This window comes from Micromys minutus, assembly GCF_963924665.1.
Source record: "Micromys minutus genome assembly, chromosome: 22".
Taxonomy (NCBI): Eukaryota; Metazoa; Chordata; class Mammalia; order Rodentia; family Muridae; genus Micromys; species Micromys minutus.
Genome location: NC_137957.1, coordinates 41,798,411 through 41,942,589, shown reverse-complemented (window position 1 = coordinate 41,942,589; position 144,179 = coordinate 41,798,411). Strand labels below are relative to the sequence as shown.

The 144,179-nt window shown below is 42.5% G+C and overlaps 2 protein-coding genes and 1 pseudogene across 7 annotated transcripts in view; 1 reads left to right on the top strand and 2 right to left on the bottom strand.

The window, feature by feature from the left end:
- Positions 1-24,467: 24,467 nt before the first annotated feature.
- GAS2L3 (growth arrest specific 2 like 3) lies at positions 24,468-46,225 on the bottom strand (the record flags this gene model as incomplete). The annotated part of the gene is made up of 10 exons (XM_080935195.1): positions 46,174-46,225; positions 45,955-46,023; positions 45,414-45,461; positions 42,000-42,168; positions 40,618-40,733; positions 37,860-38,001; positions 33,701-33,764; positions 32,971-33,109; positions 28,018-28,125; positions 24,468-25,736 (listed from the first exon to the last, which is right to left on the bottom strand). Exons 3-10 carry the CDS (start codon positions 45,435-45,437, stop codon positions 24,468-24,470), a joined length of 2,031 nt encoding a protein of 676 aa, XP_080791321.1. The 5' UTR covers positions 45,438-45,461; positions 45,955-46,023; positions 46,174-46,225.
- An 18,269-nt stretch (positions 46,226-64,494) lies between these two features.
- NR1H4 (nuclear receptor subfamily 1 group H member 4) lies at positions 64,495-124,804 on the bottom strand (the record flags this gene model as incomplete). Of its 5 annotated transcripts, none has more annotated exons than XM_080936003.1 (9): positions 64,495-64,733; positions 66,078-66,191; positions 81,435-81,581; positions 85,647-85,746; positions 86,080-86,178; positions 87,681-87,814; positions 90,240-90,392; positions 106,141-106,506; positions 124,738-124,804. In XM_080936003.1, 9 exons carry the CDS (start codon positions 124,802-124,804, stop codon positions 64,495-64,497), a joined length of 1,419 nt encoding a protein of 472 aa, XP_080792129.1. The 5 variants fall into 5 exon arrangements, with proteins under 5 accessions (XP_080792129.1, XP_080792130.1, XP_080792127.1 ...); XM_080936004.1 differs by having other exon boundaries at positions 90,252-90,392; XM_080936001.1 differs by lacking the exon at positions 124,738-124,804 and adding an exon at positions 114,151-114,259.
- A 19,164-nt stretch (positions 124,805-143,968) lies between these two features.
- LOC308435318 (serine palmitoyltransferase small subunit A-like) overlaps positions 143,969-144,179 on the top strand; it is a 212-nt pseudogene continuing 1 nt past the window's right edge. The window contains exon 1 of the transcript in view: positions 143,969-144,179. This exon is cut by the window's right edge and continues 1 nt beyond it. The product of the transcript in view is annotated as a serine palmitoyltransferase small subunit A-like (transcript).

The following is a 144,179-nucleotide window of genomic DNA, read 5'->3' as shown; positions in this document are numbered from 1 at the left end:
TGGATGAAACAGACAATTTTATCAACAGATACCAAAACAGGTACCAAAGTTAAATTGGGATCAGATAAGCCATCTTAACAGTCCCATACTGCCATGCCAACTCCAGTGGAGTCTGCATGATTTGGTTACCAGATTGAGACATAAAGTTCAAGGAACTCAGCCTCCTGGAAAAACGTGTGAATTAAGTACCCTTTTGGACTTTATAGGTGCTCTTGTGATTACTATGATTTCTGCTCAAATTGCAGATATTGGAATTGGCAGTGAAAGTCTCTTTCATGATCAAGAAGGTCGTGTTTCTTGGAAAACTAGATATTGAGGAGCCTGTGTGTGTGTCTATGTGTATGTATGCATGTGTAATGTGTATATGTATGTGTGAATGTGTGTAAATGAGTGTGTGTGTATGAGAGAGTGTGTGTGGTTTTGTATCAGGTGTATGCCTGGAATATAGCAAACACTAAAACAAACAAAGGTCGATTGGGTAATGCTGCATCCTAGGATGCTTAGTAAAGAAGGAAGCCAACGAGGAAGCTCTATTATAGAGCCTGGGCTTCCCACAAATAGATGAGTCACCTAAGTTTTCACTTCTGATAGCATGTCCTTGAATGGCTGCATACATACTATCTATTGATTATATTTTTCTCATGAAACCTTATGCAGTTAATCTGTTTTCTCTTCTATGAATTTTTTCTCCTAGAAGATCTTATTTCATTTTCAGTATTTCCACGTATTAACTGTTACTCTTCCCTTAAGTAGAACCCTCAAGCTTGCTACGGATAATGTCAAGTGTACTTCATATTTAATTCCTGGCATTATTAGAGTATCTGTCCATGATTGCTCATACTTTACCCTTATTTCTGAACTGTATGCAGGGGGTCTCTGAGGGACCTCCCAATGAATAACAACCTTAATCTCTGCCATAGTTCTGAGCAAGTAGAGAAATTAAAATGACAAAGATAGAAATGAAACGGAATGTAGTGGCCAGGCCTGGAGTGTCATTCAGGCCGAGGCAGAGGCAGAGGCAAGAATCATACCTTTAAGGTCATCCTCAGCTACATATTGAGTTTGAGCCAGCCCGAGCTACCTGAAACCCTGGTTTGGTTTTGTTATGGTTTGGGGTTTGCTTTGGTTTGGTTTTTTAATGAAGATAAAAGCTATTCTTCATAATGGAAGCTAGAGGGGGAGAGGCAGAGCCCAGGGTACCAGGGGAACTGACAGAAGTGGGCAGGTGTGAGCACCAGGTTCCAGGCAGAAATGAAACAGGGAGGTTCTCCACTACTACCTTATTTCCTCCACTCTGTCCACCTCAAAGCATAGCCCTTTGCCGAGTCAGGCAGCCTCTCATAAAGAATAAAGGGTGGGATTTTTCCCCAATGTCACCAGCGAGGTGGCTTTCATCGTCATGAGAAGGGGCAGAGAAGGAAGCGTCAAGAGGCGGGAGCAGGGCCCCACCGATGAGAGGCAGTAACACCGCGATGGCAGAGAGGGCGAGGCGGTGAGAATTTACCCTGTCCTGATTTCTCTACAGGATCAAGCCGCAGGGCTCTCCACTAATAGTGTCCTACTGAGCTTCCTGTTTTCTCGGGCACGAAAGAGAGATAATGTCTTCTCTTCTTCCCAGGCCCTCTGGCTTCCTAGCTACCCTTTCCTTCACTCACGTGATCCCGCCCATGAGCCGACCATGCTGCCAAGGCCCGATGCCACAGAGCGGGCCCTCAGGAGAACTGTGCGTGCCTTTAGACCTCCGGAACTTCGAGCTAAACAAACTTCTTTGTCTTTATAACTACTTGGCCTCGGGTAAACACACACGCACATGCACACGCATGCATGCACACACATACACACAAGCACATACAGCAAAAACAAACTAAAGAACCCACTTTTCTTCCAAACTGACACAACCTCCATAATGAGAAATAACAATAATGACCCCACATATTAAATTCCTACAACGTGCTGGACACCTTAGAAAGCACCGTATGGTCATCTCTACAACTCCCTTTCTCGAGATGCGTTATGATCCCCGTTTTACAGAGGGAAAGATCTGTATAAAACTACACTTAACACAGTTTAATAAAGAAACATTTAATAAGTGATTTTTTTTATTTAAAAACTAAAATTATTGTTCTATAAGCCATGATTTAAAAAAAATCATTATGCCTAAATATACCCCTCAGTGGAGATAGTACAGATCGTACAGAGATGACCTTGAGCCACAATCTTATGTAACTTCTTTTCACTGTGTCCTGCTTAACCAAACACATTTAATAAAACTTTCTGCTTTACCTTTTCTCAAATCTCAAAAATCAAACAATTTCTGGCCACAATAGAGGAACAAAAAGCACATGAAACCTTTTATTTCCAGCCCACCTACACCAAAATATTAAGCTTTAAGTAGATATATTCAAATTTATAGTCATGATAAAAATAAAAGTCTTTACGAGTTCTCCATAACAGTGGACGAAGCTGTGGCTACAGGCTTATAAACTCGGGAGGTGGCTCAGCCCACGACAGAGACTCATCAAACCCAGTAAGTAGGAACATTTACACATGATGAAGCAGAAATGAAGCATCCCCCAAGAGAAAGAGAAAAAAAACCATTTTAGCTAAAAGAAATAACCACAAAAATGACAATCAGATGTAAAATTCACAACCAGCAAAAAATGCACACAGAACAACATGTAAAGAAAGGAGGCACTCAGCTTAGAGTCTACACCCAGATGAAGCATGCCTGGCTTGCCTGAATTTTCTGTATATGAAGGTATTCCCTGCTCACAAAGTTAAGGACAATTTAAAAGAAGAAAAAGATTCTTTTTAAGCACAACAAATCCAACCAAGCAAAACAAGGAGAACAAAGGAAATGTCTTTGCACGGAAGCTGAGCAAGGTTATGATTGGAGATTCCCTGACAATTACTGAAGGGAGTAGGAAAATAAATCCACGAGGAACGGAAGGATGCAATTATTGACTATAAAATAGCAATAATTGCTAGCTATAAAAATAGAAATGATAATTGTGGTTTCTTATTTAAGGCTGTGGGGAGATATGAGGGTAGGTATGAAAGACTTAAAAGGTGTTGGTGGGCACGGTTATAAGGCAAAGAAATTAACCTCCTGTTTTGTCTGAAACTTGTCATCTGTATGTGTTGAAAATTTTAATGCAACCAGGAAAACAGGTCAAATAGTGAATGAATAGGAAAGAGACAGACAGACAGTCAGACAGAAGGACAGACAGGCAGGCAGAGAAGGGAGGCCATAGCTGCTCCTAGGTATGGAGGGAGAGAAGGTTTATTGTAGATAAAATGGAGAGCCTAGGCAGAGGCAGGCACATCTGGAAGAGTTCAGAGTGAACATAGCCAGAATGGGCTGAGCCATGTAAGGGGGAGGGCAGGCGGGAGAGGAGAAAGGAGCTACTGGCCAAGATGAGTGTCCTGGGCCAAGAAAACAAAGGCTAGAGCCAAAGGAGAAACCAGGTAAGCAAAATGGTTGGATGATATAGGGAATTGCACCTGGGAGAGGGGAAGCCTAGCCCCAGGGATGGAGAGTTCAGGAAAGGGATAGGGTATGCCAGCCAGGAGGGTCCCAGTAGAGATAGAGGGATGCTGGGAGACTGGCAGCCAGCATCTGACTTGCTATGTTAATGGAGACTTCACTTTGGCCAGCCAATTGCCCCAGGCTTGAGACTTAACAAATAGGATGTTCTTCAAGCTGGTAAAATGAAGAAGGGAGAAAGAGAACATGACACAGGGAAGGTTTGAAGAGGAGCAAAAGACAAATGATGAGACTAGAAACTCACTGTGAGACAGTGACATCAAATACACCACTCTGTAGAAAGGGCGCAAGGGATTAAACTCACACAATAGAGATTCCTGGACTGAACTAAACAAGTTGTTTGCACAGGACTCATCTGGTTGTCTCCTAAATACATGTATACACACCTGTAGATTAGCGTGTTCCCACATCCTTTTTGCAGTGGACAGTAGTCACTGCGGAAATGCTTTGGTGGTTAGAGCACTGAGAAGTGACTGTAGATATTCGGCTCCAAACATATCTATGGAAGGAGGAAAGGAGGAATGCAGAATGGCTGTCCTCGACCATTACACTCATGAGCTTACAGCATTCTGTCACAGTTGAGGAGGGACAGAAGGCCCCTCCCTGAATCACCGTAGATGATTGACATGGTCTTCAGAGGCAGAACCATTGTTTAGTTTCCCATATCGATGTAAACTTACGTTCTTGACTGGTCACTCTTCTGCTTCTGCTCAGTGTCCTACAGATTAAACTCATACAAACAAAGAGACGGGAGAGTTAGAAAGGGACTCATTTGGAAGATGAAAAGAGCCAACAAATAGGAAGGGGATGTGAGAGAATAATAGGGCGTGATATGATAAAAATAAACTACAAACATGAATGAAATCCCATAATGAAACATTATTATGTATACATTAAATGCTAGTAAATGATATCTGTATGTAACATATCAAAGTAGGATGTACATGTTTCCTCTGGGACTGTGTGTCTATATGTCTGTGTATGTGTACATGTGCATATATGTGCATGTCTATATGTATGTGAGCCTGTGCTTGGGTGCCTGTATATGTGCACATATGTTTGTGTGCTTGTATGTGTGCATGCCTGCATACATGTGTGATTGTGTATGTACATACATGTATGTGTGAGTGTACATGTGTGTGTACACGTGTATGTGTAACTTCAATTTTTCAAAGTCTCCTTTTAATGATGGTTCTTAAGCACTTTAACCTCCCTTCTAGCCCACATGGAAAAGAAAGGATACAGAGGAAGTGGGTCTGTTTAGAAATGGTTCTTTGGAGCAAGTCCTATCTGGGTTGTCTAGAAATCAGCAGTTCAGTTCACAGGTCAGCAGCAGCAGCTTGATCCAGTTGCAAACATTTCGTCACTATACCAGCAGTCCAGTTTGGTAGAGCCAGGATAGTAAAGACAAATCAGCATTAATGGCGTAACCTAGGAGAGACAGCCAGGCCTCAGCCTCAGCACAAGTCAGCAGGAGGGACCAGCAGGAATGCCAGGAGAAGTTTTCAGCTGTGCCTCTCTCAGTTAAGCAAAGATCAGAGAAGATACAAAACCAGCAAGCTCTACCAGCAGGCCAAGCCCCACCTCTATCACTGTCCTGTGAATCCTATTTATATTCCTCCATCACATGTTCTCCAGTGTCTGCCTCAGCTGACATCACTCTGCCAATCAGCCCGAATCCACGGAAGCGACAAGAAACTATAGCACATCAGAAGTTTTTTTTGGTGTGTTTCTCTCTATGGAGTCCCAACAAATGGAGCTCAACAACACATGTAAGGCAGACCAATTCATACATGTTTTTAGCATAGAATCCTTCATCATGTGTTCTTTCACGTGCTTGCTTTAACAAAACATCCTTTCACTTGTCTCCACTTCGGGAAAACACTCTTTTGTGTGTTTGCGCCAGCAAAACATCATCCAACACAACTGACTTCCCAAAGAACTCTTAAGTTTCTACTTCATGTATGTATACTTGTGTGCTTGTGTGCATCTGTGTCTGTGTATGTCTATATTATGTGTCTCTGTGTCCATGTACGTGTGCATGTTTATATTTGTGCATGTATGTGTGTGCATATATATATGTGTGTCCATGTATATAAGTGTGCAAGTCTATGCATTTGTGTGTCTGTGTGTTTGTGTGCATGTAGGTGTAGATATGCATGTCTGCATGTATCTATCTGTATGCATGTACATGCGCATGTATGTATATGTGTATGTGTGCTTGTGTGTGTGTGTGTGTGTGTATGTGTGTGTGTGTGTTTTGGAAGTAACTGTAATCCAGTTTACATGATTTTTTTCAATGTTCTGGTGATAGAAGAAGTCCTGCGGACTAGGTAGCGCAACTTTAACCTTCACATGCATTCTTTTACAGGCTGCCATTCAACTGTTCTTAACACTCATTAAAAGCCTTCCTCTAAAAAGCACAGATACTGAACATGACACAGAACGATGACTAGGCACGAGAGAGAGATTTGAGGCTGGAGAGGTGGACAGAGGTTAAGAGCACTGACTGCTCTTCTAGAGGACCCCGGTTCAATTCCCAGCACCCACATATGGCTCAAAACCATCCGGAACTCCAGGTGAGAGAGACCCAGTGCCAACTTCTGGCCTCTGTGGGCACGTACACATGTGATGCACAAACACACATGCAGGCAAACACCACAAACAAAATAAAAGTTTAAAATATCTCCAAGATATCAGCTGTTTGCACACTGTACGTTAAATAGGCCAACAACCTGAGGTTATTCTTGATGTCCTTAACATCGCAAGGAAGTAAAGTTTCACACATCACTGGTCATTCACTTGACAGTTGTAGCCAGGAGACCTTCATTCCTTTCCCAGGGCCTGAATAAATCAATTATAACACACGGTGCAATTATCATCCTTGCAACTGACTGCTTGTGGCAGATTTAAATTCCAGTTTGCAAGAAAGCCAAAAACCTCTCCCTAGCCTCATAGGCTCAGAAGCCAGAAAGCAGCTGAGAGAGATGGCCATGGTTTTGCTCTTGAATGAAACTAATTACAGAGTTGTCTGCAGTGGGGAGGGGCGCTCTACAGTCAGTGTGTAAATGGGGACAATTAGAGCCCATTTTAAGCTGACATTATGTCCAAAAGAAGGAAACAGAGCTTCAGATTTTAATTACTTTCATAGGAATTGTTATATTAAACAGAACCTAGCCCCCCCCCCCTTTTTTTCAATACAGTGCAATGAACAAGACAATTCTCCGTCATAAGAATGTTCTAATTTTAAGTCTTCCACAGATGGTTTGGTAAGAATGTGAGGTTGACTCTTCTCATCTTCCCTCACGGGGTTTATTTTAATCCTATATCACAGTTTGAAATACTTTCCATAGTTTGCACACACCATGCTTTCCCCTTACTCCTTACAGCTCTTCGCGGAATTGTGTAAAATTTAACCAACTGACCAGTTATGATGCCTTCACTTTTACTTACCAAGCATAGCCCCTAAAGCTTTGGAAATATGATCTTGCTCAGTCTTAGGGTGTGTGTGTGTGTCTTCATTAGGGTTACTATTGCTGGGGAGCAAAGGCTTTATTTTGGCTTTATACAGAGTCACAGTCTGTGAAAAAAACCAAGGCAGTATCTCAGGCAAGGCAGGGGCTGATGCATAGGCCATGTGAAGGATTTCTGGTTACTGCCTTGTTCAGCCCGCTTTCTTGTAGAAAAGAGGACCACCAGCCCTAATGGCACCACTCACAATGGGCTGGGCCCTCCCACATTGATCACTAATTAAGGGAATGTCCTATAGGCTTACGTACAGCCCAACCCTATTGTAAGTGTGTTCTCAGTTGAGTTTCCCTCTTCTCGGATGACTTCAGCTTGTGTCAGGTTGACAGGAAACTCGCCAGCACAGCAGGTCACCTGCTCCGTCATACCGGAATTGATGTGTACTAAGTTGCCCAAGGTTATACGCCCAGTGATAGCTCCAGGGTTTAAGACTGTTTTCAGAGCCCTGGTTCTGGTTTTTCCTTTGTGCTACCTACAGAATTTAGAGCTCAGTGCCACACAGGGCCCTCGTTGAGGCCCTGACTAGAGAGACACTGTACCTTTACAAGTAGTTTAGAAGGCTGCTTTAGAAGTGTTGGTGACGGGTGTGGGTGTGTGCCTGTGTTTCAGTGAAACCTTGCAGTCTGGACTTCGCCATAGCTAGCTAGGACCAAAGCTGAGGGACATGGTGGTAGAAGCGGAGGGAGAAGCATTCAAAGAAACAGGTCGAATGAGGTGACTGGTATGCCAGTCCATTTTTAGGTTCTGGTGGAACCAAGGATCACCTTTTCTCCATGACCTGCTAAGTGTGTGGCTAGGCAGCTGCTGTGAGAAGAACTTTCTTCTTCCAACATAGTTTTATTCTTTGGTTTCCTCACTCCAGACCCATTCACATTTGTACTCTCTCAGTCATGTGACAATAATTTATCTCGTGTCGAATATTACAAATGCGTCTGGTTTCTGGTCAATTTCTTTCTTCAGGAAGCAACCACCTTCCTCAGTTGAGTGTTTGCCCTTCTCTAGCTAGGTCACCTACTGTCTGGGTTTATCTGTGACAGAGACTGTCTTAGTCAGTGTTCTATTGCTGTGAAGAGGCACCATGACCATGGCAACTCCTATAAAAGAAAGCATTGAACTGGGATTGGCTTATAGTTTCAGAGGGTTAGTCTGTTGTCATCATGGTGGAGAGCATGGCAGTGTGCAGGCAGACATGGTTCTGGAGAAGGAGCTGAGAGGTTTATATCTGGATCTATAGGAAGCAGAGAGAGAGAGATCGCCTGGGACAATCTTGGTCTTTTGAAATCTCAAAGCTCACACCTAGTAACACCTCCTCCAATAAGGCCACACCTCTGAATCCTTCTCAAGTAGTGCCACTCCCTGATGACTAAGCATTCAAGTATATTAGCCTATGGGGACCACTCTTACTCAAACCACCACAGAGACACATGATTTTCAGTGCTAGCCCAAAGCAAGCTGAGATCATACTACTAGACACAGTTTATATTTTCCTACATGCATGCATATGTATGTGTATAAATGATGTGTTGTATTATTTTCTTTATATAATTAGTATCATGTATCACTCTATTTTTGTATTATCATTATTTTGGTTGTTTTGTTTTGTCTTGAGGCAGCATCTCACACTACATAGCTCTGGCTATCCTGAAACTTACTACGTAGATCAAACTGACCTCAGACTCACAGAGCTCCACCTAAGTGCTGAGTCTAGAGGCATACACCACTATGCCCAGCTTTTGAGTCTTTTTAAAGCTGGACATATTTGTGAGACTGGGTCCTGTGAATAACTACAGTTTAGCTAATCACTTTCACAGATACATAAGACTGTACTGATACGACCTGTCTTAATGTTCCCATTGCAGTGAAGAGGCAGCATGACCAAGGTAACTTTTATAAAGAAAAACATTTAGTTGGGGCTCACTTACAGTTTCAGAGCTTCAATCTATTATGATCATGGCAGGAAACATGGCAGCGTCCAGGCAGACATGATGCTGGAGAAGGAGCTACGGTTTCTGCATCTTGAGCCGAGCCGAAGGCAGCCAGATGAAGACTCTTCTGTAGGCAGCCAGGAGGAGGTTTGCCTGGATGGAGCTTAAACAAAGAACCTTAAAGCACCCCCCCAATCCCAGTGATGCACTTCCCCCAACAAGGCCACACCTACTCCAACAAGGCCACGCCTACCCCAACAAGGCCACACCTTCTAAGATTACTACTTCCCATGGGCCAAGCATATTCAAACAACCATACAACCAAAACTTATTCATCTTTTCTACTACTAATAAAATCTCTTTGGGTTTTTTGTTTGTTTGTCTTGGGTTTTGCTTTTTTTGGGTTTTTTTTCCTGGCAAGTCACTTCAAACAGAATTGTGATTAGCATTAAGCACAGGTATACACATGAGAGAGTTTGTGAGGACAGTTGCTGTTTTATGTCACCTTGACTGGAAAGCTGAGAAACTACTGCCCAAGATGCTTTATGAAATTTCCTTCTCATTAGCTTTGTTCGGGGGTTACATTTGCCCCGCAGCCTTCAAAGTTAGTATCCTGAGAATTTTTCAAGTAGTGAAATTAGAGGGATATGAAATTCCTATTTTATTTTTAACAAGGTTACTATTGGCTCTATTCCTTACTGATAGTTTAATTACTTTTTAATTTACTCATTTGCTTGCACATGTATTGCAGTTTGCATATGATCAGAGAACAACTTGAGGGCCTCAGGTTGTCAGACTTGGTGGCAACCACCTTTATCTTCTAAGCCATCTCGCTAGCCTGCCCTATGGATTTTTATGTACACGAATATGAAAATATTCACTCCATTTTGATTCTGTAAGACAATGGTTTTACTGGGTGTGAATGCCTCGAGGATACAACCCAGCTCTGTTTATGTTTTGAAGGCCCAGGACTGACCACAAATCCTGCCACACAGTTTTCTAAGTACATTGACTCGGTACATACTTTTTGGTTCCTGTGATCATCTTGATCGCGGGCATAAAATGGTCTAGAATCCCTGGTGAGATTGTAATGACTGTGGGGGAGTATCTTGATTAGGTTAATTGAAGTCGGAAGTTCTTTTGACTGTAGATGGTACTGATTGATCCCTGAGAGAAGATCCTGGCCGGGATGAAGAGGAGAAATTGAGGTAAGAGCATTCAGTACGGCTCTGCTTCTTGGATGTATATTCAGTGTGGCCAGCTGCCTCCCGCTGCTGCTGCTGCCGCTGCACTTTTCCACAGGGATGGACTGTAACCTTGAACTTTGAACTAAAACAAAATACCCTTTCCCTTGAGTGGCTTGTGTCAGGGGTATTTTATTGCAGCAACAGGGAAAAGTGACTAAACCAGTAGCAATCGAATCCATCAAGTGTTCTTTTAATTTTTCTTTTTTTTTCTTTTCCCCTCAGCCCTCCCTAGTCTTCTGGTTTTGTTGAGGGACTTTCATGTGGAGAGGAGAGAGAAAAGAGGGCTGAGAGAAATTCCTTTTAGTGCAATACAGCCAAAATTATTTCCAAAGTCTAAAAAAAATAAACAAAAAGCAGGCTTTTCTCTTATGCAACTAAGCAGAAAGGAGTTTGGTTTTTTTGTTGACTGGAACACACACATGTGATCCAGTGTAGAGAACATGCAACAACACAGCAGTTGGAGAGGGTTTTTTTTTTTTTTATCCTGAAGCTGGGTCCCCCGTGTAAAACAATCCCAGCAATGTCACTGCCCCAGCAGTAACTGATTAAGAAGGATTGCACTTGCCCCAAAGCAAAATGCATGAAGAGCTCTGACTCACGTGTGCCATAGTTACCCAGGTTTTATCCCTCAGTATGATGCCAGGTAGGATTACGTTTCTTGTCAAATTCCTTTTCGGTTAGGCAGCAGTGCTCTTCTCTGAGTTATGTTTATTCGTGGCCTGTGTGGCACAGTAAAAGTCATCTTGTGACAGATCCTCAAAAATGTCTGTCTTTTGGATCTCCACCTTCTGGTCAGATATCACGACAAGGAGTGTGGTCAATCTCAAAACAACTGCATCGCTGAAAAGTCTCCCTCCAGCGTGGATGTTGGCTCCCCAACGGCTGTATAGATGACCCTGCCCCATAAGTTTTCTATTCTTGATCATTTTTCTTGCTCAAATTTTTATAAATATTCAGTATTTGTTCATCCATTCATTCATCAAGCATTGATCAAGTATGCACCCTCTTCTAACTACTGTTATTGATGTATAAATATGACTGTGAATAAAAGAGATTAGTTCCCTTGCCCTTGGGAAGCTCACATTTTTGTGTCATGTACTTACCTCTGAACTAAGGTAGATGAAGACGCAGTAGACCAGGCAGGCTTTATGAACATGAAGCTATAGTTATCCCTGAAGGACAGTTCCCTTAAGATATCCACAGGTGAGGCTAGTAGGGTTGCTCAATGGATAAAGACAAGTATGATCAGTCTAACGACCTGAGTTCAAACCCTAGACTCCATATGGCTGAAAGAGAGAACCAACTGCTTCAAGCTGTCTACATTAACCTCTTGAGAAACATTCCCTGGACGTGAGAGAGAGAGAGAGACAGAGAGAGACAGACAGAGAGAGAGAGAGACAGACAGACAGACAGACAGAGAGAAAGAGAGAGACAGAGAGACAGAGACAGAGACAGAGACAGAGAAACACAGAGAGAGAGGCACAGAGAGAGAGTTTTTAATCTCCTAACCACACCTAATCTGTGGTGCATGCTACTAAAAATCCATCCTCGCTGCCAAAGAGCAAGCTCTTTGTTAGTCAACCTGCACTTGACTCTGAACTCCATGAGGAGTTCCTTCCTATCCCCATCTATCTCAATGGGGGAGACTCCTGCCCATGGTGGTTGGTACCATCCCTGGGCCAGCGGTTCCATAAGTATCAGGCTAAGCAAACCAGAGAAGCAAGCCAGGAAGCAACGCCTGCCTCCAGGTCCCTGCCCGGCTTCAGTTCCTGTCCTGACCTCCTCCAGTCATGGGTCTGGAATTGTAAGCCAAAGAAACACTTTCCTTCCCAACTTGCTTTTTGTAAGGTATTTTATCCACAGCAATAGAAAGTCTAAGACATGTACCTAGTTGTGGATGATAGCATGAAATACCCATAGTTAAATTTTCAGAAGGGCTTAACTACTCAGTCTTAGCACAAGGATAACACAGTCAATCTGCTCAGCATACCACATAATTGTACTATTATTATTATTATTATCATTATTATTGTTATTATTTATACATTCACATTTTTTGTTCACATTCTGTCAATATCATTTGAAAATGAAGCCAAAGCCACTTAATTTCTTTAGAAAGCCAACCGGAGCATATGACCTTGAGATTTTAACAGGTGGATACCACATCTCTTTTAAAAAAAAAAAAAAAAAAAAAAAAAAAAAAAAGATCACTACCCAGGGCACTCTCCATCCACTCCAAAGGTTAGAGAAGTGTTTGCAAAGCCGACTGGCCGCTCATGCTGACTGCCCCAGAGTGAGGAGTACACGTGGGCATCTCACAAGGCATAGGAACAAATGACCACGCCCACTTTTGCAGTCAGCATCAAAGTTAGCAAAAACAAAACTCAGGAGGTGGGGTTGGTGGGGGGGGGGGATCCTGTTTTATATTCTTAGTTCTTCTTCTTTAGAATGGTCTTACTTTGCATCTTAGAGCCCAAATATTTTCTTCTTGCTCCTGATACTTTGCAGCTAAAAGATAAATTACCTTAAAATTTCCCTCTTCCGCAACATCCTTTTTGTCAGAAGCTAACTTTCCAGCCAGGCCCTTTGGGTTTCCTCTTTGTGGAAGGCACATATCCACTGACACTGGGAAAAGCTACTTATGCTGGTGAGTGGAAGACTCCCGCAGTCCCCCTTTCCCCCACAACACCCCCGCACCACACCCCAGCCGTCAGCTCTGAGCTGAGGAGATTCCAGGGTTAGCCAGTGAAGGCGCCAGTGAGCCATTAAAGAACAAGGAAAAGAAACCAGGGTGTTGCTCTCTCTCCCTCTGGTTGCCTTGGGCAGCATCCCTGGCAACAGCTGCAGCTCCTTGGCTCCAGCTCCAGCCAGACTGGCCTGCTGTGGTTACAGCGTTCTCCAACAGAAAGGCACCAAGGCAGTCATGCGTGCTGATCTCAGTTGAGTTTGATATCCTGATGTGCCCGAGGACTTGGCTGAGCTAAACAAACTCTTCTTAAACTCACCTCCTCCGTTTTTTTGTCAAGTAGAAAGGAAACTATTCAAAGTGATAGACAGGTCAGCTACATTGTCAGAGTTGACAAGGGGCCACAGTTAAACTGAAGCCATTTTAACTTGCTTTGTTTCTGTATCTTTTGTAATGCCTGGGTCTTTGTTCATTTGTTATGCCAACTAAGAAGTAACTTCTCAGTTACCAAGCAAATTTTAGTATTCTTAAATCACTATAAAGAAACAGATAAATTACTTACTACCTAGTAGACAACAGATGTGGAAATCCTTGAGGCGGGAGGGTGACTTTCACGCGACCTATGGGAGGCCAGAACCAAGCAATGTGGCCTTCTTTCTTATTGAAATGGGGAAAGCAAGGATGATGATGATGATGATGATGATGTGTATGTGTGTGTGTGTGTGTGTGTGTGTGTGTGTATGTGTGTGATGCGTTGTAGTCTAGGACTTTCTGTGTAGCCCAGGCTAGTACAAAACTCATAATTCTCCTGATGCCAAGATTTTGAGCACTATGATGTCAGGATTCAAGTTGAAGGTAGATTTCAACAGGCAAGACCTTGTAAGACCATTTGGAGGGTGCTGCAAGCCTACAGCGCTGCACAGCTGCACGAGATGACATTTATCTAGAGCAGGTTGTGAAGGGTGTCCCCTAGAGTCCAGTAATGTGCAGCCCTGAGTCATAGAGAAAAGCTGAAAGAAAGCTGAAGGGCTCCTGAGAGGCCAGCGCCCTCCAGGAGAAGGGAAAGTGTGGGCAAACCGGAAAGAGAGGCGGAACATACATCCTAAAATAATTTGAGAGTTTGAATTCAAAAGAGAGATTAACAGAATAAGGAAGGCAGGAGGAAATATGGTTTTCCTAACTTATCCAATGAGAGATGTTTAGGCTATGATGAGAGAAAGTCAATGGCTATGAACAAAAGAATTGCGGCTCAAAGGAACTGGGCTGCAAATAAAAATCTAGAAAACATGCATGAAGAAGCAGTACTGGAGAGACCATGGTTTCTAAGAAACTGCCAAGAGCTGCCATAGTCCTCCCCTTTGAAAGGTCTCAGTGTAGATTCTTCAGCCAGGGGTTTTCCGGAATCTCAGGATGAAACAGCCGGGCTGACTTGGACATTTTATTCACTTACTCAGTCTGTGTAAGATCCATGTACTTGAGGATTTCCAGGCACTAAAAATGCTGTTCTGGATTAGGAGATGTCTAAAGGATGCTTTTGGATCATACTGGTCATAAGAACCTAAGGTCAATATTGGAAATGTATGGTTCCTTAACAAAAAAACAAAAAAAAAAAATCTCTAGGTAACACAAACCAACTTCAAGCAAATAGTGGGCTTTGCCCCAAGAGTATTAGTCTTCCAAGAAGGTCTGTCTCAGCTTCTGCTGAGAAATGTGAGAGCCAACCTAGTCTTCTTTCTGACTCGGTCAGGGTCTAGAACACGGTGACTTACCTGTTCACGTACTGGTTTGTCAAGGTTTAAAAGCTGCTCCTTCACGGGTTGACTGGTGACTTAGGCAGCAGGTGTCTGTAGCTAGAAGCTCTACCCCCAACAGCACAACAGTGGTAAGGCCAACAGATTTGTCTTTCGAGACCGAACTTGAAAACAGTACTGGGTAGATTTTACTGTTTGTTGGTTAGAGAGCATGAAAAGCCTCAAAGGCAGAAGCGTAAAAGGACAGTGTCCGTGGCAGAGCACCAGGAAGGGCGTGGGAAGCCGGCCTCGGGTGGGGAGGTGAACTGGAGGACTCTCCAGTCCAAGCTTCTGTGAGGCTCACTCTTCAGATGGGTTTTGGGCTGATGCCAGATTCCTGATCTCCTTCTGACTGTGCCTGTCCATAAAAACAACTTGCTACTAGGAAAAGATGGAGTGAATCTATTTTGTGAAATCCAAAGAGCTGAACTAAAGATGCCAGGTCTTTTTAGGATGCTCATGGTTCCCTTGGGCTACAGGACCACCGGGATGTCAGCTCAGAAGGTGTTTTCTGTGGTTCATAAGTATCAGTTTTATACAACATCTTTGTCATCTGCTAAGGCAGCAGAGATGTCACGGGGAACGCCCTTCCTTTAATTAAGATGGTTGGAAAGAAACCATCTACTGCTCAGGGAACTGATGGAGACCTCAAACCTGTTTTCATGGTGGACTTAGTGAATTTCACTTCGTCATAAGGTAACGGACTTTTCTCGTGTCCCCTTTTTTGTTTATTTTAAAACACAACCAAAATATTTCTTAGTACCTCATGTAGCCCTGAGTAGTTTTGAACTGTGTAGCCAAGGCTTGAACTTCTGATCCCCCTGCCTCAGCCTCCCAGGTGCTGGGATAACAGCTCCACACTCAGCTCTATAGTGTACTTAGTAGAGTTGGGGTGCCGTTTAGTATGAGTTGGTGCAGGTAGGAGAGGTCAATCCTTGGTGTTTCTAGAAATACAGTCAGAGAAGCAGGCTTGCCCGGCTGAGCATGTATCTGGCCATGTGGCTCAGGAAAGGCAAAATGCAGTAGCAGTTGTAATGGGTTTTCTAGGTGGGAAGCAGAGGGGTCTGGGACGATCGCTGTGGTTCCCAGTCTCCTGTGTACTCAGGGTCCACTACATACCGCTACACTTGAGAACAGGGTCCCTGGTCCACACTTCCCCTCTGGGCTTCCATAAGTCAGGCAAGAAGGGGAAGGCAGAGCCTGGGATGGGGCAGAACCTGGTTTGGTTCCAAGTGAGTGCCCAGTAGTGAGGGGCAGGGAGAAAGAACACCTTCACCAAGAGATTTTGACATCACCCCCAACCTCCAGGTGATCCTTGATAAAGAGATGGCCCTTGTTCAGACTGCCATTTTTTGATGGTGAATGTAAATACTCCTTAATGGGGTGAACCAGGGATTAAGCAGTAAGGAGTGCTCATTGGCTGAATACCCGGGGTTTTTCTAGACACTTCATTAGCACGGAGGATTCCAGTTTTTTTAAGCTATGTGACTGATTGCCAAGAGCCTCTCACTGGGTGTCATGGTTACCTGTTCCAGAGCAGGTAGACAGGGAGCCGGGCCCACTCCTACCCTTCTTGATTCTGAGTTTCCCAGGGTTTGGGCTCACTCAACCTTACCAGTTCTGTCTGGTGGTGCATTCCACTTGCCCCACGCATCCTTATAGTCAAGATATGTTTCTTGATTGTTCAGCCAAAGGCTCATCCAAAGCTCAGGTTCATTTCTGATTCAACCTCTCACTTAGGATTTGATTCTTACTGTTCTGTTTTCTGAGTAGCAATTCTTAGAATCAAACGTCTCTTGTTCCTCAGGTTCACATACTAATACTAGAATACTAATTGCTTGCCTGGTTGTTTTGTTCTTGCTTCTTTCTGTTCATCTCATCTTTAGATGGGCTCCTGATCCAAGGCATTATGAGAAAATAGAAAATGTTCTTATGGAATATCTTACTCCATGAGTAAAATAATCACACACACACACACACACACACACACACACACACACACACCTGAGTGGACAACAGTTTAAGGGAACATTTTTCTTGTGTGTCTTTACCTAGGCCATCATAATGTGACCATGGTAATGAACAGAAGTTGTGGATGATCACCCAACCCCTAGCACCTAGCTTAGCATTCAAGTAAATGCTGAATGTTACATAAGCATTCGGAAAAAATCGTTTGCTGAACAAGCAACTAGATAGACTGCTGTTTGCCGCTTTCAAACCAACCATAAACACACAAGAAATGCGCTGGACTCCATCCAGTGTTTCAAGCGGCTCCGTTGAAGGGTCTGGGACTCAGACACTTACTGAACAGCTAGGATGAATGTCTCCTCCCCCCCTTTTGACTTCTTCCTGCTCCAATGTTGTCAGAAAAATTTTAAAGTGTCCAATGTTGTCAGAAAGATTTAAAAGTAGCCATGTCAACAGTTGCTTGGTCTCGGTTTCCAGATGTTCAGTGTGTGAGGACAAAAAGTGGTGGTAAGGAGGCACCAGCTAAGTCAACTAACGTGTCACTGTGAGCAGTGGCCTCTTGTCACTTAAAAGATCTGTAAAAACACTACAGCTTCTCTCTACTAAATGTCCACACAACTGAAGAAATTCACTTCGTGGCCTCTCATTACCTCATTTCTAACAATGTAAGGTTAAATACGCTTGATCAAACCTACCTTGGCATTTCCTCTGGAAAATTCTTGCCCTGTTGTGGGTCCACAAAAATGAAGCCTGCAGTTGCCTTCCGCCGGCAGTATTTCCTTCCCTCCCTTCCACAAACATTTGGGTGCTGTTTTAAAGTCAGGAGACTTGGCGACAAATGAGACGCTGGCCCCAGTACAGCTCTGCTTTCTGGGGGTGGGGGGGGAGAGGTGGGGGTTGAATGATGGAAAATTCTACTGCTACATTAAACGCAGTCAAATCTAAAGTAAGAGAACGCTGTAAGTAGCCACCCAAGCCACTGAGATTTGGAAGCCTTTGAGTGATATTCACACTGACACATGAGGTGTACTGCTGACCCAATGGGGTCAGGTAAGGTGGAGAAAAGGAGGAAAGCTAGCTGGGGAGGGGGGGGGGAAGGAGGGCTCACCTCCTGCTGGGATAGCCTCAATACTCTTGGCCCCTCGCCTCCTGCTGAGATAGCTTCAAAGCTCAGAACCAAGCTCCTTTCTTAACCTGCCCTTAAGCCTCAGAGATTTCAGGATTTTAAAGGTAGCATTCTCAGCAGGGATGGTTTAAAATAAATAAAAGAGAGAGAAAGGAAAGAGAAAACCAGACAAGGACTCCTGGGACTTTCTGGACTTCAGAAATTGTTCTTGTTGCCGGCTCAAGATAAATGGAAATCATTACGCATTGCAGTTTAGACGTTATCTCAAAGCTGGGGATGCTAAGTGTCACTTTGCAGTCTTCTTCCAATACACATTCATTCATTCATGACGTGTGTGGCATCCACGCCTCGGGCCCCTGCAGGCTTTTGCCTACCATAGCTCTAGCATATTTCATGGCTGAACTTGTCCCTTCTGTGGGTAATGTGAAACCTGCTGACTCAAGAGGATCGCCGGTTGTTTCATCTTGTAATAAAGGAGATCCTAGAAGATGTGCACACCATATTCTACTAACAACCACTTCCACTATGCTATGGGAAATTTAACTGATAGAATGATCCTGTAGTACGTTTATTTATTTTTCTTATTCACTCACTCACCTGCAATGACAATGACAGAGCACCTTTATTCTGTTGTCCTGGGGACTTCATGTGATAGTTTGTTTTAATAAACACGGCAAAGCACTTTAAAGTTAAAGGAAAATGTAAGAATAAACTAGTATCTGAATTTTAACATTTACAATGCTTATGAAAAGGTTTTTGATTTTAAAAGCACTTATTAGCCAAGTGGTGGTGGTGCATGCCTTTAATCCCAGCACTCAGGAGGCAGAGGGAGGCACATCTCTCTGAGTTCAAGCCCAGCCCAGTCTATTAAGCTAACTTTCCAGGACAGCCAGGGCTACAAAGAAAAGTCCTGTCTCAAAACAACAACAACAAAGCAATTATATTGAGTTTTTTCCAAGGTAAAATGGCAGAAAAAAAAAAAGAAAAGCAGAGCTTAAAAAAATGATACATAAATACTATTTTCTAGCTCACACCAACATAAAGAGTAATTCAACAATTAATGGAAGACTATCACTAGCTTTACAATTACACATCGGTGACTTGACTCACTAGGTGAAGGCACTTGTCATGAAGGCTGATGAAGTTCTCTCTATAGCCCATATGGTAGAGAGAACTGCAAATTGTCCTCTGGTCTTCCCACACAGGAAATAATTTTTTAAAATATTTTTGTTAAAGTCCCTTAAACAAGCTTCAAGTAGTTGGCTGCAGGAGGTGTTTTGCATATACTAAGCAACTCTCGCAGTTGTCCCATTTACTGACCGTGCATTCCGGGTCCATGAGAAGGCTTAGAGAATGAAAAACGCTTGCTATACAAGCCCGGCCTATGGTGATTGATCCCCGGACTCACATAAAGCTAAAGAACAGACTCTGCCCTGCGCACACGCACTGTGGCTGATGCACCCAGTCATGTGCGTGACATATACACATACAAATATGTAATAATGTACACTTTAAAAAATGAAGCACGTTCACATAGGGAGCGGTTGAACAGCTTTGTTATGGAGACACAGTGGGAACGACTTACCTGGAGAGGAGGAGGAATGGCAACATGGAGTGTACATAATGCTAAGGGTGTTTAAAAGGACATAGGGAATTGTGACTAATTACATACGTATAGAGGGATGAAGGGGGAGAGAGATAAACTGAGATTAAACAGGCTAGGATGACAATGCTCCCCCCCCAAATAGACCAATAAAAGCCCCATATGCGAGGCATGGAAACCCCTATTTTGAACTGTTAGTCAAGAGAGTCCAAGAGGCCTCCCAAAACAATATAGGCCATTGCCTTTGTTTTTAGAACATTGCAGAAAAGGAAGGCAGCATCCTCTTGAAGACATCCAACACTCAGGGCACAGGATCTGGAGAAACTGGCCTGGAATCTGGAGGAGAACGTACTCCTCACCATTTCCTATGCCAGTGTGACGTCTAACTGTATTCTGAGGCTTACTCTCCCCCCAGAGATTAGTGTGGCTCTCATCCCTCATCAAAGCCTTCTTTTGTGGCAGACAGGACCATTACAGAAAGAAACAAATGGTTAAAGCACAGAGACCAACTGAGCATGGAATGGTGAATATTCACAACACAGTCCCTACATGGAAGGCTTGGGAGCATCACAGAAGAGGAAGCAGGAAGACTGTAAAAGGCTGGAGAACAAAAGACATAAAGAGTGTCAGGGTATGGCTCTCGAAGAAATTCCGGGCAAGACCTGGGGTGAACACGATCAGGACACACTGTGTAAAATTCTCCAAGAATAAAACGTACTAAACGCCTCCTGTGTGCCAAATTTCATTCTTGAGAACACGGAGGTAAATGACAGCTGTAATTCTTGCCTTCCCAGTGGTTCTAAGAGTCTGGTAAAGATAACACCTATTCTCATGGAATCTTTGGAAAGCCAGGTGTTACCTAAGTGTTTTGTGACATACACCCCGGGTCTTGAATGCAATGTCCATCTTCTTCTCTCTCCCATAGCAGGCCGGCGCTGACACTGTCCATTAGAGGCCGACAGTCATACACAGCCTCAGTTTCTATTTGTCCATGTCTTTGTTACATGTGAGATAATCTAGTGACCTAAGAAAACTGATGGGAAATCATAAAAGGCAATTTTAATTGGTATGTATTGAGGCTATATCTCCAACCAGCACTTGAATTGTTCCTATCTAATGTGGAAAGATAGGAATACATTATTAGTGCATTATCCCATCAAGACTGTGGGTTTTCTACATTAACAGTGTAGATACTGCAAAGCCATTTAATAAAATTTGTCTGTGCTTTCATATTTACCTAGAAAGGTTTTAAGTGTTCCTAATGTTCTCCAGAATGTCATAAAATACACTTACATTTAAATTTTTTAGGTTTGTAAGAAGTTAGGAAAATATAAAATTTCATTTGTGATTTGGGATTTTATTCTTAGAAACAGCACAGAAAATATATACTAGATTAACTGCATTTTAATAATTGCTCTAGTCATAAAAGAACATTTAAAAAAAAGAATTTCAGATACATTTACAGTGTATCAAAGTATGACCCTGAAACAGGACTAGGAGAGAAGTTTGAAATTCTATTATCAGTGACCTTCTGCAAACACAGTGTTGGCGTGTCCTATAACTTTACTAACTGATCAGTTCTACTATCTCAAAGATAATTAGATAAAAGCCTGGTCTTTCCGAAACAACATCAAGGAACAATACAATAAAAATGCTTAAAATAACATAAGATTTAAAGCTCTCCTTAGTTTATGAGTTTCATATATGTAATTTCTACCATGGGTCAAACAATCAAAACACAGTCAGAATATATATAAAAAAGAAGCAAACAGAGATGGGTTTATGTTGACATTTTAATGTTTGAGAAAATATAAGTTAAATTGGATACAAATACTGCTGGCACAAAACAACAACTTAAAAACAACAGAATATATACAAAGCCAGACCGACACAAGGGTGGTATGAAACTTGGATGTAAGAAACATCACAGCCTTTATTAGCTCTTTTTAAGGAAGTAACAGATTTTTTAATTAGACCAACATAAAAGAGATTACAGAAGAAATTATTTTCCCCAGACTATTCCTTTATCCACTAAGAACTACAAGCTCCAGCTGGATGTGGTGCTGAAACCTGCGAACCCAGTACTCAGGAGGCTGAGGCAGGAGGATTGCTATGAGCTCAAGGCCAGCCTGGGCTACCTCAAGAATGCCAGGCAAGTTGCTGCTGCATAACAAGACCCTGTGGAGATGACAGGCCAAGCTCACCAATACTCCGGGCGTTCAGAAGGCACTCTCTTCAAACCCTTCACGTGAAGCCCAGTGTAAAAGTGGTCACCTCACTTTTCTGTTTGCTTTAAAGAATTACACATTAGTAAATTATAACAAAGAAAAAAGCATTCCACTTTTAAGAAACCACACACTGTGTCTTCCAGGTGCTTCAGTATTTTATGCCTAATAGTTATTTAAATATTGAACATTTTAAGTAAATAATTCTAAAGTTCATTCTAGAATTCATGCCAGGTGCCTGGGAGTATCTTTATTCTTGATTATCCAACACAAAGATAATATTTATAAAATTGTACAATCTACGGAGTCACAGGCTCAGTCTGCCTATAGTGTAATTTATATTTTTCTTTTAGCTCTCAGAAGTTACTGATCTAGAAATATATGGTCCTCTACATGAGAGAATAGCCTCTAGAAAAGTATACTTCTTCCTCTTTGAAAGGTGTGTTAGATATTCCTAATTACTAGAAATGTTCCTGGCATCTCTTGAATACTAGAGGCATTCTCAAAGACGTAAATACTGACATTCTCAATGCTCAGAACCGAGGAAAGTTTGGGAAGTTTCAAGGATGTTTTAGGAACTACAGTATTATCAATTATCATGAGTTTTAGGGGCTCGGAGGAAATAGGTACATGCCTGTAATTCCAGTGCTTGGGAAATGGAGGCAGGAGGATCAGAAATTTGTCATCTTCAGCTATGTCCCAGAGACATGTCTCAAACAAAACAAAACAAACAAACAAACAAACAAAACCCCAAGTATTTGGTGGCTTTCTGTTGTAAGCTATTCTGAGTAGATCTCTGATTTGATTTTAAGCATACGTCCCGGGTAAAGATCACTGGATTTTTACACGAGGTTCTCTGGCTGTAGGCCTAGAGAGTGCCAGCAGCCAGCTACGATGCTTAGTTCTCAGTGACAGTGACGGCACGTCTGTGGACAGGACTTCGTCTGCGTTAGAAACCGTATTCGAAGGGGCTGGAGAGGAAGCCCAGCTGCAATGCTTCTCTGGCATGGTGAGGTACCCCAGACCAGGACCCCAGCATCACAAAGAAAATAAAGGAAAAGATGAAGAGGAAGGAGAGTTTTAAAGGGAGAGTAGGTGAGTTATAAAAAAGGAGTCAAAGTGCCAACATTTTGTGAGGCATGCACAACTTAGACCTGTTTTCCCCACCAAAACTTATACTTGGTTACTTAAAGCACCCTTAAAAGTTTCCAAAGTACATTAGTAAACTTTAAAATAGTGACAAGCCTGTACATAAATCATTCACAAGCACCACGGGAGGAGTTTACGCTGTCATTACGTCATCTGGTCACTCCTGAAGAGACTCTGCCTACAGAAGAGAAGGCACCACATGCACTGTCTGCTGGGCACCGGAAGACAGCACAACATGCCTTTACTAACGATGAACATAATCTGGAGAATCTAATTAAAATCAATAGTGTGCTATCAAAAGAAACACAAGTCACCTGATGAGATGTGTGCATAGTATCACTCTAAGGCTCTCTTAATACCATCTTAATTTTTTTGTCAATATATGTGGTGTGTGCATGCATGTATGTGAGTTTGTGTGCATATATGCTTTCATATGTGTGTGTGTGCCCATGTGTTTGGGCATATATGAATGGGCCTGTACATAGAGAGACCAGATATTGACTTTGGGTGTCTTCCTTCTTTACTAAGGTAAGGGCGCTCAAAAAAGCTAGATCCTACCACTGGCTCGTCTACCCAGCCAGCTTGTCTCAGAAGATGCTGTCTCTTCCTCCTGAGTGCTGGGACTGCAGACAGATCATCAAGCCCACCATGGTTTTGATGTAGGGACCCAAACTCCATTCCCCATGACTACACTAGACGAGATTTATCCACTGAGCCACATCCCCATCCTTTTTACTTTTAAGATCATTAAAACCTAATTCTGGTATCAAAACACATTATTTTAATGAAAAAAATGTATCTGTATACATAGGAAATGTCTACTTAAAATATCTTAATATGCTAAAAGCTATTAAATGTTTCCCCATCACACTGCATAGACTTCATCTAAAAATATAAGATACAAAGTGTCTAGATTATTATATATATATTTTTTTAAAAAAAGCTTAATTCTTACTAAATTTCAGCTTATGATTTAATAAGTTAATTTACTTGGTTGAGTTTTTTTTATCAAAAATATTGGTTAAAAAATGATACCAATATTAATAAAAGCCCAGTTTAATTTAGAAAAAAAAAAAAACAGTCCTTTCTGATATGGAAAGGTTATAGAGAATTAAATAATAGGGATTCCATTTAATCCAGAATAATATTAAACTAAGCAGCAGAAGCCATTGGTACTTAGGATTGCTAGACCAGGATTCCTGACCAATGAATTAGCTTAGGTACCTATTACAGCACGTTTCAAAACCTTGCTAGGGGTACTGTGTACCCCCGCCTCAGCCTTCAGAGCTGGATTATAGGCACACGGTAACGCCAAGCAAACCATTGCTTTGTGATTGAGCACAGTAACTAGTGTTTAAGAGCATCAGAGTTGCTATGAGCAGATAATCTCCATAGTTAACACCTATTGAAAAATATACCAACAACAGTTAAAGTTCTAGTAGTGTTGCTGACTTTTACAGTTCCCTCGAACAGCAGACAAGATGGTACAGATCAAAACTCACACATTTGTCCACTAATACACAAAATGCATGTGAGTTCTTTCCCTGACCCAGCTTCGTCCCATCCTGACATCCTGTCTGCGGCTCTCCTGACAGACAGTGGGAAGATCTTTGGTGACCCTGTGGACTGCCATTCATTGATAACCCTGATTTGTTGAAACGATATACGTATATTTATTTCCTAGGCTTCTTACTTCCAGTCATAACAAAATAATGGTCATCCTCTTCCTTTTTCTTGGCAGTAGGCTTTTTACCTCCACTGTCCGTTCCCTTACCAGATGAGGGTGGGATCCTGGAGGAAGCCAGTGGCTTGCTGCTTTTGGGAGGCACTTTAGCTGAGTATTGGCCCTTCACGGCAGTCTTTGCTGACTTTGAGACAGTGTCTGTCTTGGCAGCAGACTGGGGAACAGTCACAATGGACAGTGGGGTACGGCTAGGAGACTTCGAAGAGCCAGGCTCTGGATTCTGGCAGACACCCTTACTCTGAGGTTGCTTTTTGGCAACGGAAACTGTATTCTTACCTTTCGATTCCTGAGTAGCATTTGCAGAGGACCCTGGACACACAGAAGGTGGATTATTTAAATTCAGTGTAGACTGATGTCTTCTGGCTGAGACTGCCCCTGACTTCAGAGTTCTATCAGGTGGCTGAGGCTGTGTCCCGAGACCTATGGCTCTAGTTTTAGAACTGGGTTTTGTAGCTTTTGCAGGTGACTGGAAAGGAGAAAGGTTAGGCCTTCCTTGCATGGTGCCTTTAGGTAGCTTTGGGCACTTGGATGACTCATCCCTGGAAGAAAGATGATGGTGTTTCAAACGCTTTGGTTCAACTTTTCCAGGAGATTTACCTGGTAAAAGTCTAGACTTAGACAGATCTCTTGCATTCTGGGCTGGAATAGCCTTAGTCTGAGCAGTCTTGGGGACAGTGACACATTTTCTCGCTGACTCTGATGCACACTGTGCAGTACTTGGTTTAGCCACTGGATTTAGAGAAGTCAGTGGAGACGGTACACTGTTGGAAGGAGCAGTCACCTTTTTTGCTAGGCCCTTTGAAGGTGTGACCTTGGGATGCAGAAATGACGCTGGAGAATCTGGACGTTTAGAACGGGTAGACGGGGAAGCCAGGTTGCCCTTTACTGATGATGCGGGCAGACCTGGCGGGCGTCCCTGTTTCTCCTTGTTCTTCGGAATACTCACAGGTGTGCCGGGTCTTAAATTTTGTTTCTGAAACATATTAACTGCCGACAAAGGGTTCATTTCCGGAGGCTGAGGCGTTCTGGCAGGCAAATCTGGCACACTTTCATTAGAAACTCCTTTTTGAAATGCTAAAATTTTTTGTTCTAGTGTAGCAAACTGTAGTATTCGACAGGGATCATATTTCAGCAAAAATCCTTGCAGAGTATCCCAGCCTCCACCAACACGGACCATAACATGTTTTCCATGAAGCATCTGCCCCAAAGGTGAAAATAAAAAAGGCAACAGTGAAACTGTGAGGTTTACAGCTCCAATCTGTTCATAATCATGGTTTGCATTTGCTATGACCTGGAAAACTCAGAATACTTGCCAAGAGCTTTGTTTCAAATAGTCTCTTTTTGTACTAAAATAATAAATTTAGCATTAGATCATACAACTAACAATAAAAGCCCTTCACTGTATAATACAACTGTTTATAAATAGTCTGTATCCTAAAATCCACACAATTAATATAGAAAATAGAAATAACAATATTGTCCCATGAATTGAGTGCTTCATGGTAAACAAAAGAGTAACTAGAAAGAACAACTAAAACTTGTAAATTTGTATTTAGAAGGTATAGTCTATGAATTTCATCTTTGAAACACTTATATAAGGCTGGAAGGATGGCTCAGCCTCAGGCGTTAAGAGCACTGATTGTTCTTACATAGGTTCTGAGTCCACGTCCCAACACCCACATGGTGGCTCACAACCATCTATAATGGGATCTGATGCCCTCTTGTGGTGTGTCTGAAGACAGCTACAGTGTACTCATATACATGAAATAAATAAAATTTTAAAACAAAACAAACCACTTATATGAGCTATTCTTGCAGATCAGAACAGCTCTGAGACATTGAGACATTTGGGAACCTCAGGCCCACCAGGTTGCTCCGACACGGGTACTTTTGTGGGGATAAACAAACCCTGGCTCTGCTAATGTGACCAGGCTGGATTTTAGGCCTGTGTCTGCTCAGCTGGTAGATCTTCATATCTATATGAGCTCAGCTTTACATTTTAGCTCTAAATCCCAGTGTGTGCGCTTCATGTCTACACCGCAGGTGAGTGCTGCTTACCCTGGGCCCTAACCAAAGAACATGCTCTCCGGAGTGATCCGTGGCCCTCCGAGAGTGCCCAGTCTATGTCATGGCTAGGTGTTCAGCACTGATGGCTTTTGTGTAGCGTTCCCTCTGAGGTTCAGGAAATAATTTGGAAGACGGGGGGGAGGAAAGGATGACAGGAAAGATGAGAAATGTTATCTTCTGAGCGAGACGCAGCCATTACAGTAATAAAAGAGGCCTCAAGGCTGTGCGTGGCTGTACTGAGTCTGTGTAAGACTGGCATGGATGGATGAAGGGCTTGAGGAACAATCTGCTAAGAAAAGAAAACAGAAGGCCCCACTCACTTATCCTTAAGTCTCTCTTCCGGTTAGTTTGGGTAATTAATGTTAACAGCCGACTAACCCGATTTTCTGCTTCTGTTTGCTATTGAAAGCTTCAGGGAGAAGGAAAACTGCCTTCAATTGGATACCCACTGATGACCCTGCTAGACTCCAGTGGATAGCTTCAATCCAATACCTACACTGATGGTCCTAACTAAACCCATTCAGTCATAAAACAAACCCAAGGCCATAAGGACAGAAAGGGACTGGTAGGGAAGAGGAAACGGAGTTGACTGGCATGAGGGGAAATGAAAAGGGTGGAGGAGAATAATCAGAACACACACACATGTGCAAAGCTTAGAGAAAGCTAATTCAGAGACGGAAAGGAAACTGGGGATTCTGAGTCGGACTCAGGGTAGGAACATGAGGGTTCTGTGTGAACTAGAGATGTGGATGGGGAACTGTGTGTTCCTGACTTGAGAGAAAAGTGTTAGATCAAAAGTAGAAAAATGCTCAACAGGTGACATTTCAATGTCTTATCAACAAAAGAGAGAAGTAATCAACTACAGATGGGATAAAGGAAGGCCATAACACGGGCTCTCACCATAAACCACAACATAGCCAGAACATTCTCACCATACTGGAGTGTGACCTAAGACAAAGACCCTATGCTTCCTCTTGAAAGTATGCTCATCATGAATGGCAATATTTCTGTTAATTTTCTGACTACTAATACTGATCTTAGTGGACATTCTATTTTGTTCATTTCTTCTTATGGAGTTGATGGAAAAGTATTCCATTTAAGAAAATCTGAAAAATGCAGTACATTCCCAGAAGCACATTAAGTATTTTTATTTAAATCTATTCAATGTTTAAACAGTCTCAGCTGTCTTCTAGTTAGGTATGTGAGTGTTAAAAGCATCTATGCAAACTCATTTAAAATTCCTGGAATCAAGCAAACTATATTTTTTTCTGTACAGTGAAATTCTTCCATTAATAGCCTCTCTATTCTAAGTTTTTTACAAGGTAAAGGGGGGATCAAAAGGAGGTGGGTAAATACTGTGTCCAATTCCAAGACAAATCTGCATGAACACAGGCTGTCAACAGCAGACTTACCCTTATAAACAGTATCTTCTCCCCCAGCCGGTACCGCCCTTCAGATAAGTACTCAATAGAAAATCGGTGGGAGCAGCTACAAGGAGGGTCCTCAGCGATGTGCTTAACCTACAGTTAACATAAACATCAACAAACACTCAATGCCTACTAGAAATTTTCCATTAAAACTAAAAATGCAAAGTTGTTTGATGAAAAAAATGAATCTCAAAGACAGAAATGTAGAGCTGGTTCAACTGTATGTCTCCCCCTCTTAGGCCAACTGAAAGTAGGTTTGACATCATAAACACTCAAGGGCTGTAAACACTCAAGGGCTGTAAACGGAGAAGACAATCAAGTCAACTCAAAACAAACTTGCTGGTCTTTAGGCAACATGAGATGATTAAGTCTGAATTGTTTGAAGCCCTAAATAATTACATTTGCCTTGAACCAAAGACCATCTACTCAGATACACGCTAAGTAGGAATTCACACCAAAGAGTGGATGCTTCAGTCCTTCTTAGAAGCGGGAACAAAATATTCACAGGAGGAAATACAGAGACAAAGTGTGGAGCAAAGACTGAAGGAAAGATCATCCAGAGACTGCCCCACCTAGGGATCCATCCCATATACAGCCACCAAACCCAGACAATATTGCTGATGCCAAGAAGTGCTTGCTGACAGGAGCCTGATATAGCTGTCTCCTGAGAGGCTCTGCCAGAGCCTGACAATTAGAGTCAGATTTCTCTCAACCAACCATTGGACTATAAATGGGGTCCCCAATGGAAAAGTTAGAAAAAGGACTGAAGAAGCTGAGGGGGTTTTCAACCCCATAGGAAGAACAACAATATCAAACAACCAGGGCTCCCAGAGACTAAACCACCAACCAAAGAGTACACATGGAGGAACCCATGGCTCCAGCCACATATGTAGCAGAAAATGGCTTTATTGGGCATCAGGGAGAGGAAAGGAGGCCGTTGGCCCTGTGAAGGCTGGGTGCCCCAGTGTAGGGGAATGCCAGGGTGGGGAGATGGGAGGGAGTGGGTAGGTGGGTAAACACTCTCATAGAGAAAGGGAGGGAGGGGAAGGGACAGGGGGATTCCAGAGGGGAAACCAAGAAAGGGGATAACATTTGAAATATAAGTAAAGAAAATGTCCAATTTAGAAAGAAAGAGATAAAGAAAGAGATAAAGAAAGGAAGAAAGAAAAAAAAAACAATGCTGAGCTAATAATGTGGGGATACCTAAATTTGTTCCAAGTTCCTACTAAACCAAGCAGAGACATGTCTATATCGCAGGATTAGGTAAAACTCTAAATATTTCAGTTCGGGAAGCATGAGAAAATTGAAGGGGGAAAGGTCCCCTTACTTCTATCCCCCAGAGATCTTTTTGATGCATTAAGAATTTCAAACATGCATACAATGTACCGTGACCACATCTGCCTCCAACTCTGACATTTCAACTCCTGCCCAACACTTCTTCACGTTCCCTCCGACTTGACGCCTTCTTTTCTCTTTTTGTTTTGTTGATAACCCACTGAGCACACTGGTGCTGTTGCCACATACGGGCGGCTGCAGGCCTGCCGGTCCACCAGATCATAGGCAGCCTCAGGGGGCCACATGCCTGAAGAAATCTGGCTGCTCCTCTCCCAACATCTACCAAATAAATGCCAAGCGCTTCTGAGTTAGAGGTGGGACCTAGTGACCTAGCCCCATCCATGCAGAAGTGCCAACTGACTCCTGTTGTGCACATAACCAGGACTGTGAGCTCACGAGCACACATTACTATCCACAATACTCCTTCATGACCTCTGGCTCTTACAGTCTTTGGACCCTCCTTTCCTTAATAGTCCCTGAAACTTGGGAAGTTGAAAAATTATAGTAGCTAGGAAAAGAAATTCAGCAATTCTATATTTTAAACAAGGAAAAAGAAAACAAATTGATCAAGTAATGATACATTTTGAAATATGGTTACGTGAAAAACAAATTACATATCTGCCTCTAAGACAAATTATTGGGCTTCCTCCTGAAATTATATATTTAAAAAAAAAAAAAAAAAAGTCATGCTGGGCTTGCTGGTGCACATCTTTAATCCCAGCATGCAGGAGGAAGAGGATGGAGAGCTCCAATTGTTTGAGGCCAGGGTTGTCCGCATACTGGTCCAGGCCAGCCAGGGAGGCACAGTGAGACCCCATCTCAAAACAAAACAACAACCAAAAAAGGTCATAACCATTTTCACAATTACTTAACCTAACAAGGCTATCAAAATATATTCATTTAATTGAACTTAATCCTAATGTTTTAAATATCCTCTCTGGATACACCCACATTAGCTGCACACTAAGCGATATTTATGATTGCCTTAATTACCTACCAAAAATAACGACTACAGATTAGAGGGTCTAAGAAGATCACTACATTAATAGAATCTATTTCCATACGGCGTTCACTTAACAAGAAAATGTGCTTGTAATCGACTGGGATTGGTCCCTGTAGGTCACTCCATAAAGTTCTTCTTGCTCACAGACTGGGAGCATTTGCACCTCTGTAACACATCCACATTCAGGACACACATGAAACAAGACCTGAAAGCAGGCAAAGCTGACAACCCTTAGAACATGCTTATACATTAGTTAACCAAGGTAAGTAGACAGGAGGCGTTTCCTTTAGCCATTGTGTTCTGTAAAACTTGAAGTTTATAAAATTTCACATTCAATTTGCATATTCAATAGGCTCCAACACAATGAACCAAATAGCAACTGTCCTATATGCTAAATATTAACCCAGGATATCCGCATATCATGTGCATGTACAGGAGACCATTGGGCATATATGTTGAAAGAAGTATGGTTGGTTGCAATAAGAATTCGCGTCTGTATCCCTGATTAGAATATCCAAGCTTATATTTGGCAGCATGAAGCTGTTAGCCCTAGCAGCCACCGCTAGCAGAGTCTCCACAAGGTAAGGAGCTGTGGGTAACACTCTTTCCTACATCTCTATATTGAATAATTAGCAGCTCTGAAGGAGACAGTTAAAGAGAATAATCTACAGTGAAGCTGCCTTATTTTCATCCTCACGTCCATTTTTTCCACATACACATACTTTCATAAAATCAGCATTTCCTCCCTACAATATTAATTGTCATAGTGATCACATAAAATGATCAGTCTGAGACGATACTGAATCCGAATTTCTCAAGCCTTTGCCCTACTGAAGGGTTTTTATATTACTTAGTTTTTCCTCATTTTAAATAACAGTGTAATAAACATTTTTATTTATGTTTTTTTACTGAACTCCATTATAATAAAAATGAAGAGTGAGTATGTTTGCTGCTCCTGATATCTATTTTCACAATTATATAATTTTCATAATTATACATTAGCAGTTCCAGTTTAGTTTCACCACGATTTATACAGCTTTTGATTTCCCAACTTTTAAAACTTTTGCTATTGGAACAAAATGGAATTTTGTTGCTATCTTAATCTTATTTTCCTAATTACTAAATTTCAACATAATACTTTTTTCTTATGTGAACACAGTCCCTCTGCCCACTGTTTTTCCTATCAAGTGTACTGTCTTTACATAACAAATTATAATTGAAGTTTTTCATTTAACAAAATGTTTCGGTTTTCTTTGTTTCATTTCTATTTACTATGTTATTTCTGCTTCCCCATTCTGATACTTATAATTATCAAATGTATCAATAAGATAATATAGGTAAATACTTTTAAGCTAATAAAAGCTTTTTCAACTGACATCCTTAATCTGTCTTACAAGGTAATCTGAATATTCTGCTTGCATGTGTGCACGTATATGTGTCTATCTATGTGATATGTATGTGTTTTGTATGTTAGTCTGTATATGCGAGTGTAGGCACATGTGTAAACTCATGTATATGAAGCCAAGAAGTCTACATCAAGCATGTTTTCTTCTCTTTCTCCCAACCCCCCACTCCTCCTCCTGTTTCTTCTTCTGACCTCATTAATTGGCTAGATTGGTGGGACAAACTGAGTGTCTCTGCCCGCTGCTTCCTACTCCCACATCACTAGGGACACACGCATGCACGCACACACACACACACACACACACACACACACACACACACACACGTATGCACGCGCACACCTCCACAGCTAGTTTTTACATGGGTGCTGCAGATCTGAGCTCAGTCTCTCACACTGCAGCAGGCCCTCTACCCAACTGCTCTACAAGTCCCAGGCTGAATAATTTATCAAAAAATTATATTAAGCACTCCTAACTATTCATTCCTAATGATTTGTTCTTATTGCCAAATGATTTCCTGCACTGAACTTTTCTGTAAAGTGCTACAAATCCTTTGATTTTTTTAAATCACAGTGAGCAGAAAATGTTTGATATTCCATCCATTTACCTCCATCATCACCTCCAGTCACTGGAGAGGATTCAGAACCTAAAGGAATGATTCTGTGAATTGCCACAGAAGGACAGGTACTGTTGAGAAAGCCATCACAGCACGGCCCACCATATAACAATTCTGCATATTGTCTGTTAGGAAAAATGTTAAAATCAAACTAACAAAGAGAAGAAAAATCCCAGTTTATCCTCCAAGCTTTTCTGCCTCCTCCGTTCCCCTAGCATCTGGGTACCATCCACCTAACCTTGCCAACCATCTTGGATCTGTCGCTCCCTCACCATCCTTAAATAAGTCCCATCAGTTCTACTTCTGAAACAAGGCTAATCCTTGTTCTGTTCCATTGCTCACCACTGTGCCCGTCAGTCTCTCGTCACCTCACTCCTGGGCTAGTACTATAAAACAAATGCAATATGTATACATTTATTCTTCATACACACGCAGAACCCAGAGAGTAGAGGTTAGTCACTAGATACATTCTGAATAGAAACTGTTTCCCTTTATATGCAGTATTTCCAGTAGCAAGCTAAAAGTTCGTAAGACCATAAAACCTCACCTGGAACAGCCCAAAGAGCACAGCAGTTACTTACAGCTTCGTGCAGTTCTTCTTGCTGACAGCAGGTTTTGGGGATGCTGATAGACTCTTCAAGCCCCGAGGCATTAAGCAAGGTCTCTTCCAACTCAATTTCTTTCTCGAGTTTTACTAAGACCGGTGGCTCAACTCCGTATCTGAAAGCAAGCCGGGAAATCTGATCATTCAGTGTGTACCCAACTACATCGCTGCAGACCAAGACAGGAGTAACGTCTGCGGGACTCTTTTCTGCAAACTATTGCATTGAGACAGCTGGATGTCCTTTTTAATATTTTAGATTGCCCAAAATTCAACTACAATCTCTATATCGTAATGTATATCTGGTATTACGTAATATTTTCCGTTTTTTTTTTTTTTCCTGGAGTCTTGAAAGGCAGCTTTAAAACAAGCTGGCAGCAGACAGGGCTGATGTGGGCATGCGGGACACAGGGCCTCATCCTTCTTACCAAATGGGACCTGATCTGCTTTGAACTTCTCGCTTTTACCCTACTTGTAATCCAGAAAGGCTAAGTAGCATTTTCACAAGTTCATACGAAATGAAAGCAGAAAACACATGTGGACATGCTCATGTAGATACAAGTAAATAAAGACACAGAAAGATAACACAGGAAATTGGGTTACTCCATTGTAATGAAGAATCATGTTCTTTGGTACAGAAACTATGATACAATTAAATGGCTTAAAGGTATCTATGATTTTGAAATTCTGAAATGTTGAGAAATACGCACCTTGACACAATCCGACCAATCTCAAGTAGACACAGGTACACCTGTCTGGGGTCTTTATGTAAAACTGGGGAAAAATAAGAGCAAATGTTTTTAAGACTCAGATGTTAGACAGGAAATAGATTCTGGCAAAAAAAAAAAAAAAAAAGAGGATCCGGAAGAAAAATAAAGACAGCAGGTTTACTTGCTTAGAGAAGACTCAGAAAGCACATTTTTACTGTCTCTACGTTAACAATTTTTTTTTGTCCTAAAAATAATTAAACTAAGAACAACAAAAAAAAAAGAGTGGCCAGTGGTCCAGAATGTTCACTTGTACAGCATTTCAGACTTTAAAACCCATGGCTTTAATAGCACATTATAGTAAGGGGTGGCGAGATGGCTTAGTCATAAAGGTCTTCCTGCACAAACCAAAGAGATATCCAGCAGCAGTAACCGCACACGTCTGGAACCACAGTGCTGAGACAGATAAACACAGAAGATCCCAGGCTCAATGGCTGCCCAACCTAGAGAAACTGATGAGCTCCCGGTTGAGCAAGAAACACTGGCTGGAAAATAAGGTGAAGAACAGAGAAGCTTGACCTCTGGCCTCCCCTGAACACGTAACAGTACAGAGCTCTCAGCAGGAGATGCTGTTCGCAGAGACCTGTCACCTTGACTTTAAATAGTTTCCAAACTTTACAAAAACAGGAAGGAGCAATTCCTAACTTACTCTCTGAAGCATCATTATCTTCACAACAAAGACAGAAGCCAGAGAAAGATATCACAAGGAAACCAAAAACCGGTATTGAAGCCTCACAGATATGAACGTAACCGCCTTCAACATGCTGGTGACACAATCCAGCAGTGCTGAGAAGCTATGTGCAGTGGACAAGTACAACTTATGTGCAATGTGAACAGCCGAATGAAAGCCAACCAAAGCCATTAATAGAGACAGGGGTCCTGCCTCACACTAAAGGGACAACATAGAGAGTGAAGAAGTTCAGAGAGTCTAACACCAGTTCAACGTGTGAAAAAGACAAAGGGGGAATTCCCACAGCTAGTAGCACACTTGCATCTAAGGTAAATAGTGGAAAATCTTCCTCCTGAAGCCAGGCTACAGAGTAGAGTGCCACTCCCATCAGCCCTGTTCGGCATCACAGTTTGTGGCCTCAAAACAATACAAGCAACCAGGTGAAAAACCTGTATCGCCTTTGTTAGGCGATGATACTTAGATACAACAAAAGTACAAAGTAAAGAAAAGAGACAAACTTAAAACCTCTACATCTGAGACTAGAGACATGGCTCAGTAGTTATGAGCGCTGACACTTTCAGGGGGTTCATTTCCCACATGACAGCTGGAAACTGTCTGAATCCAGTCTAAAGGCATCCGACACCCTCTTCTGGCCTCCCTAGACATCAGGCACATATACAATATATAGACATACATGCAGACCAAACATATATATTATAGATAACTATAATGTATGAAATCTATGTAGTAAATGTAATCATATAATATAAAACAAAATTTTAAAAATTTAAAAATTCTAGACAGTCAATGATACTATTAAAAAGTGAAAGATGAAACAAATACTTGTAAAACATATTTGATGGGGTAAACCATCTAGAATATGCACAAAACTTTTGCAAGTTCATCAAAAAGGTAAATGACATAACTTTAAAAATTAAGCAAAGGAGGAGAAAGAGCAGTAAAAGGAAGAGGAGGAGGACGAAGAGGAGGAGAAAGAAGAAAAGGAAAAACAGAAGGATGAAGAAGAGGAAAAAGAGGAGGAGAAAAAGCAGCAGGAGGAAGAGGAAGAGGAGGAGGAAGAGCAGGAGAAGGGAGAGCAGGAGGAGGAGGGAGAGCAGGAGGAGGGAGAGCAGGAGGAAGAGGGAGAACAGGGAGAGGAAGAGCAGGAGGAGGGAGAGCAGGAGGAGGGAGAGCAGGAGGAAGAGGGAGAACAGGGAGAGGAAGAGCAGGAGGAGGGAGAGCAGGAGGAAGAGGGAGAGCAGGAGGAGGAGGAGCAGGATGAGGAGCAGGAGGAGGGAGAGCAGGAGGAGGGAGAGCAGGAGGAGGAGCAGGAGGAGAAGGGAGAGCAGGAGGAGGGAGAGCAGGAGGAGGAGGGAGAGCAGGAGGAGGGGGAGGAGGAGGGAGAGCAGGAAGAGGAAGAGCAGGAGGAGGGAGAGCAGGAGGAAGAGGAAGAGTAGGAGGAGGAGGGAGAGCAGGAGGAGGAGGGAGAACAGGAGGAGGAGGGAGAGCAGGAGGAGGAGGGAGAGCAGGAGGAAGAGGGAGAGCAGGAGGAGGAGGGAGAGCAGGAGGAGGAGGGAGAGCAGAAGGAGAAAGGAGAGCAGGAGAAGGGAGAGCAGGAGGAGGAGGGAGAGCAGGAGGAGGAGGGAGAGCAGGAGGAGGAAGGAGAGCAGGAGGAGGGAGAGCAGGAGGAAAAGGGAGAGCAAGAGGAGGAGGGAGATCAAGAGGAGGGAGAGCAAGAGGAGGAGGGAGAGCAGGAAGAGGAGGGAGAGCAGGAGGAGGAGGGAGAGCAGGAGGAGGAAGAGCAGGAGGAGGCAGCCTGACACTCCTCACAGCCCCTGTGCTGGCCTCCCCAGGACAGTGCCTACGACTCTTCTACCTTTCCTCAGAGTTAGAAACCTCAAGGAACTTTGGGATCCTAACCCAATGTGCAGTGTGTTCTGAGCACACACACTGACTGCAGCAGTAGAAAGGGCAGCCTTCCTTGAGGTCTGAATAGCATCCATTATATGCACAAAAACCATCTGGTTCCTCTGGAACAGGTCCTGCTTGATACATGGCTCGGGCTCGGGCCAAGATTACAGGTGTGCACCAACATGCCTGGCTATAATGTGTTACTGTTCAAAGCAACAGAAAGGCCTCCATTTGAATTTAACATCTACAGAAATCAAGGAATTTATCATGAAATATTTCAAACCTGTTTTTACAAATATCCCAAATACTTTAAAATAGTATATTTCCTTCATAAAATTACATTGAGTGCCAAACAGATGTTTAAAAAAAGAGAGAGAAAGAAAATGATCACTTCAATGCCTACAAATGAATTACTGGTATTGACGGTATTTTCCTTAGTCCTACACCGCCCTAAAAACTAAATGACAATCTTAGACCATTTCAAAGAGCCAGCTACAAAGGAGAGAATTCAAAGCCTTCCCCTTCCTTTGATCTCTAGTGGCTGGATGTGCCACTAGATGAGCTTCATTGTGGGGCACAATCACACACCTAGTTTACAGCACAGCAAGCCTCCAGGACAAACCACTGTGTCCTGCTCTGCCCTGGGCAAGAGGAGGCACAAGCACAGGAGCAGGCGGCAGGCTAGCAGGGGCAGGCCACGCTGGCCAAGTCAAGTAAGAGTCTGTTTGCCTCTAATCACCACCATAAATCAGGCGCTGTAAACAGTGTCAGTGATAAAATATCTGTCTAGAAATACAGTGTCCACTTTGAGATAAAGCTCTCTTCCCACAGCATTATACACTCCGTGCATGTGCATGCATATGTATACACATACTCATGCATGTTTTAGGATGCGTGCATGTGTGTGTGTGTTTGTGCATGTGTGTGTGTGCCTGTGTGTTTGAGAAAAATACACCAACAATCTTACACTGGACCATGGTTTTTGTTGGTTGCTTGCTTGCCTTTTCGAGGCAGAGTTTCTCTGGGTAGCCCTGGCTGTAGTGGTACTCTTTGTAGAGCAGGCTGACCTCGAACCTCTGCCTCCTGAGTGCTGGAATTAAAGGCGCGTGCCATCACCGCCCAGCTTGGAGCATGATTTCTTTACCAAAATGTCAAAGACATTATTCTTTTTAGATAATAAAGATGGTAGCTATTATTGACAAGCACCTGTCATTTCTGTAATGATCTGGGTAAAGAGGAACTGCTAGTAATTTAGACCTGCTAGAACCAACCTTCAGGACAACAGTAGAGCATTAGTACAGAACCTTCTGGCTGTCAACTCTAGAGAATTCTAGCTATGGAAAGCCCACTAGAATAAGGGGACACTTACTACATTTGATTAATATCAATTGTCACTGTTTCACATATTAATGAAGTATGAATTACATAGTAACAGTGACATAGCACTTTGAGTCACTGTTTAGAAACTCAGAAGTGAGGGACAGACATGGAATCATCCTAACAAACACTGAAAGCTCTCACCTAAACCTTCAGACTCAAAGAGGTAAGTTTCGTCAATCCCAATGTGGCGGCACCAGTGAAGAAAATTTGCAGTGTTGTCTCTAGCAAAGAATGAGCCCGAGGCAGCGTCTTTCTTACAGGGCACTTTTCTCATTGGAAAATTCTAGAAAAAACATGAGGAGAAAGAAACAAATGTATGACAAAGTAAATGTTACGTGTATTAAACTTACCTAAAGATCACACAGTGCGGAGGGAAAATAATTATTGCCCAAAATGATTTTCTTCTTTTACTTAAGTGTTTTCCAGAAAGATTCCTATGAGAATAATCTACTCAAAACTAGCAGTAGATTCAAGTTTCTCTAATCTTTTTTAGAGCAGCACAAGAACCTCAAAATTTAAAACGACAGCCTGGTAATCACAAAGCATCTCCAGGGCGTCTCTCCACGCAGCTCAACATGGACACAAGACTATGCTACACTAGAGTTTAACAAATCCTCAGGTTTGCTTTCTTCTACAGACAGACTCGTGAAGCAAGAGACTATGAGATTCAATAGTTGCTCATCCTTAATTCAGGTTGTTTTAGTGACCACAGTCTCAGAAAACCCTGTTATTATTTTTGTGGGTTTAACTGTCTGGCTCAAGAGTTCTGAGGCATTCCTGCCAGGGCTGAGGCAGGAAATAGGGGCGGTCTTTTGCTTCTGAACTTGGCAATTCATAACAGTGATGGTTTTAATGTAACAGGTAACAGTGGCTCTTTCTCCACCACTGCCAGTGTCTCTCCCTAGAGATAACCGCTATTACCAAGTCTAGGCATCTCCTTCTAGGCGCTATTATCCAGAACTGAAATAGCCTCATGCATGATTAAATACAGAATATATTATCATTTCCAAAAATATACAAATAAATATAGCAAAATACAAAGATGATTAGTATGAACTGAAATCCTCTCACTGACATTTTGATAGAGCATCTGTGTGCAAAGGTACACATATATACCTAGAAAATGTCACACAGACACGATTCTGCAAATTGATTTGTACGTGTGCATGAGTATGCATGCACAGTTAAAATATGTATACTAGATTGGGTGTGGGCATATTTAAGATTTATAAAGAACACATGTAAATAATCATTTCTAATATACAGTATTCTGATGTGTTTAAATACCCATAATTTGTTTTTACATCTCTATTGATAAGCAGATTATTTTTAACTTTTATATTATTTTTATCTGTGATTCTTCTTAGAACAAATTTCTAGAAGTAGAGAATTTTACATACCAAAGGATGTACTTTGGGTATTCCATATGTAATGCATATGTGCTTGTATGCATCTACATATAGGTATCTCACTTACTGTCCTCCAAGAACAATGATCCCATTTATGTTTCACTAATAGTATGTCCAGGCTCCAAATTCTTAAAAACACTGAACACTTGATGAAAAAAAAGATTACAAACCTAATCTACTTCAAACCATCATTTTAAGTTTATCTTAAAAACGCTATATATTCCACCAATATTTATAACGTCACCACCACTGCGGCAGCAGATGAAGACGATGATGACAGAAAATAATGGAGGAGGTGCCCTGTGTGCCACTGTCTAGGGTTTCCATTGCTGTCACGACAAGCGTGACCAAAAGCAAGTGAAGGAGGAAAGGCTTATGTGGCCTACAGTCAGTATCAACTGTTCACCACTGAAGGAGTCGGGACAGGAGGGCAGGAGCCTGGAGGCCGGAGCTGACACAGAGTCCCTGGAGGAGTGCTGCTCACTGGCTTGCTCAGCCTGCTTTTTTATAGAACCCAGGACCACCTGCCCAGGGTGGCACCACCCACCATGGACTGGGCCCTCCCTCACCAGTCACTAACTAAGAAAATGCCTTGCAGCTGGATCTCATGGAGACATTTTAAAATAGAAGTTTCCTTCTTCCGGATAACTCTAGCTTCTGTCAACTGGACATAAAACTAGGTAGTAGGGCCACGAGCAACTGCAAATCCTTTTCTCACATAACCAGAGAGCAGCCTGTGGATGGGTCTATCTACGTTTTTAGGACCACCTATAGCATATCAGGCTATCCTAGATACTGGATATAGACTTAATGTCAGTGAACATTCACGAATGAACGCCACAAGGTTTATGTCGCTGTCGTTTCTGGTATGTATGTGTACCCACATCACTCATGGATGGTTTTTAGGACAGGGTCTCTCGGTGAACCTGAAACTCCCTGACTTACTGGGTGACTAGCAGGCCAGTGAGCCTTGGGAACCTGCCTGTCTTTGTCCCCTAGCACTGGAGTCACAGGCACAGGCCTCCATAGCCACCCTTTACACGGGTGCTGAGGCTCTGATCTCATGTTACTTGACAAGCACTCTACATGTTACATGTTTACTTGTGACATGATAAACAACTGGGCCATCTTCCAAGCCTCAAGGCTAATGTGTCTAGCTTTAGTTTATAAATAGTATCTTTCAAATATTCAAAGGATGAAATCCATTTTTTAATGGATTCTATTTATTATATACAAGTACACTGTATCTGTCTTCAGACACACCAGAAGAGGGCATCAGATCCCATTACAGATGGTTGTGAGCCACCATGTGGTTGCTGGGATTTGAACTCAGGACCTCTGGAAGAGCAGTCAGTGCTCTAACCACTGAGCCATCTCTCCAGCCCCCTGAAATCCATTTTTAAAGCCAGTTAGAAGCTGGAAATGTAGGAGCACAGGGTCAGTGAGGAGCAGGGGTGAAGAGCTGACTTCCCTGTCGAACAATCACTTACCCCTGGCTCGTCAGAGTGGCAGGCTTTGACCATGCTCTGGAGAACGCCAATCAGCTGGCACAGCAGCACCCCGTTATCAAGTTCTTCCAGTAAACTCTCTGCCTTAATGTCAACACCTAAAGGCACATTTGAAAGCTAAGACACATCTGGAAACAGCAAATCCAAAAGCAGTGGCTAAAACTTGAATGCCATCAGATAACAGCCGGAAAACTAAAGAAATACAAGGACGAGACACTGAGTTACCACCCTTCAGGGGTCTAGTAAAACAAGTAATGTGGAGTTAAAGACAAAAGAAAATGTTTGTGCTACATAAAGTTCAGAAAAAAACATACGTACACTTATATGAGACAAATTCACTGACGTTAGGTCACTTGTGCAAGAAAAAATGTTTATAGAGAAGATGGATTGTGTTGTGATTTATGGGTTAAATACAGTAGCAAAATAACTGGGGCTATCAACTCGTGCATCTAAAACAGCTTCTTTGAAGAGCATTTTACATGATAAACTTTAGAAGCTTCCCATCATCAAGCTGAGAGCAGACAAGAGCTCTTAGGAGGGCCTCGGTCCATCTTCAGGCTTTTCCTTCCCATGAAGATCTCTGAATGCTACGTGAAAGTCCAGAGCTAAGTGATTTGAGGGGCTCAGAGGAAAGCTTACTCAGTAAAGGGTCCTGAGTTTGGGTTCCCCAGAACTTCATAAAAACGAGGTGTTGGTGTGCCTGGGGTGTAGTTAGGCAGAGCTCAGACATGGTTTTACACACACACACACACACACACACACACACACACACACACACACACACTGTACCTACACATAGGTACACATATACATGCACATGTACACATATACACACCCATACATACATATGCATGCATATGCACATATACACATCCACATGCAAACATACACATATACATGTGCATGCATACATGTAAATATATACCTGCATACATAGATATGCACATATGCACATGCACACATACCCATGCATATACACATACACACATGCACACATACCTATACATACACACACACATACCCATGCACACATACCCATGCATACATACACATATACACATGCACACATACCTATATAAACACACACATATACACATGCACACATACCCATGCATAAGCATACATGTAAATATATACCTGCATACATAGATATGCACATATACACATGCACACGTACCTATACAAACACACACACACACACATGCACACATACCCATGCATACATACACATACACACATGCACACATACCCAAGCATACATACACAGGTACACATCCATACATACACTTGAGAATTCCTGGCATCTGGAACAATCAGTCACTCGGTAAATGAACACAAGGCATCAGTGTCTCTGTGAGCCTTACCTAGCAAGCCAGACAGCCAAATAGAGAGATCTTCCTGCATAGGCAGCAGAGTGGCTTCGTGCCTCACGGCGATCCACTCGTCATACTGGCAAACATCCGCCAGTCCGGGGCCGTGTCTGGGAGTCAGGGGACACCTGGGACTCAGAGGCAGATCTTCCCCAAACCACACCTAGACAAAATACCAACCAGCTGAGAGAAAGCAACCTTTGCTTACTGTCACCATAACCCACACATGACTAGGTTTACATAGTAGCCATAGGCCATCCAGAACAAGCAAAACTGTATCATCTCCTAGAAAATGCATAAGTCAGAAGAAAACTGGACCATCTGGAATGTTCTGAGTATTTAATACCAACAGTGGTTAATGTCAATGAACACAATTAATAAATGGATTCTACTGCAGAGACAAGACAATAAAAATTCAACAAATAGTATTTTTTTTCTCCACTTGTTAGCTTAGGAGTTTACTAGTAACTAAACCAGAATCCCGCACCTTAGCTATAGGATGGGTCAATGACCCCTGCCTTACAAGATACATGTGTGCAGCATCTAGCCCTGGCCCTGACAGACAGCAGAGATTAGACAGGTGTCTGTTGAATGGGTGAGTCAATGGCTTCTGCAAACTTCAAATTAGAATTGTGATGCTTTCAATGTTTATTTCATTATCTCTAATTGTGTGTGGGGGAGGGGAGGGGGTTGGCCATATTAGTACAGGCGCCCAAGGAGGCCATGAGCCTTCGGAGCTGGTGTTGTGAGCAGCTGTGACCACTTGGTTTGGGTTCTGGGACCAAATTCAATTCCTCTACAGGAGCATGGACTCTTAGCCACTGAGCCATGCAGATTGTCCCCAAGCTGTTTGTATTTTAATGTTAATTCCACTTCCCCAAAAAAGGCTGCCTAGTCGTAAGACTCCAACTGAACCTTCCCATTTTAATTAGTAAAATAAAGGAAAGCCAGTGAGTGACTGGGCGGGGTGAAGGGGTGGAGAGAAGGGAGGTCTAAGAGGTAAAAGGCGGAGAGGTGAAAGAAATGAGAGGACAGAGGAGAAGGTCATTGTTGCAACAAGGAGCTTCCCAAGGACCAGCTAGACCCAAGTGGGATTTATTGGTATTAAAAAGCTATGAACATTAAGGATTTTACAGGTCTAATATCTCATATACAAGGGCAGTTTGTATCTTTGTCTATTTGATGCAATCTTGTTGTGTAGAGGGTTTGTGGATTGAGAGTTAAATATATAAACCTGTATGAAAAGCTATCGGGCTGTAGAGTTGTGTTTGTGTGGGATTTTGGGGTAGAGAAACACCCCGGGACAGAGGCAGAGAATAGGCAGTAGAAAACCGCCAGGGAAGAGTGTTGCACGGACAAGTTGGGCCGTGTTGGCGGCTCAGACCGGGCGCCAGAAGTTCGTGGGGCACTGAACTAAAACCGGGCCTGAAGAGTGAGACCACAGGGCCGAAAAGAGACAAACCTTTTCTATTTTTTAATATTTACTGCAACAGAGCCATTACTCCAACCCCTACAATGCTATCTTCAATTTTTTCCCAAATACTTTGATCAAAGCGATTACAATGGCAAACTACAGCCTATATGCAAATCTCATTTATCATTATCTGTATTTTTATGGCCTACAACTAAAACACTTTCAAATGGTTGTTATCTAAGTACCCCAATGTCCACCAGACAGTCTTGATTCTGCCTACTGGCCCGCAAAGCCTAAGATAGTCACTAATGTTTTAAAATAAAAAAGAAGACTAAGGTTACATAAACATACTATCAAAACAGCACTTGGAAATATCTGAAATGAGCAGATTTGCTTTCAGATTGCTTATAGAAAGTTATGTGCCAATTGTGAAACAACCATGAATTCACTTCTTTAAAAGGGCTCTTGTCTTCACAAGGGCTATTCCTAGTGAGGTGTGCAGGGAACTCTTCAAGGGAGGTGACTCAGAATGGAAACAGCAGTGACAGTGACGTATAAGGGTGACCATCTGGAGGTGTCTGGCAAGCAGGACAGCTCGTTAGAGAGTGTCAGAGCCCAGCCAGCTGTGTGTCTCCACCAGGGAGAAGGCAGACAGTGAGAACATGGGCCACACACATGAGGAGTGACCGAATGGGGGGAGGGGGGCCTCTCTGCTAGGGAAAGGAACAAGCATGAGACGGAGACACAAATGAAACCTGGGACATTTTAACAGAAAGCAAAGCAGTACTCAACAGACAATGGACGTATCAGAAAGTCACAGGAGAACCCACTAAAAACAAAGATGAAACAAACAAGACCCCTGGAGAACAGGAAAGCATCAAGTCTGATTCCCGTTGACCAACAGCTACTGAGCATGAGGTCTGCCTTGGAGTGTGTTTTATACACCCCGTATCGCTCCTCTGTAGAAAGTGATGTCCCCTCTCCTATCACCTAACGAGTGCAAACCGCTTCTAGACTATGAGTGGGACTTGTCCTGCTTGAACTTGTGCAAACTATAAAGAGGGGAAAACCCGTTTCCAGTTTCCTCTGGTGAGATATCCACAGACGTTATTAGAGAAAGAATCACAAGAGAACGAACTCCTGGAGTGCACACTCACACAGTGTGCATCCCAGTAGGTTCCCGCATGTGCTCTCCAGGCTTCACGACTATCCTGCAAAAGGTGAATTATTTTTCTCACCTTACAGGTGCTGAAAGGACAGAGGAGGCAAGATACCTCACCAGCCTCTTACTGAGAGATGGACGCTCTTACTGAGCCATCGACCCTTAAGCTCAGCTCTGGCTTTCCGATGTACATATTGGCAGCTGACTGTATCTTTTTAGGTAGAGAGGTTCAGTGTGCCTTTTGCCTTTAAATTAATATTTAACTACTATTCTATTAGTATCTAAAGGAAGATGAGAATAGAAAGGCAATAAGTACAGCAAATACAAACTATTGCGTTTCTGTCTGTTGTACATTCTGACTATTGTGATTTCTGTCACTACCCACAGCTAAGCTTTGCCCAATCATAAACAAACAAACAAACAAACAAAAAAAGCCCTACTCTTTAAAGTTTTTAATTTTAATATCCAGTCAGGTACGGACTCATTTATAAAGCATATGCACAATTATCTAAGCCTTGTACCTTGTATTTGATTTCTACTAACCATTCCTTCAAACTGCAAGCATGCACCATATTGTAAGGAAGGAATACTGTAAAAGATTCTACCTACTTTCCCAGGCTGACCCACTAACCCCAACATTCTTTTGACTCTTTCAAACATCTAGCAAAAGTAAAACTCAGAATCAAAATCTTCTCAAAACTAGAAAGTCAAAATGCAGTGTGCCTATTGTTAAAATGTAGTGCTAAAAAAAAAAAAAGGAAATGCTCGTGCCGTAAAAATCAATAATATCAATTCATACTTTATATTAATCTTTTACAAAGAGAAAACTTACTTGGATTGCAGGCTGCATGGTCATCTATGCTGAGATGAAACTTCTATTCTGGAGAAAGAAGATGGCATTAGTTCCCAGACGGATGGCAGAGTTCCTGCTCCCTCAAACCCCAAATGATAACAATGAGACATGCCATTTCCTGCCTCTTTGACACCTGCGACCTTGCATCTAGTCAGAATAACAATGACAGCTCAGAGGTGACTCTCTCTTCTGCCTGCCTAAGGGCACCTGTTAGCCGAGAAAGACCCTTTGGTGCCCCATCCCTGGTGCTACATAAAATTCATGGCAAATGTGCTTTGCAAAACAGTGTCCCTGAGCCTTTTCCGGTGTAAAAGGGGTGTAAATATAATGCCCTCCCCCTCACACATACACACAACCCGGTACTGGAACTCAGCCGTCTTTCGTCTCTTTATGCTGATCACATCTTTATGAGTCATACGGACTTCATGGATCACATGCTTAGCCACAAGCTTTTTCTGCTAGATAAGAAGATAGTCAAGTTAACTATCAATTTCAACTGTGACTTAAAAGCACTCACTACCTTCCCTTGATAATCTGTCAAAAACCAAAAGCAGCAGCAGCGTTGGCTCCAAGGCTCTGTTCTTGGAATCTACAACAGAAAGGCAAAACCTTAATTAACTCCAACCCATATCATTCTTTAATGTGATTTGCAGGGAGAAAAATCAGTGAAAGGCTTAAAGATTATATAGATTATATAAAAGCTTACTACAGAAAACTCTTTATAAGGCTAAAAGGTTACCTCTTTCCAAAGTTATGTTCTGCAGAGCGCTCTCGCACACCTCTCATGCTCGGTGCCCACTAGACACTGCGCTAAGGAACAAACAAGCTCACTGAAGGGCTTCGCATCATGTCCCACTTTCCTCGAGGAAGACCAGAGAGCACAGAATGCCCTTTCTGATGGCATTTCTCCTCTCTGCCACAGCAAAAGGCCAAGGCACAAGTGAGCATGTATTCTTCCCACCAGTTAATTCAGCCGGGAATACATTTTCCTTTAGCATAAATAACCCTTTGTCCCCAACAAAGGTTCACAGTATGAAGCTTCCGAGACCATTTCTTGGGGTGGGGGGGTGCAGCAAAGAAGCTGTTCCCATTAAAATGAAGTTCCACATAATCAGACAAGGGCTCTAACAGTTGGAGCTGCCGACTACCAACAAAAGAAAGCTACAATTATAAGGCGTGTGCACACCCAGAACAGTGGCACATTCACAAAGGAGCTGTCCCAAGAATATTCAGCAGCTGCATTTTTATGGAAAATTCAACAGAATCAGTTTTATGAAAGAAATGAAGAATCTGGGTCCAATGGTCAGTCACTTGAACTTTAGCAAAAGTCACATGCTTTCAAATTCTTCTGGTACGACAAACAGACAGCATTCCTGAAATAACAGAAATATAACCACGTACACTACCTCTAAAATATTTCTTTAGCTCTACGGATGTCTCGCCTGCAGAACGCTTGTCCAGCAAGGTGTTGGGCTTGACCCATGATACCTCAATAAATAAATAAACTAATTTGCAATAAAGGAGTACTCGGGTATGTCATAGCAGATCCTCAGCTATGAAAAGCTACTGTATACACTATTTATTTGAGGGTTTTATAACTGTCCAGACTGGATACAGAGAGCCAGTTTTTTAAGTATAACCTAGCTGTCTTGTAAGCCAGTTTCATACCAAGAATAGGTGGGTGGTCAGCCCTGGCCCTGGTCTGCAGAACAACTTCAATGTTTCTCTCACTCACTTACCCTGATCTCCTCCCGTCCATCCTTCCCTGAGTCTTAGCCTCAGTCTGGACCAGCAGCACATCATGCCTGGGGGAAGGGAGGCACTTCGACCCTGGGGGGACACCTAATTTGTTTTTCTCTTTCTCCCTGTCTTACTGGAGAAGCTGCCTTCAATTCTTTACCAGCCTTAATAGGATTTTTGGTTATCAGGTCCCACTCCCTTTAGACTGAATAAAAACAAAACAAGAACTCTCACGTGACCCCAAACCCAAACTCTCCTGTGACCCCAAAACCAAACTCTCCTGTGACCCCAAACCCAAACTCTCCTGTGACCCCAAACCCAAACTGCACTCCAATCCTGATGGGAATCTTTCATGAGCAAACACAATGCGTAAGCTGAGAATATTAAACTCACCATCAAAACTGCATTACGGTAATACAAAGTACGGGGTCCATCTGGGCTCAGCTCCTGCTTCAACATAAAAGCAGCTACATGGGCATGATGGTGCCAACTTCTTGGAACCTAAAAGTATATCAGAAAAAACGGTCTCACCATCACCCTCAGATACCTGATGTGAAAATAAAATGAGATGACACATAAAGGCATAGGAACACTTTACTAGGAAATCTACGATGAGACACAGTTGCAGAGCATTTGACAAAATCTGAAAAATTACAAGACCGACAGGATTTCGTTAAATATAACGTAGACTTCTTCCACTAACAAATGTATGATTATAAGTGAAGATAAAAACTTGGATACAGCCACATCAAGACTTGAAGCCAGAGTATACAACATAGGGTTCTTTTTGCTAGAATAATGTGGGGCGCCGCCCACACATTCCCACGCATTCGCCATTACAAGATGGCGCTGATATCTGGCTGGAGTTAGCAGTAAACAAGCCATGTGCGCACAGGCTGGGTAACTTCCGCTTCATGAGTTCCGCCTCTCCCGTGGCGTCATAGGGCCTGGTGAGTTTCAACCAATCAGGGGGCTCCGCGTCCAAGGCAAGGACTGATCCCTTTATAATGGGGCGAGCTACATAGCTCTCTCTCTCTTCCTCTCTTCTTCCTCTCTTTCTCCCGTTGGTTTTCGGCCGTCTCGTGGAGCTTGTTCGTCCTGTTCGTCTCCTTGGATCTCTTGGTTTTCTCCGTCTTTTTCGTTACGTGAAGCAAGTACCGGTTTTTCCAGATTAATAAAGTTTACCGCAGAAGGATTCTATTTTGTGTGCCGCGTCGTTCTTGCAGGCGAGACGGTTGCGCGGGACAGAATAAGTCTTCATAAATTTGTGGTTTGCGTATGTGATGTGCACGTGCGCACAGAGGCTACAGCAGATACCAAGGATGCTCCTGTCTCCACTCCACCACGCTGGAGTTCTGCCCAGGTACAAGCCAGCACTGCTTTTACACAGCTGCTGAATAGTAGAACGTAAGTCCTTATCCAAAGTGTTTTTACTCTGAGGCGTGTCCTCAGCCCACGAGTCCCATTCAGTCCTATTTCTTATTTCAGGATATATCTTGTTTCGTGTGATATTACACGCGTTCATGTGTTCAGTAAACATTTATCCACATCCTTTATTGAACTAGTCACCATAACTAAGATCAACATGGTGACCATCTTACTGTCCTTACAGAGCTAATAACAAACACCACTAAAGACTGAGATGGGACCAGACGAATCACTGTATGGCTTTAGACCACGCCAGTGCTTTGGAGCCAAAAACAAAATCTCTCAAGCGAAAAATAACAGGGGCCGACATTAGACTTAACTTGAATGGAATTATTTTCCTGTAAGAAAGGCATAAATCTGGAGAATGGTAAGATTTTAGCCAAGAAAGGAATAAGGGCTCTGTTTCTACACAGAGAGCAGTTTTTACCAAGGCTTCAGCGAAGAAAGTGTGACGTAATCCAAGAACTCAGAGAAGCACCACTCCAACTGAAGGATGGAGAGCCTGTGGCTTAGAATAATGTCCAAGAGTGGCCCCATCATCCCGGCCGTGCTGAGAAAACTAGAATTTACTCTAAGCGGAGTGGGAAACCACTGAGCGGTTTTAATGAGGGAGCGGAGGCATGATCTCACTGATGTTTTAAAAAGCTCTCTGAGGACAAAGGAATAGAGGCGTGAGACAGAAGTGAGTTCAGTGAAGAGAAGCAGGAAACAAGAAGTAAATGGCTGGAGGTGTAAGAAAAGGAGCGGGGACACAGAGGGCAGATCCTCCAGGAGAGGGAGATCAAGGTGGAGGGTGAGGAGACCGTCGCTTGCTGTGGACAATCTGAAGAACCCCATACCCCATACCTGGGATGAAAATGAAAACATACTTTTATGACATTTCTGTATTTTTTAAAGACACCAAAATTCCAGAATTCTCATCACACGTATCTGATGTCAAAGTGCTCTTCAGTTTTCCAACTCCTTCCAGCTTTGTTGACTACACACATTTCTCTCTCCTTGGCTGCTTTCACTCCGTGTTTAGCAGCTCTCCTTGGCAGGTGGCCCACAATTCTGGCGATGCCAACACCGTGGGGTCTCCAACACAATCCAGGCTTCATCTTTAAAGTCTCATGCAATGATCCCTCCAGGTCTCTGCGGGGAACCTATGACACTCGCCTGATCTCAGAAGCTTTCCTTAGTCACTGAGGATAATCCCACAATCCCTTTCTTGTATCCTGGACTCTAAAGACAGAACCGTGTGGCTGACGCTGCCAATTTCCGCTGTTTGCTGGGGCTGAGACTTGGCCCTCTCCTTCAATTATGTTTGCATTCAGCGTTCTGCTGTTGATGGATTCCTTCGCTACTCAAGTTTTTCTTTAATTTCTTTTTATAACGTGGAAGCTTAGCTGAGTGGGTCTTGGGCAGAGGTTACCGTTTGCTTTATTCCATTCAGCACTAGGCTCTTCTTTAAACATGTAATCCCTGAACAGTGGACTTAACTGCATTAACTTCCTGGTGCTCCTTTTCTTAAACTGTACCTCTTGTATTTTTCCATGTCCGCCTTGCTCCTTTTAATTGTAGATCTGCGTGAGAGTGACAGCCATACAACAGTCACTACTAGGCTGACTTGGAATCTTCTTTACCAGTTCCAGTAATTAAGAACTGTTTTATTGAGCCATAGGCAGATTGGGGTGACGAGGCAGAAACCAGCCACAGTCTTTCCCAAAATATCACAAGAACGATCTCTAGGTCACTTACTAATAGTCTTCCCCTTCCCCTCTGAAACCTCTTCAGCCAGGTCATCATAACCTACAATGGCTCTCAGCACTGCTGTCTCCCATGCTCCTGCTGGGATGGCCCAGGAAGCCCCATTTAAAGAGTTCAAATACTTTTCCGATCCAGAGTCTTCCATGTTCCTCCAACAAACAGCATGATCAAACTTGTCACAGTAACATCCCGCTCCCTGGTACTAACTCTCTACTGATCACCGTTCTATTGCTATGAAGAGACACCCCAACCGAGGTAACTCTTATAAAACACAGCATTCAATTTGGGACTAGCCCACAATTTCAGAGGTTAGTCCATTATCATCATGTAGGGGAACATAGCAGCATGCAGGCAGACATGGTGCTGGAGAAGTCATTGAGAGTGGCGTCCTGATCCACAGGCTAAGAGAGAGACTCTGGGCTTGGCGTGCAGTTTTGACTGTTTAAATACTGCAAGTGACATGAGCTAATAGGTCAGAGGACCCACTAAGACAGGTAGTGACAAAGGTTGAGAGTAGTCAGAGTTCAGGAATGCAGGACAGAATAGATGCACAGAGGGGCAAGGACTCTGGCCACTGTGACACTCGAGGATGCATATGGCTGCTCGGCTGGAGACATCAACATTATCAGACAGAAGAGTGGCACCCAGAGATGATCCTCCTCGGTTCCCAGAGCCTACAAATACCTGACTTGACATGAAGAAAAGGGAAACTTGCAGACAGAATAAACGACCTTGGGATGAGAGCTTACCTGGGTGGAACTAATGTAATCACAAGAGTCCTTAACGGAGGGGTGAGGACCAGAGGGGGACTCTCCCTTCTCAAGAAAGAAGAGGAAGGTGGAGTGGGGGGAGGACCTGTGAGGGGGAGGATGATACTGACACGTAACGTGAACAATAAATGTAAACAGAGATGGAGGCAGTGTAGAGGAGGCACCGGGAAGTCATGCTGGGAAAACATCAGAGGCAGATCTGAGATGCTAGCCGCACCGGGAAGTCATGTTGGGAAAACATCAGAGGCAGGTCTGAGATGCTAGCCGCACCGGGAAGTCATGCTGGGAAAACATCAGAGGCAGATCTGAGATGCTAGCCCGGGGCTGTGAAGATGAACAGACAATAAACCTGCGCTGCTTTTGGATCCTTCTAACACTTGGAAAACTGACACAGGAAGATTAAGGCTTCAAGGCACAACAAGTTCGTGCCTCAAAATTAAAAAGAAAATTAATATACAGCAATGTTAAACCGATACCTAAGTGTATATTATTAAAGGTTAAGAGGTACTATAAAAAAAAAAAAAGACACAAATCCATGGTCTATTTACCTACAGAAATGACAGCTTCAAGAGTAGATGAAGCCTTTTCAGAAAAGTAAGATGTTTAGGCTGAGAGGTGACAGTGACAGCAGTTGGCTGGGATGCACAGGGCTTTGTGCTCAGTCTCCAGCACTTTGAGAAAGCAGGAGCAAGGTTTCCACAGGTTCCTTACTAAAGCATCCTCACACACCACTCTATAGACTGTTTCTTTGTGGAAGAACTTGAAAACTTCTCTTGCAGTGTTTAGCAGATACTGAATTTGAGCAACTCAATTTCAGCTTAACAATTTTCAGTTTAGTTTTGGGAAAAAAAAAAAACAACAAATCTTTTATGATTTTTTAAATTGTATTTTGAGGAAGGTATACACGTGTGAGTTCTGGCACCCAAGGGGGCCAGAGGAGGGGACCTGGTTCCTTGGAGCTAGAGTTAGAGAGTTTTTAAGCTACTCTGTGACAGAGATGCTGGGAACTGCGGTTGGGTCCTCTGTCAAAGCAATACATGATCTTAACCACTGAGCCACCTCTCCAACCTCTAGCCCCCCCCCCCAAAAAAAAAACTTTGAAAAGAAATTTAAAATCAGTCCAACTCCATCACTTCAATTAAAAGACTGCAAGGAAAATACAAAGTACACTAACATAAGGAAAAATGAGAGAAAATATATTTAATATGGCTTATGGACCACTCATATTGTTTACTAAAATATGAGCATGGGTAAAGAGTAAAAACTTTTCTCTAGACGTGGTTGACACACCTGTAATCCCAACACTCAGAAGGCTAAGGCAGGAGGGTTGTCACAAGTTTGAAGCCATTCTGACTTACAAAGCAACAGTTACTTTTTTTAGTTGCCTGAAGACTAAGGCAGCTTATAGAAACAAGAGTTTATTGGGGCTTCAAGTTTCAGAGAGTGAGTCTGTAACCACCCACGGCAGCAGGCAGGCAAGCATGGCACTGGAGCAGTAACTGAGAACTTTACATCCTTCAGAGTTAGAGCTTTCTAAGAGTTGATATCTGACCCACAAGCACGAGGGAGAGAGCTAACTGGGAATAGCTTGGGCTTTTGAAACCTCAAGGCTCCCCCACCCCCAGCCCCACCCCAGTGACATATCACCAAAGGCCACATCTCCTAATCCTTCCCAAACAGTTCTAACAACTGGGGACCAAGTATTCAAACACAGGAGCCTGAGGGTGGGGCTTTTCTCATTCAAACCACCACACAACACAGGCCAAAAGAAAGGAAGGAAAAGAGGGAAGGGGGGGGGGAGAGAAAGGGTTAGAGGGACTGAGGGAGGAAGGGAGAGAGGAAGGGGACAAGGGAGGGAGGGAGTAAGGAAGGAAAGAAGAAAAGAATTTTTAACATAGCCAAACATATTTTAAGAACCAACTTTAATTTTGGCAAGGAATATAAGTCAGTTCTAGACTGGGGTAGAGTGCTTTCCTAACATGCATAAAGAGAGCCATCCCAAGACACACAAATACAAACTCCACCATAGCTAATATAATACTTTCTTACAACCAACTTATACAGCATGACAGTAAACAGACATCTGTCAGATAAGACTTCAACAATACCTAGCCCATGACTGACTGATGACGAAATACTCCCGAGATGCTATCAGCAAAAACAAAGGTCACATTACATTTCATGACTGTGCTATACTTTATTATAGTCAGATTCTGGGAAGGTTTATAATTCATATATAAAATACTTTGTAACTTTCTGTTAACCAAAACATCTGGTACATCACAGTGCCGTTCAATGAGAAAACTCGCTGAATTCTTAGGAGGAGAAACACCCAAGAAATGTAATTTTAACCACTGCCTTGCAAAAACATTATTTCTGAGGCAGTTCTCTCTAATAATGAGGTTCAAATTTAATGTGAACTCAACTTGAGATGACTTAGATTAGCTTCCCACTCTCTCAATACATCATTATTGGGTATGTAAAAGGGTACCTAATCCAAATATGAGCAACCACAGAAAGATAGTAAAATATGTTGTACACATTAATTTTAATCCTTTACTTTTCTCAACAGTAAGCTGAAAAACATTACTGAGGTAAGCAGCTCTGTCCCGTGTCTCCAATCTCAAAGCAGCAGACAGCTAGTGTGCAGTGTCAGTTAGCCATAATTTTTGAAACTGATGAGTCAGACGTGCAACACGTCAGAATCTACACCAGAGTATTCTTACTAGTTTCCTCCTGAAAGGAGTTAAAGGTGTGGGGAAATTCCAATATTTTTAATCCTTCTGTGTAAGCGCAAGAGAAGTGAGCCCACAGCAGCTCAGAACTACTTACCTAAGGGTAGTCATTAACGATCTCACACGGGCTAAGCAAAACCCAAACTCTGACCTAGACTGGACTCGCAGAAAAACGCATCCCTTCGTTTCAAATAAAGACTACAGAGCACTCTAATGTCTTCTTCTCAGCCCCTAAGTTTAAAAGGGATAGGACGGAACAGGACGGGGAGTGCGTATGCCTCGGGATGCAACATTCTGCAAGCCTATCCCAATTTAGTTCTCCAAACCCAGGGGTGTGGGTGGGAGAGCGTTGCGCAAGGGCCCCACTAATGTTTCCTAATTCCGTTAAGTCTGGGAGATCTGAGCCCTGCAGAGGACGAATAGAGAAGAGGTGCAATGCCTATCACGGGACAAAATAGTAGCGTGACCATGAATAGTATAGTCTGTCCTGGGCCAATGATTCCATCCTTTCCGAGGATGATGATGAAGAATCAAGCGACCCTCTGTGGCTGGGCGCAGGCCTAAGGGTGGCCAGGCCACCACGCGCTAGCGTGTGTCTCAGGGTTAGTCCGACCGCGGCTCTACCTCGCGCCCCTCTGGCTAAGGAGCTCACACTTGTAGCCCCTCTCGCCCACCAGAGCGGGCAGGTGGAGGAAGGCGAGCTGAACGTCATCGTGACAACCCCAAGAGCCAATCAGAGCACGCGACTCCCTAAGTGAGCCAATCGCAGAGTTCCAGGGAATCCTGCAGCTCTGTAGCCCACCTGAACTCCACCGGGACTCAACTAATTGGAGAGGTTGGGGGGTGGGAATCTGTGCAGGGGTGCAGCAAAGATGCGGCAGGACACCTGGAAAAACGACGGAAAGTTCGGAAGGAAAAGAGAAATCTAACAGGGAAGTCACTTACCGGCCCGAGAGCGAGGTCACTTCTCCCTGCGGGGCTCAATCTGTGCGTGCGAGCAACAACCGCCGCCGCCGCCGCAGTTCGCCGCCGAGCGCGGCCGCCTGTTTCGAAGGAGCCAATCAGAACCGGGGGCGTGGTCTGGACGCCCCGCCTCCTGAGGCTTTCTACCGCAGGCTGGATTCAGGAGGACCTCTCCTTATCCAGTCTGCTCTATTTGTGGCAGCGACAACCCCTCCTATTTGTCCCGTCGTTCCTGAGAGTGTGTGAAGCCCGCCTCTCCAGGCTGCTTCAGAGCGCCCTGGAATGTTGCTCTCCCGGGAGTTTGAGCTCCTTTCAACCCTAAAATCTGCTCACGTCCGGATGGGCAACGAGGTTTCCAGAAATACAAACCAACCCAGTAGGGACCCGTCCTAAGCAGAAGTCTTTCAGACAGAGCCCACCCCAACCCCTTACTGTGAAAGAGAGAGAGAAACCCTGCAGTCGCCCCTGGAAGCCAAAAGAGGATGTTGGCTCTTCCTTCAGGAAACCTGGGGGAAAGGGGATTTGGATGTCAAAGCAACAATGTAACCATGTGATTGTTACACTGTAGTGATAGGTGTGGGTTAACTACAAAAGTGGCTTTTTGGTGTGGGCTGATCTTACTGGCTAAAAGCCTGGAGGTTCTGTGTTTGTCCCAAGCTCTTAGATTTCTGTGGCTTCTGTTCCTGACACCTCAGAGGTGCAGGCTTCTCCATCTCTAAAGTGTGGGCATTGAACTGAAACCTGGTCTCTCACGGAAACAGTACAGCACACTGTTGCTTTCACAAGAAACAAAACAATCTCAGTCTTCAAAGGGTTGAGGGGCATGGAATGGGAAGTCTGTGAAGCAGGGCGACACTCAGGTTTGGAAGTGGCTGGATCTTGAAGGAACACCAAGAATCTGACAGAGGAGGTCATTGCTGTGAAAGAGCGGTTCTTAGGTCAGAGGAACAACAAATGCAGGACCCGGGAAGGAGGATGGAATGTTCTGGAAGTTACTGTTTTGAATAACCTTCGAGTGTAGATGCGGTCCTGGAGACTCGTGAGATGATTCGAAGAATATAAAGATAGAATGAGTAAATTTATTTGTTGATTTTTTAAGGCGGGGGCGGGGCGGGCGCTTATTCATTTTCAAAGATTTTACAGAAGGGATAGTTTGTCACAAAACAAAATAAAACAAACAAAAACCAACCTAAAATGACAACTCCCTGCAGTTGTTCAGAAGGTGGGTGTGAGGAAGTGTCTGGAAGTACCTAAGAGTGATTTATCTGGCCTTGGTTATGCAGTGGCACTGGTCTTAGAAATACAGGAAAAACAAGCCATGGTAGAACACCAACCAGTGTGCATTTTCATTGGGTGTATTCAGTTTGAAGTGTGAGACGTGCTTGGGGTTAGAGATGTTTCGATAACAGCGGAAGACAAGGATTAGAGATGCTCTATCCTGAGCACCTGGGATCCTGCCGTCCCAGGATTCCAAGTGGAGAAGGCCATCATTAAAAACTGACAAACGTGATAAAAGGACTTGATGATATCAGCCTGTAGTTGTTCCTGTTTCTTTGTTTCCAAATCGAGGTCCATCTGAGAACTCTTGCTGACTACTGCGGCAGCAGAAATTCGCAGCGTCTGGTAAAACCACCCCGTGCTTCCCAATAGTTCTATTTAAAATCACGGGGCTATTTATACGCCTCCTTATGAAGCCAGATTTTTGATGCTTTAAATTAAATATCAAAATAGGTGCACTTCTCTATAAAATTTTAAGAATAACCATGTCTAAGTTCCTAGCACCAAAAAAGAAATTTTAATTAATTAACAATAAGTAAATTGTGCTATATAAATCTTGATGGGTCACTGCTTGTGCCTAAATATGTGAATACTATTGATCTAAAACTGAAACTCTGCTCAGTGGAAAATGTCAACAGTCTCCCTCCACGCACAGTCTTTTAACATTCCCAAGTCACTTACTAGAAACCTTGAAGCAGCTACATTAAGGCCTGCTTTCTTCTCGTTCCCCTGTCTATGTGGTGACACAGTACAGTATGGTTGCAAATGTTCCAGAGGCTGGAAATCTGTTCAAGTCAGTCCCTCAGTCTGTATCCCTCATTGGTTACCTGTGGATTTAGATGATGAACACCCCCCACCCCACCCTCACCCCCAGATCCTTCCATTTAACCTGCTTCTCTCCCATTTCCCTTAAATTCTGTCTCCCCCTGTTTCATCCACAACTTCACGTTTACATTAGTTTCTATTACTCCATCCCCTAGCAAACTGACCAGCTTACCTACCTTGATCCTAACACTGCAGTTAGTAATTGAGGGTTCCATCAAGTAAGCTATAATCTACTTTCATGTGTAGGCTTTCTAATTGGTGGTTAGGTTAATAGCCATGTTTCAGAGGTTGTCTCTTTAATTGAGATTGGCATAGTTGTAACGTGGGGGGTGCAGAGGGCACTCCGGTTCCCTTCCATCAGATAACCATGTGTTCACTCTGACTTTCCAGTTTCAGAAGTATGTCCCACTTCAGGAAGCATCACGTATGAAAGCCTAAGTTTTCAAGTTGCATTACACCAGGAAGTTATTTGTCTGGCTAAAACACTTCTGCAAATACAGAGGTTCCCCCAAAACTCCAGTCATCCTTGAAGTAAGGTATGATCTCTCTCCAGACTTACAAAGATGCTTCAGTTTCTTACAGTACATTGTGGGTGGTTTTCACTTTGATTTGCATTGGTTTTCAGACCCTTTGTTTGGATTTCAGCACTTTGGACCTGGTAGTACTCTGACATTATTGATGTCAGCTGTGGACTGGGTAGTGTGTGGAGTACTGAGTGAAATTCCCGACTTGTTCACAATTAAATTACACCTTCAGCAGGTGGTCAACTGAGATCCAAATACACTAAAAACAATGATGACCTTTGATCTACTGTAAGAATGCTACCTATTTATGTTCATTAATGTGTTATTTAAGTGTTATGTAAGTAATTCACCAGTATGATTTTATAATAATAGTTGTGGCTAATATCTATGTACTGAGTTAAGTATGGTATATTCCAATTCATCTCTACTGGACCCTCAAAATATGGCTTTATTTGGAAGTAGGCTTTTGTCCCAAGTCTGATTAGAGTTCATTATAACAGACAGAAACACACACATGTACACATAAACACATGAACATGCACACAGTGCGGGTGGGGAAGGAATAGAGGTTAGAATTATACATTCACAAACCAAGGAATGCCAAGAGCTGCTATAATAATTCATCAGATTCAAGAGTGCTCGTGGACTCTTTGGAGGGAGCTTGGCTTTGCTGGAACCTTGGTTTAAGATTGCTGGCCCTCAGAACTGTGAAAGAATAAATGTCTGTTTAAAGCTGATGAACAATCTAGTCATGCCAGAACTCTAGGAGGCAGTACCATCTATATCTGAACAGAGATATAAAAATCTAAATGCACAGCAAGAACAGCAGCATAAAGATGCACCACCACCACCCCCAGCCCCTGCTTCATTTATAAATGCCACAGATGTTAACAGGTGCTTATGGAAACTGGAACTGGGTTATCATCCTACATATAATAGAAAAAAAACTTCAAATTTATGTCAGAGAAACTAAATCTTGGGGAAAAATTCTCTAACTTCATGCAAAGTGTGATCTGAGATTTCAAATAACATCATAAATTTGGTGATTTGAATGAGAATTCCTCCATAGGTTTATATATTTGCACACTTAGTGCCCAGATGGTGAACTATTTGGAAGAATCAGGAGGTGCGTCCTTGCTAGAGTAGGTGTGTCCTTGTTGGAGAAGGCGTGTTGGGCACATTACTGGAGTGGTCTTTGAGGCCAGTGCCCTCTCTGTCTCTCTGTCTCTGTCTGTCTGTCTGTCTGTCTGTGTATGTGTCTGTCTGTCTATCTGTCTGTCTCAGTCTCTCTGTGCCTGAGAATCAAGATGTAGCTCTCAACTGAGTTCTGGTCTTGGAATTTCAAAGCTAGAACAATCAGCGCTAGGGCAGAACTTGCTGTGTAGAGCTGGAAGCCCTGTAGGAGATACTGTCTTCACCAGAGAATGAAGGAGAAATGTTCCATCATTTCTTATTTTCCAATCTCCCAGCAATGCCTTTCTTGATAGAACATGGCTGGTCAAAGCCAGCTGACCTAGGAGCATATACAATGCAGCTTGTTGGGAATTAGCTCTTCTACAACAGATAATAGGGAAACAAATGGAATGGATAGGTCTGAACACCAACAAAATATACAAAAGTAGCCGGGGGTTTTGTTATTGTTGTTTTGTTTTGTTTTGTGAAACGCCAACTTCATTAGCTTCTGGAAAAAGAGAAACATCAATGTATCTTGGTTAGAAAATTTTCAAGTTAGCAGTTGGGTTGTTGGGTGTATTTTGCTTCAGGCTGTAGGTTGAGTCAAGGTACAATCTTTCTGTCTCCCATTCTGGGTCATCCAGGGCAAGCTCTCCTCACGGCAGATGGCAGATATTGGGTATGCAGAGCAACTGAGACACACTGGTCTCCAGTGGCCTAGGTTCTGAGCTGATATTGTCACTTCTGCCTATATTCTAAAGCCCAAAGCCAGCCGCACAGTGAAGGAACATTAGCCCATTAAGTTAGCCACCAAGATCTACTTCCTTGTTTGGCTACTTCCTCCTCCTGAGGCTGACTACCAAGGTCCAGCTATCAAAGTATTGAAGTCCAGAATTCAAAGGCCCCCTTTGGCTCACCTAATTAATATGCCTGTAGATTGTCCTGAAACTGTATTTTAGTGTTAATTCCACTTCCCCAAGAAGGGCTGCCAAGTCATATACTCAAGAGGTGACTTCATCTGAACCTTCCCATTTTAATTAGTAAAATAAAGAAAAGCCAGTGATTGGGTAGGACAAGGGAGGTGGAGAGAAGAGAGGTCTAAGAGGTCAGGGGAGAGGAGAGTGAAGGTCGTGGCAACATGGAGCTTCCCAAGGACCAGCTGGATCCAGGTGGGATTGATTGATATTAAAAGCTATAAACATTAAGGATTTTACAGGTCTAATATCTCATACAGAAGGGCAGTTTGTATCTTTGTCTATTTGATGCAATCTTGTTGTGTAGAGGGTTTGTGGATTGATAGTTGAATATACAAACCTGTATGAAAAGCTATCAGGCTGTAGAGTTGTATTTATGTGGGATTTGGGGGTAGAGAAACACCCCGGGACAGAGGCAGAGAATATGCGGTAGTAAACAGCCAGGGAAGGGAGTTTCTCGGACAAGTTGAGCTGTGGGGGTGGCTCACACCGGGTGCCTGAGGTGTGAACGGCTCCGTATCAGGGTCAGGCCTGAGGAGTAAGAACTCAGGGCCAATTAAGAGATAAACTCATTCATTTGTTTATTTTAATATTTACTGCAACACATGCCCAATTAAAATTAAACACCTCATCCTGACATAGGGTTTACCCTTTTTCTCTTTTAAACTGCCATTTGCCTATGGGCCATGTCTGTCCCCTCTCTACCCAGAAACAGTCCTTTGTCCCCGAAGACAAATACCCTTTCTCCCTCTCTTTTGTTCCCTTCTCCTCTCCCTTGCCCTCTATCTCTGGTCTTTGTCCCTTATCCCTGCCCTCTCTAGGGCAAATCTCCTTTGTTCTGAGAACTTGGTCTTGGAGAGTCTTGATCTGAGTTCAAAGTTCCCTACACACAGACAAGCCCAATTTTAGTGGATAAATGTTCTTCCCAGTCTTTATAATGTATTATGTATGCAGATTCATAGATTCATAGATAAAAGAATTTACAAACAGGCTAGAGGGAAAGCCAAGACTAATTTTTTGGGGGTTTGTAATTAAGAAAACAAACAATAGCTGTTGGGAGGGAAAGGGCTAAGAGGACAGTCAAGCTTTCTGACTAGAGGCCAAGAAAGGAGACAGGTGTAGCAATGGAAATCTGCCAGCAGCTGCAGAGGTTGGGGGAGGTGGGTGTCTGGGAGTAGAGCAATCCTCGGGTGTCTAGGTAAGCAGGTTTAGGATTTGGGCTAGTCTCACCAAAAAAAAAAAAAAAAAAAGGTGGAACTCAGCGTCATATTTTTTAATTAGAACTCAGAAAATGAGAGGGACTAGAAATGAGAAAATACCTAGAGTTTACCCCTCCCCCTTAAATATCCACTAGTGAGGGATGGAGAGATGGCTCAGCAGTTAAGTACTAACTACTTTTCCAGAGGTCCTGAGTTCAATTCCCAGCAACTACATGGTGGCTCACAACCATCTGTAATAAGATCAGATGGCCTCTTCTGGTGTGTCTGAAGACAGCTACAGTGTACGTATATAAATAAAATAACCTCCTAGCGAACCACATCTACTCAGAATGCTTGACGCTGGATGTGTGGATGTTAAGCACTTCTGACATCAGGTGGCTGTGGTTTGGTTCTAAGGTAAGCAGTGATTGCCAGTACTGGGGAGTAAACTGAGCCCACTGAGTAACAACGTAGCCACACCCTCTACCACCGAACCATAGGCCTCCTCTCCCTCTTCAGATGACAACCACAAGGCTAAGTTAATGTCCAGACTCTGACCAATCAGCTCTAAACTGCTGCTTTCCACAACCCCCCTGTTCAGTTTAGTAATTCTTTAGAATATCTCAAAGACCCCAACGGAAGCTGCTCTAGGACTGTATTAGTCAGTCCCATGCCCTTAAACTGCTGAGGCAAAGTTCCCGACAGAAGCCACTGAAGGGAAGAGAGGGCGTCTTTGGCTCACAGTTCATATGGCACCGAGGAGAGCCTAGTGGCTAGAGAGGCCCAGTCCATGGCTGCAGGAGCTTGCAGTATGGCTCCAGCAGATCAGGAAGCAGAGTACTAGTCCAGATCTGGACAGTTGCCTGCCTCCACCAGTGAAGCCCATCTTCCAAAGGTTTCATGAACTCCCAGAGTCACCCCCACCACTTAGGGAGACCCCAAGAGTTCAAACCCAAGCTTGTGGGAGACACCTCACATTCAGACATAGCATTCACTCCAAAACAGCAGCAGCAAAGAGATGTACAGGACATGGGGAACAAGGAGCACCCAAATTCCCTTTCCCAGCATGCCACCCTCCAAACCATCCCTGTATGGCCACTAACCCAGTTTTCCAAATCTCAGTGTTGGGAGCAGAGCTATGGAGACTGCATAGACATGATTTATTTAATCATTGGCTTTTGGTGTTGAAGTCAGATCACCATTCCCCACCCCCTAGAATCTAGGGTTGAGACAGAGAGTTCTAGTCCTTTAACCATGTGGTTGGACCATCCCAAAGCTATCTATGGCCCCACCAAGAGTCATTTTCGTAACATAGCTTAGATGTGGTTAAAGGAAGCTTGCTATGAATATCAAAAGATGTTTCTCTACCCTCACCACTGAAGGATACAGGGTCGGTTCAACATGTGAAATCAATAAAAATAAGAAATCTTATAAACAGACTTAAAGACAAATATGGCATGGTCATCTCAGCAGCTAAAAAAAAAAAAAACCCAAAAACTTTGACAAAATGATTTCATGGTAAAAGTCCGAGATGTGATAGGACTGGAAGGAACATTCCTCAGCATAAGAAACGTGCTACATGACTAATTATTGTAAATGGAGAACAAACTCAAAGCAATCCCATTACAACCAGGAACGAGGCAGGGCTGTCTGTCCACTATCCCTGAGTTCTGAAGCTGTGCCTGACAGCTGGAACAGCATCCCAAACTGTATCTCTTACAGCACCAGCTGTATCTCTTATAGCATCAGCTGTATCTCTTACAGCATAGGCTGTATCTCTTACAGCATTAAGTTGACTTTCCCACATGGTAAACATAGTATTTGCTACTGGGAGCTTTTGACCACTTCAGTACATCCAGACCAACAGGATGTTGTCTTCAGTGCCCACGGGTTCCCATTTCCCACCACTTCCCCCATGTGTTGCCTGCGATCCTGAGACACCAAACCACACTCTGTTCCGCCCCCCTGCCAACCGAACCTTTCCTTTCAAGCACTCAGGAGTTTACTTCAGTCTTAACTCTGTCTTTCTTCAGGTGGGCCTGTCACTCTTCACTGAGCAACTAAATCTTTCTAAACCAGACTCTACTATGTGAATTTTCCATTGGTTTATTCAACCATTTTCACCACGTTCCGGTCATTTGAAGAATTCGTTTAGTTCCCACCCTCCTTTGTCTGTCCCCTCTTTCACCTAGAGTTCCCCTGGCCCACAGACTAGGGAACTCTTCTTTGAATCCCAGGGGAAATTTCACCTCCACCAAGGGATTTCTCAGGGTTCTGTGTGTGATGGTTTGTATATGTTTGGGCCAGAAAGTGGCATTATTAGGAGGTGTGGCCTTGTTGGAATAGGTGTGTCACTGTGGGCGTGGACTTAAGACCCTCACCCTAGCTGCCTGGAAGTTAGTCTTCCACTAGCAGCCTTCAGATGAAGATGTAGAACTCTCAGCTCCTCCTGTACCATGCCTGCCTTGATGCTACCATGCTCTCACCTTGATGATACTGGACTGAACCCCTGAACCTGTAAGCCAGCCCCAATTAAATGTTGTTTTTTATAAGACTTGCATTGGTCATGGTGTCTGTTCACAGCAGTAAAACCCTAACTAAGACATGTGTTAGCCTGCTCTGCTTTCCACTACCCCCCTTGGAAACCCCCTCCCAGCTGTTACTGGATCTTAGCCTTGTCCGTATATGGCAAGGAGGGAGTTTAGCAGAACTCAGCATTACAGAGGACTTTCCTTCAACTTTCTGTTTGGTATCAAACAGAACCCGAGCCGTGCTATTTGGATTCTAGTGTTGTTTTGTATCTCTTTATAGACTTCGCCTACTAAGCAAGTTCCATATGGACTTACTTCAGGAGAAAGAGGGATTTCAGCTCATTACTTACAGAAGGTGTTTCATTGTATTAGGCAAAGGAAAAGAGAGAGAAGATGGCCACAGTTGAATAATGAAGGAAGGAAATGAACCAATTCCTGCTTTGGAGAAGTATCTAACAGCTGTGCACTGCAGCTGCACGAGTGAAAACAATGGGGGGAGGGGCGCTGTGTGTGCAGAAGCCACAGTGTACATTTGAAGAATTATTTGCATGCTCTGTAAATGCGATTTCAAGACCCCAACAGCCTTGACAGTGGGGTTTCTTCAAGAAATATTTTATGCAGAAAATCATTAACTTCCTGAATGGTGAGAAGGTTATCCCAAATGAAGGAACATCAACCATGGCTTCTGCAGAGACCGAAACACTACTTTTCTATTTTAAGAGTTTACTTTATGGAGATTACTGACCTCCAACTCAATGAGATTTCCACCATCACTTAAAGAGATACTCGTCAATTTTCTTTTCCAGATGACAAGTCTCTTGTTATTATGTTCAGTTTAATTGTCTCAGTTGACAACAGCTCTTTAATAAAATATATATAATATTGTCGAATGGAGAATAAAACGAGGTTGTCCCTTGCTTGGGAGACAGAATTGAAGTAACAATTGATTTAATTAGGCAAAAGGGCATGTTAGTGGGGTTTCCTGAAGCCTTTACAAGTGTAGGGGAAGCAATTCTACCGAGCCCGTATTTACAATCGTGGGAATTGTATAATTGCTACATAAATATTCATTGAGATTCTTGAGTGAAACCAGGTACCAATGAAACAAGGGAAGTCCAATATCAGGCTTCTGTTCCGAGGAGGACAGGAAGCTAACCCCTCCCCGTATCCATCACTGCACATCCCAGATCTCGCAGAGGAGCGGGGTGAACTTGTGGTCGTTCACCCTCCAAGACATCAGCATCTCAGCGTGGTGATGGTTGAATGTCCGAAGTTCTGTCAAGCGACCCAGGAGGCAAGCAAAATGCTGAGGGTTCTCTGGCTGGTGGATCTTACACAGTTTTTGCAGCACATCGAGCAGAGGCTCCTGAAGCTTCTCCACTGCCTCTCTGTCCTTTATGTATTGTCTGTCTATGTGAGGGTTTGAAATAAAACAGCAAGATTAAAAATGTGAAAAAAAACACTAATTGAGGGTGATTATGGCAATGGCTTTTTAAATGTGTAGATTTATACATACATATAAATATATACATATTCATACATATATATTGTGCACTTAGTTGCACAAAATTTTCAATGTACTAAAATGACTTGTGTGTACATACACACATAACTACACATATACATACAGAGATGTATACACACATATGTACAATGGACTTACAGGTAGAACAGGATAGGGAACACCAAATGCTCCCAGAAGTGTCTCTAAATTCCCTTCCCAATTGAAGTCATTGAAGGAAACCCACACACAGCGGGTGTAAGCATCCTGTCTCAGGGGGACATTGCCAGACTTCCTGGGCAATGGGGGACCTTCGTGTGTAACGTTAGGTCTCTGCCAAGTGTTTTTCCCCCTCAAATTATAATAATTAATGCCCAAAGAATAGCAACTAGTGCCACCTACTTATCACACATGAAAAGTCATCTAAGGCTAGCACAATGTGCTTTACAAACCTCAAATGCAGTACTGCTTGTATCCAAATTACTAAAGTCAGCTTTGAAAGTAGATTTTATTCACAGAGATACTCAGGACTACAATCTTTAACACACTAATAAAATTAGAAGCATATGATTATACAGTGACTATTAAGCATCTCTTTGAAGAGCCATCCAGGGAACATCATAACTTTTAAGGAGAGCCTTGTAAGGAGTCTCCTAAAGGACTGGCTGATCTCTGCTATGTTACAACGTATAACATGTCTTTGATGTCCCTGCATAAGTATCCATCTCTCAGAAGAGCCCTCCCTGATCACTAATGAGCATCTCTTCCCACTTCCTTCCCATCTAGTCTCATCGAGGTAATTGTTTTGGAGATGAATTCTCACTGTATAGCCCAGGCTGAGCTCCAGCTGGTACTCTTCCTCCACTAATGCAGGCATCACAGGACGGGCCACTGGGCCTGTCTATTATTATTACATATTTTGTAGACATTCTGTATCTTCCTCACTTTCCTAGAACAAGAGCCTTATAGAAAGACTGTTCCATTTACTCCTAAAGTCTGCAGCCATATCCAAGGTATACGAGGTGTTCAACAGGCAATTACTGAACCCATAAGGGTAATTTTTTCAATATTAATTGAAAGCATATTAAGATAATAATAATGTCCTATTTGAGTAGTAGATTTGTGGGTCATTTCACTCTCTTTTTGTGTCTCTGTTTTTTTTTTTTTCCCACATTTTTCTCAATCCGCATCACCATGACTATGCTGAGAAAGAAGCAAACCGTATAAAAATACAGACATGAGGGTGAAGTTACCTGGAGAGAGGATGACGATTGCTGTGAGCAGCGCATACTCCTCCTGTGTCATTCTCAGTTCCCCAACACTCTTATAGAAACTGAACATCGGGGTTATATACTCATCAGAGATGCCTATGTAGGAAAGTTCAAAGAGCACAGTTATCATAGCAGACTTTTAATTCTAGTTATCATTATTGTGGTGACTGTGTGTGTATGTGCGTGCATGTCTGTGTGATCGTGTGTGTGTGTGTGTGTGTGTGTGTGTGTGTGTGTGTGTGTGTGTGTGTGTGTGAGATCAGGAGCATGGGTGTAGCCGTCAGGGTAGGAGTTTGTGGAGTTGGTCCTTTCCTTCACAGAGATTCTCAAGATCTAATGATGTCTCAAGATCTAACGGTCAAAGCCAGAGACATGCTACCATTCACATTTGTCTCCATGTGCACACAATCATTTTGTTATGATAAGTTATACATCTCGGCCAAAGGAAGTGTGGGGTAAGAAGACCAAAGTATTCAGAGGACAGCCTCCTGAAGGATGCATTTGTCTTTGATTTCAGCTCTGTCTTTGTTTGGACACCAGTGAGTAACTCAGTCTGTCAAATATGAAAGATTCCACGTAAGGACCAAACCTCCCACCTCTCTCCCAGGCCACATCCGGATGTCTCCACTTTGAGTGATCGACACCCTTGGCATCTAGTCGTCCACATGGACATCTGGTATGTGGTCCTATGGGCTTCACCGCTTCCCCTCACCCCACGTGCCTTACCTCCTATAGCTCCTCTTCCAAACCCACTCATTCCCCACTGTTTCGTCATTAGGTTTTCTAAGATCCCTCTAGACTGGTTCTCAGCCTCCCTAAGGCTTCAAACTTTTAGTACAGTTCCTTGTGTTGTTGTGACCCCCACCACCACCATAAAATCGTTTCGTTTCTACTTCAGAACTGTAATCTTTGCTACTGTTATCAACTGTAATGTGAATAGCTGCTGGGCAGGCCATCTGATTTGTGATATGCAGGCTGAGGACTGCTGCACTAGCTAGACACGGAAAAGTCCGTAAGTTGCCCCAAGAGACAGAGCTGTGAGAGACAACGCATGACTGGAGCCTTAGCTGCTCGGTTTCCCCTGCTTTTCCCTCACACAGTTTCCCTTTAGCCAGGTTCAGCTTCAGTTTCCCTCAGCAATTCCGTTTTCCCGGTGCCTGTACACCCGTGACTGTCTTTGCTCTGAATCCCCTCACTCCTGATGAACTTTAGTCTCGTTTGTAACTTAAGACAACCTGTGTCATCTTTTCTCCTGCTTACTAAAATATTAGTTTGGGGCTTGTACTACATACGCATGGTCTCATTCCAGAGGAGGGATGTCAAGGAGACATGGCTATGACTTGTTGATGGGTGGAGGTGAGGACCAGTCTCCCAGGATTGGTCCACCCGAGAATCCATTGCTTTCTTCCTTCCTAAGCCAAATCTAGAACCACCGAATTCTGGCTGAGCCAAATCAGAATATAGTTGAGGCCCCTGATGCTTAAGGGTGTGACTTTCAACTTGTACACCTTATAAAGTCAAAGTGTCAGCAAGTTAAATCCTCACCCTTAGATGAGCTTAAAGTCTCCTCCAAACTGAGGCTTTGGCCTCTTCCAGAGATTAAACATACCACACACCACCGCTCCCTCCCCCATCGTTTGATTATGTGGCTTCTCTTGACAGCCAAGTCTTTGTTTATCAAGTGGGAGATTGCATCAGATGGAAGAGTGCCCTTTATCCAGCTGATACAGAACTCCCCATGACCAGACAACATTCAAGGCATAGAGTATGAACCTGGGAGTGGGGCCCGATGCTTCCTTCCATCATAGGGTCGGGTTGGAGATCGTGAGTCAACTCTTGACTTCGACATCTGATTCATATAGTATTACATAAAACAGCACAGAGAGTATTTTACTGCAAACCTGCCTTCCAGTCAGCCCTCAACGATGGGGCAGGCCGGTAATTCCAATTAACTGGGAACCTGAGGGAGGAAGAGAGCCTGGGCAAGCCCTGCCTAAGCTACAGAGGAAGTTCAAGGACAGCTGGGCCACCTAGTGAGACCCGAAAGCTACTACAGATTCTTAACCCACCAAAGTGCAGAGAGTATAGGACTGTGGAGAGCCCAGTGGCAGGGGTTACATCTGCAAATCACCCTGGTACCTAAGGCTCAAGGAAATTACAAGAGCCAGGGGACCAGAATGTCAGCTTTGTGATAGTGTCTCCTAGATAGGTTGGGTACTACAGTCATGACATCTCAACATTATGGCTGCCCACATGAGCTCTGCATAGTAATCCCATCAGTGGATAAGCCAACACAGATGGGGGGAGTTTCCCCAAGTCTCCACCCCTGGATGAAGAATTGAGGAAAATCAATGGCTGATAAGAGAGGGAGAATCCATTTTCTCCAGGGATGAGCCCCTTCATAAACTACCTAATCCCAGTGGTCTGCCTTGAACCTGTCCACAGCGGGCATGGGTGTAGTAGATAGGAAAGAAGAGGTCTTGAGTTCAAAGCAGAGCACAGAAGGTTGGTGTGTGTATGTGTGTGTGTGTGTGTGTGTGTGTGTGTGTGTGTGTGTGTGTGTGTGTGTGTGATGTAAATACAGGACCCATGTATAAAATTCTCAAAACATTAAATAAGTAAAAATAAATTTCCAAACACTTGCCTAGCTTGTCGTAGGCTCTGGGTTGAATCCTCAGGACCACAAAAATCAGAAAGACATACCGTTTATCATTGCTAAGCAGGTGAATTGCATTAACAAATTAATTCATCATGACCTCACCCTGTTTTAGTCTAGATTAGATTTGTGTCCTTCTGTCTTTACAAATCTTTTTTTTTTCTTTCTTAATTTCATGTGTGTTGGGGGTTGTGCCTATGGGAGGGTCAGGAAACAGCTCTTGGGAGTCAGTTCCTTCCACCACGTGGATCCTAGGGATCAAACTTCGGCCATGAGGCTCAGCAGCAAGAGCCCCCATCTGCTGAGCCAATATTGTGTACACACGTTTGTGTGTATGTGTGTGTGTATGTGTGTGTGTATGTGTGTGTGTGTGTTTAAAAAAAAACTCTTTCACTGTTTGTTTTTTGACACAGGTTCTCACTATGTAACCCTGGCTGTCACTGAACTCTCTGTGTAAACCAGGCTAGCCTCTGCCATCCAAGGGTAGGGATTAAAGGCATGTGCCACACCCCGAGCTGAAAGATCATTTTTCTCCCTCCTGGGGATGAATACAACTTATCCGATCAGTGATTTGCCTCCAGATTTTTCTGGACGTTAAAGCAAAACAAGATTTGTAACTTTTTTCTTTTCTTCTTTTTTTTCAACTAAAGATGTTCTTTTTACCTTCAAAAATTTAGCAGTCTTAGCTGTCTCTAGGTACATGTCTCTAATCCCAGCACTTGAGAAACTGAGGTAGGGGGATGCTGAGGTCAACGGGCAGCCCAAGGCACAAATCAAGACATTGTCTAAAGTCAAGTAAGGCCTTCTTTATGCCCCTTCCGTACATGAGGTCTGCACCCATAGAGAAAGAGTACCTAAAACGCATGGTTGGACCTCAATCTTACTTTATTCTGTTTTTAAAGAGAACCCCAGTAAATTCCTAAAAGTTTTAAAAACTTGTCTAACAGATTTATGTAGAAAAATTTATTTTTATGGAAATTCCTTCAAAAATACATTTTAAATGGGGGAGTAGGAGTGGTTCAAGACAAGGTCTTTCTTAGAAACCTTAGCTGTCCTAGAATTTGCTCTGTAAACCAGGCTGTCCTCAAACTCACAGTGGCCCTCCTGCCTCTACCTTTTGAGTCCTGGGATTAAAGGCATAAGCCTCTACCTCCTGCCTCATTTGAATTACTTGGTATGGCTACCAAATAATGTTTCTAGCCAAAGTATATTCCTGTTTTTACAAACATACATACACATGAATACACTTTCTACTTCCCACAGCTGTGTTTCCCGAGCCAGCATCTGTTTACATCGTTCAATAGACGGAAGACTGGGTGAAGAAATGTCACAGAGAGGGCTGTCATATCTGTGAGCGTTTGTCAGAGAATTACCTGTTCTGTTTGCCAGTGACCACACACACTTTTGGTCATTTTTGAATGTCCGTGTGAACGAGCAATTGCGTTTTTATCATTATTTATGAATGGCCAGTTTGTCCCAGGAAGTGGCTTTCCAATGTACCGATCTGCGAGCGAATGTCTCACAGAGCGCACGTTACTTGTGTAGCCAGAGGGCAAGCGGCTTAGTGTAGCGCAGAATAAACCCCTTTGTTATGAAGTCATAAAAATAGCGCTAATGTTTGCTTATGTGTGTATATACACGTAAGCATGCCACGCACTCACGGAGATCACAGCACAGCATCTAAGAGTGGGGTCCTTCGAATTCTCTCGTCCCTGGGATCGAACTCAGATGATGAGGCTTTCTGGCAAGCACCTCCACCTGCTGAGCCACCTCACTTGCCCTGGGCCATAACTTTAAATGCCACGGGACTCAGAGATACTATCCAAACCAACGAAATCTGAGGATGTTCGGTATTTAGAGTTCATCTCCGACTGCCAAATCGCCTAGCTTGCTCATCCTTATTTCCAGCCTCTAGTGAAGCTACCTCCACCGGTTAATTACAGTCGATGAAGTCTGGGGGAAAAAATTAAAATGCTTACTACGAGTGTTTTATTTTGTACATGTAGAAGCCGGGGGTGTAGAAAAACATGTAGAAAATAAGTAACATGTGAGTTTTCAAAATTATTGTTCCTACGAGTCAGATCAAGAGCAAGTCTTCTCTGGGACTCAGACTAAGGACTGTAGCATGAACAAGAAGAGTATTTCAAGTATTTGGGAACCAGCTGTTTCCAGTATAAAAGCGTAACAACACCATCCTGAAGGGGGCAGACCTTTCCCGTTTACCGGCATCTCTCTTCTTTCTTTAACTTGATTGGTTCAGGGTTTTCACTCTTAGTACCAGTACTCAATATTGGCCACTAGAGGGCGCTATTTTCTAACGCAACCACAGAGGCTGTCTGAAAAAGTTTTGAGTCAATTAGCTTACTTCTGCACCTCTGTTTCTTGTTTTTTCTTTTAAAAGGGGAAGGTGGGTTCTGTGACTGAAAAACTGTTTTTGAAAGGATCAGAAACGCTGTCTGAAAGAATGAGCCCTAACGTAGAGCTCAAGTGTTTACCTGAACAAGACATCCAAGCCTATAGATGCCTTGAACATCCTTTCAGACTGTTTTCCATACCCTGGTTTGTTCCCGATGAATGAATGACAACTCCTCTGGAATCCTGAAGTTTAGTTTGCTCCAGCACAAGGTCCGTTTCCGTAACAGCGGCAGCATCCAGAAATTCTGCTCAATTCTATTCACCGAAATTAAAGGGGGACTCTGCTAAAATTCTCAATAGAGATTCCTGCTGTCCTCACTTTCAGCCATGACCGCTGTCCTGCTTAGAGGCGATGCTCACAAGCTCTGGCCATTAACTAGAAGAACTTGCTCGAGGAGAAAGCTAACACATAAGGAGAGAAGAGCAAGGAGACAGCTGCTGTGTTTCTCACCGTGTGCTGAGCCCCCAAGTTAGCTGCTTCACGGCCTCTTCTGGTTTTCTATCTGAGCTAACGGTTTTTCTACTTTCAAAAACCATTACCAGGGATCAACCCCAGGACGTCGGTATATGCCTGGCAAGCATTCTACCATTGAGGTATATCCCCAAGTCAACACTGGCTATCTCCCTGTATCCCTGCAGCACACTGACTTGGCAACATGAGCTGGTTAACAGGCTCCAGAGACCTTGTCTCTGCCTCCCGGCACCGGGGTCCCAGATGTATGCACCCAGTTTGTCACATGGGTGCTCAGTTCAGGTATGCATGCTCACATGGTACCCACTTCGCTGACAGCCACCTCCACGGCCCCTGCTCCCCACTTTCTACCGTTCCAGGGTAACATTCGGCTCAATTCTCTATTACCTTCACCTGAGATCTTCTAACAGATAGTGTCTCTAAGAAATGACATATTATACTTTGTCTTCAGGATTCCTCCCTGACACCCATAGCCCCTGTTAAATCGAGGCACTGCACCCGACCGAGTTCAAACGGTGCTTTTCCGTGACACTTTCCCTGGCACTGTGACAGCCACAGAGCCGGAATTTCTTCTCCCTGCTCAGTTCCACCACACCTATCCGACTCTCTCCGTGCGAGGCGTGACAATTGTACACAAATGTATAAGGTAGGAAAACGTGACTGTACGTCTACAGAACCTAGACCGGGAAGGCTGCTCCTCGGATGTTCCGATTCATCCCTGAAATGTATCTCTAATAACTCTCCGGCTGATGGAAACATAGGACTGTTTGTAGAATCGGACAGTGCTGTGTTTTTCTGGTTCCTTGTGACAAAGGAGGCGTAGTTATAAAATGTCACAGAGAAAAGCGATGTCAGTAAGTCAGTGAGCGGGCCAGCGGGATGGCTCAACAGGTAAAGGCGCTTGCCACACAAACCAGACAACCTTAGTTCGATTCCTGGGACCTGCGTAAAGGCGGAAGGAGAGAACCAACCCCCACAGAATTCCTTTGGACCTCTATGTGCAACCACAAGCAGAACATGCACACACTATAATAATGAGTACATTTGTGAAAAGACCATGAAGCCATTCTTACCATATTAAGACCCGTTTCAACTGCTTAACCCTTACCAAGCTGGCCATCTGTCTCTTTTAATTTTTAAAAGCTCCAATTAGTTTAATAATGTAAAAAAATGGTTAATTTAAGATACTAATTAAATAATATGCTTTCCACTCATCCTAATAGCAAGATTTATTCGGTCAAATTAGTCTTAACTGGTGGTGAGGACTCCCATGGGTTTGGACAGCCAGGTTTCCAGTTGAACTCAATGAATATTCCATCCATACTAGTTTACCAAGTAGGCCCTGAACATCACAATCGTGCCAGATGACAAGCTCTCGGGAAGCTCACAGATCAACGGAACAAGAAGATATACAAGTAAATGCATAATGCCCAAGGCTGCGCAACTCAAGGTCTTAGAGAGGAACAGTGTGTCTGCCCAGTGATACTAAAAATATTGACCCGTAAAATACTTTGATACATGTTCATATGAAGAAAATCTCTCTCTAGAAGTCAGCCTCAAATTTTCCATGCCAAAGGCAACATGTGATCACCCTGAGAAGTAAAACCTGAGGTTGTAAGAATGGAAGCTGACTTAATGATCTGTTGGCCTTTCTTACTTAGAGCTTTGCACTCTCAAGCCTTTGAAAGACGCTACTTGAACTCACAGTTGGTTTTACTGCTTTTCTGTAAAATGTAGTTATAATGTATTTATTTGTGCATGTTCCAAAAGACAGGATCCTCGGATGTTTTTCCACACACAGCATCCTCTAGTAGGGCACTACGCCAGCTACCACTTCAGCATCCCACCCTGAGTATCTTGTTTCTCTGACCTTGTTGTCTGTGATCATTCACAGAGAAGCAACTTGACACCCCCTGACTGCCACTTATGTCGATGGGGGACAACGATGGGTTTTATCCTGACTGGCCAAAAGCTGGTAGATGTCAGACCTTGGTAATGGCAGGAGCACTATATGGAAGGAGCACCTACACTCATAGCCTAGGTGTCTGCTGATTATCTGTGTGGCCTCGACATTAGCGAATGTGACTCCCACCTACAGAGGCCACCTATAGACAACTAACAGGATGACACAAGAAAAGACAATATTCGAAATCGTGGGACACGCTCTCATTCCGACAAATACTTTCAAGTAGGATATTTAACTTATGTGTATTGTGGGGATAAAAAGGACACACATACCCCCCCCTCAGAATCCTGTAAACCTTAAGATTTACTTAAATCTGAAACAAACAAGACGATCTGTTTCATTTTATTTGGTTATTGCCCAGTGCCTTCCTGTTGAAATGTACCTGCGTCAGAGTTAGCAAGCCCACCCTGGTTCTATCATTTTGATAATCAGCATTATATGATTATTACCCTTATTAAGACTTTTGGCTTAGAAGCCTAGTTTGCGTTACAATACTATATTAGGATTAAAACCGTTGATACACTCACTTGCCCACAAACAACTGCACCACAGACTATGTCAGATACAAGGTCTCCAGCTTCCATGAACATAAATAAACACAGTAGTTCCCTTTAAGTAACAAAACCTCAGGAGATGGTATCTTTGTGTATATAATTTGGGTATAATAACAGAAAGGAAAAAGAGTATAAATTTGCAGAACAAGAAAGCTAATTTCTACATTGTATTCTTTAAAGGCTTGCCTAGGCAACAGCCAGACAACTTTGAAAGGCTGTGCTAGACCAGAAATAATATCCAATAGAAATAAGAAATACTCATTAGCATGGGAATAAAAAGTTACTCTTAAAGGTCATCTTGCAAGATCGGTTCCGATGTGACATGTGAACGAGACAATGCTCTGAGAATCACTGGGAGCAGAGAGCTTATACATATTAATAGATGGAAGAGACAGCAATATGGATAATAAAACGGGAATCAGCGTGCGAGTTCGGGTGGTTTTCATCATCACAATGTGGGGTTGGTATTTGCAGACAGTTTCTTATTATAAACAAAAGACATGTATATTTATTGATGTAGATTATATTCCGGAAAAACTTTATCACCGAACTTTCATGAAACTTGAACAATCACAGTTCTGAAACTTGCATTATAAGTCAAGAGGGTTTTTGTTGTTGTTGTTTTGTTCTGTTGTTGTTGTTGTTTGACCCTGACATGTACTGAACCTGAAGGAGCTTCTCATTTGGATATCCCACTGTGTCTGTATAAGTCTCCTTGCTCCCTCCTCGGCCCCTTCAGCTCTGCATTTCCCTTACAGACAGAAGGATCTTTCTGTGACCCATCCGTTCAGAATATCAGGAAGGTGTCACGCTGTAATGGAACTAAACAACTTTTCTTGCATTCAGTGTCCTTCATAGTCTAGTACATTTTCAGCTTCGTCAATAATACTTTCTAATCATCAGGACACTTGTGAGCGTGGACCATGGGCATTGTCTTGTTAAGCCACATCCTTCCATTTCCTGTGCCTACATTACAGCCTTAGACAATCCTGCTGGAAATATTCCTAGCTGTCCCTTCAGGATTCGCCTGTCCAGTGCCTGTCGAGTCCGCTTGCACAGGAGTGGGAGCACTCCTCCGTGCTCCAGTTTGTACAGTGCTCCTTACTTATGCTCTTCCACCTTCTCCATCCGTCTGCCGTTTCTGAAGGACAAAGGCCAGCACATGGCCCATACCTTCCACTATTGTACAGTCCCTCCTGTCTGCAGGTCCCAAAGGACCAAGGCCAGCCAGTGTGCAGTTTATACCCCGACATGTGTACAGTTTCATGTGCAGGGCAACCCGGGTATTCAACATGTATCTGTTTAGAGACAACGGAAGACGTGCACAGAAAGACCTCCGGGTGATGCCACATACTTTACATTCCCACATCATGTGCTGCAAAATGTGTCACACAGACAATGATGCTGCTAAATGGCCCCAGTATTAGGATCTGCCTACAACAGAGTTTCTAAATCTTGGCATGACTGAAACCTTGAACTGAGTAAGTAGATTGTTTGCTAATGATGTGGGGGTGGGGGTGGAGAGCGTCTAGCTTCTGACCATCAGCTGCTAGTAACATGCCCCCCCCCCCCCAGCAATGTGACAGTCAGAAATATCCTTGGATGCTGCCAACATCCGAGGGAGGAAGTGGATCAGCCGAGGCTGGAGGCCACAGTGCTACAGTGTAAAATCAGCAGTTTTTGCTGAGTTCGTCGTACGTTTGTAAAATCCGCCTTTCCCGGCAAAGTCGTTAGTTAAGAGGAAGAGGAGTGTTGGAAGTTGGAGGAGGAAGAAGCACTGGGTGATGGTTTCACACAAGATGACACGTTACTGGGGAAGAGTGGAAAACTGAGAGCTCTTAGCTGCACTTGCAATGTGTGGTCCACACCATAGGTGAGCCAACCATGCTCTCTTAGTCCTCAGGGGAAAGCAAGTGGCGGGTTGTACTCAGTCAGCTAAGCGATGAGGTAAAAAGCAAACGTCTGTAGCTCGATATAGCTTAGCACATCCGAAGGTCCTGGGTTCAGTTCCCAGCAAAGCCGTAAGCGGGTACGATGGCTCACAGTTTGAAATCCTAACACTCAGGAGTAGAGACAGGGGGATAAAAAGCTCAAAAAAAAAAAAAAAAAAAAAAAAAAAATCCTCTACCATACAGGGAATTTAAGGCAAGCCTGGGCTATATGAGAACGTGTCTCAAAATCGCTTTCCCAGAAGAAGCAAGTCGTTGAGTGTGTCCAGCAAATGATCCAGGAAAGGATCCTATTGATGGGGCAGAAACCTGAAACTAAGTACTGAGGGAAATGAGGTCGGGCAAAAACGTAGCACAGCAGTGCTAGCATAGTAGATGCTCAGTGGGAAGAGTGCTTGCCATGAAAACCTAACCACTCGAGTTTGGATCCCTAAGCCCACCACACACGGTAGCACAGGCTACTTCAATCTCCCCACACACTTACTGGGGATGAGCAGGCAGAGGCAGGAGAGTTGCTAAAAGCTTGTAGAGTGGCCAGCCTGGTGCAGCATTGCATAAAAGAGATTGTCTCAAACAAGCTCAAAGGTGAGGACCAGCACCCGAGAATGTCCTCTGAACAACACATGTCCTCCATGACACGCGTCCCCACTCACACACATGAACACAGACATATAAATGCATAGAGGAAAGAAGTAGCTCCAGCCAGTGGATAAAAGATTGGGAGTGGCAGCTTGGTGGATGAAAGCTCTTCAAAATAAAGAGTCACTGGAGTCAGTTGAAGAAGTGAGTGAGTAGGAAGGTAAAATGCTTGTCTTCCACCACAGCTCAGTAAAAACCTGGGCACTGAAGCTTTTAGGGTTGATGTATTGGTATTAATAGGGTATGTGTTTGGTACAGGCTTAATAAAATCCATCCCCAAATGTTGCAAAGAACAAATTACACACACACACACACACACACACACACACACACACACACACATACATACACACACACACACACACACACACACACACACACACACACACACACACATATATATATATATATATATATATATATATATATATATATATATATAAAATGCAAGTTGTGGGCCATTGTAGGACAACCACAGCCTGAGAGCTGTTCCCCTGTGAATGTTAACAACATGCTGATGCTGGTTGCATTTCAGCTGTTGGCTGATCACAGCCAGCATGTTCAGTGGCCTGTTCAGTGGACACCTCTGACCTCATCCCTCTCTTTACCCTAGCTTAGGCCTCAACTGCCCTGTGCTTTGAGTCTTTTCCCAGTCAAGCTTTCCTCTCCCTTCCCACAGGTAGTGGGAAGGCTCTCTCTCTCACCAGACCTGCTCCCTCCCTTTCTATTTTCCAGAGATTCTTATTGATCAATCCTTTGCATATTTAATTTCATCCTGTCATTTGCTCTAACCAAGACCTTAAGCTTATACAGCTAGGATAAAGCCTTGTGTGAAAATCACTTTTATAACATGGAAAGAGATGGAGTTAGAGACAGACAGACAAACAGGCAGACAGAGACAGAGATTAGAATATCTGGCTAATTAGTTCCCCTTCAGATCTCTACTCATCAAAACATTTTAATTTCTATGGCAGAAAGCTCCCTCCTCTATGCTATGTGGCACCTGAATGAACTTTGAACAACTTATCTTGAAAGGAGAGGGAGCCACATCAGAGTTCCTTTATCAACAATGCCTGTGCACTCACCTTACATATAGATCCCAAACAGATGCCTGATCCTTCAGACTAACAACTTCCAGAAAGACTGAAAAAAAAAAACCCAAAAACCAAACAAACAAAAAACCAAATTTCTGTGCTTAGGTTTCAGGGAGGGAAAAACAAGGAGTTATGATATCTGGGAAGACCAATCAGCTCCAGGTCTGGAATGGATGTGAAAGGGACAGTGTGACATTGTTTCCACCCCTAGAGCAGGGCCAGTAGAATGTGGACCTTCACAAGTGTTGATGGTTGCTGTGCATGTAGGGCTTGTCTGCATAATAATGTACATATTTTATGAACATTATTCCTTTATGTTCCTCCTTTAGAGAATGTTCTCCTTGCCAAGGTTAATGACTGTATAATAATCAGAAACAGCCTGAGTCTGGGAAGCAAGAATGTGTCTGATGTTTCTCAGCAAATGCTGTGACCTTTAGGACAACCCTTAAGGCTGTGGGAAAGAACTTTGAAAACATGAGTTCAAGAACTTTCAACTATGCAAAATATAAGTATGCAATATGACTGTGTGAGAAGCTTCACAAACCAAAACCAAAGCAAATCAAACAAAAATTAAACCGAGGCATCTGCACTAAAGAGTCAATAAAGGGAAAGGAATGCTTAAAAAACAAGGCTCATGGTTCAAGTAATAAAGGAGCACCAGGAAGTGAGGGAATGGTGATCCTAGAATTGGAATACCACGCAACCAAGTTTATTGTTTGTGTTTACAAAGGCAGGCAGATTTTTGGGTTCAAGACCTGCCTGTGACAGATGGAGTTTAGGTCGAGGCATGGTGGGAGTTGTGATCTCAGGGCAGGATCCTACCCAGCTAAGCCTATTGGTTGTGTTTACAAAGGCAGGCAGATCTCTGAGCTCAAGGTTTGTCTACAGAGCAAGTTCAAGGACAGCCAAACTTAGGCAACAAAAAAGTTGAAAAACAGAAAGTTTGCTTTCTCACATAAAATAGCCTCTATGTCTAGATTTGCCTACCACATGTGCTATGCCCAATGAACCGCATAGAACTTGCTATTTTTTTTTTAAAAAAAAATGTGCTTGCTGTCTTTTTTCTAAGAATCAAGGGTCTAAGGTTACAAAATGCTGATTCATGGGATGATCAAAAGGGAACTTGGAGTAAATGATTGAATTGATATACAAATAAGACTGGGCTTTGGTCTGCAAGAACAGAGTTATCCTATCTAGCAGGTTTTCTGACTTTAGTCAGAAAATCCAAGAGCTATCTAGAAAGCTATCACAAATAAAAGACAAAGCTGTCAGCTTTCACCCATCATTGACTCTGAGTCACATCTTTCACTGATACCATTCGGTCCTTTCTCAGGACCCTCTCCCAAGCCAAGGCTGGCAGATAAGACTGCTGAAGGTAAACCTCCACCCATGTGTTCATTTCCTCTCAGTAATTCTCCAGATGTTTCTTAAGCAATTAAGCATCTACCCCAAGAAGCATGTGCTAGGACCCCCATCACACACACCTCCACATGCCCCCACCAAACAACACACATACACACACACACACACACACACACACACACATGGGGGGGAGAGGGAGGGGGGAAAGGAGAGAGGAGAAAGAGAGAGAGAGAGAGAGAGAGAGAGAGAGAGAGAGAGAGAGAGAGAGAGAGAGAGAGAGAGATTAAAACAAGGTCCCAATCCATTCAAAAATAAAATCTACCATGTGACATTTATCTGGTAGATTTTTCTTGTCCACCTGTTCTAGACCAGAATCAATAATTTTAAAATGTTGACTATAATCCATACTTCTTGGCAACACAATGCCTTTCAAAGAGTCTGAGACAACAGCCTTAGATCCTTCAACCATCTCCCCCAGAGATAGGGATCACACCTTTGAAAATCCCTTATCTCCTTGCAGGAGTGTTCCATCCTGGTTTATCCTAAAGAGACTTGCAAATGTGTTTTCACGCTTGCCCTCTTCTGTTCAAAAACCTGTAACATCCTGCTATTACTTAGAAAATAACAGAATTCAAGGCTCTTAACCATCTAGTCTTATCCTCCTCCTCTCTGGACCCTTTATTGTAAGCCTAAATCTAACTGCCTCAACCTCACTCACCCAAGATTTCTGGTCTTTATCCTTCACCCACACTGGCTCTTCCATCCTACAAATGAGCCCCAAGCATCCAGATGAATTACTGTTCAAGGCCCAGTTCAAATGCTAACACAACCTTTCAGACTAGGTGCTTGTCAGCTAGAGCTATCACCTCTCAGCAATCTCTGTTTCTCTGTCTTGTTGGATTTCATCTAATTTGTATAGCTTTCTCTCTTTCTACAGGACCGTAACTTTCACAAAGAAGGCAGCCTGTTTGATTAATCCCCTCACCATAGCACTTTCCCTCTAAGTCCACATGAAACTAATAAATCAGTGACATCTTGAGAATAATGTACCTTTTGCAAGCATGCGCTGCTAAAACTCAGCTACTATACTTTAGGGTTTGGGGAGATAAAAACATGGGTCCTGAAAATAACTGTCAATTTTTAAACTGAGAAAACATTATGACTACAAGAGAGTTTACAAAGACAATCTCGTATGTATGTATGTATGTATGTATGTATGTATGTATGTATGTGCATGTGCGTGTGTAATACAAATACACACCTCCTTCGATTTCTGTTCTAGAATACTGGTTTTAGAAGTCTTTAACCTTTAGGGAAGATCATCTCTCATTATCCACCACCGTCCCCCAATCCATCCATAATCTCATAGTGAAATAAAAACACCTTATTTTAGGGATTTCCACCAAAAAAAGGGAAAAAAAAAGTCACACAGAATTTATAGAGATTCATCCTAGTGTCCCTTGGCATTTTCTGACAAAGTACTACTCCATAATAGGTTAAACTGGATTATGTGTAGTAAGGTTTCACCTTATCTCCTAGGGGGTAGTGTGATATATTGATTTAAAAGTATGGTTCTGGCTAGGGATAGGGGATTTAGCTCATTAGAAGGCCAAATGCCCATCACACGAAATGCTCCATCCAGTTCCAATCATTGCAAAGTAAATAAAGTTTAAAAGACATATGGTTTCTGAGACCGGACTTCTGCTTGACTCTGGAGACCTAAGGAGTTCTATCTGGGCTTCTTCATCTTCAAAGTAGGAGTGATAATAGAACCCATCTCATCAGATGATTTCAGTCTTTGATTATTCAGAACAATGTCTGGAATCAGGTACATGATATACGAGTGCTGATTATAATTATTTATTTTATTTTTAATAGGATGGGCAGTAGACTGATACTAGTCTTTCATACCTATAGGTTAGGAATAAATGAATCCTTTTTTTTTTTTTTTTTCTGAGCTGGTTAGACCCAGTTCTGTTGTACTATTTTTAATGAGATGAAATATTTAATGTTTCAAAGGTCTTCATCTTAGTTCAGAGAAGAATATTTTGCTGTTATTAAGAGGATTTTTGAACTAAGATCTCAAAAGTCCCACCTATTTAACCTATAACTTTTACAGTCCTTCTTCATGCTAGGCACATGGTCATGTAATGTTGCCTGGTGGATTAGGGCCCATCTTCATGGTTTGAACACCAATTTTTACTTAACAAACTCTTTAACTAAGTCACTTACCACTCTTTCGAATTCTTTCTTCCAACAGGTCTGCATGTCCTGCAGGAAGTTTCTTATTGAAAATTTCTGCTGAACGAAGGAACATGGCCTCCACTGCAGACCCTTTGAGCAAAGCAATCTGATCTTCGTGGTCTAATGTCTGAAACCCTATGACAATAATGAAATAGGTCAAGAAGTCTTGTTGGTGCAAAAGTGTTTCACACTGTTTATATAGGATGCTATTGCATGAATACAATCTCGTCATCAGATCATCCACACTGATAAAGCTTTCCCATCAACTGAAAGTGTAATTGTTTCACAGTAGGTCTTCAGGCAGGGTCAACTAAATTGCTGTTGGACCCCTCAGTGAGAAGCTTGACTTTTGTCTCCACTGAACCAGGCTTACTGAAGAAATTCGGTGAAAAGAGAAAGGCCAAGTGTACAGCAGGCTCATGCATAGAATTTGGCTGACTCAGACGAAGCAGCCCTCAGAAACTGGATGTAGGCAGACTCTTTTTGAGCCATTACTCTGGGCACACCTGTCATGCAGGGTCGACTCAGAAAACAAAAGCCCCCAGAGCCAGAATATCAGGCTGACCCGTGAGGCTTAGTCAGAATGTAGAGAGTGGGGAACGTATCTCCCAAGATGATTAGTGTGATCTTGAGGTCTGATTTCTGGGCTAACGTCTGCAATGTGGGGAATACAGACAAAACTGAGGAAGGACTATTCATTTTGAGGAGCAGAACATCATCTGGAAGGCAGGAAGTCCTCATCCGGGCTTTTAGAATACAACCCCCAGCAATGCGAAGGCTCTGATGCCCTGCCCATGGCCCCTCCCTGCCTCTCTCCTCCTGATATACTGAGGCCGTGGCTCTGTTGCTGTCTGGAAATGTGTTGGAGTCTCAGAGATGGATACTTTCCCCTGGTATCCCTGTAACTGTCCCTCCTCTACCCCCAGCAGGCATTAGCTCTGCTGCAAGCTTATCCCGTATAATGCTGTATAATGCTCCAAGCTCCCACTACACCCCGCCTGCTTCATGTCTGCCCACAGAATGCACCGCTACCTGTCATGAGACAATGGATTCACGCTTATATATTAGCTGCTACCTATGAAGGAACAGACACTTTTTAGAACAGACACTGATGACTTCACTTTTGTACCCTCAATGCCTGGCACATAAAAGGTGCCTAAAATTACCCGGGCAGCAGAATGAATAAATGAATGATTTTTAAAATCCCCTTGGGCAGCAGAATGAATAAATGAATGAATGATAAAACATTCCCCATTTTTTTTTTTTTTTTTTTTGTGCATTCACACACACACTGGGGAGGTGGAGGGGTGGCCATTCATGTCTAATGGATTAGAAGAGCATTAAACAGCAATGGGCTTTCAAAGAGAATAATACTAAGGGTTAACAGTCACTAAGGGTTTGGAGGCTTAGCTCAGTTGGCAGTGATTGTCTAAGCCTGCTAGAAGCCCTGGGTTCCAAACCCTCCCCAGCTCCCAATGAAACTGGACATGGTGATGCTTTCTTATAATCTCAATACTTGTTATGTAAAAGCAAGGGGACCAGAAGGTCAAGGTCTTCTCCACTTGTTTGGGGGTCAGTATGGGCTGTCTAAGGCTCCCATCTGACAGAAAAGTCATTATCCTGAGACCCTAAGGCCCCTCTGTTGATAGGACTGCGCCTCCTCCTTCCTGGGTCTCCAGCACCCAGACAACGACTGACAAAGGATGTATCTAAATGGATAACAGAATTTCCCACAAATCCCTTTTAATATTGGAGATATACTTGCAATGTTGTTTCTACAGTCCCAGCTAGGGCAAGGTGACTGGCGGAGCCTTTTGTCTATTGTTTCTTTCTGTGTTTTAGGATTTTATCACCTCCCCCCAGCTTTGTTCATTGAATGGACATTCATTATACCCTCCCTTTGGAACCAGGACTGGGAATGAGGAGCTAAGATATTTTCACTTGCACCTCATCACCCATGATTTTGCGGATCAAAAGAAACTGACCATTTGGACTGAAAAATAAAATAAAATCTTCACATAGTTTTAAAAATCTTGTTGCCTTCTACCTTTTTCCTTTCTCGTCCCCATGGTTTTTATTTCTCTGTGATCTTGGTTTTTAATCTAGATTGGTGTCACCTTAATTAGCATATAACAAATTAAGCTTCTCTTTCATTGTTAGTAGAGAAGCGAGAGAATATTAAAGATTTGGTGACAGCGAGCACTTTCCGAATTTTATGAGTTTTATTGGGCTAATGTCTATCCGTGACACATTTAATAAAGAGTAGCCTAATGCTGGCAAAAAGAAGGCAAACGGGCAGATCTAATTAAAAACCTACATCAGAAGACATTGTCTGCAATTTAATACATGGTATGCTGCTACTGAAGGTATTTACTATGTCTGCTCTGTGAAGTCTTAAGTGCACCAATACCTTTACATTTTTTTGAGACAAATTTTACTAGAGAGCTCAGGCTAACTTTGTTAATTTTTTTTTTTCACTGAGACAATGTAAATGACTTTTTCCATTTCTCCAATGACACAGATGCACCGATGATACACATTGGGAAATGTGGCTTGGCATTCCAGTTTCTTTTCTGGAGAAGTCCATGGATTAGACACCAGGGCGCAGCCCTTGTCTTTACCTCGAACATTCCACCGACCATTCATCAACCTGTACAGATTTCTGAATCCGTCATCATTCCTCCTCCTTTTCTTTTCCTCTTAGTACCATAGTTTGAGTCTCCTTCCCTAGACTTGAGAAGTCATGCAGAAACGGATCCCTCTGCTTCCTGTCTCTTTCCATCCAAGCCCACATCATAAACCTGACAAGGCCATCTGTCTGTAACAAAAGCCTCATCATTTCCTGAGACCTCCTTACCACCTGGGAGGCAATGGCTACATTTCCTTAGTTAGGTCTTTCCCATCTAATGCCAATTTGCCTTACTACCTAATCAAAGAGCGTGCCAAAGACATTCTTCTATTGTCACACTGAGTTTTTGTCTCCTATCGAATGTGTGTGTGTGTGTATGTGTGTGTGTGTGTGTGTGTGTGTGTGTGTGTGTGTGTGTGTATGTCTGTATGTAGGGTGGCATATATGTGCATGTGTGCATTTTTAATTATGTGTGCATCTATGCACGTGGGTGTGGCTTTGTGAAGGTCAAAGGTCAACACTGATTGACTTCGTCAAACACTCTCCCTTTTTATTTTGTGAGACAGACACACAGATTCTGGACCTCACTGGTTCAGCAAGTTCTGGGGATGCTTCTGTCTTTGGCTCTCCAGTGCCGGTATTACAGAAACGTAACACCATTCCTGGCTGCTTACATAGGTACTAGAGATTCAACATCTTTGGCCCCTACAGGTGCCTGTACACACACACACACACACACACACACACACACACACACACACACACACTAAAATAAAATCTTTAAAACTATCTAGCCTGAATATAGCCTTTTCTGATGGCTCTTAGGTTTTCTCAAACTCAATTCCTCTCTGTTCAAGTAGTGTGTGTGTGTGTGTGTGTGTGTGTGTGTGTGGTACTGTGTGTTAATACCCTTTAACTACCCTTCTTGAAGGGAACAGTCATGCACCTGTGTAGCATCTACCACTGCTTACTGAATAACAGATAACACCAACTTTGCAGAGACTCAATGCTGGTCTATTGATTTGGAAGATTTTTTTTTCAGTTTTAAAAACAGAATTTGATGTATACCAGGCTGGTCACAAAGGTTAATATGTAGCCAAAGATGACCATAAACTTCAGCTTCTCCTGCCTCCACCTTCTAAGTGGCAGAGTTTATAAGCACATACCATCAGGTCTGGTTTAAACACAGTGCTGTGGGTCAGACTCAAAACTTCCTGAATATTAAGCAAGCATTCTAGTAATTGAACTTAGGAAGAATTATTTTAAATGATTTTGAGTATGTTTTCTGCCTCTAACTTTTCATGTCTATAGTAATTAGAAGGGTTAAGTCAGGTATGTTTTGCTTTCAAAGTGAATGTGAATCTCTTCAATGTCACAGAAAAAAAACTGTATAGTGTGGTTGAATAATGCTAATGGAGAAACACCTTGCAAAGAACATCCTGGCAATGGATCTGACCACATGAGGATGCTTTAGGAACTGAAAAAAAATATTGTATACAGAGTGATTAATATATATAATGGCACATTTTATACATTTCAAGAACATTAATTTTTATTATTTAAAAAAATACCTGGAAGTTTTTTTGTGAATTCTACGAGAATCTGTACATGACTGGTAGCCATTTCTGTTAATATGAGAAAATTTTCTTCTGCACTAAATTCTTCTTTTAACTAAAATTTAAGAAAAAATAAATGATTAATAAGTAGACAGGAAACAAATAGCCCAATGTAAAATCATTAAAAGACAAAAAACTGACTTGAATAATGAATCAGAAAGACCCAGTTCGAATCTGAAAAACCATTACTATTTACAAGACAGATCCGAGACTTCTTTTTCAGTTGCTTAATGCTGACAAAAGTTTGAATATAAAACTAACTTGAAGTCTCAGAAAACAATCACTCCGAATAACACATTTACATATAAATCCCTCCTTAAGAGGTAGAAAAAGGTCACACAAAAAAATGCTAACTTTAAACAAGTATATTTTCAGACAGGGTACATACGATTTTATTTGTGATTTCCTGAGGCATTCTCTGCTTGCTATATGAATCCATAATATAATTCAGGAGGGTCTGCTGGTCTGCAGTGAGTTCAGTTTTCTCCTACACTGGCAAGAAAATGAAAGATATTAGGGAGGGCGGTTACCGGCATGTTCCAATATGCGCACTTATCTGAAACAAACTAATAATGAAGAATTCCAAGAGCTGTGACCTTTGACGTGGTGGCAATGGGTTTCTCTAGGTCCTGGCACAGCCATAGCCTAGTTCCCTAAAGCCGCATTGACTTGCTCGTTTTCCTACTTAGAAAGCAGGAACAATGAAACATTCTCCTCATGCATCTCATGGGAGTATATGGTGATTCAAATATAGGGGCTATTGAGCACAGCAGCACTGAAGGTCGGTAGAATTGCAAGGTTAAATCATAACTTCTAAAGGCTTCCAGTGTGTTAAATGGAGAATTCATCCATGCACATACATCTGTATTCAAGGGCGACAAGCTGGGCCCTGTGGTCCACATCTGCCCGTGTAAGTATAACGTTTTATTGGAAGGTAGCTTCTTTCCTGGTATTTTGTCTGTGTTCCTTTTGAGTTAAAATGTCAGTTACATAGTTGTCATAGAGAGCATGTGGCCAAAACTCAAAAGCCTACAACATATGCAGCATGTTACAGAAAACAAAACAAAACAAACAAAAAAACCTACCCAACTCAGATCCCAAATATCCCTTTCCTTCCTCACTGTCTCTGGAAAAATATAAACTGTTGAGTTAACCTTTTGGAGGGGGGTCTTTCTGATGAGGCACTGTGGCAGACAGAACGATCCTTTTTAATAAGATTAGTTTTCCTGAAATCAATACAAACGATAAAATTAAAAAGCCTAACAGTGGAGGACCTTCTCCTTGCCAAATAAGTACAGTCAAAGGTCTAAGTTGGAGAGCCTGGTGAGTCAGCTTTCCAGCCAATAGCAGACAAGAATTCTTCCAGAAACTCTGATTTATCGTTGTGTGGGTGTCTAACCAGCCCAGATGCTGTTCCCTTGCTCTGTCTTTAGTTATCCAATGAATTTCTTAAGATTCAATGAGAAGGATTTTCTCTATCGGTCAGATGTGTGGTATCCTGTTTCCCTGGATGATGAGGACCAATCCACAGCCTCTGCCGGTTCCAGACTTCCCAAGTTGGAACTCTCCTTCTCAAGGGCAACAGTGGGGGTGGGGAATTGGGATATGGTCATTAAACACTCACGTGGAGCCCAGACATGGCAATGCATGCTTTTAATTCCAGAATTCTGGAGTCAAGTCCCAGCACTTGGAAGGCAGAGGATCTCTGGGAGATCCCATGTCAGAAAAACCCTCAAGTGGAAAACCCCATCGTGAAGATTAAATGAGTAGCCCAGGGAGAACCGTCACTACCTACCCTATACACGACTGTTATCTAAAATGTTTCACCAAAGCATGTTTCCCTCTTGATTCAAAAGAAAAGGAGGACTCCATTTCAGGGCGCAACTAAGATGAAAATTTGGCGGTGGCTGAGGCTCTAATCTGACAGCCTCCCTGCCAGACTACCAGGTTCCCAGAAGCCCATTCGCCGCTGGCTTTGGCCTCGCCTACCCTGCAAGACTTGGTCGTGGAGGTCACTTGTCGCAAGTCACGCCCTTCGCTGTCCTCATTCACGGTCTGGTCGGCATGCTGCTTCACATTTTTTCTCAGCCTTTTAGATTTACACTGAATTTCGGTTAACAAACCTGGGGTTGGGGGAAGAGAAAGAACGGAAATAAGGATAGAAAATTCCTAATGGGTGTGTGATCCTTGAAGCAGCTGTTAGGTGGTCAGCTCAAGTGATGGGCAGAATTAACTCTAGCTCATCTGGCATTTAAAAGAAGGCCAGGAGCGATGACTTTGTGGTTCAGAGTAGTTGTTGTTCTCTCTTTCAGAAGGTCAGAGGAGGTTGGTGCTTAGTACCCACACCACATGTGTGGGGTGCCTCACAACCACCCCTGATTCCAGTTCCAAGGGGTCCCATGCCCTCTCCTGGCTTCCTTAGGTACCCTGCATAGGTGACACACATTTACACAGACAGACACATACACTTAGACAGAAAATAAATCTTAAGGAAAAATGAAAAACTTTTTTTAAAAAAGATTTGATTTTGAGTGAGGCATTTGACATCTGTGAGTGTGCTTCTTCATCTGTGGAACACAAATATTTGCCACAAAGTTTTTCTTAGATGTGATTAGATATTTATATAAAAAACCCTGGGCTTTATATATAAATAATTTGTGATGCAAGAGTCATACAGAGCACAAGGCGTCTAGCCAATGGTACTGCAAATCACACACTCCCTGTTCCTGGTCTAGGAGACCAGAGAAGCTGCCTTCGAAACATACAGTTACTTTCAAACATACAATTATTTTCGTCTACATTAATACTGTTCAATGAAAAGTATATTCAGTTCTATATTAAACTCATTGAGTAAAACAAACGTGAGCACCTTTCAGAAAAAAAAAACAAACCCTATTAATCTATGCAAGTTATTTAAAAATGTAAAGGTTACAATACTTAAGGAATGTCAGCCATTGCTTGGTTCCCAAGTTAAAGACAAAGCCTATATTGTGCTATTAGGAGGTGACAAAGCCATGAGGAGGGGGCCAGATCTTGTGGGTCATTGGTGGTCTGCCCTCACATGGGACTGCGGGACTCCAGCCTCTTCCTCGGTCTATTTTCTTCCAGGTCAGGAGATGAGCTTTGAGATACGGCATCAGCTCCTCACCTGTGTCCCACAGAAGCTTAAACACTATGGAAAACAGTCACCAAGCTTCTCAATGTATGCGCCGAAAGGAATGTTTTCTCTTAATAATCCTCTTAGGTATTGACAGAAACCTGACTAACACAGAGTGTCTGATTATTTTAGAGGGTGTATTGTCATCGTTTATTATGCTCTGAGCCTTAACAAGTCACCCAGGATTGCCTCCCACCGTTCTTAAAGATTCCTTTGTTCTTCTCCCAGTGCTGATGAAACAAAACTCTAGGAGGTTTACGGTGCAAAAGACTCATGAAACAGTTCTGTTCTCGACGGGAAGACGTTTGTGCTTCTAAATAACACTAGAGACTTCTGTGAGGAGGGTCTCTTGCAAAAGGAGCTCAGACCAGGCAAGTTCATATTTAAGTAATGAGCAACCTGAACTGCCCAGTGTCCGAGGATTACCACCGCCAGATTGGATTGCAGCCGCTGCCCGTTCAGGTTCTAATTTCATGTTTGCTGAAATGCGATTGTGATCAGCCTGCATAAAACTTTCATCCATCCAGCGATGGATTATTTATTTACACAGACCGATTTTTCTCCCTCCTGAACACATTGTTTCTCTGGGAGCGTCCCAGTGGCCCACACAGTTCAGGAACAATGGAGCCGGGTCACCTTCTGCAGGCTTTTATTTCATGTGGCATTCCCTCCCTGAGTGTTGTCATCGCCTTGGTGACATTTATTTGTCGGTTTGTTGGGAGGAAGAACAAGGCATATCTCTAAATCTGAGCGGGCTGTAGGATGAAAAATTAATAATGTTATACTAACATGCATTCTAATTTCTGATGAAGGCGGTGGTTCCTCATAGAGCCGGTGTTTAATACAGTGCCCCCTTATCAGATCGAAGGACAAAATTATATTAAAACTCGGGGTCGTTAATTTCCTGTGTAAACCTATACAAATTGGCTCGCAGCTGCACTAAGGGGAGACGAATTCCTAATAAAAATGACTTAGTTTAAAGCCCTATTTAGATAATTCCCAGGCAGTTACTGTCCCGCCGATATGAGTTTTTATGGTAATTAAGCGATAAATAAGACGTACATTAAAATCAAATTTAGATGGACGTCTCAGAATGCTCTACGACATTAGCTCACTAAACCAAGTTATTCCAATAACGACAGCACCACACCTTCTATAAAAACCCTCACGACAAAGGAAAACACAACCCAAAACCAAGCCCCAGTCGTTTCTTTCAGAGAAATAAGTTGCTCTTCAGACGGCGGTTTAAGGAAAGTCCGCGGTCCAGCACCCCGTTGGAGAACCGAGTCGGCTCTGCAGATGCTGCGTCTCTAACGTGGGGACCGTCTGAGTTACCTGGCGCCTGCCTCCTTGGGAGGTTCTAGTGGAGTGTAATTGCTTGAGGCGGATACCTGTATACATACATTCAGCCAACATTCCCATCTCTCTGCACTTCCTGAGCCGGCACTCCTGACACTTCCGCCGCATGTACATGTCCATCACGCAGTTGCCCCCGTTTTTACACTTGTACACGGCGTTTTTGGTAATGCTTCTTCGGAAGAAACCTGTGGGAGAAGCACGGGAAGCTGTAAGAAGGTCCCTAACAAATGTTCAGGAGATATATATATATATATATATATATATATATATATATATATATATATATATATATATATATATATATATATATATATATATATATACAGATTCCGAATTCTCATTGATGAGCCTTGAGCCATGGGGATGTATTGATGGACACTTTGCCATGGGCTGCTATTGAAAAGGGAGCTACTGTATGTAAACTTATCTCTCTGGGGGGGGGGGGGGGGAATCAGTTTTTTTTTAAGAATATATTACTTTCATTTATCTTTATTGGGGGACATTTATGAGCCAATAAGTGCTACACGCTGTCACTATAAAGGCAAACACTCCAAGGTTGAATGAACAAAGGCAAATGCACGCAGATAACCAAGCAAGGGGACAGGAGGAGTTAAGTGGATACTGCTGGATGCTGTGCCGGGGTGCATGCCGGGAACGGTTTACATAGCACGTGAGGAGTTAGAGACTTGGCGAGGACAGGCTTGGGTTCTCCAAACCCACATGGTGATTTACAACTCCAGTTCCAGGAATCCAAGACCTTTGACTTCTGTGAACATCAGGCACGAAGGCGGTACACGTAACGCCCATGCAGACAAAACTCTCATACAACACACAAAATAAAATAAATAGTCCTTTAAAAAAAAAATCTTTGAATGTGAGGCAGTAAGCAAAAAGCCAGTATGGCTGCTGTTGTTTACCGGGTGTTTAGGAAGAAAGTTGTAAGCAAGGTTTTAGTTTTTCAGGACTTAATATGACAAGCCTTGCCTAACAATAAAAATGCCACGCTTGATTTGAAATGCAGCATCTTCTCAGAGAAGAACAAGCTGAGCCAGTTCAGGTAAGATGCCCAAAGCCCGGACCGGAATGTAACTCTTTATCCCTTCATGTCCCTCACCTGCCTGTTCTCTGACTAATGCACCATAGATTCCAGGTTGGTGTGGCAGTAAGCAGGGACTTGTATTTGGGAAGCAAGAGAAGTAACTGAGAAGCTAGTACTTGTTTGGTACGGATGTTTACACACTTAAAATGTCAGTTTCTGAGGTTTTGATGATATGCGGTAAAGCGTGGTTCAAAGATACTAATGAAAATTTCCAGAACTAAGCCCCTTGTAAAATTGGGAATTGCATGTTTCTGAGCAGTGTGATGAATGGGATTTATTTTTTTATTTATCTGTGTTTTTTCCTTGCAGTCTCATCCAGGATAAAAATCATCCTTTCAACCAGTAAATCCACGTTGTACCGATTACCCACCCAGTGGCATTTGAGGGATCTCACTTGTGCAACAAATTTTAACTTCATGTCATTCAAATTTTTCTATTTTGTCATTGATACTTACTGATAATTTTCCTGTGCCTAATTCATGTCTGTATATGAGTCACAGTTTGAAGCTTCTACTGGGTACCTTGAGATGTGTCCACTGTGGATTAAGGGGCACCGTTTTGTTTTCATAAACTGGGTGTATGTGGCAAGTTTTCAAAGTTGACACTTCCTGTCTTGGGTTGGGTTATTTCCTTCCCGTCACTGGGCTTACTTTCAGCCATACTTCCCCGATGAGAACAAAGCTGTTTCAAATCTTGTTTTTTCTACTCTAGGTTTACTCCTGTCCTACTTGGTGTTAACTGTCAAGTGGACAGCCATCCAGAATCACCAGGCTTTTTAAGAGTCGCAGTCAATCGTCTTTATTAGGTTGCTCTGTGGGCCTGTCTATGAAGTAATCTTAAATGCTAGTTGATGTAGGAGGGGGCCCAGTCCACCGTGGCTGGTGCCATTCCCTAAACAGATGGTCTTAGGCTATAAGCAAGCTAGCTAAACCTGGTCCTGAGCATGCCAAGAAGTGAGGCAACAACCAGCGTTCTTCCAGCCAGCTTGGTTTCTGTTGTACTACTCCGAGTGTAAACGAGTTCTCAGAAGGAGGCTATACTGTAGGAAAGAGCAAACAGATAGACCTGCCTTCATGCAAAGCTGGGCTGTGACATAGAAGCACAAGTTGAAATAAGTTGCCTCTGGGCGTCGAGTTTTATCACAGCAGCAGAAAGAAAACAGAACAACTCCATCCCCTTTCCCCTGAGGTCTCTCTGAATTTCTTGACAAGGACTTATAACTTCATGATGGCTTGCTCTGGTCCAAGACATCAGCTGTGCTTTTAACAGATGTTGGAATAATAACAAACATTTATTGCTCTAACCACTTTACTCCCCCTTAGCTGCTTAATCATAATATCGATTACTCTCTTCCCCTACTTCATAAAGGAGAGGAAAATAATGCAGAGAAATTAAATACTTTAGCCTTGATTTTAGGAGAACTCAAACCAGGAAGCTGCCCAATCGCGCTGCTGCAGTTATCTCCCCTGGGGCACAGGGCCAGAGAACGGCTTATCATTAAGGCTGACAGGAAACTGCTCTCTGGTGCTTTAGGTATCAAGACGGGCAAGGCATCCCTGTATTCAGAACTCTCAGCTTGGGAATATGAAGAAGTAAATTCAGAGCAGGGCCCAAGACAGGCCGACAGCTAAGCATATAATACATTAATGAAGTATGAGAGAAAAAGTATTGGAATATGGAAAAAATCTTGAGTTGTTCTATGTGCTTGTAAAGGTTGCAGTATCTGTTTGTTAGAGGGAGGAGAACAATAATACTATAGACAGGGAAAGTTGCATATTTATTATGATAACTATGAAAAAATATTCAGTTATCATTTAAAAAATTACTACAGAGACTCTGCCAGAGTCATATAGATACAGTTGAGGATGCTTGCAGCTAACCATCAGACTGATCACAGAGACCCCAATGAAGGAGCTAGAGAAAGGACTGAAGGAGCTGAAAGGGTCTGCAACTCCATGGGAACAACAACATTATCAACCAATCAAACCCTTCAGAACTCCCAGGGTTGAAAACACCAACCACTGAGCACACATGGAGAGACCCATGGCTCCAGTTACATATGTAGCAGAGGACAGCATTTTCTGGCATCAGTGGGAGATGAGGCCTTTGGTCCAGTGAAGGTGCATTTTCCCAGTGTAGGGGGATGCCAAGGCGTTGAGGTAGAGAGGGTGATTGGGAGAGGGAGCACCTTCATGGAAGTAAGGGGAGGGGGTGGGGGATGGGAGTGGGGGAAAGGGGATAACAGTTGAAATGTAAATACAAAGAATACCCAATAAAAATTAAATAAAAATTAAAAATTTAAACAATAAAAAAACCCACCACAATAAAACAACTATAATTAAGAACCTCCCAATGCCTAAGAATCAAATGTTGAGCTAGAGTGAGCCTAATTCCAAGTAGAGAAAGCAGGAAAGGCTTTTTGAAAAATGTGGATGAGGGCTTACAGAGTAATTTTTGAAACACATGCCATGCGGTATGAGGAAGGCACAGAGTCACGGTTCCTAGGAAAAGCAGATGGTCCAGTTTGGTGGCAGGGTAGAGCCTGGGAATATTAGAGAGGGGAGCTAAGGGGCTAAAGTGAGACAGTATTAAATGCCCTTGAATGTCAGCCACACAGAGGAATCTTCGCTATGTAAAAACGGGGGAGGGGGTGTCCTTAAAGGACTTGGTAATAAAAGGTCTGATCTAGCCTGCATGCGGAGAAAATCCTGGTGGACAGAGAAGATGAAGAAGCGTTGAACTAGAAACCAGAGACAGAAGACAGGAGACCATAACATAGCTGAGAGGTCAGAGATCCGAGGCTAGGCTGGGGGAGAGCTAAAAAGAGAAATGGAGAGACAGTCTAGCCTTGGGTAACTAGCTAAATACAAAAATGGGGACTGCAGAGGAAAGGTCAAAGTTAACTTAGCTGTAACTCCCTAGTCAGTTTGTCAGTTGATGTGACTATCAGTAGGAAAGATCTTAACTCTCCCCTAAATGTCAAATCTAGCCCCACAAAACTTTTAAAGTAGCAGCTCTGTGCTTCAGATCGGCACTGATATCGAGAGCGAAAAGACCAAAGTGTGCATGGTTAGTGAGTGAAGCAAAGCAAACTCTTCCCCCCCCCCCCCACAATGCCAAACCCTGAACTCAGTGACTTGAGTGACTCAGTCTTCCCAGGAGTCCGCAGCCCCACCTAGGAATGACTCCCTTTAAAACTGTCATAGGTAAGACAAACAGACAGCTCAATAGTCAACAGAATGAAACTCCTTATTCCAAGATGAATCAAAGAGAGGATGCACAGAAAAATACCGCAGGTTTTCTCTCTGCTCTTTTTTTTCTTTTCTTTTTACCTCTGGTATTAAACCAAAAAAGAAATCATTATCATATCAATGGCTGAATTAATTACCTTTCACTCTGGGAAAGCCCGCACAATATTATCAGTACATTATTTAAATGTGGGTACATACACTGTATTCATACTTATGCAAATCTAACCCCCCCCCCCACACACACACAGTGCCACTATCTTGCTCTTTCTGGTGCACATTCAACAATGCTCATATCAGAAGAGTCATTTGAAAATGAGTTGGTAGGAAATTCACAGAGGATCAGAGCCTGCCAGATGAAAAAACAGGAGTGGTGGGAAGGGCAAGCCTTGCCAAGTTAGGGGTAGGGGATCTCTGGCTTGTAGAACAACTTGGGAATGGCATTTTTATGGTCTCGTAATTCTAAAGCACATGCCTCCACTACCCTGGACATTTGTGGTTGACATGAACTCCATCAACTATCACTTGATGTTTTACATGCTTAAGGATCTTGGTGTTTTTAAAACAGCAACAAACATAGGACTCAGAGAGACAGCTTTACACAGCACTTATTTTCAGCCAGACGCAGTTCCAAACACTTTGTGTACCCTTAATCCAATAAGATAAGAGCTATTATTTTTTCTCTCCCATGGAAGAGGAACTTGAGTTGTACGAAAGCTAGTTTGCTCAAGGTCCTACAGGTAATAAATTATAGATCCTGGATTTGAGACTTTGTAGGCTCAGTTCAGACTCGGCTTTCAGCCACTACCTTCATAGGCCTTCAAACAGAATAAAGAGTTCATATCCCCCCCAAAAAAATGTTCTCTCAAGATACTAATGTCCCGAAATCTCAACACAGCATGGAAAAACCCAGACGGCAACAAAAATCTGTTACCACATCCAGGCTGAATCTCTCTCAGCCATTTAAATAATGTTGAAATCAACCGAAATGTTGAGTTATGAAAATTATCCAAAATTATGCATAGACGCTTAGTTCTTACTCCTGTTGAGATTTCCTTTTCTATCCATCCCAAGAAGACTGTCAATCATATTATGCCCCCTCCTTCAACAGAAGCTAAAGTCCTCTCTCCCTCTGCATAAATATAAATTTTGGCCAGGGCTATCATCTTCATTTAAAGCTCTCTCATTGGAAGGGTTTTTCTGGATCATCAAAAACATAAAGGATCGGTGACTGTTTCTACAGTTGGGTGGAGCAGAAGCAGGTTAGCTGAGAAGAGAACTCTCCCGGTGCTTTGGGATGGAGTGAGTTCCACAGGTTCTGTGGTGATGGCCCAGCATCCGTGAAGAGTCCCCAGAGAAGGGGCGAACCCCAGTGAGGATACAGCTCAGCAGTAGGCTGCCTGTGTGGTATACATTATAAGGTAAATCTACAGTGAAAAGGGATACAGTTTGCCAGTAGGCTCCCTGTGGAGCATGCACAAAGCCTTTGAGAAGTTACACATGCAGTAAATCTATGCAGAGGTAATGGCCTAAAGAGCTCATTGAAAATGAATTGGTTTTAAAAGAAATTCATTTTGGAATCTATCCGATGAAATAATCTTTATATAACAGCATTGAAAAGACATTCCCAGACCAAAAAAAAAAAAAAAAAAAAAAAAAAAAAAAAAAAAAAAAAAAAAAAAAAACAATTCTAACAGACTAAAAATTAAATTAAAAGTTTTATTTTATCTATCAAGAATGGTGGTATACAGCAAAATCAACACTTCGGAGAATGATCAACAATGTTAAAATGCACTTTCTAATGTTATCGTCTAAAACTCAGTGACCTAAGCATTGCCTTCAAGAAGCTAGGGAGGAAGAAGAAAATAATTACAAAGAAGGCAAAAGAAAAGAATTTATTTTTAAATCAGAGTAGAAATCAGTGTAACTTAAAATAGGAAAACCATATAAAAATCTCAATGAGACTAAAAGATGATTCCTAACAATAAAATTAACAAATCTCTAAAGAGGCTAAACCGATTAAAACAGATACAAATTATGCATATCACAGGTGAAACGGGCCCCATCAGTATAGACCCATTAAAAGGAAAATGAGCGAATAAAGAACCTTATAGATTATCAAGAACTATAACCTCAAACATTTGATGACTTAAGTACAGTTCCTTGACGAATGCTTATCAAAACTTGCTTGGGAGGAACTGATCAACAAAGCAGGCCTGTCCCATTTTAAAAAACCGAATTAATAAACAATCTCCCCAAACAGAAATAATTACCAGACCCAGGTGATTTTACTGATTAATTCTATCAACCATCTGGAGATGAAATACTGTCTATTCTCTTTTCCAGAAGGCAGAAAGAGCAGTTTCTAGTCTTTCTATGAGCAATACCTTAATACCAGAAAATACACAAAAACACTACAAGAAAAGTATATGACACCATCTCATTTTCCCCTTTGTTCAGGTAGGAATTCGAGGGGAGGGTGGACACTCCTGCTAAAGTTGGGATGTGATTTCAGGATGTGTTTCCCCATCACTACCTGTTATTGCCTTGAGACAAGCACCTCACCTTGCTGGAAGCTTATCATTTCATCTTGTCTGGTTGACCATCTGACTCTTGGGATCCACCTGCCATCTTCTTCTTCCTCTTCCTTCTCTTTCCCTCCTTCTTCCTCTTCCTCTTCCCTTCCTCTTCCCCTTCCTTTACCTCCTCCTTCTCTTCTTCTTCCTCTTCTCCTTCTCCTCCTCCTTCTCTTTCTCCTCCTTCTCCTCCTTCTCCTTCTCTTTCTCCTCCTTCTCCTCCTTCTCTTTCTTCTTCTTCTTCTTCTTCTTCTTCTTCTTCTTCTTCTTCTTCTTCTTCTTCTTCTTCTTCTTCTTCTTCTTCTTCTTCTTCTTCTTCTTCTTCTTCTTCTTCTTCTTCCTCCTCCTCCTCCTCCTCCTCCTCCTCCTCCTCCTCCTCCTCCTCCTCCTCCTCCTCCTCCTCCTCCTCCTCCTCCTCCTCCTCTCTCTTCTTCTTCTTCTTCTTCTTCTTCTTCTTCTTCTTCTTCTTCTTCTTCTTCTTCTTCTTCTTCGCTGGGGTTCCAGGCATACCACCATGCCTGGCTTATAATACAGATGCCTGCCATTCACCACAGGTCTTCATCTTTACAGATCACGTGTCCTCACATGAACCATTTCCCTAAACCCACAATTTTCTTTCTCTTATTTTAATTTAGACTGGCTAGAATTGGCTTTTATTTGTTTTTGTCTGGCATTGTGTTTTCAGCTCTGTTATATAAAGATTACTTCACTGGGCAGATTATGAAGAGAATTTTGTTTGATATTATTTGGACCAAATGTTTTATCATTTTAGCCAAATCTGAGCTTGCTTCAGAACACCTTAACTCTAACCCAATAGAAAATGTAGCATACTTCAGGGCTTCTCTGCCTTCCCTGCTAAAGATAAAGCCCATGTTGGCAACTGTTAGCTCATCAAGACCCCAGGTTAATTTCTCTGTCCTAACTCTCTAGAAAAGCAGCATCCACGAATAGCATTGATAATAATGAATAGAATTCTCTGGATTTCAGAGTCCACACAAGAGGTACGTGCTGCTATCCAAATATCTACAGCCACAGGGAACGGTATGCAAGGAAAAATGGAAATATGGAGCCAGGCTCAGTGTAAGCAGATGGTCAGCATCTCCGAAGTCACAAAATTGCTTTTCAGGCCCAGATGTAGCACATGAATAGAGCATTTTTGTATCATGTGCATATTCTCAGAACCACAGAGAAAATAAATAATATGTGTAGAAAACACCACTTCCCAGATAACCAACAGGCTAAAGGCTTTGAAAGGCTATCAGCATCTCTTGGGAGACCAGAAGAGGAGCTGATCACCCCCAGACTCCTTCGCACTGCAGAAGCTGGATGGGATATTGTGCCAGAATAGTTCTCATTTGGCTTCCTCTGTTTTTTCTTCCAGGTTGAACAAAGGGAAGATGGTCCAACAATCCAGATAAAAGCCAAACCAAAGACCTAAAAACTAGAAAAGTGTGTGGTCATTGCTGGGAGTCTCTGAAGAACAGGTATGGAGTTGAAGAAAGCCAAGGCAGAGACCATTTCCCAACAATTCTCCCTTAATTTCATTTGGTGTTGGAATCACCTGGACTCACGTCAATGGCATGTTTGTTAATGGGTGATGGAGTCTAAATGAAGGGAAAGTATAATTCTGCTGACATCCTCATCCCTGCTGGTGTCTGCTGGAACATGAGGGCAGGGGTCATGCTGTGATAAAGCCTGGCTCAGCATGTTCTTAAGAGGCAATTAGATGCTCATATAGACAAACTCATGGATGCTGCAGTCTGACCTCAGCACCCCTCGGGTGGTCTGGGCTTTTATAAGCAAAACTCCACCATGGGAAGCCTACAAACTAACTGACTCTCAAGGGCATTTAACCCTCTCCCTCTGAACTGCTGCTTGCCTGCTTCTTGGGTTTATTCTCATATACGTATCAGTAGCTTTTCTCATTTAGCAGTTTGAGCTTTGGGAAGTTTCTCTTAATAACTATTTGTGTATTGTTTATATTCTTAGGAATTTCCCATATTTAAAGATATATTGCCAATATGTTTATTTGAGATACATTTTTGTCTACTTAAAGCAACCTTTTACTATTTATATTTTTGTATGGTTTTTCAGATACTATTTGTGGGTATTTTTGAATCTCTGTGGCTTGCCTTCTTGTTGTTTTGATCATAGGTCAGTTAGATACATTGTTTTTTTTATTATTGCTTTATAATGGTAAGTATAAAAGTAATTTTTCCTGTTTTGCTTATCACTTCATCTCCTATATGTTAGAAGAGGGCATGACATATAAGGTAACACTTAATAATAGCTTATAAATAAAGAAATTAATTAGTTAGCTAATGAATCACCAGGAAGAGATAGTTTTGAAGTATGTTTTGATAGTTTGAAGTTTTGATAGTTGGAAGATAGTTTTGATGGCATGATGCCAGTTTGGGCAGGTAGATGAACAAAGCAGAAACAACAATAAAATAAAAATTCATTAAGAAAATGTAGCAAAAGCTAATACCTATGGATCCTTTAGGCATGCTGGGTAGAGAGCTGAATTTTTAAAATGCAGCATCTGTGCTTTTCTATACAGTGGTGCAAAGGGAATGGTAATAGCAACAGGTATGTACTGAGTATTTACCACTGGCAAGGTATGTATTAGCTGCCACTGATACAGTGAGTCTCAGTATATTTGATGCCACTCTACAAATATCAGAGCTCCTTCATGGCAGTCTGTAAATACCTAGGTAAGGCATTGTGCCAAAGGTCAAATGGCTTAGTATATAGCAAGATTACACATAGCAGTCACCTGGTGTATGTTATCTACCTGTCCATCTATCCATCCTTGTTGCCTCCATTATCTCCAGAATCATCTCATTTTTCTCCTCATCAGCAGCATCTCCACTTTGTAAGAAGGCTGAAGCCCAGAGACACATGTTAACTTAGGACAACCAGAAAAAGAATTCCTGGGATTGGGATTTCACTTGTTTGCCTTCAGAATCTTAGCCTACCTAGGATGTTGCAACTCTTCTATGAAAGGCTTCTGGCATCTTGAAATCCTTAGGAAGCCACACTGCATCGTGCTGTATGACAATTTAATCTTCCAGGTTATTGGAGTCATTACTAGATTTCATAAACCAGATTGTGCTTGATCTCAACTGGGGTCTTGATGCATGTGATCTCAATATATGAATATTAGGGAACAAAGGATCTTTCAGCAACTGTTTAATCCACTTCGTATGGTGAGTGATCATTTTGATGTCTTTTGAAGCTTTCCTAAAACTTCAGGACTAAACCTAATGCTCGTTCATGATCTACCAAGATTCTGTAAATCCATTCTGCAAGGGAGGAATGTTGAACAGGTTTCCCAGAATTTCTTGCAAAACTCTTTCACAGAGGTAACATTAGACATCAATGAAGGGGGGTAGAGCTGTTTTCCTATCGTATCAACTGTGGAACAGGGTCATGGAATCGTGTCAAGACAACAACTGTAGTTTCCAGGTGCAAGTGTTGACAGACAGATACCAGGACGTCACTGTGTGTGGATTCAACAGACAATGTATGGCCCTGGAGCCATTAATTTTAGCAAAGGCAACTTCCCGAACCCTTGATGGCAGCTAACATGTTACATTTCCGTGGTAGATAGTTATTGTGGTGCCTTCTGACATCTCTGTCATCTACACTGTGACTGTTTAGCAGTAGCTCCAGCTGACCAGCCTTGGCGCAGAGCTCTGAGCATGCCCCTCGAAGCTAGCAAAGAATCTGTGCTTACTCTCTTGACTGTTCCTACATTTGTTCTGTTCTGCCTGAAATGTTAGTTTCTGTTTCATTGGGTTCCTGCTGCCACCTTGGGTAACTTGATACTATTTTTTAAAAAAGAAAGAAAGGAAAGAAGAAAGGAAGAAAGAAAAGAAAAGAAGAGAAGAAAGGAAAAGAAAAAGGAACAACAACAAAATCACAGAGAGCATAGAATTTTATAATCCTTGATGGATTATAAAACCAACAGTCTCTATGAAGAATGTTATAGAGCAAAACCAACTATACATCCAGGGAGATCGGATGCCAAGAGTTGCAGGCTTGGAAGACAGGGTTGGCTGAGCTGCTAGACCCTCAAGGAACAGGTCTTTGTTGGACTCCATTGGATCCTATTCTGTGCACCTCTCATTTCCTTGCAAACCTTTCCCCCCTTCCTTCTCCCTAGGCAAGAGCTGGTTTCACTTGTTTTCTCATGAGAAGATGTGACTTCCCAAGGCAGATGATTATTGACTTTCCAGTCACCAAATCCCAAACCCTATATGACAGTTAAGGAAGATGGCTACTTCTGTACCCAACAGTTTTATGGCAGCACTGCTACCTGTGCCCTGAGAGTTCCGGGTGGCCTCCTCTGGGATAGTCAGTGGAGAGGGAGTGTGGACTTCCTCCTGGGCTCAGGAGTAAGAACCCTCCTGCAGCTCTTCTGGGCACCCAGCAACCTGTGGGCAGGCTGCCAGTCCTGATGAAACTGTGCCGGGTCTGGCCTTGGGCAGAAAGTGTCTGTTCCCAGACAGCACAGCTACCTGTGCCCTGAGAGTTCTGTGTGACTTCTCCCGGGATAGACAGTGGACAGCTCCTGTCAACTCTTAACCCACCTCTAGGATTCAGTTGGAAACGGGGACATGGGAGAAAAAGAGTTCAAGGATCTCTCAATGTACCAGCATGCCTCAGTATTTTCTCTTTGATTCTGGCCCAAGGTCAGAGCTGGCCCAGTTGCATCAGGACTCGGCACTGCCATCGGAACTCACAGCCTACCCAGAGAGCCAAACACCCAGGAGCACTCTCCCTCCAGAGACCACAGGCCCACAGACCCAGAGGAGAGACAAACTCCAGTAAGAGACAAGATCACCTAGCACCACCAATAACAAGATGGCAAGAGGAAAGCACAAGAATCTAAGAAACAAAAACCAAGATACTCTGGCATCATCAGAACCCAGTTCTCCCACCACAGCAAATAGTGGACATCCCAACTTACCAGAAAAACAAGATTTAAACTAAAAATCATACTTCATGATAATGATGGAGATCCTCAAAAAGCACAAAAATACCACACTTAAAGAAGTACAGGAAAGCCAGGAGAACAGAGGCAAACAAGTTGAAGTCCTTAAAAAGGAAACACACACACACACACAAACCACACAAACACATACACACAAATCACTTCAAGAGCTACAGAAAAGCACAACCAAACAGGTGAAGAAACTGAAAACAGAAGTATAAACAATGAAGAAATTACTAAAGGAGACAACCCCAAAGTTAAAAAACCTAGGAAAACACCGGGAGTCATAGACACAAGCATCACCAACAGAATACAAGAGATGGAAGAGAGAATCTCAATAGCAGAAGATAACATAAAAATCATTGACACAACAGTCAGAGAAAATGTAAAAATCAAAAAGATTCTAACCCAAAACATCTAGGATATCCAGGACACAATAAGAAGACCTAAGGAAAATAGGTGTAGAAGAGAGCAAAGACACCCAACTAAAAGTCCCAGTAATATCTTCAACAAAATTATAGAAGAAAACTACCCTAACCTAAAGAAAAGAGATGATCATGAACATACAAGGAGACCACAAAACCTCAAATAGATTGGACCAGAAAATAAATTCTTCCCAACATATAATAGTCAAAGCAACAAATCAAAACAAAGAATACTAAAAGCAGTAAGGAAAAAAGGACAGGTCACATGTTAAAAAAAAAAAAAAAAAGACCAATCAGAATTACACCAGACTTTTCAACAGAGATTATGGAAGCTAGAAGATTCTGGATTAACATCATACAGACCCTAAGAGAACACAAATGCCAGCCTAAATAACTATATCCAGCAAAACTCTCAATTTCCATAGATGGAGAAACCAAGATATTCCAGAACAAAAACAAATTTACACAATATCTATCCACAAATCCAGTCCTACAGAGGATAATAGATGAAAAACTCTACCACAAAAAGGAGAACTTCACCCTAGCAAATGAAAGAAATTAATCTTCTTGCAACAAACCTCAAAGAAGAAAAGCACACAAACGTATTTCTACCTCTAACAACAAAAATAGCAGGACACAACAATCACTATTTTGTGATATCTCTTAAAATCAATGGACTCAGTTCCCCCAATAAAAAGACATAGATTATCAGACTGTATATGTAAACAGGATTCAGCATTTTTCTGCATACAGGAAACTCATTTTAGCAACAAAGATAGGCACTACCTCAGAGTGAAAGGTTGAGAAAAAAATTTCCAAGCAGATGGTCCCAAGAAACAAGCTGGAGTAGCCATCTTAATATCGAATAAAATGGATTTTTCAACCAAAAGTCATCAAAAAAGATAAGGAAGGACACTTTTTTAACTCATCACAGGAAAAAAAAATCTATTAAGATATACTCTTAATCCTGAACATCTATGTTCCAAATTGTAGGGCACCCACATTCATAAAGAAACTCTACTAAAGCTCAAAGCATATATTACACCACACTCTCATCAATGAGCAGGTCATGGAAGCAGAAACTGAACTTATACACAGTGAAACCCACAGAAGTTATGAAGCAAATAGATTTAACAGACATCTGTAGAATATTTCAACCTAGAACAAAGGAATATACCTTTTGCTCAGCACCTCATGGCACCTCCTCCAAAACTGACCATATAGTCAGTCACAAAACAGGCCTCAACAGACACAAGAACATCAAAGTAATTCCATGCATCCTATCAGCTCACCATGGACTAAGGCTGGTCTTCAATAACAACAAAAAGCCCACATACACATGGAAGCTGAACAGTGCTCTACTCAATAATGTACTGATACCTCAATACCTAAACGAAGCATTTGGCTTTCTTCCTTGGGCCATTTAGGTCTCCAGTGTTAACTGTGAGCAAACAGCAGCCTGGAAGTACAATGGACATTTACTAGGAAAATGTCTAGCAGCTCAGCCCAGAGGTGGCTCATACAAAGTATGGAGTTTGATTTATAAGCCATCGTTTTGAAGCTGGATCCCAGCCCTTCCTTTATCAGCTATGGAGCCTTGGGTGGGTTCATTAGTGGTCTGCGTGTCAGTTTGCTGTCTACAAAATAGGCATACAGTATGAAAATGAATGAGCCTTATCGTGGGAGTGTAGCAAATACATCCCACGAGTTCTTAGCACTGGCCTCTCGAAACCACAGCTTCTTTTGGATATAACATGCACAGTCCCCCCCCCTTTTCTTTTTTGTTTCCTTTTATTGAAAATAGCATCTCTCCCCCCGCCCCCACCACACATGCACTTGAGCACGCACACACACACACACACACACCTTACATATCTTGATTACTGTCTCTCCTCCCTCTGCTCCTCTCAGTCCCTCCCCACCTTCCTTCGCATTCCGATCCCTTTCAGACTCTCTCGTTAGAAAACAAACAAGCTTCTAAGGCATAGTAATAAAAAAAAGTAAGACACAATAAAATAAAATATAATGAGATACAGCAAAAACATCGGCCATCAGAATTGGACTAAACAAACAGCTCAAGAGAAAGCACAAGAAACAGAGACCTGCTCGGGAATCCCATAAAAACATCGGAAACCATAATGTATATGCAAAGGACCTGGTGCAGACCCAGGCAGGCCCTGGGCATGCTGCTCCAGTCTCTGTGAATTCATATGAGCTTTGCTTGTGTTGGTTTAGAGGGCCTTGTGTCCTCCTTCCTTCTGGCTCTTATATTCTTTCTGTCCCCTCTTCCTTTGATACAGACTTCTAAAGTAGACTGTGAGTGCTTTTTCTCTATTCCTTTCGCTTCGGGCAGGAAGTACGACCTAGGCTGGAATTTGTGCTTTTCTAGCTAGATCGCTGGTCATTTTTATATACACCGATGGATGTTCACACCTCAAGCTGGTGATGGAAACTTCCAGACAGAGGGTGCTGCCGGTGACTAACTGAAGTAATAGAGATTCGCTGGTCCTCACCGGAAGCACTTAGAATCGAATGTGCCTTAGAATTCTAGAGTGTTTTGGATCTTCGGGGTGTTGGGGGAGCGCTGAATGGACACAGCATTGGCTGTACGGGTATGAGGGCATGAGTTCGGATTCTGAGCACCCTCTGGATCAGTGGTTCTCAACCTTCCTGATGCTGCAACCTTTGAATACAATCTTTCTGTATTGAAACTTTCCTTTTGATGCTGGGGGGGCGAGGGGGAAAGGGGGAGAGAAAGAGGGAGAGGAGGAGGAGGAGGAGGAGGAGAGAGAGAGAGAGAGAGAGAGAGAGAGCTGCTTAGCTAGGTGAGCCTTCTTGGGTGCCTTTTGTATCACCTATGCCCAGATTTTTAAAATTTTAGCACAAGGGGCTCCTGAAATCACAGATTCTTAGGTTCTGCTTCCAGAAATTCTCAATCCGTAGGCCCGGAGTGGGACCCCAAATCTGTGCCCCCTAGAAACTGCCAAATGATATCGTATCTCATCTACTTCACATGACTGGATCCAAAGACTCTTGGCAGGAATCAGCAGAGCGACTCATTTTGTGTTCCCTGTGTGATATACACTTTTCTAATTCTTTTACCCATGTTACACGGCCCTCTCGCTGGTCCTATATTAAACTTATCACTACATTTTATTTTATAATATTCTTTTAAAAACTAATAATCTTTTCCCTGGATCATCTCGACGGCCATCTTGTCTTGACATTGGAACTCATCACCATCAAAGTTTGTGTGTGCCCATGACCTCATTAAAAGCAAGAAATATGAGCTAATTATCAAGAGTGGTAAGAAAATAGCAAAGATACACTTAATGTGCACCGTATGTCCCCAACTCAGGCTAAATGGGGCTCTGAACAAACCAAGACATGGCTCAGACAACAGCATTACGGCACACGGAGTTCGCCTGCCAAAAACCAAGAGGTCATGCTTCCCTGACAGTTCAAACAACAAAAACACATAACATATAATTTATAAATAGGGTTGTTTTCTTGCCTGCAAATCTGTTCAGGAAAATGTAGCATCCAACACAGTAGAACTGTACTACAGGAAAACAAAAGCTCTCACCTTTGCAGCCCTCACACGTGAGCGCGTTGTAATGGTACCCAGAGGCCCTGTCTCCACAGACAACACACAGCTCGTCTCCTTTTATCCTTCCTGCCGAGGATGTGGCCATTCGAGGTTTCTTTGTGACAGGCATCTCTGATACCTCAGTCTCTCCCTGATATACAGTCTCGGCGGGCATTCGCCTGAGTTCATAGATTCCCGGAGAATACCAGTCTTCCGGTTGTTGGGGATAGAAACCCAGGCTGGAATAATAGGACGAGGAGGGAATCTGCTGAACTTGAGGAAACTGGACATTGTTGTACGGGGAGTACGATTCCAAATCCAGATTCTGCCCCAGAGGACCTGCCGCATGCTCTGTTTGCACACCTGAACCAAAGTATCAACAAAACTGAATTTAATGTCATCATTCGAGAAAGTAGAGCAAAATGTCAGGTCTAATATTGAAATGGAAATTTATTTCAGTATAAAATATGAACATATATAAAAGGTAAAGCTACAAAACATATTTAACTACATAAAATTAATTTTTAAAATACATGTTTATCTGTAAGTATATCATATATATACATGTATGTGGATGGTGTATATATATATATATGTGTGTGTGTGTGTGTGTGTGTGTTTGTATATGATGTATGTGTGTATAAAACATGTAAACAATAAATCATAACCTCAGGGACAAAATGTATAACTTGAGGACGGAAGAATGACATGTTGTAATATGTAATGAGCTCTTGAACACTAATATTCAATACCCTATGTAAAAAGGCTAAAAGGTCATAAAGAAATAGTTTCTAAAAACTGTTTTGTAAACCCACAAAATGTTTCCCTTGTAAAAATACATAATAATCTCAAATTACATGTATAACATAATCATGTTTATTCTCAGATTATAAAGATTTTTAAGTTTAATGATAGACACTCTTTGGAAAGCAAATACTCTTAGAGGGAAATTTTTTAGTATCTCCAATCACTTAAAATTTTAATAGCTAGCTAGCATTAAGTTTTTCAGTGCCATATGTGTGTGTGTGTATACATATAACACACACACACACACACACACACACACACACACATATATATATATATATATATAAAATTCTCCATGAAAGGGATTTCTTTTTACAAATGAAGACATTCATTTCGACACCCTGTAGGAACCAGAAATTGGAAACACACTCCATCAGTAGGATTATGGTTGAAAATATTCAGTATTTGTACACAGTATTTATCCAAATAAGTAAGGATGGTGACAGTGATATGGGAGGGTCTTACCTCATGCAGCTGTTATTTTGAAAGGGAAACTGTAGAAAAGTGTGTGTATTAATGAATACAAAAGTATTTTGTGTGAGTGAGTATGTGTGTGTGTGTGAGTGTATATGTGTGTGAATGAGTGTGTGTGAGTGTGTGTGTATGTGTGTGTGTGTGTGTGTGTGTTATAGGTAAGGCAACTTTCTTCATGATCTATAACATGCTGGGGTAAGAAACTACACACGGTTTCTACTGTTTGAGGATTTGTCACAGGCATGTTACTTTAATGATTGTAACATATAAGGGGCTTTTGAAAAGTAGAATGCATTTCTTAGTAGCATTGGTCTCCCTGGACTCAAACCCATGATCTGTTACTTACTCCCCTGGTACACGTGGGAGTTTTCTTCAGACCTATACTTTTCTCTTCATATAAAGGGAAAATAATGCCACCAATGACAATTGAGTTGCTGTAAGGGGTAAGTGAGACAGGGAAGCCAAGCACCTTGTTAAATTCCATACGGAAGTGCCCAAAATTTGTAGCTGACATTAAAACAGGGAGTATAATTATTCCTAGAACCATTATTACTAAATAAGATGTTTAGATAGAAAACCTCTAGGTAATAAAAACTAAAAATAAAAATCAGGTTTTGAAAATGCTTCTATTTTTCGAAACATACGATATGCTCTTTAGACTACGAAATGGTTAAATTATGCAAAATGCTAAAAGAAATAAGACATAAAAAAACGATAAGACAGTGCATCAGTGTGTCGGATTCTTTAGCACCCCTCAGACAACCCCACAGGACCATTCCAGCTGTGTCTTTCCGGAATCTGATACCCAGTGTTTACACCTCAAGCTGGTGATGGAAACTTCCAGACAGAGGGTTCTGCCGGTGACTAACTGAAGTAATAGAGATTCGCTGGTCCTCACCGGAAGCACTTAGAATCGAATGTGCCTTAGAATTCTAGAGTGTTTTGGATCTTCGGGGTGTTGGGGGAGCGCTGAATGGACACAGCGTTGGCTGTACGGGTATGAGGGCATGAGTTCGGATTCTGAGCACCCTCTGGATCAGTGGTTCTCAAACCTTCCTGATGCTGCAACCTTTGAATACAGGTCCTCGTGTTGCAGTGACTCCCAACCATAAAGTCACCTCTTTGCTACTTCATAATTGTAATTTTGCTGCTGTTATGAATCGTAGTGTAAATGTCTGATATGCGACTCCTGTGGGGGTCACAACGCATAGGTTGAGAACCACGTCTCTACAAAGCCCTGGCGGCTTATACCTGTAATGCCAGCACTGGGGAGGTAGAGGATGCCAGAAGCTCAGGAACTAGTCAGCCTCGCTGAAATGGTACAATTCCAATTCAGTGAGAGAACAAGAAATATGGGGGGGGGGGGGAGTATGTGTGTGTTCGCTGAGATATACTTAACTCTGGCCTTCTCCATGCACACATTCCCTACATGTGCACGTGCGTGTGTGCGTATGTGCACACACACACACACACACACACACACACACACACACACACACACCCCAGACTATACAACTGATAAAACAAATAAATAAATAAAATTTAGAACCCCTTGATTGGGCCTGGACTTGATTCCCAGAACTACAGAAAAGAGAAAATAAATCCTTTAGATTTCAGAACATTTAGTATTCTTTCTTTGTTCTGTATGTGGTATTCACGCCACTGGGTAGAACTCAGTGTCTGAAGTATATGAAGCAGACACCAATGTTTTCCTCAGTGCTGTTTTGTGAATATTCGCACAGGAGAATAAATGGTTTGTTTGTTTGTTTGTTTAACCAGCGTTTCACAGCCCAGGAATTGCCACCAAAAATAAATAAATAAATAAAATTTAATATTCCTTTTAAACTTAAAAACCAATGGTTTCTAGTAGTTTGGGAATTGGGAATTGGACTTGGAGATTCCGGGCCTGTGCACCATGCCTCTGAAATGTTCTCTAAGGTGCTCAAATGGTTGATTTCATTGTCATTATTACCTGTAGCTGAAAGTTTTATAAATCTCCTCCTAATACTGAGCATTTGTATAATCTTGCTACTCTTTGCAACCATAGGATGAGGTGCTATTACCCCTCCGGCACACACAAGCATCTCCTGGGCTGCTTATTCAGACTTAAGACAGTTCAGTGCAGTTTCAACTGCTGGACAGAATGTCTTTGTTGAAATTACTTCTTACTCCTACCTGCCTAAGTGCCTGAGACTTTAGAGTCTACAAAGCCCATGCATGGGGTCACTCTATTCTATGGGATGCTGTCAAAAGTGAGATGCTTCCTAGACAGGTAGGTAGGTAGGTAGGCAGACAGACAGACAGAAAGACTGATCATGGGAATCCCCAGAGGCATCTCCCTTGTCCCCAAGCCTTGCCGAACCTCCTTGGGTCACATCCCCCCCGCCACTCTCTTCATCCTTTTTCTAACATTGGTGCTGAAACCCAGAACGTCATCTTTTAACAACACTGGTGCTCAGTGACTCTTATCAACACAGACAGACAGACAGGAGGCAGTGGCTTTCTCTTCCTCTGCTTTCTTTACCTGAGATTGTAAATTCTGCTTACACATAAAATACAAACGGTCCCTCAAGGCTCAGCATGCACAACCCTTTCTCTTCCAGACAGGTTTTCAATGTTGCAGCTTTTCTGTTTCTTGGGTATCCTGCTGTTTCCAGATCCCCTCATACCTCCTGAGCTTGGGCCCTTCCTCAGCATAGCCACTCTCCCCCAGAGCTCATTAAATCCATTTTCACAGGGTTACAAATAACACAGTGAGGACAACATTGCTCTGCCTGCCTTCTCTACTCTACATCTTAGCAGCCGTGGTCTGAGTTTAATTAAATGATGCCTAGAAACCATTCCTTATTACCCTGCCTGGGCCTCTCTTTGCCCATCTATAAAGAAAGGATATATGATCTTCTTTTCTTTCTATCTAAAAATCTCATAAGTATTAGACTTCTTTATGAATATTAGAATTCAGAACTCTTCTACAATGGCAAAGCAGAATGTCCACATATTAAAGAATGAGAATACATCCTACACTGACCCAGGAAATGACTGACCAAACACACAATATACAGTAGCTGCACAGAAATCAATTTTTCTCCTTTCATGCCCAACTTGTCTGGATCTTCCCCAGGGGCTGGGGCGGGGTGGGGGCAGAAATCAGTGCATCTGACTAACACAAAGGTTTTAGCAAAGCCACTTTGTTTTACGAGTACAAAGTAGAAGAACAAAGTATACCGTTATCATAGAAAAATGTGAGCAAAAGCCCAATCTATTCTGTAATCATATAACATGACTAAAACTCCAGAAGCAAATAGAATGTAAAGAACTGAAGGGTTCTAACACTGGTTTCACTTTTCCTAGATTTTGTCTCCTGACTTGTTCTCTCAATTCTTCTTCCACCCTGAGCCCAGCCTCCTATCATCACAAGAAGACTCAATTAGCACCAGAATCTGAATTCTGTAGAGTCCAGAGAAATGGCTAACTTTGCCTCCTCGTGTGACAGGTAGAGGTCTCCGAAGATTATTTCAGTAAAGTAAAATATCTACATAATCAAGGGAAAAAAAACAGAGCCCCAACTCAGGTTAGCTTATGGCATTAACATCATATCCCTTCCTGGAGCCATCTAAAATAAAACACAAAGTGGGTTGGGAGATGGCCCAGGCAGTCAAGTACCTACCACACACGAGTGAAGACCTACACTCCTCAAAACCATGTCAAAAAGCCAGAAGAACTCCAGGGTTCTTGATTCTGAGTCGATAGTAAGTCCAGCTAAGAGCTTGGAGCCAGAAAGGAGCCTGAGGCTAACTGTCCAGACAGCCCACTTGACAAGCTCCAGGCCAGTGAAAGACCTTGTCACAAGAAAACCCCTGCAGAACCAAGCAGAACCAGCGAGAGTACCGAAAACACCTGTGGTTGACCTCTGGCCTCCACATGCGTCCAAGCACACATATGCACACATGTGTGCACACACATGCACACAAGTATATAGCTTTTCCAAGGCTACAGATGATTGTATGCTAAAAAAAAAAAAAAAAAGTAAAACATTGCACACTGTGAGAATAGTATACATTGGTACCAACTAGTGCTCAAATGATACCCAGTTCTAGCATTTCACAGGTCACTGAATAACCACAGAGCACAGTGCTAAGTACCCAGCCAGTATAAAGATGAAGAATGGGTACAGCCAACATTTTCTAAATGGTTGGTCCAGAGAAACTTTTACTACATAATTGACTATGAGTCTTAACTCCCTGCACTTTATTACAATTTCTGTAGACCATAAACCCCTGCTCCGACCTTTCTTTCTCATTAGGTAATCCTTAGTTTAAAGTACAGATGTTGAGGGGAAAAAAGGGTTGACTCTGACGATCTTAGAAAGATCACATTGGTGATAACTAATTGATAATTATTCTCCCAGTCTATTCTAACGGCATAAGCATTGTGAAGTTTATTGCATCGTGTATAATGGACACTTGCTATTTGGCACACGCTGAACACACCATGAGCAAGATGGAAAATGCCCAGCCTTTTTTCTGTTTTTCCATTTGGTAACTAGAGGTGTCAAGGACAGGGCAAAAGTAACTAAATCACTAAGTGTTGGTTTGTATGATAGAGAAGTCGTGGAGGGGTTGAAGTGGACTAGCTGTAATTTAGAGTACCAGAGTTTGGTAGGATGAGAAACTCCAGAAGAGTTTAGGAAATGGTCTTTAATAGGAACACATAAGTAAACTGCAGGGGGTCAGAGGTGTCCCAGAAAACCAACTTCTGAATAGGGGCCTCTGTCTTTCCATAGACTGTCACCCAGAGACACTTTCTGAGTGGAAAGAATTTCTTACTTACAATATGACAGTCATTAACCACGTTAATGGACAATTGAGATGCAATTAGGAAAACTAAGGAAACGTGTTTTAAATGTATTTCATTCTCAGTAATTAGAAATCTTAATTAAATAATCATAAATGACCAATGACTGTCATATTCAACACGACAGCTCTAGGGAGTTTGTGAACAGAAAATAGGTTTACATGTTTGTGGTGCTACTTCAGTTAGAGTCGGCGTCTGGAGCAAATGATTCCCCTAACCCTCATTTGATTTTGGTTTGGTTTTGTTTTTTTTTACAGTTTTGTGGTTGTTGGTTTGATGTTTTAATTTACCTCCAATGCAGTTCTAAGCACAGCAAATGTTCATTACATATTTGTGGAACTGAATTGAGTGGGGAACTTGCTTTAACATATATCTTGTTTCGTAAGCCATGGCTTCTTAGCCAAATTGACATGGCTTCGTTTGTGAAGTTGTTTGCCATTCCCTGGGCCGGGACTTGGGACACAGGTGTTTCTCACGACTGTGTCAGCTGATGACCTCCTTCATGAGGCCTGCCCCAGTTCCCCCAGGTAGAACTAATCTCTCCTAACCTCTGTACACACTTCTAATGTAGCACTTATCAGAAGCATGAATAATCAGCCATAGTTGTCCACGGCCTTTATCTTCCACAGTAAACTTAAGGTGGTAATAAGAAACGAGTCTGTACTGTGTAGACAGGCAGACAGATGTGGACTCAGTTCACCTGCAAATTGCTAAACATGTGAATGTGGAGACGACATTGAACTTCTCTTAGCTTCTGTTTCTGTCTCCATAAAGCTGTAGAAATGAGCCGTTAAGGGCAGAGGCTGCAGGAAGTGAGGAAGGACTAAGGCAAGGAACGTAAATTGCGTTCTCCACATAGAGCCAACCTCCAGTGCATTCTGCCTAGTTTGCTGTTGTGCCTAGTCTGTGAACTCTGAGGAAAACATTAGATTATATGCCCTCTTCTAGCATTTCTGGCCCTGAACACAGTGCCTGGCACATAATAAACATTAAACAAACATGTGTTAAAATAGAAGGGAGTAGAAAGTTTGCTTGCCAAGCCATGTAAGTAATTTCTATTTCTAAATACAGTGTCAGCCACTTTGAAACACTACTCTTAAGTCAAATGAGTGGCCGCCAGGTCTATGATCAAAAGTATGCGCTTTGCTGTAGTTACTGGGGAAATGATTAGCAGTTAATTTTTGATGGAAGTTTAGAAAGTTTATGTTTTGAGAAAAACCAATGCATTAGACTGTCTTTTCATGGTAATGTATATTTTAACTCAGAGGAAAAAAAAAATGTGTCCTAAGCGTAAATCTCAATTTTATCTATCGTACTTGCTAGAAAACACTGGAAGAAAGACGAGACAGAACTAGTTCATTAAATCTATAGTTCTTTTTCTGGTTTCTACGTTTCTACCACATGCTAAAGTCATGACCCTTGCACATACTTATGCATGGTGACTGAATCCAAATTCCACAAAACAAATTTATCTTTACTCCTGGGTAGGTGCATTAACGGTTTCTTTATTCTCCTCTGGCTTTTAATGCTGGTCTCAAGACACCAGACAAGTGTCAGAACTTAGTGACACTGAGGATCAGCATTTTAAAGTCACACTAATGAGTGTCACACTTTAACTTTCTTCAAGTGTCCACCGACATCAATGTTAACACTTGACTGACTTGAAAGAATAGCACCAGCTTGGCCTGTTACCCCTATGAGATACTCACGTACTTAGAACTACAGAAATCAACCACTCCCATCCCCAGTCTTCTCGGCTTGTCTGGGCCTCCCTCTGACAGAGACCTATGGCTTTGGTCTCTAACTAGAGACCCCTACATTTCCCCAATTCGGTAAGAGATTCTACGCAAAGACGCCAGTGTAGTGACGTACCTTTAGCCGGCTTCACACTCATCCCGTCCGGCACAAATCCTGACAGCCGGTGGCTGTGGTGAAGACTAATCTGAATTGGATTTTCTAAACCCTGAAACTGCATCACCATCCTTAGCTTCCTCACAGCAACTGAGAAGGAGCCGAGCTAAGAAGTGGCAGGGGCCAGAGGTTGGTGTGGTTTACTGATTAACCTCATCGCTGAGCGGAATATTTGTAAATGTTTATGAGAAAAGTCCTCAATGCCAAATTGCCTAGTAAGCTGGAAACTGGTGTCTTAGATAAACATTTTGGGGAGCCCTTTCCCAGCCTAAGAACTTTTAGAGGGTAAATTTCTGTTCACTGCCTCTAAGACTGGTTGGAGGTCAAACACCACACTGATTGATCTTTACCTTTATAACCAATATGCATTTGTAATGGCAGAAGCACTAAGAAATAAGACTTCACAGTAAGCCTGAGAAGCCTACCACGAACCTGGAGAAATAGGTTTGTATAGTAATATGTGAAAAATTGTCCCATCCACACTCCAGTTTGTATGTTGAAATCCTAGCCCCGAGAACCTTACAGAGTGACCTCATTTAGCAATTCAACTATGGCTCATGTCCTTATGAGAGAGGAGAGAGGGAGGGAGGGAGGGAGGGAGAGAAGGAGGGAGAAAGAGAGGGAGAGGGGGAGGGAGGGAGGGAGAGAGAGAGGGAGGAAGGGAGGGAGAGAAGGAGGGAGGGAGGGAGAAACACCTGTGGATGGAAAATGAAGCAAAGAGACAAACATGGTTTTGTTAAGCCAAAAAGAAAGATCTAGAAGGATTCCTTCCTGGGAGTCTAAGGGAGAGCTGGACTTCTGGCTTTTAAGTCAATACATTTTGTTTTTTAATCCATGCAGCTTACGATATTCAGGCACAGTAGCCAAAACCAAAATTAATAAATTTAATAAACCCAATCTTTCCTGATATTTACAAGGTTTTAGATCATGAGCACTTACATAGGCCTTTTCTGCCTTTATTTCCTCATTTAAGAAAAAAAGATTGAGCCAGGGTGGGGGTAGCACACACCTTGAATCCTAGCACTCAGGAGGCAGAGGCAGGTGAATTTCCATGTGTTCAAGCCCCGCCTGATCTACAGATCGAGTTCAAGGACAGCTAGGTCTACACAGAGAAATCCTGTCTCAAAAAACAAAACAGAAAAAGTTGGTCTTTATTTTGTGCTGTATATATGGGTCTTTTGCTGGCATCTACGTTACTGACACATGTATCGCTGGTGCTCAAGGGGGCAGAAGAGAAGCTGGATTTTTCAGAACTGGAGTTTTAGAAGGTTGTGAACACGTGAGTGCCAGGAACCAATCTTGGGTCCCCTGAAGGAGCAACAGGTGTTCATCATGAGCCAGATCATAGTCATGTCTGACTTAAATAAAAAAATATGAAAATACCATAAGTACATTGGGGGCTGGTGTCATTGCCCTGATATTTGTACTAACACAGTTTGGAATTGTAACTTGGCTTCCTTATTGGACAGAAACAGTTCCATTTTTTAAAAAAGTGTACATAATTTCTGAATGTCAACTTTAAGCCTTTGCAGTGATGTTGTTGTTCCTGAGAAAGTGTTAGCAGAGGACCCAGTATGCTCAGGTTTGGTTTCAGGCATAGCACTACGAGGCATCTATGTAACTTTCAGTAAGTCTCTGGGCTGCTGTGGGCCCCATTTGTCTGCATCACCAGATGGAGAAATAGAGATAACATCCCTGCCTACACCCTTCACAGGCTTGCTGTGAAGATAAAATGAGTTAATCAACATGAAAGCAAATTCAGAGACAAAGGTGATACCTGCCCTAATTGCCGGCAGCCCCACAGCCTTCACTGGTGTCCAAAGTATATTAGTGTGTTATCTCGGGAGCCTCACTTCTACCCTATGTGACAGCATTTTAGTAATGAGGCCCACAGTCTTTGACTTTATCTTACAGAGGATGAACGGCAACTCAGTGAGGTTAAGTAACTTGTGTATAGTTTAGAGGGGATGAAGCAGAGACCTTTGACTTCAGGATCAGAATCTGAGGATTGAAAGATTAAGGCATATTAGCATCACTCCCTGTAGGACTTCGGTGTGTCAGGAGATGGGGAAAAAATACAAGTGTAGGAACAGAGAGGTGACTGGTAGAGCACTGTCAAGGGACACCACCACTGTGCTCTTGACCTCACAGCAGCTGAGCTCTCTGGCACAAGACCTGCACGAGATTGGATCAGACTCATTTATCATTGGGGAGAGGGGCCATTGTGCCCACCCACTAGGTCCTATAGGCAGATAAAGGTAGTTGAGCAGAGGATGTTCTCAGGGACATATACCTCCCTGAACACCCATAGGCACTCAATGATCACTGAGGGAGGAAGAGAGATTTTCTTCAATGGCTTAGATAACTTCTGGCAATAGATTGACACTCTTTTGTAAATAATCCCTTACCCAGGACTTGTAAATAGCTTTAATAAAACTTATTGTATCATTAATGTAAAAAGACATGAGTGTAAAAGAGAGATTAACTGGGTGTTTTAGTTAGGGTTTTATGGCTGTGAAGAGACACCGTGACCACAGCAACTCTTATAAAGACAAACATTTAATTGGGGCTGGCTTACAGTTTCAGAGGTTCAGTCCATTATCATCATGGTAGGAAGCATGGCAGCCTGCAGGCCAACATGGTGCTGGAGAAGGAGCTAAGAGTTATACACTGGGATCCATGAACAGCAGGAAGAAACAGTGACACAGTGGCCAGGCTTGAGCATCGGAGACTTCAGAGACCACCCTGTCATGACCTCCAACAAAGTCACACATACTATAACAAAGCTACACCTACTCCAACTAATCCATACCTCCTGCTAGTACCACTCCCTATGAGACTATGGGAGTCATTTCTATTCAAACCATGACACTGGGGTATCAGCAAGAATGCTGGGGGAGGTGAATGGAGAATAAAGAATAAAGAGTGACAGGTAATAAAAAAATAAAAATTCATTATATATGTATATACATGAAGATTCCACCATAAAACCCATAATTATATATAACCAACATATGCTAATAGAAATGTTAGGCAATAAGAAACTAGCAATTAGTAGCTCCAGGAAACCCTTGTCCCCAAGTAAGACTCACACACAAGAAGGACTGATTCCCTCCATCCTCCCTAAAAGAATAAATTGCTTCCTGTTAACCACTCCTTTTTTGATTTCCCAGGAAGGTGTGCTATCTGGGACAGGAGCCACTAGGGATGCTTGCATCTGTGGCTCTGATTTCTTTTTTAGGTTTTTCATCTCCAGGGTTGTATCTTTTTGTGTCTTCTTTATTGTTTCTATTTCCATTTTCAATTTCTTCATCTGTTTGGTTGTGCTTTCCTGTAGTTCTTTGAGTTCTGAGTGATTTTTGTGTTTCCTCTTTAAAAGCTTCTATTTGTTTATGTGTGTCCTCCCGTGCTTGTTTAAGGGAGTTATTCATGCTCTTCTCAAAGATCTCCATCATCGTCATGAGGTATGATTTCAGGTCTGAGTCTTCTTTTTGTGGAGTGTTTGGCAATCCACTGCTTGCTGTGGTGGGAGAGCTGGGTTCTGATGTTGCCAGGTTGTCTTGGTTTCCATTGCTTAAGTTCTTTTGTTTTCCTCTTGCCATCTTGTTGTCGGTGATTATACGTGGTCTTGTCAGTGACTGACACCTGTCTCTCCTTGGATCTGAGGGCCTGTGGGCTCAGGAAGAAAATTGCTTCTGAGTATTCGGCTTTTAGTGGGCAAGCAGTGAGTTCTGGTAGCAGTGACTCAGCTCTGTCTTTGTCGGCTCAGGTGTGGGAGCTCTTGTGAGCCTGTTCTGGGAGCTCAGCCCTCTGCTTACAGGTCCTGAGTACTACTGGCAGGGACCTGGCTCTTTCTCTAGGAAAAAAATGGACCCTTTTCCAGATAGCACAGTACTTTCTGCTCTCTGAGAACTCCCGGTGTGCTCTTCCTGGACCTATGTGCCAGGCTCCCCTCTGGTCCAGGTGTATGAGGGTCTGTAGAGTTGAACTTCAAGCACTGCCTTTCCTAGGCAGACCCCGGTTCCCACTGACAAGGGCCTGTGACTTACTGTGGGTCTGTGTGTTTAGTCCACAAGCACAGGCTTTCCGGGCAGATCCTGAGTCCCTCTGCCAGAGGTCCTGTCCTTACTGTGGGTCGGAGGGGCACCTTTACCATGAGCTCCACCTAACCCTGTCTGTGCTTTGGAAACTCACAGCGCAATCTCACCAGGCCTGTGTCCCTGGATCTCTGGGAGATCCACTGGCTAAGTCCACATGAACTTGAATAAGTAGAGGTGGCTCCTGAGTCACGCGACTCGTGCTTCAGCGTTCCACAGGTGGACAGTGTTTGCTGCTCTGGACAAAAGTAGATTCGGGACATGTCCAGCATCATACCACGTTCTGTGGGACAGCATAGGTATAGATTGTACAAACCAGTATGAACAGTGGCCCAACCACTGGGCATCTGCTGTGACGGGGTAGAAGAGAAGTCCCGGAGCAAAGACTGGCAGTGCTTGTCTAAGCACTCTGCTACAGAAGAGCTCTGACCAGCATTCTGTGATACAGTCTTATTGAAAACACTTTCTCATTGCTTAGCAGCTTAGACTCTGAGAGTCCACAAGGGTCCGAGTTAGTTGGCTCTGTTGGTTTTTCTATGAAATCCCTATTCCCCTTCAGGGCCTTCCACCCTTCCCCAAACTCTTCCATAAGAGTCCCCGAGCTCTATTAGGTCCCCCAACAACTGGAGCAAGGCTGTCCCAAAAGCTGTATCCTGCCTGTGGAATCCATTCCCAATAGGGTTGCCTTGTTTGGCTTCACTGGGAGAGGATGTGCCCAACCCTGCAGAGACTTGATGCACCAGGGTGGGGGGGATACAGGGGGGATGGGAGGGGTAGACTCTGTGTAGTGACCAGGATATTAAATAAATAAATAAATAAATAAATAAATAAATAAATAAATAAATAAGAAGAAAAGAAAATGCTTTCTCCTCTGAGAAGGTGACTAGAGGTGCTCTCTTAGCTGAGAACCCTCAGGCGCCAGATCCAGTACTTGTCCTAACTATATTTTGGTGGTCTACTTGCTGTTTAAAGGACTGTGAATTGGATTGTTTGACATCTTTAAATATCTACTCCCTCTCCATAAACGGGTAATAGTAATGACAGGTGTCCCAGAGGAGTCTCTGTGAGAATTAATGTCAACAGCAAATACATTGCAGACAGTTACAATGCCCCTGGCTTTGGGGGATGGGGGAGTGTACTTAATGAATGAGACCAGTGACTTTCACAGAATGACGGGATGTGTCTGAACCACAGACAAGAGGATGACAGGGATAGAAGTGAACCAGGAAGTCTGCTTCAAAAATATATCAAGTAGCTGGGTATGGAATCCTAGTATTTAGGAAATGGAGACCTATGTATCGGGAATCCAAGGCCATCTTTAACTACACAAGGCGATCCAAACTACATGCAACTGTTCTCAGAAAAATGGCCATCATTCCAGCTCTTCTCGCTGCAGTCAATTTGTTTGGGATCTGAGTCTGTGTTTACTCTCTTTCAGCTTGGCACCCCGAAGAATCTGCTTCTTATTCTACAAGGATGAGAGCTAAACTGTAGAATTTAGAAGAATCACCCAGCAGCTGGCCAACTTGGCTATAACTCTCCATCTCGAGGCATGCACGCCTTTACCAAAGTAAGCACGCCCCAGCTGAACGAAGCAGCGATCCACACTGTAAGAAAAAAGGGCTTACTTGGTATCTTGCCTTGACCCATTCCTAAACTTCATGAATAAAAGACAGGATATGAGATTTCCTGAGAGAGGAAAAGATAAAGCCACGGGGAACTAGCAAAAACCTTTAGAGACTGTTCAGAGCTGTGGAAGAGTTAAGGATGAGCAAAAATGGTTAAGGCCAGGATAGCTCAGTGACTGAGAGCTTGCCTAGAGTGAGTAAGGTTTTGGGTTCGATCCCTAGCACTGGAAAAGGAACACAAAGAAAAGAGAAGGACCAAACAGACTTTTAGGTCTAGTTCTCGCCACAAGTTAGAACCACATTCGCTTGAGCTGAGCTCAGTGGAATGGAAAAATCCTGGAAATCAAATGTCAGAAATACTCTGTAAATCCTCATCTCAAGAATTTTAATTGTATTTAATTGTATTTTTGGGACATCTGGATGGTTCTGTAACATCTGGAAGAGTCTTTTAATTGAAGTGCACAGCTTTAGCAAGAACCAGATTCCAAAGTGCACATTCGCTAATTAAACATAAAGTGTGCCCCAAGGAGGACATAAACAGCTTCGTGGCTTTATAAATAAAGCAAGGAGGAATAACCAAAGGTGACAGAATGCATGAGGTCTACCTACTGCTCCTTGCTGGGCTTCACTGTAGTGTGCAGACTTGGGGAGAATATTAGGCAAAATTATACATACATATACATATATACATATATATACATGAAGTCCAAAGTTGTCATTATTACAGTAACACAGTATGATGGGAGGGTGAAGAGAGAGAGGGGGTTGGAGAGAGAGAAAAGGGGGGGAACTTCCTTCTTTGAAGGAGTGGACTAGTGTTCATCATTTCCACAATTTTACATTGTGACCCATGGCAGTCAAGTTCCAGATTAGCCATGACATTTTGTGAGTTTCTAGAACGATCTCTCTCTGTGTCTCTCTTTCGGCATTCACACAGGACAAACCTGAAGTCAGAGAGTCCCACTTGCCTCTGATTTTAATTCCCTCGGTTGTACTGCCCCCTCCCCACTTGTGCGTCCTCCCCAGTAGCACAGAGCTGAGTGGTTGAGACATGCTTTCAGCTCCATGAGCGTGCGTCCCGGGGATGCCAGGCCACTCTTGCCTCTGCAATCCTCCCCTGTCATTAAGAATTCGATCTTTCCAGTTCTGTGGGGGATTTGGTTTCTAAAATGTACTAAAATAAAACACGGGTTTTAATTAGTATACTACTCTATGTGCTGAACTGCAGGAAACCATGGACTTTGCCATTATTGCTTTTTATTGGGCACTAATTACATAAAACCTTGCCTTCTTTCATCAGAGATGCCCCTTTTAAGCCATTAAATTGATCTTTGACCAAGTTTCCAGTCTGCAGGCTCTCCCAGGGGAAAGGAGACTTATCTCTGAGGTCATCTCGTCTTTCCATTCCTTACCCTCCATGGGGATCTGCTTACCAATGGGCTAGGTTTCCATCTGGGTCTAATAGGAGGCAGAATTAGTTCAAGGATCCTAGGGAGGTGGATCCTGAAATTTTATATCATATTGTCCACGCATTTTCTTTTACTTCCTTCTGATGCTAGTATCAGAGTGCATTGGCCCACCCCAACTCTGAGCTGTGTTTTCTAACACCACAGGGGGTGACAATTCGGCTTGAATATATGAACAGTCTACAACCCTGAGAGAGTTGGTGTCCTAGGACCTTCAGCTAACGAAGCCAGCTATTAAATGCCCACTTTGAAATGCCCCAATGGTCCCAGTTCACTTTGCCTATGACAACGATCTAGAAACCTCACCTCCAATTGGTATTCTCTCCTTCCCTCTCCCATTAGCCTATCCCTTCATACCTAAAATGGCTGCACATAGTCCCTCTTTCAGACCTGCTTTTGGTATTTCCCCATCATCTTAAGCAAAGCCTTTGGGGAGTAGAAGAAGCTGCAAGCTGCCATTAGGAAGGTCAGCAGTGCCTCCAGGACCTGTTAATAGACTCATAGGTGTTTGTCTTGAGAACAGTCACCTTCCCAATATCTCAAGGTTGGGATTTTACTATTATAAAGGTTTCACTTTAGAGTAACTTGAATATAAGATAAATAACCACTTCTCTAGTGTTTCTATTGTCCTAAGTAAAAAATGTGAAGGTAAGACCTTCTCAAGCTCAGTCCAGACTTGCTAATTCTTTCTTCTAGAATATTCTTCATTTCACAGCTTTCAGTATTGAGTCAACTGTCACTTCCACAGAAGTCTTCATTAAAGCTGTTAAGGCAGCCCATCCTTCCAGTCACTATGATATCACCCTACCTTGCTATTTTCTAACAGTCCCCCTATTCTTTCTAACACTTACCTGGTATTAATTTTTGAGCTTACTTATGAGCATACTAATTGCATTTTCATTCTCCACTAATATCCTCTGCTTTATGTTTTGCTTTATTCCAATGCCCCGGGCAACATCAGTGCTCAACATCTGAATACAGGAAATGATAGCTATCCCATATTCTTGTCATCAAATTTACTTGCTCTTATAACACCACAGGCTTTAAGTATACAAACCATTGGAAGGAGTTTACCTCCCTGGTCAGTTGGACCCATATGTTTCTAGGTCTCTGTCATAACTTAAAATGCAAGAGTGAGGAGACAGGAGCTGTGGGCTATTCATCCATGGCAAACAATCTGTGCACTGATGTGCCACAGCCTAAACTTGGGGAGGGGCCATAGTACCCACCAGTGCCTTCTGGATAAGAAAATGGAGAAGCAGGATGAAGGACTGTGTTTTCTCCTTTAGCCCAAATATGTTGAGTGCGGTATGACTGAGGCCCCAGAAGAAACGGTTTTGGAAAGAATGCTTGGGGCTTGCTCTGGAGCAGTGGTTCTCACCCTTTCTAATTCTTCAGTCCTTTAATACAGTTCTTCATATTAGCCCCGCAACCATAAAATCATTTCACTACTACTTCATAACTGTAATATTGCTACTGTTATGAATTATAATGTAAACATTGATATGCAGGGTATCTTATATGTGATACCCCCTAAAGGATCACAACCCCATATTTATGTATGTATATATGTATATATGTGTATAATGTGTGTAGTTATATACATAGAGTTATACACATACTTATATATGTATACATGTATGTATAAGTACACATACACCACACACACACACCAAAGCCACAACACAAAAAAGCAAAAGTTGCAACACACGCTTTGCTATCATTGGCAGGTGCAGCTAATCTGACAGAACCTTCTAGCCTTTACTCTTTAAGGTCAGTCTTGTACCTGGGGTGTAAAGCTGGACCAGCATGTAAGCAAAAATCTACATTTTCCTCTCCCTGTGTAAACTGGAGCCCAAGATGACTCATTCTGAACAATGTTAAGACTAGCAAATTTCAGTTGACCACTGTAAAAATCCTAGGGAAGGAAGTGGTAGTTTTTCTTTGAAAAACAATTGTGAGGGGAGTTTTGCTTCATCTATGATGTACAGTAGTAATCCTAATTGTTCTGTGAATTCTGGCTGGCAGAGCACAAATTCTCCAGATCTCCATGTGTTGATTTTTCTAAGGCAGTAGACAAGAGCAGGCTAGAACAAATGGTCAAGTGATCAGAAGTGGAGGCCCAACCTTGGACTGCTCAAAACTGACCCACAGGATGGAAGCCTACTGGAAGAAATAAGACGCAAGGATGGTGTGTCAAAATTGGCATTTCACAAACAATTACTGCCGTGTGTGCTTTCTCTGAGAACTAGTGGTCAACATCTCCTTTCTCCCCTTTAAGCCTCTTGAATGCCTGCTCCCTGGTATTTACTAATAGATTGCTATTGATCTGGTATTCAAAGGATAAAGGAAACACAGTTGCTGTCATTGAATGCTCTGACACATCTGGGTAGGCAGATGTGTAGGTAGGCAATGTGAGTACTACCCCACTTGTTGGAAATGCATCAATTATTACTATATAAAAATAATGGCTAGTAGATGATAGAGCAGCACTGGACAAGTTCTCTTAGGGATGTCTGACACCAACTAAGGGACCATGCCTTAACACATCTCACTTGGTAAGATTTCAAGTTTTTTGTTGTTGTTGTTTTGTTTTTTACTATTTTTATCATCAGAGTCTATCATGATCTATGAAGTGCTGAATAGGAACTGGGGAGCAATCTAGCCTCAGGGAACGTAAGTTATACAGAGGGAAGTCATGAAAAAAAGTGGCAGAATGCTCCCCACCTCACCCAAAACATGCCCTCATTTGGACTCTCTACTAATGTTGTCAGTTGAACTTTTTATACTTAGATGGTCTTCATAAATGCATAAAGTGGGGCAATATATTATTTTATGGTGTTATCTGGTTACAGATCTACTTAAAACTACTTAGTACAATTTGTCCTCAACCTAGTTTAAATGACTAATCATGACACTGTGCCATAGATTTCCCCAGCATGGGAGGAACAGTGGGAGGAACCTTAGTGCCGAGCACTAAGTGACTTCAGCCTTTAATAGGTATCACATTAAGCCATAAGCATTATGATTTCATTCTTTAATACCTGTTATAATAATACGAGGATTTTCTCTAGATCGCAAAGTAATTTTTATTTCCTACTCAGTTAATTATCTAGTCTCAAGGCTGTGGCAACCCACAAGGCAGAGACTGACAGTCCCTGTCTATTAAAGAAAAGGGGGTGGGAAGAGATAAAGCGCACTGAGTTCAATGAATCCAAAGTACAACCCGGCTGAAGAGTTCACATTTATTGAGCACTTAGAAGAAGCAAGATTGTTTTCTCAAACTCATTGCGGAGGCTTTCTTCCGACGTGGTTAGTTTTGTTGGACCCCTATCTAAAATCAATTTGACAACTTACCAAATAAGTTTTCAGAAAGAGAAAATTCATCCGTGGCCTGTAAATGGGAGTGCCCGATCAGATTCATTTTGGATACCACTCAAACTTCTCCACTTGAGAATGTGCTTCCGGGATGGTGGTCTTCAGATAAGAGCCCTGGAAGGCAAAGACACAGACAAGTTCCTGGTTGCGATACAGTGTCAAGAATTACTCAAGAAAAACAGAGAGAAAGCAGTTGGACATACAGATGTCCAAATGGTTCCTCTGTAGAGATTTTTCTATACTTTTCTGTATGTATTTTCTTAATTTTATGATTATATCTCACTTGAGCTTAAAAATGTTCAAGTTATATGCCTTCAGATGAGATATTTTTCAGTTTAATATTTCATGTGGGTTTTTATTTAAATTCCAGTATTTGGGGACTTAGGCAAGATGTGATAACATTTAGGTTTTGCCTTTACTTCTTTTATATATAGAAAGAAAAACCATATATAAGAGGTTTAATTTTTTAAAAAGGGTCATCTTTGACTTATTTTCTAAACTTTATTTAAAAGTCAAACAGGGTTGTGCAAAAAATAGTAGTTTCATGGTGCTTCTTAATAGAATTTCTTTGGTTATTTACAGATTGTGTCAACGGGTCAAAATCCAGAGATTGTTCTGCCAGGATAGACTTAATTTCTTGCTGCTGAGGAAATGTTTAGAAACCATCATTCATTCCAATGTTTACATTAGCTCTACACTGGAATGCAAAGTACGCAGGATAAACAGAGAGATAATGGGAGCTGGAGAGATGTCTCGGCCCTAAGAAACGCTTAACTCCTGCAGAGGATGTGGGCTCACTTCCCAGCACCCATATGGGGGTTACAATAGTCTGTTCCAGAGATACTACACCTTTTCTGCTCCTCTGCAGACTTAAGGCATGCAAGTGTGAACAGACATATATGCACAAAACACTCCCACACGTTAAGTATTTTTTAATTAAAATAATGATAAATCTTATCCAAATGTCTGGAGCTTCATTCTGAAAAAAATTCTAGAGTTTATTTAAAAGAAATAGTGTCCACACTGAACTGTTTCTGTAGGGTCAGCTTTCTTTCCTTTCTTCCTTCCTTCTCTCCTTCCTTCCTTCCTTTCTTCTATTTCTTACCTCCCCAGAAAGGGGACAGAGAAGAAGTAAATCCTCAAGGTCTCCTCCCCTAGTCTTAAAATGATTCTCAGACCTTTTTCTCCTGTCTCCACTGAGAAATATTTTTTCTAAATATTTATGTTTTCTGCCCTGGAAGAGAATATTAGAGTTTTGTTGGGCAAATATTTATCTTATTAGAATTTCCCCACCAGGTCTTTCCCAGCTCAAGCAGGAGGGAGCTTCTGATCTGTCTGGCAAGCTGTCCCACAGCAACCGATTTGCTTCACCCATTCATTTGTTCACGCTTTCAACAAACACTATTAAGAGCTCATTCCAGCATAAATCCTGGGCTGGATCTTCTAAGATATAGTGATGAAGGCCCAAAAGCATCCATGAACCATGATGTCAAGTTTAATGACAAACAGATATCTGTAAAGTGACCACACAACTCAGTTGATTACATGTTGTGATGACTGGGGTTTATAAAGGTCCAAATTAACATACTCTGATCCAGGTGGTGTCAAGAGATACTGAGGTTGGTGAGGAAGGACATGGGTGGTTTTTTTTCTATTTGTTTGTTTGATTGATTGGTTGGCTGATCTGTCAATGGTTTCACTACGCATGCCAAACTGACTGGCCTTGAGTTGACTATGGAACACAGGTTGGCCTTGAGCTCATCGCCTCCTGACAACTGAGATTGCAGGTATACACCCTCCATGCCTGGCAGAAGATACAGCTGTAAGAACAATTTTTAAAGATGGGAAATTCTGTGGCTTACCTAGACAGATGCCAACAGCATCGGCAGCAACCAGACAAACCTGATCCACATGGTAAACCAGGCAAATAGCTTTCCTAAACTCTAGGAAAAGCCTACCATCTACAGAACCCACCATTTAGAAAGATAAGTGACTTTCGGGAGACACCAAGAGCCATAACCTTCTTCCCAGAGTGGAATGTTGAGCCACCAGAGAAATGTATCATGGACAGCTCAGCTGCATTCAGCTTGGAAGGTTTTTTTCTGAGCACAGGGTGAGAAAGTAAAGCCAACCCAGCATAAAAAATGCTGAAAATCAAGAGAGACCTTTCAACAGAACCCATCAAGAAGAGCAAGCCAGTGTCACCTCCATCACTGGGTGGTTTGAATGAGAAGTGCCTACCCACAGGCTAATGTGCTTGAATAATTGTTGTTCCATTGTTGGGGTAGTTGAGGGAGTTATAGAATCAGGGTTTACAGCCTTGCCCACTTCTAATTTACTCTCTGCTTTCTCTCTGTGGTTGATGATGTCATCTTTCTTGCACCAGCCTCCTGATGGCATGTCTCCCCTGCTGTTAAGGACTCTCCTTCTGAAACTGTGAGTTAAAACAAACTCTTTCTCCCATTATTTGTTTTTATATGCGATGTTTTTTGACAGCATCAGAAAAGTAAGGAATACAACTCTCATCCTCAAATACCTGCCACATATCAGAGTGGACCTTTGAGCCCATGAAGGCCCAGGAGCATTGTGGGGCAGTTATGAAACAGGAGCAACACTGTCGCCCATGCAGAACGTCTGTCGGAGGGACAATAGTAATAATAATATAAAAAGAGTAAAAATAAGAATAATAGAAGGAGAAGCCAGAAGCCAGATCAGACTCTATCGCTCATATGAAGAAACATAGGCCCTTCTGAAATTCTTGGGGACTATGTTTGGGAAGACAGGCTTTCATAGGGATCTGGAGGCCTAGAGGAATACACTAAGGAAATGCTGAAGCCAATAAGGAAATCTCATGCATACTTGCAAGCCAGTTTAGAACTAGAGAAATTCGAGCTTAACTATGTTACATATCCATTGTATAAATACATACATGGAAAAAACACACATGGAGACCATGTACTACTTTGTGTGTGTGTGTGTGTGTGTGTGTGTGTGTGTGTATGTGTGTGTGTGTGTGTGTGTGTGTGTGTGTGTGTGTGTGTGTAGACTGTTTATTGCCCCCAATTCAAGCAATGAGTATTGGAGATTCTCCATCTGTAGAAGAGAATAATCTACAATGCTAATAGTTGTTCATTATTCTTCATTTTCAGCCCAAATGTATATTCGGCACGTTACCCCCTTTCATGATGCTCCCTTTTCTCACGTCTACAGTTTGGTTTGGTCTGGTTAGAGTCAAAGTCTCACTATGTTTCCCAATCTAGTCCTCAACTCCTGGTCCTCAAGAATCCTCCTGCTTTGTGTGCCGGGGGCACAGACATGTCACTGCTCATCACCGTTACTGTTTTTAATCTTACATGTTCTTCACATGGCTACAAAACATATAATTCCAGCCAATTACATCTCTCTAGTGTTTTGTTTTTAAATTTTCCTTCTTCTCTTATTAAGTGTATTTGTTTATTCACTTTACAACCCAGTATCAGCCCCTCCTCTCTTCCCAGTAACCCCTCACGTACATCCTTCTCCCATTCCCCAGATAAGGAGAAGCCCTCCTCTGGGTGTCAATCCTCACACACCCCATCCCCCAAACACACACACACACCAACCCCGCACATCAAGTTGCTGCAGGACTAGCTACATCCTCTCTCACTAAGTGCAGACAAGGCTGTCCATTTAGGGTTGTGGGATCCACAGTCAGGCAGGTAGGCAACAAGCTCAGGGACAGCCCCTGCTCCAGTTGTTTGGGAGACCCGCATAGCAACCAAGTTGCTCATCTGCTACTTATGTGCACTGGGCCTATGTCCAACCTGTGCTTGCTGTTTGGTTGGTAATTCTGTCTCTGGAAGCCCCAAGGGTCCAGGTTAGTTGACACTGTTAGTCTTCTTGTGGAGTCCCTGTACTTTTTGAGCCCCTCAATCTTTCTCCTAAGTCTTCCATAAGACTATCCAAGCTCCACATACTGCCTGGGTGTGAGTCTCTGCATGTCTTTCCTTTGGTTGCTGGGTGGTGCCTCTCAGAGGACCATTATTAGGTTCCTGTCTGCAAACATAACTGAGTATCATTAATAGTCAGGGATTGTCTCTTGCCCTTGGGATGGTCTCTGGGGTTTTATAGGGGTATTTTTCCTCATTTGGATTCCTAGACATTCTACTGTTAGTTTATATAAACATGGTATCTTAAATTCAAATTACAGGCACATAATAGTCCCTGAAGAAATGTGGCTCACTTAAGTTACATGTGTTTTCTTTTTCCTCTTGCATAGTTCTGCCAAGTTCCATTATATCTGGTGTATTCCCTTGGGAACACGACATAAAGAGCACATTCTTCTAATACCACAAGTCTTTGGACATAATTTATCATTGGCTCACCCAAAGAAAACTCCAGTTCCCCCCAAGTCTGCTTCATTTAGGGTGGGAGTGGGGTCCACACTGCTTTTGTCCCTGATAAGTTAACAACAGAGCTGTCTAGTCACAAACAGCTAGCAGGGCCCACTCAACTCTGTCTTACTGGGTTCACTAATCCCTCAAGGAGCTTTTAAAAAGGAAACTCTTTAATTTTAGAAATGGTAACATAAGAACATGACGTTTTAGAGTGCTTTGTGTAGCTAGACTGAAATACCTGCATCTTAATCACAAAGTAAAAAAAAATGATTTCTTTGATCTTCGATTACAGTGGCTCTAGAATGGTGGTAAGGGTGTCGTGGTTACATCAGAACATAGTTAAGAAATAGAAAAAAAAAACTGCCTTATATAGACAGAGCCACTAAAATATCTTCTGCAATATGTATGAATTCCTTTTCATTTCTAGAGGCTTTAAGATTTTAAACTTAACCTTTTTCTCTATTGAGTTTAAGTTATTGCTGGTATTTACTCAATCAAAACTACACCTGGCCTTGTAGTCCCTTCTCTGCACATGCTAGAGAAAGCCGTCTCTCATACAAATGTGAGTGCGGACACATCAGACTCCACCCACGGGCAGGTGATATCTCACAGACCCAAAGAAGCAGGCATGCTAGAAACACAGCTAACTGTTTTACATGGTATGCCAGGGCAGCAGACACTGCCTGGTTATATTCACACACACACACACACACACACAGGAGTCAGACAGGGCACGCAGGAAGTGTGATGAAGATAAACAAACTCCTTCAAAGTTCACCCTGATGAACTTCCTCCAGCAAACCTGTGCCTCCTAAAAGTTCTATTGCCTCCCCAAACAACAACACTGAGGACCAAGTGTTTAAATATATGTGACCCTGTGTGACATTTCTCCTTCAAACTACCACACGCATGTACAGAAATCAGAGCTGCGCTCTCATAGCAGACACATGGGATCAGGTATACCGTGCCTGTCCCGAGTTCTTACGGGTTCATGTGCCGCCTGGAACCTAGTCACTCAACACTGCTACTCCTAGCCTTTGTGGCATGACGTTTTTAAATTAGTGACAGGGTGCTCCAAAGATTAAAGGATCAACCTTTCTCACACTTCAGCACTTACATAAAAAGGGTGACATGAACAAAAAGTATGCTCGCCAGACTCCAAACATCAGAGACAGAACATGTCTATCAATCGCCAAAAGAATAAATACAGGGAATAAACTTTATATGAACGCTTTTTGGAAGTGAAATGACTATGAATCAAACAAAATGAACCAGGACTCCATGTACGCATATGGATAAGAGAAAAGCATCATATTCAACAGAAGAAACAGGCTTTGGAATAATACATATAATTCCTTGTAATTTACACAAATCATATGTATTAAGATTTGCAATGCAAGTTCTATTATCACCGACATTCGCTGCTGGGCTCAGCAAGCTATGATTTGAAAGCTAAGGGCTTGATTTGCCCTTTGGTCTTTAGCATTGTAAAGCTACAATGATAAAGTAAGGAAGTTGCAAAACAGTCCACATGATCTTCAAAGCCTGAAATACTTCCTCACTCCCTGCCCTTCACAGAAAATGTTTGTAATCCTTGCTCTCATGATATATATGTATGCATATATATATTAATATCTAAATATTCAAAAAACTGATATATATTTTTGTATTAATTTATACAATTATAAGTTATATATAATTTATAATAGTATATACAATATACTATATATCATTATATAGTATAGATATATTATAAATTTAATATTTATTCACATATATGTATGAATAAAAGCAATGGCTCTATTACTCAGAACATTAGTAAGTTGGGTTCATAGAACATTTCCATAACATCCTTAATGCTGTCTTGACTCTGGGTAACAAATACTCTTACACTCCTAAAAGCTTTGAGAGAAAGTGATTTCTTCCAATAAAATGTTTTGGCAGACATAACTGTGACCAGTGAGTGTGTGCTGGAGGTTGTGGGTGACACAGTGACATCTGTGTTTGAGAAGAATACTCTGGGGGCTCGAGAGATGGCTCCGTGGTGAAGAGCGCTCGCTGCTTCTGCAGAGGACCTGAGTTCAATTCTGAGTATCCACTTCAGATGGCTGGAAACTACCCATTACCTCGGCTCCAAGTTGCTCCTCTTCCGGCCTCTGTAGGTACTTGAACTCAGAAGTGCACATGCATGCACATACACACACACACACACACACATACACACACACACACACACACAAATAAAAATAATAATCCCTAAATACAAATAAAAATAATACACCCCTACAAAGTAGTGCTCTCGGTGTTAGAGAGATAGCTCCGTGTTTAGGAATCTTTGCTGATCTTGCAGATGACCTGGAATTAGTTGCTTGTACACACACAGTGACGTCACAAGCAACAGTAACCTCCCTTCCAAGTGACCTGAGCACCCTTCTCCCCTGACGGGTACCTGGACACACATGACACACATACATTTATAGAGGATTTACTAGTTACGTTTCTCTTTCTGTGACGAAATATCATGACTCGATGATGTTGGATCAGAGGCATGGTATCAAGTGTCAGGCATGGTGACAGGAGCTGGAAGCTGAGAGCTCACATCTCAACCAAAATCGAGAAAACAATCCGGGACTGGTGTGTGGCTTTAAAATTTGCAAGCCTGTCTGTGCGATATGCTTCTTCCCGCAAGGCTACACCTCCTCAGCCTCTCCAAACCTCACCACTATGCGCTCAACTAGCTGAAATTACAGCAACATTTCTCACTCAAACCAGCACATAGGAAAAAACACTCATACCTGTAAAATAAAATAATAAATACTTATTTTAAAAAGAACAGTACGCTTATGGAAATGTTGGAAGTAGAAGTAAGCCTTCAGATGGAGGGGCGTTAGAAAATCCTCCATAAAAGAGGATGATTTGGAGTACACGCCAGAGCAGCATTTGTAGTCACAGGGAGAGAAGAACTTGAAACAGCATAGTCAAAGGGGAATGAAAGAGAGCAAAAAACCCAACAATATGAAGGGCAAGCCTTGGGTCTTGGTGGAAACAGGGACAGAACATTGATTTTGTTTGATGTCCATTCCTATGACACTACAAAGATTTAATTTAAAGGGTAGAGAATAATGTAGCAGAGAACTTGTCTGGCCTCAGCAGGAGAAGATGCGCCCAATCCTGTAGAGACTTGATGCCCCAGGGAAGAAGGATGCAGTGGGGGTGGGGGGGCAACCCTCTCAGAGGTGAAGGAGAGGGGGGAGGGGGAAGAACTCTGTGAGGAGGAACTGGGCTCAACATTTGGGATGTAAGTAAATAAAATGATATATATATATATAAATATAAAACATGTTATATATTCATAGTAAATATTCATAATAAATACAGAACAGCAAATGCCAAGACTATGTGAGATATGTAAAATATATATCAATATTTTATAATAATATATTGAAATAAATATTATGCACAAATTAAAATTTCACTCCTGGAAAAGAAAAACCTGGGGTATAAATTCAAAAGGAGTACGTGCCATTGGCATTTATTGTGATAAGACATATAGTTACTGGTAGCATGGGTCCCCCACTTCACCGTTATCAAATCTTACTTGTTTAGATATTAGATATGTGTCACAGAACGCTCATGGTGGAAAAAGAGATTCCACTTTGGCATAAGTCATTAGTACATGGAGACTTTGAACAGGTGCCGTTCCCGTTAAACAACACTGGCTGCTGTAGTGTAACCAAGTCTTGGGAGATGCATGTAAAAGTTGATCACATGTGTGAACTCACTGTGCACACTCACACAAAGTCACTGGGAACACTGTCCTATGAACTCAGATGCTGTGGTGCACAGACTGTGGTAGGTCATTTTTCTAAGCTTAATTTGTCATTGAAACTCCTTGTTCAGAGGGAGCTCAAGATTCAGTGCAAAGGGATGTTGTTAAGGAGAAAGAGAAATAAACTCTAGGAAAAGGATAATGTTTCCAACTGTCTCAGTATTTGTTCCATAAGTAAATAAACGCCAGAGTATATTGACTTTTACATGTGAATGAGCTCTAAAACTCTAACTTATTGAATCCTTGTCTTTCTGTCTCTGTCTTTTTGTCCTTCTGTTTCTGTCTCTCTCTACCTCTCTCATATACATGCACACACACACACACACACACACACACACACACACACACACACATACACAGCATTCAAGCAAACTGCATTAGTGTACACAATTCCATCTTGAGTCAGAAGCTAATCCTGAAAATTCTCCCATAAATAGTCTACCACAACCCATGTGCGGGCTGTCATTGTGACTTAGTATTATGAATAGAATTGTAGTACTTCTGAGGTTGTACCTGAAGAGGACATTGAACTTCTATTTTTTCTTTTAGAATGTAATATTGATATATGACAAGGAAAGAGACTCAGATACAAGGGTATCAGCCAACATAAGGTCTGTGTGCGTGGAAGTAAAGACTTAGCTAACTTAGCTTTGCACAGTTAAAAATAGTCGCATAATTCAACTGAGGCAAAAACACATTGAAAAGGACAGAATCAAGCCATTAAATTAGGGGATACAAGGGTAGCCTGGTATAAGAGTATATACAACCCCTTTCAACAGTATGACATATTGGCCATTGTATTAACTAAAGTAAGCACGTTCTTAAAGGTACTGTGTTCTTTCAAACAAGCATCTCAATTCTGACTCATTCATTCACTCAGTCAATATACATTTATTGACTCTTTGTTAGACAATCAGACATATAAAGATTCCAAATCTATCATCATCATCATCATTATTATAACAGGAGAAATCCATGATTCTAACAAGAGTATAAGTTGGACATTCATTCACCTAACTCATCAATTCTCTAGGTATTGGAAATACAGTGTGGACTTGCTCACATTTCAGGAGAAAGTACACCACTAAGCAATGGTGATCATTTAAAATGAAGGAGATGAATATGGAGGGGTATAGGTGAAAATGAATAGGTGACCAGAGAAGTGAGTCTTAGGGCTGAAGATATGCCTCAGCAGTTAAAGAACATTGGCTGCTCTTCCAGAGAACCCAGGTTCAATTCCTAGCACCCACATGGCAGCTCACAACTGTCTATAACTCCAGTTCCAGGGCTTCTGACAGCCTCACACAGACAACCATGCAGGCAAAACACCAATGAGCATGAAGTAAAAATAAATCATTTTTTAAAGTGGGTCTTTAAACCAAAGGCAGTTATTTGTAAAGGGCAAGAAACATGCTACACTCAGAACTAAGGCTGAGGAAGCACACTGCAAGTTTTACCATCCTGTGTGTGGGGTGTTGAAAGAGAAATGCAGATCCAGGAATGTGGGCATGGATCACCCAGACAAGGACTCTAGGGGAAGAGGCCCAAGTACACAGCATTCCCAAGGCTGAGAGAGTTTGGAATGTATCCCAACGGGAAGTCTTTGGTGGTTTATCAACAGGAGTGTGACTCAGAATGACAGCAGTCTTTCAGAGAATAGAATATGAGGTCTAATATTGAAAGAGGGTTGGAGAGATGGATCAGGAGTTAAGAGCACTTGATTCCCACCACCCATGTGGTGGATCACAACCATCTATACCTCCAGTTCTAAGGAATCTAATGCCATCTTCTGATTTCCTTGGGTACCAGGCATACATGTGGTGCATATAAGAAAATGAAAGAAAAAAAGGAAGGGGGTATAGTCATTAGACTGAGAGAACAGCATGTTGGAAGTGGCTAGAAGGGAGTTGTAAGCAACTTTACATAGCTCAGATCAGTGGAAGACTGGCCAGTTGAGAAATTGTATTAGGAAAATCCATTACTACTTTAGAAATAAAAACAAAGATTTCTATCTAGCATTATCCTTGAAAATGGATTCCTCGTGGTAGCTTCAAATGGACTCAACTTCAAAATTTACCAAAACTATTTGACAAATGGGAAGTTACATTGCTATCTTTATAATATCATTGATAAGGACTAATTTACTAAGATATAAGTATGAAAATAATAATTTTGGCAACATTAACACACAACACAGAAATTAAAAAAACACTATAAACAAAGCTAAATCCTGAAACTTGAAGATGATATCTTTAATGCAAATAACTGACAAACCATTAGGACAAACATTATGTAATTAATTCTTATAAATAAAATTAGGAAAAATAAACAATCCAAGGCACAAATTGGCAAAGAGGAACTCACCAAAGTAGAAACACAAGTAGCCCAAATGAACAAAAACAAACAAACAAACAAAACCTAATTAGCAACTAGAAAATTAAAACCTAGGTAATGTTTTATGAAGTTGTATAAAAACTTTTAAGTTTGGTAAGTATTCAAAGACAAGAAAAGTACATGTAAATAGATATTCTCATGCACCACTGGTGGGAGTATGGTGTCTAGTCTCTTGGAAGAGAGCTTTAGCAATGCACGTTAGAACACACAATCAGCCAATGTCTGATTTGACCTAAGGCTCACTACAGGAGAAGGAACCCACATCCGACACTGCCTGTCACCAAGAACCAGACAAGATAGCCCAGAAACCTAGGATAAAACCAAACACTACTGGTCTCAAAAAAAAAGAATGAATAAAATGAATCCTAGTGATATTCTGCTATGCGCATAGATTAGTGCATTAGCCAGTCATCATCAAGAGGTTTCCTCTGGCCACAGATGGGAACAGATGAAGAGACCCACAGCCAGGGATTATGTGGAGAGAGAGTCTAAATGGGATTTCTTCACCAGATCTCTCCCCTCGGATCTCAGAAAACCTCATGGAAGAGGGCTCAAAATGATTGTAGGAACCAGAGGGGATGGGCAATGCTTTCTGAATCAATTCAGCAAGGTGCCTATGCGCAAATACAGGACCTATGTGGGTTTGAACCAGGCCCTCCTCATATATATTATAGCATTTAATTTAGCATTTCATGGAACTCCTGTGAGAACAACTGGGTCTCTGACTGTTGTGCCTGCTCTTGGGATTTTTCTATCTGTTGGGTCACCATGTCCAAATTCAATATGATAGTTTTGGTTTCCTCTTGTGTTTTATTTTGTCATGTTTGGTGGTTAACACTTAGAAACCTGTTCTTTTCTAATGAGAGACAGAAAGGGAGTGGATACGGACAAGAGGGAAGGTGGGGAGGGACTGAGAGGAGTGGGGGAGGGACTATAGTCAGTACATATGAGAAAGAATCTATTTTCAATAAAAGAAAATACCCTGTGTTCGATCTAGGGTACCACATACAAAATAAATTAAAAATTTAAACACGATGAGAGTAAAATTGCATTTTAAGAATTGTGCAGCATTTCTGTGCTGGAGTAAAAATTAGAAATCTCTTTGGGAAGACATAAAACGTACATTTAAAAATAACGTGTGATGGGAGAAGTTTTAGGTTCAAGAAAAACTGAGCAGAAAGTTCCGGCTTCTCCCTTCTTCCACACAGGTACAAATAACCCTCTGCCATGTGCATCCCTGCCAGAGTGCCACATCCTCCATGAACTGATGAACCTATGTAGACATGTCTTTATCTGGCAAACATCATAGTCTGCCTTAAGGTTTTCACAAATGTGCAATAAGCAACTGTATCCATCCTGTAGTATTATTTACATTGGGTTTGTTACCTAAGTATTCTTTGTAAAATGTATGTAAATTAAATCTCAAAGGATACTTGGATCCTAGCATCCAATCATGGCCTCAGACTCAGAGCTGAGAGCCCTATAGAACAAGAGGTTTCCAAAGGAGCACTTTAGGATGGTGTCACTGTGTCTAACTCTGGACTACAGCCAGCTTTTGCGTCTCCAGGTTTTCAATGGTGTATAGACTGGCGTTTGTGCTGAGAACTCCCACAGCTCCCAGGCAACCAGCAGTTGCTGGTTTTCTTGTCCATCAGAGACAAGCTCAGCCCTAAATAGTTGGCATCCTCTGGTTGGTGACATTCCTCAACGGGGCTCTTTTCTCCATGGTCAAATGAATTAATGACATACTTCCAGATGAGGGTGTCAAATACATCTACAAGACTTCAAACTACAGAGTTATTGTTTCTTCTTCCTTTGAACTGATGGCATTAATTAAAATGGAAGAGACTGGGTGTTGTGTGAGGCCCAGAGACCTGGATTCAATCTCTGAAAAACCATATAAAGTGGCATGAGAGAGCCTACTCCACAAAATTGCCCTCTGACCTCCACACAGGTTCCATGACCTGTATGCCTCACTCCATAACATGTACACAACAAACAATAATACTTTAAAAATATTCAATGCAAGAGACTTACATTATCCCAAGGTTCACTGAGTCCAAGAGAAGCTCATGTTAGCCCACTTTAAATGAGAGGAGGATTTTAATATTGTATTAGGACTTCATCTTGAAAACTCAAAATTAATAAAATATTTCCTAAGCACACACATTACTTAGAATCATCAGGAGCCTGTTATAGTTCTTGGGCCCAATAAACTGTGTTATCTTTTATCCTACAAGCTGTTCTATATTAATGTTTTATTGATACAAGATTACAAAGTGAAGAGTTTTTTTAAACACACATGTACATTCTTTTGTGGACAAAATTAGAAAGGGGTAACTAAGGGAAGAAATAACTCAAAGTGGGAAGCCAAGGGGTTTGGCTTGGAGAGAGAGAGGAGGGAGGAAGAGGAGGAAGGAGGAGGAGGGAAGAGGAAGAGGAAAGAGGAGGAGAAGGAATAAGAAGGAGGAGGAGGAGAAAGAAGAAGAAGGAAAAGAGGAAGAGGAGGAGGAGGAGGAAGGAAGGAAAAGAAGAAGAAGAAGAGGAGGAGGAGGAGGAAGAGGAGGAAGAAGATGAAAAGAAGCAGCAAGGAAGTAATTTTGTGTGATGAAACTCACAGTGTTGACTTTTAGCTCCATCTCTGCTGGCATAAGAAACCAGCATAGCTCCATCTCTGTGGACCATAAGAAACAGCCAAAGGAAGCTGGTGGCATAGCTTAGTGGTAGATCATGTACTTGGTATGCACGGGCCCTATGTTCAAATCCTAGCCCTACCACTTCCATAAAAAAGACTGGCAGTTGGCTTTCTTTTTCTTCATACTCCATGTCACATGGACTAAAGGGAAAAGAAGGGAAGCAAAGGAAAGAAAGCTTGGCCCTTCAAGAAAAGAATGCATGTCCTTCCTTTCCACTCCCAGAGCCTTTGGAACTTTCTGACATTCAGACAAGCACTGCTCCAGCATCCGTCACCCACAGCCTCTGTGAGCAACAGCACTCGGATCCCTTCCAGAATTTTCCTAAATCACAGGACAAACTGACGGGTCCAGGCCTTAATTAAGATGCTGATAACGGAAGTGTCCAATCAGCTCTTGGAGCCTGGCAGGTTACAGAGCACAGAGCTGTGCTCTCTCCACTTCCCCTGCTGATAGGGCAGTCATTAGAAAAATGCCCTGTGCCTGAGGTTTTAGGGATCTTCGAAATATTTGTGGTTTTCAACAACCAACCCTGTCAAAAGGAAATGGCTACCAGCTGTCAATTCCAAGTTTTTCCCAGACCAGCAACAAGATCAGGGAGCAAGGGCAGCCACACTCCAACCAAATCCTGCTCATCCTTAGCTGTCTGTCCATGGAGAGGTAACTCATCCTCCTTGAGCTTTGTTTTTCTTGTCTGTAAAATGGGCACTTACCAGACTTCCACACCACAGAGAGCTCTTGTGAGAAGGGAGTAGGTGGCTTATGTAAAGCCTGGGACATTTAGTAGACATGAAATTAAAGTCAGCCTCAGCCCTTTCTCTATTTCTCTTCTCTCTCTGCCTCTCTGTTTCTGTTTCTCTGTGTCTCTGTCTGCCTCTTTGACACACATACACACACACACACACCCACCACCACCACCACCCACCAGCACCATACACACATCACAGTACACACACACACACACACACACACACACCACCACCACCACCACCACCACCACCACCACCATACACACATCACAGTACACACACACACACACACACACACACACACACACACACACACTTCTCCTTTCCTTACAGGGTCCATGGGCCTTATAGCTACTGTGTATCCTGCAGAGTTTGCCCTGATCTTGAAGTCAAGCCAAGATGGACCCACGTTCCTTCTCCCTCTGCAGGAGAGTTGTGAGCTGTGAAACTCTGCTAGAGATGTTGCAAAAGGGTGTCCAGAGAACAAAGCTCTGTCCTGTCAAGAACTTCATCTGTGAATTGGGAGTTACATCAGTACTGTTGCAATACCATCGGCAAAACAGAAGTGTCCAGGGTGCAAATGGCACAGGTCCACCATTTGGGAGGGGGAGGGAGGGATTCAGAACACGTCTATCATTTTACAAAACCAAAGCCAGGAACACAAGGCAGCTTCCCAACTATCTTTTCCTACCTCTCATGCCCATTTTTAAGGAAAAAGAACACACACACACACACACACACACACACACACACACACACGTGTGCATACCACTTCAGGAAGGTGTGGTTGGCATAAAAAAGATACACAATCATCATCATAATGTACACCATAAACCAATTCAGCTTCCCCTATGGTTTCTTCCTCGTTTCCTTTTTATTACCATGAGGTTAAAAATTCCCAGCCCCATCTGTCCTCAGCACGGCTGCAGTGGCTCTTTTAGAGAGCATCAACGATGGAACTCCAGAACACAGGTGGGACTTGCTCACACTAAGAATCTGAGACAAGTCACTGTATCTCCCAGCCCCTCCTAAATAAAAGTCCAATTAGGAGGAATTAGCAGAGTTCCTGGATTGCCTGTGTCACTGTAGCAATGAGCAGACAGGCGGGCCTTATCCACGGCTTCCCCCCAGGAGCACTTTAATAATGAAATTCTTCCTTGGGATTTTTCTATCTCTTGTTAATATTTCTCTGATAGCATTAGGAGTGGGAGGCAGTAGACGAGAGTATCCTGAAGCTTAAGAGAAAGCACTTTGAAGCTACTCAGCTAAGGGAAAATAATGTCACCGAAGTGTGGACTCAGTCTGTTCTTCAATCCGTGGTCACCTGACAATTGACACGGAGATTTGGCAAATGGCCAAAAGGTAACACACAGCGTAGCTCAGATTTTCCGCAGAACCAGCGTTGAGCCCTATAGTTTTGGAAATCCACTCTTTACAGCGCTGCCCTCTGGGGGACCAGAATGTGGCGGGGATGGTTATCAAGTGTTGTTTAGTAAGAAAGCAACTTAGCCTCTCGTCTTTAGAGTTGCCTTCTCTCCTGGTGCCTCAGCATTTTTACATCAAACTGCTAACTCTAGAGTTTGTTCGTTGACTAAAATCACAGGTGTCTAAGAGCAGCCTGCAAAGCGAAGTTCTTTTTCTGCTACCTCAAGAGACTCGCTCCCACTTCCAGATGACTAGGTACTTACTTGGATTGTTTTGGGTCAGAGATGTCCAAGGCCCGGAGAGGATTCAGAGCCCAGTCTTCCTTCCCAAACAGTTTTGCTGTAGATGCTCAGAACTCAGTTCCGCTCTGGGATGAGATGAGAAGACAGTGGGCTGAGGAGGGGGAGAGACTGGAGTAGAAGTCCGGTGACCACAGGCGGCCTTCCGGCATAAGCTACAGCATCTCTTCCTTGGCTCCGTGCCTCATGGACACAGATTAGTCATTAACAGTCCTTCCCTGCTAAATTATGTAAACACGGAAAGGAATCTCAGAGAGCCTTGGGATTGCCAGCATAATCCAGAGACAGAGAAAGTGACAGGCGCCTGAGTCCCACAGCTCACCTTGCTTAACAGGTCGGCTGGCTGTTTTGTAGGGTCTCAGGAGCCCAGATTTATGCCTCTGCAGTTTCTTTCCATGGTTCTGTTTCTTGCCAGAAATGAAAACTAGAAAGGATGAGCCACCTTGAGCCTTCTCTCTCCCTGGCTTCCTGCATCAAGTTGTAAAGTTGCCCAATGGTTCTATCTTTGGAATGCCTCCCTTTTTCTGAACCACGGTGATCCTCTGCTAGGTCGGGCCTACCACAGCTTCCTGTCTGAAGAACAATGGTAGTTTATTGCTTCCTTCTTGCCTCTTTTTTAGTCTGCTGATTGCATTGAGCATGAGCATTGAGCATTTGGCTTCTCTGAGATTTGGTTTCTTCATCTGTAGAGCTGATGCATCTAGAGGGGATGAGGGGATATGTTGATGGTCAATTGTATGAGTGGTTAAAGGTTTGCTATGTGCCTAGTGTGTAGCAGCTGCTTAATAACTTCATACCACTTTTCTCTCCTTTATTACTTACAAAAGTGTTATCTACCTACTGTGTGCCCAGAAACACATAGTAGGTGTCCTAATATGAACTCCCAATAGGTTCTTATCACCTGAGAAGTAAACACAGCATGTCAGACATTTGTAAACATCTTGATCCCCAGCCACCTATTCCTAACCTGGTTTTCTAGAACTTTCTCACATGTTGTGTCTCAGAGATCCCAACTTCTGCCCACCTAAATGCAAGCTTCTGTCTCCACATGTTAAACCAAGATTTTCCCAGATGATCTTTGCATAGTTACACATCACACTAGGCACACTCTTCACCTGCCCCTACTCTGTCCACCCAAATTCCCTGAGCTTTGGTCTGTACTTCTTACTGCCCTGAATGCTTCCAGCCTTATGCTTTACACTTTCCACTCAACTCTTCTACAAAAGCAACATTTGGAGAAGACATGGCAGCACATGTATTGGTATCAATCCCTGGCTTACCATGAATCCTCTCTGTATGTCATTGTCAAGGTGATACATGATTGGACAGTAGAGAGTGGGTGGGAACAGAGTTCTGGAAAGGCAGAGGAGAAGGAGAAGGGGAGAGATTCAAGATGGAAGACGAGGATGATCCATCTCCTCTGCGTGGTTCTGAGTAGCCATGTGTAGACATGTATACTTTCTAGGGATGGATTTCTATAGGTCAATTTATCTTATCTAGGTGGGCGGTTTATATCTTTATCAACTAGTTGTAAGCTTATTGTATGTAGAGATTGTGGATTGAGAATTTAACATATAAATCTGTTTGATAAATTATTGATTGTTGAGTCATGTTTTTACCAGGCTGTGGAAGAACAGTGTGTGAAAGCAATGGCTGAGAGGAGGTGGAACCAGCATTTCCAGCTCTGTTGCCCTTTCGAGGTGAGGGCATGAGGGGCCCGTGGAATGAGATGTGTGGGATTGTGCTCAGCTCCGAACTGGAGTGGCTCCCCAGAGTGATAATTCACTACTCAGGACTGATAACAACAGAACCATTTTTTTTTATTTTTACCACAACAACTCTCCCACGAACCATTGCATCATTGCTTGTGATGCACTTCGTCAAGGAAGTGAAAAACTAACAACTTTTCAAAGTGGTACAACCACACATGTGCATCTGCATGTGTTTGTGAATGTGTGCACATGTGCCTGTGTGTGTGCCTGTGTGTGACTATGTGCCTCTGTGTATGTGCACTTGTGTGTCTGTGTGTGTGATCATGTCTCTGTGTATACACAGTGTTTCTCTGTACCTTTTAATCACTTGTACAATTGATTGTGAACACATTCCCTCAGCACCTCTAGATGTTTGCCTGTATGTCTCTGTATGTGTGCTGTGTGTGTCTTTGTGTGTGTGTTTCTGTGTGTGTGTGTGTGTGAGTGTGTGTGTATGTGTGTGTGTGTGTGAGAGAGAGAGAGAGAGAGAGAGAGAGAGAGATGGTATAAAATCTGTTTAATGGGAGATCTACATTCAAATCTATTGGACATGTTACTTCATGCTTCTCTTTTGCACAGGTAGGTCTTATCCCATCACTACCACCATCTTTGGTGCCCTCTTGATGTCCTACAAGCACACTATTCTGTCAATCCTTCTTTGTTTTGGAGAAACATTGTACCAATACTTCCTGTACTCTTCATCTCTGATCTTTCCCAGGAATTCCAAGCCCAGTTCTTGATGAAGAAATGTCTACTACATGGTTTTGTTCTCCATCATTAGTGAAGGTGATGGTTAAAGAAGTATGCCAACCACTTGGGTTTAATTCCCAGCTCTGCCATTCATGAGCTAGGTGACCTTAAGGCTTGGGCTTTTGCTTAACAGCTCTTGGTCTTGGTCTCAGCTCCTCATCTGTAAGATGAAGATATGATTCCTATGTATTCAGTGGAAGGATTTTAAATAGCATATGCAAAGTGTTGGTATCATAGACAGTATCTGTTATAAGAAGATTCTCTGCAAGGAGTATCTTGCTAGAATTTTTTCCGGAAGTTTGTTTTTTCCAACAGGACCACATACTCCCTAAGAACAGAGGGTTCCCCCTCCTTTGGATTATTGTTTTTGTACAAAGTACCACTGGGCTTTACAAACTTGCTTTCTCAAAAATTTCAACAACTATGTGTTTCAACTTCATACCATAAAATTAATCTAAAAAACATCTTTGTCTTGGGGTTTTGTTTCTGTGAAGAGACACCATGACCAGGGGAACTCTGGTAAAAACAAAACATTTAATTGGGGCTGGCTTACAGTCTCAGAGGTTCAGTCCATTATCAGCATGGTAGGAAGCACGGCAGCATGCAGGCAGCATGGTGCTGAAGAAGGGTCTAAAAGTTCTACATCTTGATCTGAAAGCATTCAGGAGACTATCTTCTGCAGGCAGCCAGGAGGAAACTGGAATTCCACATTGATAGAGCTTAACTAAGAGACCTCAAAGCTCACCCGCACAGTGACATACTTCCTCCAACAATGCCACACCTACTGAAACAAGACCATACCTTTTAAAAGTGGCATTTCCTCTGGGTCAAGCATTCAAACACGAGTCTCGGCGGTGGGGGATAAGCCTATTCAAGCCACCAAAACTTCTAAAGCATTACCTTCAAAATATATATTCCGGACGCTGCTGCATCGCGGGAGGCGCATGGCCGGCATGGTGCTGGCGCGAGCATGGAAGCAGATCCTAGTTCTACTGCCAGTACCTGCTGGTCACTGCGGTCTACAAGCTGGAGCCCTGGGAGCGAACCGTGTTCAGTTCGATGCTGGTCTCTGTTGTGCAGATGGCGCTGTACCGGCTACGTCTGTATGCCCCAGCAGATCAGGGCAATACTGCATTACTTTGAAATTGGACAGTG